The 144,179-nt window shown below is 38.1% G+C and overlaps 3 protein-coding genes across 4 annotated transcripts in view; 2 read left to right on the top strand and 1 right to left on the bottom strand.

The window, feature by feature from the left end:
- Positions 1-60,299: 60,299 nt before the first annotated feature.
- On the top strand, positions 60,300-85,219 carry SPACA1 (sperm acrosome associated 1). Its single transcript, XM_087921961.1, has 7 exons — positions 60,300-60,559; positions 61,108-61,164; positions 65,614-65,715; positions 67,355-67,461; positions 68,582-68,717; positions 81,712-81,832; positions 83,155-85,219. The coding sequence occupies exons 1-7, from the start codon at positions 60,400-60,402 to the stop codon at positions 83,351-83,353; spliced, it is 882 nt and encodes a 293-aa protein (XP_087778087.1). The 5' UTR covers positions 60,300-60,399; the 3' UTR covers positions 83,354-85,219.
- Positions 85,220-103,918: 18,699 nt separating this feature from the next.
- Positions 103,919-104,628, top strand: LOC148127764 (uncharacterized). Its single transcript, XM_087921957.1, has 2 exons — positions 103,919-104,329; positions 104,419-104,628. Exons 1-2 carry the CDS (start codon positions 103,976-103,978, stop codon positions 104,563-104,565), a joined length of 501 nt encoding a protein of 166 aa, XP_087778083.1. The 5' UTR covers positions 103,919-103,975; the 3' UTR covers positions 104,566-104,628.
- A 29,004-nt stretch (positions 104,629-133,632) lies between these two features.
- Positions 133,633-144,179, bottom strand: part of CNR1 (cannabinoid receptor 1) — a 19,069-nt gene continuing 8,522 nt past the window's right edge. For both annotated transcript variants that reach the window (XM_087914372.1, XM_087914381.1), the window contains exon 2: positions 133,633-137,343. In XM_087914372.1, the coding sequence (XP_087770498.1) occupies positions 135,874-137,295 (1,422 nt within the window). In that variant the 5' untranslated portion in view covers positions 137,296-137,343 and the 3' untranslated portion in view covers positions 133,633-135,873. The remainder of the gene's footprint in view (positions 137,344-144,179) is intronic.

The raw sequence follows: 144,179 nt of genomic DNA, 5'->3' as shown, positions 1-144,179 counted from the left end.
CAATTGTCTGGAATGCATTATATGCACCAACACATGTTTAACAACCTGGTCAGCTCCATTACCAAATCATCTCTGCCAGCTTTCAAGAGTTCCACCGGGATCTGGTCTATGTCAGTGGCTGTCAGGGTTCCAAGTAACAAAGCAATCAAAACTCTGAACTTAGAGGTTCCTCAAAATATGAATTTATTAGGAATGTCATATTGGCACAGAAAACCTGACTGAAGGACCTGAGGTTTTCCCCACCCAAATCAAAACACAAAGTTCTTGTCCCCAGGTCACAGATCCATCACATGGTCCAATCAGGTCACGGTCCCAATTCTGGCTGGCTTTTGTCCATGCCTCTCCATCACCTGGTAGAGCATCTTTGGCTCCGACAGGAAAGAATGTTATTTTGGCTACACATCCCCCAGCTATCTCTATCTTCCCTGTCCCATGTCAGCTTCAACTGGCCTTGCTGTGGAAGCCCTGAAGGTGCTCCCAAAATGGCTTCAGGGCTGACAGCAGCTTTATTATTATTATTCAACACACTAAATGCATGTCAAACTTCATAGTTTGAAATCATGCCCAGTTTAATGTCTAGTAATGGAATGGATTTGACATTACTAAAATCAGAAGTCATACTAGGGGTTGGCTGATTCAAAGTTTCTTTGAAACCTTGTTTTTGTTATTCCTTTGTGAGCAAAAGTTTCCCCAAAGTCCTGGGTGGCCTTGCCTAGCAGTGGGATCCAACCTGTTCCACTACCGGTTCGGTGATGGCACATGCATGCGCGTACACTTAATGCACATGCACCTAATGTGCACACGCAGCTTTCCACACACCAGCTGAGGCCTGCAGCACCAATCAGCTGAGAGGAGAAAGAAGAGAAAAGAGCAGGGGTGGGTGGGAGGGAGGGTCGATCCCACGCTTTTCTCTTCTTTCTCCTCTCAGCTGATCGTTGGAGGCTTTTTTTTTTCCAGCCAAACTGGGCCAAACCGGTAGCATACCAGCTCTGCTTTGCCATAATCTGACCAAGAAGTGACAAAGACCTAAGTCACTGTTCCTCATGCTCCTTTTCCCAAAAAGGCCCACTATCTAAAGCTGGGAAAGACCCCGAGCCATAATATTCCATGCAGATAATTGAAATCTCCAATCTTGTCTGCACCCAGATCCCTTGATTTCTATATATATTATATACGTGTGTGTATGTGTGTTCAAAGACACTGCACTCTTCTTCTCTTCTTCCCCATTTGTCTGCCCTATCATTTTTGAATAAGCTTTACACTTTAACCCTTGTAATACATTTTGTCTCACCAGAATTTGTAATATCTGTTTAGTATATTCACCTTCTTGCATTAGGATCTCTAGTCCCCAAATTTGCATCTAGAGAAAACGTGCTGTGTCACGTTGCCATCACGTGATGTTCGTGACATGTTTCCCATTCACGGAGCTGGGTTGGGCGTGGTATGTGTGTGACGCATCCGGCCCAGGAGCCTCCAGTTGGACACCCCTGATTTAGAGGGATACGTTAGGCCACATTATTTGATTTATTCCTATCTGTATTTATATTTATATGGTCATTAAGGATATCAATAATATCAAAGTATTCAAACATTCCCCTAGGCATCAGCTGCATAGCCAGGTGTGTGCTTCTAATGTTTTTTCTTTTCTTGGACCATGTCACTTAGCAAGAAAGAGTAAAGAAAACAGGCCTGCAAGTTACAGTGCACATGAAAAGCTCAAATATACCATCAAGATTAGTGCAAGATAAATTCTGATCGATCGAGGGATCAATAACACAATAGCACAAAGCTATTGTAAGTATAAATGGGTTTAGCAACTTGTTTAAAGGGCTTTGTGGGGCTGTATATTAGAGAAATATTGATACCTTGAGTCCAAGTGTGAGACAGATATCAAAAGCCAATATGAAATATCCGATTTTGGATAAGAAGGAAGCTGATTGACAGTGTAAATAGAAATAATCTAGGTCAATAATATTAATAAAGAAGCTAAGGAACGTTGCAAGTTTTGGCTAGTTTCACATATCACAAGAACAATTTTGTGATAGCCAATTTAAAAAGTCTAAGCCAAATATACTATTTAGTATGGTTTTGAACCTGGTAAATTACATTCCAAAAATAATGATAATCCTAATACATCTCACAAGCTTGATTTCATTATTACATTAACGTGTATTGTAGTGTGTTGTAAATTAGAAGTAGAGCTATTGCAGCTACCCACATTTCAGATCATTTCAAAGTGTGAAGAGATGCGTGATGACACGGAGTGTACCACAAATGTAACAAAAACCAAAACGTAAATAAATATTCTTTAACGCCTTCAACTTGGCTTCACTGTTCAATTGTTCCCAGTTGGAGATTAAACTCTTTCCAAAATAACATTCCAAATGAAAGAAATACAGTCCAAATTCAAAGAGCAGATAGCAAAGCAATAAAAAACCAAAAACAAGCCACACTGAAGAAAGTTCCACGTCAGACCAGGATAATTAATTACAAAAGATAATCAGGTATAGTCCGCTGGAAGAATGCCAACCAAGATAAACCTCATCCAAGAATAAAACACTTTTTTTCCAGCGTTTACTAGCATGCAGTTCCAAACTCTTATGCAGTTCTCACACCTGCATCCCATGAAGAGGATCAAGGCCCTCTCCTCCTGATTAGACCACGTCTTTCCTTTATCCTCTCCTCCCTGCGTGCCCTAGGATGGATAGGGGATGGGCCTGGGCCCTCCTCTGCCTGCTTAGTCGGCCTCTGCCCTTCCCCAGCCTCCTCCACAAGTTTTGGAGCCAACCTTCCACTCCCTGTTGGTTGATCCTCCTCTTCCTCAGAATCAGTCTCCACTAGGGGCAAGACAAGATGGTATATTTTAATCTCAGGTGTTTTACATTAAAATGTCAATATTTTTCTCTTTGTTTCTCCTTCTGTGTTAGGCGTCATCTTACTTCTGTTTTTTTTTGTGCATAAGTGTTAATAAAACTAATATTAGATATCGTGAACATTTAAGACTTTTATGAAAATCTGGACTTTCTGTTCCTTCAAAATTAAAGGGCACAAGAATAGCATGAATTTAAAATGGAAACAGCTGTTGGCTCTTTCATTCATGAGAATCTAAAATACCATACAGCTGGATTATTTATGTGATGTGCGCAAAAAAACCAAAAGTAACTCACATGGCTAGTCCAGATGATCAGTTTGAAAATATGCCTCTTTCTGCTTTGAGAGACAGCCAGGAGAATGACAAACCAGGAAGTACTGTCTTGTACTTTTGGTCAGAGACTTGTCACGGTCTTCAGTTCCCCACTTGTCAAGTTTCTCTGTTAAGTATGACTGTGTATTTGCACAACATGCTAATGATTAATTTAGCTAGTGTTCACTGAACTGAATTAATACAGTTGCCTGGATTACTGCTCTCACTGTTGTACCATGTTGCTGACAGCAAAACATCTAACTGGTGTGCTAGAAATGGTGATCCATTTGTCTAGATGTGGCTGACTAGTCAAAGGCTCTTCCATTTTTCCAGGCAAGGTAGGAGGCAATTGGCCCGCATATTTCTTTCCAGACCCAATAAAGGGTATGAAGTGAATTGACCTTGTAAACATCTGCTTAAAGCTGTCCAGCCATCCAGTGGGAAAAACCTGACTCCCACTCTTTTCTCATTTAAACAAGTCAGTAATAGTTCAGAATCAGACTCAAACCTGGGCAAAGAGGCAGTCACTTTTAACTCAATTCCATTCATTAAAAACACAGGTGGGGAAGAGAGAAAAATCTTCATATTATTAGATTCTGAGCAGAATTCTCCTCTAACTTCCATGATGGCAGTTAGAAGTTTAGAATCCAGAAAATACGTACAAAGATTGTAATAATGCTCACTGTCATTTGTGTGTCACACTATCCAAAAGGCACTTAAAATAATGACAAAACAACAGCAACTTTATACAAATCACTCCAACTCTTAAGTGATATTTATTTTTCTACTAGTGATGCAGGAGAGAGGGGCATTGTTGCATTTTCTCAGTACCATAACTTCAGTTTTAATGCCAGAAATATATAAACTCCAGGAAAAAAATATGCTTAGATTCTGCCCAACAAATGAAAAATGTCCAAGAGTTAAATCTGTGTCATGAGACATGCCTGCCTCAGTGATTTCTAGTTTGACACTAGTATTTAATAATTTCTCATTATTTGTCTAATGTCTCTGAATTCTGCCATGTTTTATAGGTAGTTGAAACTCAGGTATTCTTGTGTTTAATTTGATGCTTCTTAGGCTGTTTTTGGTATCTGGTAGCTTAGAGAGTAACACCCTGTAAAGCAGAGATCTTTAAACTTGACAGCTTTAAGACTTGTGGACTTCAACTCCCAGAATTCCTCCTCCAGTCATGTTAGCTCAGGAATTCTGGGAGTTGAAGTCCACAAGTCTTAAACTTGCCAAGTTTGAAGACCCTTGCTGTAAAGCATTTCCAACTATTCTGATTCCATAGCCATGAAGACTAGTATTATGTAATTCTATGGTTGCCATGTTGCATAATCCATTTTTAGTTCTGTAAAGACTGATAGATTAATGACATTAATCCTTATGAGCTTCCAATTTCCCCCAGTCTGCCCTAGATAATCTATTTTAAAATCTAATAATGAGGAAATGGAGAGGAAATTAATCCTTGGGAGGAAGGCAATGAAAACTAGAGGCAAGAACATGCAAACCAGGATATTTCAGTGACAATAAAGATCAGGATAATTAAAACAACCAAGGCTAATATATGGTTATAAAAGCTGACAACTAGTAAGAGTGAGGGGATGAAGCTTGACACTTCCAGATTAAGATTTTAGTAGTTACCAACAGCATTAGAGATGACTAGAAAAACAAGTCAATTAGTACTGCACCAAAGAAAGGCTGACTCTCTCTTGAGGTGAGGATCAGCAAGCAGAAGTTCTAATTTCTGGAAACATGATTTAGAATGGATGATGAATTAGAAAAATATTGATTAGGCTTTTGATAGTCTTGCTTGAAAATCTTTGTTCCACAATAAAAATGTTGACGAACAGCACACATCAATAATCCATTGCTGCAGATCAGATGCAATTTTTTTCAGTGTCCTATAATCTTTATTATCCAATTGTTTAACCAACCACGTGACCCAAAAATCAACAAGTCTTAATATTTTGACTTATAGCCAGGGAGAAAATGCCTCTTTAATGTACAGCAATTGAGCCAGAGTCATGTTAACAATCCTTTTAATAGCCAAATGCAATTATAATAGAATAAATCATATTGGTTATTTTTCCAACTCCTGAGTTACATTTCGAACAATAATGTGATTTGGATCAATCTTAATCAAACATTCCTTGTATTCAATAACTATAAAGGAAGTTTATAATTCTATTAATCTCATTTTAAAATAGTAGGAAATGAGTATCATCTAATTTAAGGCAATCATTACTGGTTTATCAAAAGAAGACATTGTGGCTCATTATTCCAAATTTCAATCGAATTAACTTTGTTTAATATTCTATAAAGAAGGATTACTGTATTAGGGGCCACAGATGATTTAAGCAGAAGTTCTAAATGTTATGGAACTTCAGAAGTAGTGATTGCAACTTGACCAGATAAACCAAATAACACATGCTAAAATTGAATACACCTGAGATACAGTCAACCAATTCATTAGTTTTAATTCTGTAAAAGTTTGAATAGGTTCCTAAATTGAAGAAACAAGTTCAAAGGGAACCAAAGTATCAGCTGAAAATAGCTAAACCCCAGCAATTTGTGTGTGTGTGTGTAATATAATTTTAACACAATTACAAAAGAGTGCTAAGCCTATGTTCAAAAGCAGCCTGAATACTGACAGGTGCAAGGAAAGTTGAACCACAAAGGAGTAGCAAGATCTCTGATTCTCTTTACTTCAATATACAATTCTCTCTTTCCTGCCACCAAGGTCAATTCCTGTCCTGTCCTGATCTAGTCTCTGAGCCAGGGTTTAGTTGCAAAACCTGGAGTAAAGGTGAGTTTGAAGAAACCAGTCTCTCCTACTACCCAAACTGGGTTGTATCTGGAAGGCACCGTTTAGGGACTGGAATTGAGAAGCTATGCCTGCCTGTGCTAGCCTAAAGTTGTTGTTATTGTGTTGGAAAGTACCAAGGTATTTTTGGGTTGAAAAGATTAGCTGGTGACATTGCCATTGTGGGCTTTTTTCAGGTCCCTCTTAATGAGTCCACTGAAGTGATACCTATTAGTGTTTGCATGTTTTCGAACTGCTAAGTCATTAGGAGCTGGAGGTAACGTCAGGGGCTCAGTCACACAGTAGTACTTGGGTCTCAAACATGGGCTTGCAGGTTGTCAACCTAGCATTCTAACCATGTGAGCCACTATGCTTCCTAGCCTGAAGTGACCCTAAAGGTCATCTGACTGCAACTCTGGTGATGTTTAGTAGGAGGAAAGGAAAACAAAGCTGGGAAAATCCATCCATTACTCTCCAATATGCACTAAGTAAGAGCAATACCATTTCCTGGCATTGCATCTCTAACAGGATAAGGATCACTACTGGGAACAGCAAATTTTATGCTGGTATTGTTTTCTGTCCACTCAAGAAATCATAAAGTAGAGTTCTACTACAATTTATTATGTTAATCATTATTATGTCTGTGCTGTTCTTGATATTAGGAAAGTCATTAAGAGCCTACATGGAAAATTTGATTTAAAAATGGCACTATACCATCTGAGGAAAGTGTGACAAAGGAAGTATTAGAATGCAGCAAGATGGATAGACTAACAATGGAAACAAAAGATAAAGGAGAAACTTAATACTGTTTGATTTGGAATGCATGGTACAATTGGTTAAATAGTAGCTATAAAGATAAGTAAAGAATATGAAATATTACAGTAGGATAATAAAATGTAAAATATGCATTATAAAACGTAAAAGGGAAAAATAAGTAAGGGAGTAAGAAATACATATTGTACATATTTTAGTGGACTAACATATATGGAGGAATACACACACACACACACACACACACACACACACACAACACACACACACATGGTATTCAGCTTTGTTCGGGTATTTTCCCACATCATTATAGTTGTGCTTTTAAAGTTGTAGCAATGTTTCGTCAGAATCTCACCTGCCATCATCAGGCTTCTGTATTGTGTTTGATGAATATATATATATATATATATATATATATATATATATATATATATATATATATATATATATATATATATATATATATGTATATGTATATGTATATGTATATGTATATGTATATGTATATGTATATTTTCACATGTACAGGTATGCAGGTCTTGGCGTGTTCGGGTCTTTTCCCATGTAAGATTGAGAGTATCCTGGCAATGTTTCGACGAGGTCCCACTTGCCATCTTCAGGCTGGTGCTTTCAGCTATGTGCTTGTGTGAGCCAATGCTGTTGGTAACCCTCACATAAGCACGAAGTCGAAAGCACCAGCCTAAAGATGGCAAGTGGGACCTTGTCAAAACATTGCCAAGATACTCTCAATCTTACATGGGAAAAGACCCGAACACGCCAGCACCAGGCTGAAGATGGCGAGTGGGACTTCGTTGAAACATTGCCAAGATACTCTCCATCTTACACGGGAAAAGACCCGAACACGCCAAGACCTGCATGTGTGTGTGTGTGTGTGTGTGTGTGTGTGTGTATGTATGTGTATATGTGTGTGTGTGTGTGTGTATAAAATGTATGAAAGCCATATGTATACCAATACTGAAGTGTTGCAAAAAATGAAAATTGTGTTATAAAGTGAGGAAAATAGTTCAATTAATTTGTTTTAGAAAGGAAAAATTGATTTAAGGTTACAAAGAGTTCCCTTCAATGTATACAGAGAGAGAGAGAGAAAGATAGACAGACAGACATTATCCTAGCTGTGAGAATGATACATTCATATATAAGCTTGGCTGGTATAAGTTTGATGAAGAGCATCTCAGTTTGTATCTTCATGAATCCCAGGAGAATAAAAACATAAATAGTTAGAAGAAGCTAACTGAGATGGGAAACCATGTGTGTGGGGGGTAGGGAAGCTCCTTTGAGGTGAAACAAACATGTTAATGTTTGGCTTCACACACTGCTGAGATTTGGTTTGAATAATATCTTGCCATTTCTTTTATGTGGCTAATTAAACAGGAATATTAACATTCTGTACATTAACACTGACGCCCTCATTTTTCTTTTTGGATAAAAAAACATAACAGTATCCCTCATTTTGTATTTTATGAATTTCATATGCCTGGAGGTTAGAATTTAAATAATTTTTATATACATTTAACTATCAAACTTGTTTACTTTAAACAAATTCACAAAAGTCGAACCATACTCCGTTCTGTGATTTCCCCCCCACATCTGTGATATACTATTTCCTTCTATCCTCTCAGCACTTTGCTATTTAAAAGCTAACACGTTTAATTAATTAAGCTGTGTGAATAGTAATTAAGGTGTAATTGCTGATTAAAATGTGCCCTTAGATTAATTGGCCAGCAAGAAAAGTTGACAAAAGCTCAACAACCTTATCTTTCTAAATGGCTCACTCCATGATCAGGCAGAAAAATTGTAATGATTTCATTCCCCTAATGTCAAATGGAAAGAAACTTGCTAATTATCCAGTGGGACTTTTGTGCAGTCAAAGGAAATTCTATGGTGTCTAGCAGGGTTTATATAATAATAACAGGTTATTATGAAATTCAAGATTTTATTGTTTTATGTGGACGTTTTGATTGATTGTAAGCCACTTACAGTACAGTCGCCTTTGATGAGATGGCTAGCATATAAATTAAATATATAAATGAATAATGAAACAAAGAAACAGAGCAATCTTGGAGGGGAGGAAAATAAAATGGTGGATCCTTTTGTCTTTGGGAAGCCCAGTGATACCTATGTGTGTGCCCAGGTAGTCCTTGACTTACAACCACAACCTGGGGCCCAAATTTCCATTGCTAAGCAAAGTGATGGTTAAATGAATTGCACCTGATTTTATGGCCTTTTTGCCACTTACTGGCCAGGTAGATCAGGGGTGTCAAACTCACGGCCTGAGGGCAGGATGTGTCATGCGCTGGCCACCCCCACCTTCAGTTTAGTGAAGAGGGAATAAGTCATGATGTGACGACAATATGACCCTGCATGTTTGACACCCCTATAGTAGATTATCAACCCAATCTCTATCAGGAACAGATCTTGATTGTTCTACCCACACTTTTAGATATGCAGTTAAAAAGTGGCTTTTATTTTTCTTCAGAAAGTGACAATTTCATCCAAAAATAGATGATGCCTAAAGCCCATCTAGCATATTTCTTCAGGAATCTTTCTATGCTTCATTTAATCAATGTGTTGATCTTTTCTTTACACTGAAAACAATTAATCAAAAACCTTTAATAAGCCGGCAATTCTAATATAAATCTGGAAAGAGTTTGGCAAGGGGAGAGACAAAAGTTTTAATCCAGGCAACTATTTATTTATTCCCTAGATGTAATTGTCATCCTGAAAATACTGTTCATACATATAAAGAAAGACCTTAGAGTCAAAAATCAATGATCCAGTAGCAGATGTTCTTGTCCTTAAAATGAAATATATTAGAGAAGAGGGTGGGGTGAAACTGATATAGGAACTCAAGCTTTTCTTTTTTCATTTTTCCATTGAAACCTTGTGTGTGTGTGTGTGTGTGTGTGTGTGTGTGTGTGTGTGTGATAAAATATTAATCGCTAGCTCATAGATTAAGGCAATAATATTGATTTAACAAAAATGTGTGTTTTTTGTGGGCAGGCAAGCAGGATGAAAAGGCTGAATCAAGATAAATATGCACATACACACAAAGTTTTAGGTAAGGCTATTAGCTAACAGGTACTAGGGCCTACTTTCCAGGCAGTAATCAGGGCCTTCTATGAAACTGCAGGTATCAGTCTCTTCTCTTAGGCTTGTAACAGCTTTGTAATTAAGCCTCTGTAAATCTCCAGCCTTTCTCAGCGTAAATTATAGTTATTACAAAGTCTTTGGTATAATATGTTAAATTTGACAGCCTTAAGATGTGAGGACTTTTCACTTCTGGAAGCTGAAGTCCACACATCTTAAAGCCGATAAGGTTGAGGAACAGGGCTTTGGTGGAAGACAGGCAATCCTCTAGTCTGTCCTCTTCTCGGCTTAGATGCCAAAAGGCCAGACAGGTGTGTGTGGCTGGGCAGACACAGGGAGCTTGCTTCTCATTATCTTCCTTCTTCCTTGTAATGGCTTTGCTGCCTGATTTCCTGCTCTTCCTCTAGCTCGGGTATAATTTTTCTTCTATGCTCCTGATTTGTCTCCAGCTTCTTGGGTCTAATTTCCTGAGAAGAAAGGGGCATCTCATTTGATCTATCAGGTAAATTATACATATGGAAGATTTCTGACACCCCATGCTGGGGCAGGAAGCCTTAAGAAATTTTCCCTAAAGCTGCCAAGGCTGAGAAACAATGCAACAAGGAGTCTGTGATAGTTATAAATTAGGCCAAGGGAGGTTGGAAATTCACAGAGGAAAAACTGGTGTTACTGAGTGGCTGGGTGTATTTTTGGAAGAGCCTAGCTGAAAAACCCTAGTAAGCTAAATATAAGCCATCGAAAGGAAAGTGGGGTAGGGCAAGAAGGATGGATAGCAGTAGTAGTATTGGACTGTAGTGTAGTTCTTGCATGTTACTTATGAATATTTACTTATGTTCTGGAATTACAACCACAATTGGGACCAGAATTTCCATTGTTAAGCAAGATGGTTGTTGAGTTGGGCCCAATTCTATGATCTTTCTTGCTACAGACATTGCTATGATTTCAGTGCTAGAGCCCACTGTAACTACATAGCCAAAAAGGTATTAAGAGTTGTTAACCTAATCCTATGTAGCTTTTTCTCTGGTAATATCACACGACTAACTAAAGCATACAAAACATTTGCTAGACCAATACTTGAATACAGCTCATCAGTCTGGAACCCACATTACGTATCTGATATTAACACAGTTGAGAAAGTCCAGAAATATTTCACAAGAAGAGTTCTACACTCCTCTACTCGTTGCAGAATACCTTATGCCACCATACTTGAAATTCGAGACTTGGAAAACCTACAACTATGCTGTCTTCGGTCCGATCTAAGTATAGTATATAAAATCATACATTGCAATGTCCTACCTGTCAATGAATATTTCAGTTTCAACCATAACAATACAAGAGCACACAATAGATACAAACTCAAGGTAAACTGCACCAAACTGGATTGCAGTAAACACGACTTCAGCAACAGAGTGGTCAATGTCTGGAATACTCTGACTTTGTGGTTTCTTCCCCCAAACCCAAAAAACTTTAACCTTAGACTGTCTACTATTGACCTTACCCCCTTCCTAAGAGGTCTGTAGGGGGTGTGCATAAGCGCACCAAAGTGCCTACTGTCCCTGTCTTATTGTTTCTTTTTCTTTTTGTTTCTTTTTATTTTTCTTATATGTATCCATTTCATGTATTCATAACTATGTTATACTTATACCTATTACCTTATAATCGCTTGACTAAATACATACATACATACATACATTTAAATGAATCACTGCAATTGTGCTTGTATCCTTACGATTTATATTGACTATTTCCAAGTATAATTTGATTGCTTTTTTGTATCCTATGACTATCCTTAAGTGTTGTTTGATTCTTGACGAATGTATCCTTTCTTTTTATGTACACTGAGAACACATGCACCAAAATAAATTCCTTGTTGCTAATCACACTTGCTCCATAAAGAATTCATTCATAGATTGAGACCCACTGGCTTAGTATGATAAATGAAACCAATGGTTGTGCCTTCACTGTGTTTTTCCCAGAGGCCATGATAGGAAATAGCATGCTGGAATAAATGAACCTTTGATTTACACCAGCCTTTTCTGTCTCATCCAGCAAGACTCCACTAATAGTAGGGATCAGGACTTATTTGGATGAAAGTTATGTGAATATCCTGAGTGATCCACAACTGGTAAATTGGCTATATTTAAATAAGGTTATATGCATAAACCATTGCTGAACCCTAGCTATAGAACTGCATTGAGTTTTGGTGGACTCATCCTTGCCTTTGTATACTTTCCAATGCACTATGCCAGATGCTCTGAAGTGGATCTTTAAAACAACCTATTATAGAGCCTAAGAGAAGTTTCAACCAGGAAAAGACAATGGGCTACCTTCATCTGCCCTGAATGTGAAGGCAAAGTTCAATTGCAATGAAATTGTTTGGGAGCCTCAGTTGCATACAAAAGGAGAAAGTTTATGTAATGTGTGCAATGTCAGATTTTGAAAACATAGTTTACCACAATGACTGTCATGTGATGTGTATTAAATGTGAACATGCACTGCTATCCATTTCTTCACTTTCATTCTAGGTTGTCAATGCATGAAAAATTAAAGTAGCATTTTTGTAAATTGCCTCTAAATACAATGGAAAAAGTTAATAGCAGTCCTGCAGCCTATTGCATCATTGCCTCATTTCTCCTTCCTTTGTTTTACATTTTAAAACAGAATCCTTTTGGGATTTTTTTTTTTGCAATAGCTTGGTAAGAATTGACAATTGCCATAATGGATAACCTTAATCACAAGGAAAAAGCAATAAATAAATCTCTGAGTATGCTGAAGTAGTAGCTCAGAATGTAGTTTGAAAACAAATGAAAGACGTGTCCTGAAAACAGAATGCAATACTCTATTTCCCAAGTGATACTTCTGTTTTCTAAGTTGCAGTTCTAGGGTTAAACGTATTCCTCTTTTTCTTAGAGACATAGAAAACTGATGGCAGAAAATGATTGAGTCGTCCATCGAGTCTGCCCTTTGAATTTTTGGGTTGTTTTTGTTTTCTTTTTAATTAATTAATTTTTTAATTTTTTATTATATCAATTGATCATCAGACGATAGGCATATTCTTCAAACGTCAATCTGACATGGCCATTTTGCACCAGTTTGCATCCGTGCATGGACTAGGAGGTCGGCCTTCTAGTTGGTCATGTCCTAGTAACTTCCCATCTGCACTATTGCAATGCGCTCTATATGGGGCTGCCCTTGAAGGCCTTCTGGAAACTTCAGCTGATCCCGAATGCCACAGTACATACAGCTTAGGCATCAGGAGTGCAATGCAAAAAATTTTTACTACCAGTTCTGTGGTAATGGCTAGGTGAGCATGGCCATGTGATTGGGTGGGTGTGGTTTTTTTTGCAGCAAAACCATCCCCCCACCTGCTCCATTTTTTTGCCTCCTGGGAGCCCGTTTTTGTTCCCAGGAGGATTCCCTGAGGCCCAGGAGGCAAAAAACAGAGGGGGGGGGGCGTGCAGCCCTGTGTGTGCCCCCTTCTCCTGGGCCTCAGGGAAGCCTCCTGGGTGAAACAGTAAGACAGTGAGGGGGATCCCAGCACAGCTGAACATTGGAACAGCTGATCACCAGGAGGAAAAAAAACGAAATATTGGTTTGGCTGAACTGGTAGCTGTTTTTTTTACTACTGGTTTGGCCGAATGGTAGTGTTTTTTATTACTGGTTTGCCCGAACCAGGCCAAACTGGTCGAATACCACCACTGTTGGGCATCCTGCAGTTTGTGTGATCCCATTGCAGCAGAGTTTGACTGTCTTCCCATTTCTTTTTAGGTGCAATTCAGGGTGCCAATCATCACCTTTAAAACTCTATGGCATGAGGCCAGGTTATGAGACTCCCTCCCTAAGCACATCTAGATTGGATAGGATGGGTTTGCTCTCGGTCCCCTGTTAAATATTGTCATACGGCAGTGTTGGAATAAATATCCATCTGGTTCAGTTCCAAGCTGGGAGAAAGACACTGGAAACATGGAGGGTGATTAGAAAGATGGTTTAATGGAGCAGAATCATCAAGCACATGGTTCTGGTGCAGTTGACCGCATGGAGGTGAGAGAGAGGTATTTATTTTGGCACTTGCAAACAAAAAAAAAGGGGTGGGGTATTGTAGTATATGTAAAGGATTGGTTGCAACATAAACAAATATACAAAGATCAAGAAGGGAAAATGCTCTTTACAGAAATAAATGTAAATCAGAAAAAGATGTTATTAGTTACAATATATGCCCCGAATTCAAACCAAAAAGACTTTTATAATAGGCTTCACCATAAGAAAACAGAATTTGAGTATGCTAATGTATGCATTGTAGGAGACTATAATGCAGTCCCAGACAAAGATAAAGATTATAGAACTTCAAAAAAAAAAAAAAAAAGGAAAGGAGAATACTCCCTTCGTCTTTTAATAATATGGTAAGAGAAGTTAACTTGAAAGATGTGTGGACAGAATTAAATCCAAATAAAAAACAATATATTTTAAGGATTGAGATTTTGCCAAATCTATGGGCTGACCATAATCCCATTCGAAATAAATGGAAAGGAAAGAGAAAAATTGGAAGATGGACATTTAACAATACCATATTAAGAGATAAAGAATATATTGAAATGATAAAGAAAGAATTGGACGTATTTTTTGAAATAAACAAAAGAGAACATATCTCTATACAGAATCTTTGGGATACGGCCAAAGCCTATGTGAGAGGTTTAACTATTGCTTATAGTATTAAAAAGAATAAAGAAAAAAGATAGCAACAAAACATATGGAGGGAGAAACTGAAAGATTTGGAAATAAGTAGACAAAGGAACCCAAACAATTTAAACATTAAGAAAGAAATTGATCTGGTAAAACATAAAATAAATTTAAATGTACAGGAAGATTTGGCCCAAAAAATTAAATTAGCAAAACAAAATTATTTTGAAAACGCAAATAAGCCGGGGAGGTGCTTAGCCCATAAAATTAAAAAAGAACAAGAAAAGAGAACGATCGTAGCTCTCCAAGATCAGGAAGGGAAATTATGCACGCAGACCCAAGAAAAGAAATTGCTAAAGAGTTTTTTATGAAATTGTATAAATGGGAAGAAATACCAGAAGAATCTATTGATCAATATTTGAATGAAAAGAACTTGCCTGAAATTACTGATGAAAAGAAACAAAATTTGAATAATAAAATATCTATAGAGGAAATTAGGAAGGCAATTGGAACACAAAAAGCAAATAAGACTCCTGGCCCAGATGGAATTCCTTTGGAATTCTATAAGGAATTCCAAGAAACAATAGAAGAGATATTGGTGGACTTGTACAATGAAGCCCTGGAGAATGCTAACATGCCTAAATCATGGATGGAAGCATATATTGCCCTTATTTATAAAGAACAATCAGACCCACAAAAAATTCAAAACTATAGACCAACATCACTTTTAAATGTAGATTACAAAATAATGGCCACAATATTGGCAGAAAGATTAAAGAGAGCATTAAGTAGAATTATCCACACTGATCAGAATGGCTTCCTCCCCCATAGGCAAATAAAAACAAATACAAAAACTATTATGGATATATTAGAAAATTATGAAGTATACACAACCAAGACAATGGCATTGATATTCTTAGATGCCCAGGAGGCTTTTGACAACCTGAATTGGAATTTTCTTATTAAACAATTGATAGGCATGAAATTTGGTGAAAATTTTATTGGATTTATTAAGACAATTTATAACATGCAAACTGCAAAAATATTAATAAATGGGGAAAATACAGATACCATAAAGATAAATAAGGGAGTAAGACAAGGCTGCCCCCTAGCTCCTCTATTGTATATATTGGCAGAAGAGACTCTCTTAGCACAAATTAGGCAAAACCAAGAGATTAGAGGACTAAAAATTAAAAAAGAGGAATATAAACTCCAGGCATTCACCGATGATATGGCATTTATATTAGAACAACCCTTAGAAATGAGCCCTATACTACTAAAAGAAATAGAAGAATACGGAAAGGTGGCAGGGTTAAAAATTAACAAAGAAAAAACAAAAGTGTCAACAAAAAACTGTACAAAGGAGCAGAAGAAAGAACTACCAAATAAATTAGGTATGCAGGTGGTAAATAAAGTAAAATATCTAGGGATCTGGTTGACTGCTAGATGTTCGTTGATTAAAAAAGATAACTATGATATGTTAATAACGCAAATAGCTAAAGATTTAGACAATTAGGTCAAATTGCAGTTATAGCTATTGCGACCTATTTCGATAGTAAAAATGAATATTTTGCCAAAGCTGTTGTTCTTGTTTCAGACAGTGCCAGTCAAGTTGGAAAATATTTTTTTTGTAAAATTAAATAAATGTATATCTAAATTTTTATGGCAGAGGAAAAAACCCAGAGTGAAATATAATTATTATAGGATGCCAAGAAAAAAGGAAGATTTGGCCTTCCAGATTTTGAATTATATTATGATGCTGCTATAGTAAACTGGCTTAAGGATTGGGTTAAATTAGAAAATAGAAGGTTATTAGTATTAGAGGGTTTTGATCTCCAACTTGGCTGGCACACTTTCATGTGGGATGGAAAATCTAAACAACATTATTATTTCCAAAGGCACCGTATAAGAAATGTGTTGTTTAATATCTGCGGAAAGATTAAAAAAAAAAAAACACTACCCAAAGGTTCCATTGTGGCTGTCTACATTGGAAGCAGCTACACATCGAAATGTATTGGATTATGGAAATATTGTTAGGAATAAAGATTTACTATATGACACTGGAGCTTAAAATAGGAACCAAATACAAATTCAAGGAAAGGAGATAGCAAGGTGGCCCTTTGCACAAATACAAACCCATTATAAAAAAGATAGAGAACAATTTGGCTTTAATATGACTCCACAAGAATTAGATAAAATATGGCTAGGGGAGGAAAAGAAAACAATTACTAAAACATAAATATCTTTTGGACTACAAATTAAAAGAAGAAACAGTTACAGAATCCATGATAATTTGGGCTAAAAGCATGGGTCATAGTATTGAATTAGATAAGTGGGAACACATTTGGCAAACAAATTACAAATTAACCATGTCAGTCTCGTATAAAGAAAACTTATATAAAATGGTTCATCGCTGGCACCTACCTCCTGTGAGATTGGCTAAGAAGTTCCCCAACCTACCACCCAATTGTTGGAAATGTAACTACGCCCAAGGAACATATTTTCACAGGTGGTGGACTTGCCCATGTGCTCAGAAATTTTGAAGAAATATTAGAAATTGGATTTTAAATATAACAAAACAAAATTTAAAACTTGAACCCAAAACCTTTCTGCTAAGTATGATAGATTCAAACATGGAGAAAAAATATCAATATTTAATTTTGCACATCATAACTGTGGCCAGAATAACCTATGCACAAAACTGGAAACTGTCTTTCATTCCTTCAGAGGATATGGTAATTAAAAAAATACATGAATGCGCTGAGAAGGATAGCCTAACCAAACTGTTAAAAAATAAATAAGATAGTGACTATTATGTGTAGAGTTGTAATTCCAGGAATGTTCCTATCTCGGATGGCAAACCTCAGATAAAGAATGTTTCCAAGCAAATACAACTCAGGCAAACAATGTCACTAATCTAAAGGAGGATTAGAGAGAGAAAGTAAACATATGTTAGACTTTAACTAGAGATAATTAATTGTGTTAATTACTATTATGCTAAACAGTAAGGAAAGTTAAGCAGTAACCAAGGTTAACCAATGATTGAGGATAACTAAAAATGTGTATAAATGCAAGACTAAACTCCAATAAAGTTCATCATGATTCAGTTGATCATGATCAAACACCTCAACTGCCTCGTCATTACAACAATTATGAAATATGGAATATTTGGTATGAGTGGTTAAAGAAAAGGTAATATTTGATATTTGGATAAATTATGGAAAAGATAGAAGACATGCATTTAATCACAAACTATATAGAGAAATTAAAACATTAAAAGAACAAAGGAGTTATTGTAACAAGGCAGATCACGTCAATGATAAAGATAAAGAAAAAAAAACTAACCATTGCTCAATATATGCTATAAAATGTATATATGTATGTATATGTATATGTATATGTATATGTATATGTATATGTATATGTGTATGGCATTCAGCTTTGTTCGGGTATTTTCCCACGTCATTGTAGTTGTGCTTTTAAAGTTGTAGCAACGTTTCAGCAGAATCTCATCTGCCATCATCATACAGAAGCCTGATGATGGCAGATGAGATTCTGCTGAAAGGTTGCTACAACTTTAAAAGCACAACTACAATGACGTGGGAAAATACCCGAACAAAGCTGAATGCCATACATGTAAATACCCGCGAAAACTTAAGAAAACACACACACACACACACACACACACACACACACATATTGATTTGTCTGTTTTAAATGTATGCCAAATAAATGTTTTTTCTAGAATAAAAATTAATAATAATAAAAAAGAATATGTGTCCTATTGATTGTTATAGGGGTCACAGCTAACTTTGTAGGCTGCCTGTGACCCAGGCTTAGTTGGAGCTTGCTGGGTCATGACGTAATGAAGAGGCTTGTGTTCTGAAAGGGTGTTGGGCAATTCCTATTGTGCCTTAATGGCTTTGTCTTGGTTTGGATCTTGACTGAGGGATAATCCCATCACCCTGAGGCTGAAGGTCTTTTAACAAAGATGGGGCCTGCTTTCCAAGAGCATGTTTCTCCATTAAGGAAGAATAATATTCTGCCTTTTTTAATATTTCTCAAGATACTTTATTCTTCTAGGAGGGGTGGGTGCTAACTTTCTACAGCAGGACTTAGGAAGCAAGACTTTTTAGGACCAACACCTATCCTATGGAAAAGCTTCCTCTCAGTTTTGCAGAGGAACCTTACTTTGTTGTCTTCTCCAAGGCTGTAGGACCTGGCTTTTCCCTGATGAGTTGGACAGGTCAGGGCCCAGCTTTTGTGTTCATGAAATGGGTGCGTTAAGACTCTTAGTCATGCATAAGAGTTTTGGTCATGCATAAGAGTTTTAAGGTTGTGTCTTCTGTTATCTGTATGCTGAGTTGTTCTCCAGCTAGGATTATTTTATATAATATTTGCAGCCATATAGATGTTATAAATACAGGTAGTCCTCAACTTACAACAGTTTGTTTAGTGACCGTTCAAAGTTACAATGGCACTGAAAAAAGTGACTTATGATCATTTTTCACAGGTACCACCTTTGTAGCATCCCCATGGTCACGTGAGCAAAATTCAGATGCTTGGCAACTGGTTCATACTTATGACGGTTGCAGTGTCCTGGGGTCAATGGAGAAACCAGATTCTTTTAACATGATTACTAACTTATCAGCTTCAGTGATTCACTTAACAACTAAGGCAAGAGAGGTCGTAAAATGGGGCAAAATTCCCTTAACAAATGTCTCACTTAACAACAGAAATTTGGAGCTCAATTGTGGTAATAAGTCAAGGACTACCTGTAAATGTATGCATAAATAATTTTTTTTGTGGGGGTAATGTTTCTTCCTGAAACATAAATAATGTAATGATTATATGTAGAGCTGGATAATTTTCTTGTAAATTTCATCTCAATGGCCTGACCTGGTTTTAATATGTTCAGATAAACCAGTGGTTCTTAAAACTGACTATAATTAGGGGATAATTTAGGTATATCCTGAGAAATTGCTTGTTTCGAAGTGAAGAACCAGTTTAGAATTGCCACTGCTGAGATGCTTGGATAAAACCATAGAATCTGGATTATTATTTTTTTGTGGGGGTAATGACATTATTTGAGACCAGGAAAAAGAGTAATTGGCCAAATAGATTAAGAACCACTGAAAGCAGCTTTGATTTTCAGTTACATCAGGGCTGTTTCCACCTATTCTTTCTTTCCCAGAGAGAGTTCTTGTAGGATATACAGCAAGTTTAAATAGAACAGAAGCTTCAACCTTCAGCTAGCTTTTGTGAAAGTATGGATGGTTTTAAATGTTAATTTGAACAAAGCAGAAGCAGAGAGTCCGAGTTAACCTCAGTGTCTTTAGATGAGCAATAAGGATGGAAATAAACATGAGATTTGTTCACACACATTGCATTTATTACGATGCTTTATAGCTATATAAAGTAACCTACACTAAGAAGAAATCGTTGTCTTCATTAGGATTTAATTGAACAAATCTAGTACATGTTTGTAACAATTTATTTCAAGGTCTTTTCATTATGCGGGGATTAAAGCCCATTGACAGGAATAACAAATTAAGCGGATATATTTCATCTGACATTGGAAATGGGCTATGGGAAAATACATGTAGTTGTGGGCTATAGATTGTTCACCATAATTTGTACAAATACATTTATATTTTTGCATTGATTTATATATGATTAAAACTCTTGTGTCTGTTTGTAACCTTCAGTTGGGTGAAACAGTCTATTACAGGGCAATACATCATCAAAAAAGTACAACAAAGAGTGTTCTTTCTGTGCCAACTCAAACAGCCCAAGGAGCTGCTGATACAATTCTACAGAGGAATGATTGAGTCTGTCATCTGCACCTCTATAACTGTCTGGTTTGGTTCTGCAACCCAACAGGACAGACACAGACTTCAGAGGATAATTAGGACTGCAGAAAAAACAATTACTACCAACCTGCCTTCCATTGAGGACCTGTATATTGCATGAGTCAAAAAGAGGGCTATGAAAATATTTACAGATCCCTCACATCCCGGACATAAACTGTTTCAATTCCTATCCTCAAAACGACGCTATAGAGCACTGCACACCAGATCAACTAGACACAAGGACAATTTTTTTTACCGAATGCCATCACTCTGCTAAACAATTCCCTCAACACTGTCCAACAATTTACAAAGTTTGCACTACTAGTACTATTAATCTTCTCATCACTCCTTATCACTCATCCCCGCCCACTTGTGACTGTATGATTGTAACTTTGTTGCTTGTATCCTTACAATTTTTAAAAATTGACTGTTTCCTAGTATGATTTGATTGCTTATTGTATCCTATTGACTATTATTAAGTGTTGTACCTTATGATTCTTGACAAATGTATCTTTTCTTTTATGTACACTGAGAGCATATGCACCAAGACAAATTCCTTGTGTGTCCAATCACACTTGGCCAATAAAAAATTATATCCATCTGTCTAATGATTAAATCAAGATCTCTCAATGGGCTGACTTACAGAATAGCAGCATCATTACTCCCATGGGAATGAAATCTGGGAAAGTTATATTTGCTTTAGTGCCACTCTGTTGCCTAAGTCAGCCACAGTCAGATGACCCTTATTTCCAATGCGTGGTGACAGCTTCCCACAAGGCAATGGGGCAAGCTGGCAGAAAAGGTTGAAAATTGGTCAGGTAAGTCTCCCCCACCTGCACAACTTCTCCAATCTCTGCATTCATACAGTGCTAACCACTCAGGCACCCCACATGCCTTACATGATATATGGAACTGACCATGCATCCTTCCCAACTCCTTGTAACCCATATGCCCTCCCCAACCTGCCTGGCACTTCTCGTGCACTCCTGCTTTATTGTACCCGCACACACCCTTCCCAATTCATGTGGCACCTCTCATTCTTCCACACACACACACACACACCTTTTGTGACCTGCACTGCACCCCAATGCACCCTCCTTCACCTGGCAGCAGATACTCATCTGCCAGCTTGGACTTGGAGCACTGACTTTCTGTCTGCAAGCTTCCCACTAGCAAAGCAAATGGGGAAGCCAGCGGGAATTCTAGGAAGGAGGACAGGATGGGAGGGATGGACGAAGGAAGGAAGGAAGGAAGGAAGGAAGGAAGGAAGGAAGGGGAGAGGGGGAAGAAAGAAGAAGGGAATGTAGAAAGAGGAGGGAAGATTTCCAATGGGGCAACAAGCGGAAGTCAGAAGTCACCCCCGCTCTGACTGCTGTTTTCCCCATTCATGGTCATTCTATTTCACTGTTTAGGTAAGGAAATTCAGTATCTCTGAAATAATGATCCAATGTGTCACCGATTGTCTAGTTTAATTTATAAGGCTGTTCATTCTCATTGCAAGTCTAGATGACAATATTGAAACAGTTCAAAAATATAAACAAAAGAACAATCGATGTCTGGAAACAATGATACTCCCCCAGTGTTAAAAAGAGTCCTGCATCCACTCTAGTTCAATACTTGAGAAACATTATTCCTCCATGGGGAAAATTGATTCAGTGTTGTATTTTAAGAATACTATGAACCATCTGGCAGATGGTACAGAATAATAAAAACAAGGACAAATAGGCTGAAAAACAGCTTCTATCCCAGGGCAGTAGCTCTTTTGAATTCTGCTGTATAGTGCAGTTTTGGTGAGGTGTCAGGGGTTTTAGATTTAATGTGTGGAGAGTGAAGGATGTATGCTTGTGTTTATTTTCATGGTCATGATGTGCACTGAAGATGGTGTTTGATTTCATTGTACGAGGTGCAATGACAATAAAGTAAACTAAAAAACTTCCCCAAATCTCCAAAGCAAAAGAAATTGAAGAATGCCACCTCAACCCACTCTGGGTTACAAGTAGGGTCCTGGCTTCATGGGCAATGGATTTTCAATCCTGATTTAGGTCACTTAGACCCAAACTCCTGTTCAGTGTTAAGGATCCAGTTTCAAATACTCCTACTTTTGTGCTACTATGCTGTTATACTATGCACAATGCTTTAGAAGGAAACAAATATCATCGGCCTTCTCTTACATGGATTGTATTGTACCAGAGCAAGAATATTCAAAAGGAAGAAGATCTTGGAAGGAGAGCTATCAGACTCTAACCAAGTATTTGGGCCATTATTGACTGGATAAACAGACAAACGGTCTGACTTTAATATTATATTGGGCCACTACCACACCCAGAGAATCCTTTAGTTGAAGTTACCATGGTGCTGAAAAAATAACTTTATGACTAGTCTTTGCAGCATGAACACAACCACATGATCGAAACCGGGTGCTTTGTAACCAGCAGGTGTCTATCACAGTGTCCCGTAATCGCCATTTATGAATGAATAGTGATCCACACAGAGTTGTTTGCTGAGATGGGAGGCTATAGAAATCAAATACATACATACATTTATTATGAAATTATACATTTCACAGCTGGCTGCCAACAAGCAGAATTGAAGGAGAAGCCATCAGTAAAATTGCAAGTCATGGACACATGATGTCTTGCTTAATGACTATAGGTGATTCACTTAATAATGACCCCAGTGGGAGTGACACTAAGTCTGGTGCAGTCCCTTGATGTTTTCCTTAATGACCATGACATATAGCAATGCTGGTTTCAATTGTGGTGGTTAAGCAAGGATCACCTGCATGTATATGTATGTGTGTATATACAAACAAACATATACACACATGTGCCCTTTAATACTTTTCACAGAGTGTGATGGATATAGTTCCAGGCTTCTTATGTTAACATTTTTCTAACTTGGTCGCGTTTCTAACTTGATGTCTCAAGAGATCAAAAGACCGTGTTTGCATCAGTTATCTCTAGATATGATAGCAAAATGATATTCGGCAAGGATACACAATGATGCAAAATTTAGGGATAAATACGAATTATTCTTCATAAGCGATGTCATGTCTTCATATCTTTGAGATATGCATGTCTGGAAATCAAACTTTACTATGTTAAACAATGTAAATGCTAATTATTGAATTGAAATCTAAATGTTAATTAGCTATTGTTCTATACCCACATGGTTGTAATTCGATTATAACTTCATGAAAAATGATGTGCTTCAACTACAGCAGCGCATGCATTTATCACTAGTCTGAATCTGCGATTTGTGTCAAGGCTGACACTTGAGAAAGCTATTATTTTTAATCATTGAAACATTTTTGAAAATGCATCAGAGAAAGCGGAGCCTTCAAAATGTTTCTGAACATTCAAGAAGGTAAGCCTTCATGGAATTAATATGATAATAATATAAATTTGCCATTGCGTGAACCAGAGAGCCTGGATTTGGGAGATTTAGCCCTGCAAAAAGTCAGTTGAAGTTAATAGGCTATCTTCTTAAATCCTTGGATAGAAGAGGGAATGACAAATGGCTATGTAGCAGAACAAATTGCAAAATATTGTTTAATGGGTCCCTCATGAGCTTTGCTCGAACACCAGCTTTCTGAAAAAAATGGTTTCTCTTAAATCTTGCAATTTCATGAGACAGACTGATTCAGTAAGTTAGGGACCTGGATTAATTCATCCCACCTTCATGCTGGGAAAAATTCCTGAAGAATGGAATGGAATTCTGCTTTTCCTATTTCCTAATATTTGAAGCAGCAAAGCTTATCTAGAAGAAATGGATGAAACAATTTCTGCTAAAGCTAGATAGAATGTTCACTATTTCCATTAATCTCAAATAAGGAAGCCATTTGGTTCCATTCCATAGCAATATCGCTATCAATACATTTATCGTAATACATATCCATTGGTTCAAAAATAGTAACAGAAATAACACTAAGACTTATATACCGCTTTACAGCACTCTCTTAGCAGTTTATAGAGTTGTCATATTGCCCCCAACAATCTGGCTCCTCATTTTACCCACCTCAGAAGGATGGAAGGCTGAATCAACCTTGAGCCGGTGAGAACTGAACTACCAAACTGCAGCTAGCAGTCAGCAGAAGTAGCTTGCAGTACTGCATTCTAACCACTGTGCCACCATGGCTCCTGTGCAAAACAGCATGTTATTAAAGTGTTAAGGAATTTCAGCTTTTCAGGTTTGCCTAACTCAAAGTATTTCTTGAATTTAAGCTAGGTCACCATAAACACAAAAGGTTTACATCTTCTAAAAATAGGTAATATCTGCCTAAGAAAGAGATATTATTGGAATAATTTCAAAATTATATTGGAAAAATTTTAAGTGAATGGTGATCAATAACCACAAGGGAGCAAATTTTCTTAGAAAATTATTTAATAATTTAATAATTATGAGAAGTAAGATTGAAACTGATAAAAAAGTGAGATCGAGACTGATAGAAAAAATTGTCTTTCATTACAAGTCCTTTGGTTAGGATGCCATATGGAGGGCTCTTTTTCATAATCACCAGGATAATGCATTCATCAGGAAGATCACTGAGTCTGCAGATAGCTTCAACTCTTTTTCTTTGCCTTCATAAACTTTTAGAAACAATTAACATGTTAAATTAAACATGTGTAATTTAATTTATGGGAAGCACAATGTCTCAGTGATTAAAGATGCTGAGCTTGTCAGATGGAAAGGGGACAGCCCAAGTTTGAGATCAGAGCGCTGTGTAATGGGGTGAGTGAGCTCCCATTATTGCCCCGGCTCCTGCCCACTTTGCAGTTTGAAAACATGCAAATGTGAGTAGATAAATGGATACCACTTAAGTGGGAATATAACAACACTCTGTGCAGCTCAGCGTATAGTCATGCTGCCACATGACTACAGACATGTCTTTAGCTAAGAAACGGAGATGAGCCAGACACAAGTGGACAAGGAAATTTTATTTAATTTAATTTTTGAAAAAGTCTATGTGAATATTTTAAAGATTAATCAGCTTTAGGCATTAATATTAACTTGCTTCTAAAATAATGGAAGTATTTTTGATAAGTAGGTTAAGGACATTGATATGCCATTAAGAGTTCCATGTACTCTTGGCACCAAAGTTGGTGATAGCAATGCCACCAAAATAATTTCCTTCTCTTTAGTTAGATGAAAAAATAAATAAATAATTGGATTGGGGTTTTCTCTAATGAAAGCAAATGTGAGCATATAGTGCAGAATAAAGTTAAAGATTGCTCCATGGTTATCCACTGCTAGCTTTATTATGCTCAAAATATGACTATTAAGCCTATGTAGGTACTTAACATTGAATAATTTAAATGGGCAAATGATAATTTCTATATTCTAGAACAGGCATGTTCAATGTGTGGCTCATAAAAAATAAAAAAGGAAAGTTTGTTATTTATATACAATTTAATTTTTATTTTATTTTATTGATTTGGTTTGTCAATTGCTTACAAGATAATAGGTATAAGTAAAAACATAGTTATGAATACATGGATACATATAAGAAAAATAAAAGAAACAATAGGACAGGGATGGTAGGCATGTTGGTGCGCTTATGCACGCCCCCTACAGACCTCTTAGGAAAGGGGTGAGTCAATAGTAGAAAGTCTAAGGTTAAAGTTTTTGGGGTTTGGGGAAGAAACCACAGAGTCAGGTAGAGTATTCTAGACATTGATCACTCTGTTGTTGAAGTCATATTTCCTGCAATCAAGTTTGGTGCAATTAATCTTGAGTTTGTATCTATTGTTTGCTCTTGTATTGTTATGGTTGAAGCTGAAGTATTCATTGACAGGTAGGACATTGCAATGTATGATTTTATATACTATACTTAGATTGGATCGAAGGTGGCGTAGTTCTAGGTTTTCTAGGTCTAGAATTTCAAGTCTGGTGGCATAAGGTATTCTGCAACGAGTAGAGGAGTGGAGAACTCTTCTTGTGAAATATTTCTGGACTTTCTCAACTGTGTTAATATCAGATACATAATGTGGGTTCCAGACTGATGAGCTGTGTTCGAATATTGGTCTATCAAATGTTTTGTATGCTCTAGTTAGTAGTGTAATATTACCAGAGAAAAAGCTACGTAAGATTAGGTTAATAACTCTTAATGCCTTTTTGGCTATGGAGTTACAGTGGGCTCTAGGACTTAGATCATTAGAGATGGGTACTCCAAGTAGGTGTTGACTACTCAGCCTGTATTTTATTTTCTGATTTTTTTTTTTTGCCAATATGTAAGACAGAGCATTTGTTTGTTGAGATTTGAAGTTGCCATTTGATCATTCTGATACATAGTCAAGGTCTTTTTGAAGGGTAGCAGGATTGTCTGTGGTGTTGGATAGCTTTACATCGTCAGCGAAGAGGACACAGTTGCTCTTAATATGATCACAGAGTTCATTTATGTAGAGTATGAAAAGAGTTGGTCCTAGAACACTGCCTTGGGGACACCACTGTTGACAAGTACAGAATTTGATAGGACGTTCCCAATTTTGACCATTTGTTGTCTGTTTGACAGGAATGCTTCTATCCAGTTATGCAGGTGTCCTGAGATACCATAAGATTTTAGTTTTAGGAGTAGTTTGTCGTGTACCACTGAATCAAAGGCTTTACAGAAGTCTATGTAGATTGCATCTATTGTTTTGCCCTGATTGAGTTGTATAGTCCATATGTTTTTGCAGTGTAAGAGTTGCAGATTGCAGGATAGTTTTTTTTCCTGAAACCAAATTGTTTATTAGAGAGTAGGTTGTTTGTCTCTAAGTGGAGGATAATGGATTAGTTAATAATTGATTCCATGACTTTACAGGTGACACAGCATAAAGAGATTGGTCCGTAATTTGCAACTAGGCTGGGGTCTCCCTTTTTGAAGGTGGGGATGATTGTGGCTTGTGACCATAGTTTTGGCAAGGAGCTTATAGTTTGATGACTCTTTTGACTTCAAGTAAAAATATGTTGTAATGGTCTTCAACAGTATTGCATCCAGTGAATAGAAACTGCCAATCAAGGGATGAGAGATCGTTGTCTATAAGATCATAGTTGCCTTTTTTGAAGTTATAATTGGGGATCATATTGTTGTGTTGATTTTTGTGTGGACCTATGTTGAGGCAAAAGTCAATCATGTTGTGGTCACTGTTAGAAAAGGGTTCTTTAATTTGTATCGCATAAATTGAATTCAAACTATTGCAGAAGATGAGATCGAGGCAGTTGTTAAGTCTAGTATTGTTGGTTACTAATTGTTCCAGTCCCAGGTTTGTTACAGCATTGTAGAATGTTACATGTATGGGTTCAGTTTTACATTCGTTTAAGGTCCAGTTAATGTGAGGTAGATTGAAGTCACCAGGAAAGATAAAAGTGTGTGGGGAGGATGTTGCCCATGTTAGTAGTGAGTTTAGCTTGTTTACATGTTCAATGTCATAAGCAGGGGCTCTGTAACATAGTAAGAATCAAATGTGATATTTAAGGATGGTTCAGAAGGATGGTCTCAGGAAGAGCAAAGCTCTTGGGTAACTTGGATGTTTTTTAGATGTAGGGACTTTTTATAGAAGATAGCAACACAACCTCCTCTACGGATTTCACGATCTGATCAGTAAACATGATAGGCTCTTACTGTAGTAATGGAGTCAGGGAGGGATGCATTGAGCCATGTTTCACAGACAAATATGATGTCGAATTTAGCCATATTTAGTAAGATGAGAAATTCAGGTATTTTATTCACAAGGCTTCTTGCATTGAGTAGCTTGCATTTAAGGCCAATTGTAGTTGGAATTGAGGTAGTAAGGGGCGTGTGTGCGTAGTTTGGAGTGATGGTGGGTTGGATGAGGTAGGGTTGGATGTGGAGTTGTAGGTTGTGTGACTTACTTTTGATACAATCTGCAAGGTAGTCAATGTAGAGATCCTTTTCTCCATTGTCATGACATCTTTTGAGTTCATTGCGGAGTCCACGGGAGCAGCTTCTTTGCAGTATGGATAAGTCTGGTCTTGAGCAAAGGTTTTTGTGGATGGGATTGGTTTTTGCAATGGCATTTATTGTATGAATGAATATGCATTTGCTGGACTCATTTTTGCAAACAACTCTACAAAATTTTGGGGCCACAGAGCTGTCATTGTATTTGTACCCAGGGCCATCTCTGATTATTTCAATGATATCTTCAGCAGAGATGTTTCTTGTAGTTGAGTTGCTTATGACATTACAAACTTTGGTGATGTCATCTGATTCGTTGGTGTCTTCAAGACCAAATAAAATGGCATTTGGACATTTCTGATCACATTCTATGGTGTCTTTGATGAGTAAGGAGATATCATTTGTGGAATTATTTGATGGGATAGTAATTATTTGTGATTGTGGTTTGGTGGTTATTTTTGGTTGTACTTGTGATTGCAGTTGAGGTAGTAGTTGTGGTAGTGGTTGTTGGGTTGGGATTTGATTTTGAGCTGATAGGTAGTTGCTTATCAGTGCTGTATTTTTTTTTCAAGAGAAATTAGGCTTTCTTGTATAATGGTTTCAAAACGTGTTGCTAAGAGATTTTCTATTGAGTGCATGAGTGATTCTGTGCTATCAACTCTACCAGGCAGGGTACTTGGCTTGTTTAGCTTAGGAAAACATGATGAACATAGACAAGGGAATGTATCTGATGCTTTTAGGAGATCAGCTACGTCTTTAATTTTAAGCAGGCAAGGTGGGCTTGATTGTCACATAGGTAGCATTTGATGTTATTTTCACTTTCATTGATGGTTTTAAGACATCTGAAGCATATACAGGAGTCTGGGAGGTCATTGGTAGAGATATTATTTTTTGTTGTTGTTTGGATTTGGAGTTTCTGGCTGGCATGGTCAATGACAATAGTACACTAAACAATTACAATAGCTAATTAATGTGATAGGTAGACAGTTACTTGATGAATGTTGGTAATTAATAAATGTTAATTGATATGTTAGAGAACAAATCAAAAGTAAGGTTACTTATTACTAAAAATCAATCAATCAACTTATTACTAAGAATCAATCAATCAATCGACTAGATAATCAATGATATAGTATTAAATCTCTATCAGTTCAATGAATCAGTAAATTAGTGGTCATTTAACAATTTAACAATTAATTATTATACTATTATATGATAAATCAATTATTATAGACAAAGGATTATCTATAAATATTTGGTCTTGAGGTACTGAAATTGTGTAGGTATTAGTATTGGAGGTTTGTTGTGTAAAGTTCCTTTGTTTTTCGTTAAAGCCACGTTTGTTGGTTTTTGTTTTGCTTTGTTTTTGTTTTAAAGACGAAGCGTTGCTGTTTGATAGGTTTGAATGGAGAAGGTTTGAATGAGTTCACCAATAATCTACTTTGGAGTTTGAATTCAGAGCGATGAATTTACAAGTGACTATAAAGCACTCTGCCAGGACGTGTTGTAGGGTGTTATATGAGAGAAAAATGACAGAATTCATCTGCCTCTCAGGAGTGATAAGAGGAAGCAGCCTGCCTTTAAAAGAGAAGCAACATGTGGATTCTCTTGACAAAACGAAGAGAAGTGCTGCATTACAAAGTAAAGGAAATAATTTTGTATTAAGTTCTGTTGGGTATATGAATACTCCAACTGGTTTGGGTTGAATAAATATGTAAACCTAGGATTAAGTGCTATGTAGCTTTAAGCACAAGAAACTGCAATGTCATTGTGGGTGCGGTTGCAGGCAGCCATATAGGTAGGAGGGGAAACGTAATAGCCCCGGCTTCTGGATGCAACTGTTTGAGTCCGGCTTCTGCATGCACCTGGTTACTGTTCCTGGTCTGCTGTCTACTGTTGCTGGAAGGTCTATCTGCTTATTTTGGAGGCTACTGTGCCAGATACCATTTCACCTGAACACAAGGACTGTTTGGTTTGGTGAGCTGTGGATTCAGCGTTAGTACTTGAGAGAAAGGTATCTTAAGAAGAAGATATACAAGCAGATAAAGACATTGTATTTACTGTTTAAAGAGACTTGATAACTGGATTGATAAACTGGATACTGATACATGGACTGAATGACTATTCTTAATCTCTGTATGGATTAAATACCTATTTAAACCACAAACAGTGTTTTTTGTCTCAGTGTGTGTATACTCTTGGGCCCAGCCTCTCTCTCATTTGGCTGCCTGGCTTGACTGCTGCTGTGCACTCAGCTCGGGGGTTTATCCCCAAACACTAACATTGGTTATGGGCCCAGCAGTGTGCACAGTCTAGCTAACCAGGTTATACCAGTGAGAGTTTGGTCAAGAGTTACACATTGCTGTAAAGACAAACTGTTTGTTAAATAGTTATTTTTCTGCAGAGCAATGGCACAAGTAAATTTGCCAAGTCTGTCCATGATATCCAGACTAGATGGAACAAACTATGTTTCATGGTCAATGAAATGTAGTTTACTGCTACGAAGAGAAGGTTTGTGGGACATAATTACAAACCCACCAGATGTATCAAACTTAAATCCTAATGATGAAGAGGATTATAAACTGATACAGGATTATGAAAGAAAGAATGAGCAGGCTTTGTGCATCATAGGTCTCACCCTGTCTGACCAGCAACTCATTCATATCCGTGGAGTGGAAAATGCTGCAGAATGCTGGGATAATCTTAAAAGGATTTATGTTCGAGACAGTGTAGGAGCTCATATCAATCTTACACGGAAGCTGTTTAGAACACATCTTGAGAGAAATGGAGACATGTTAACTCATTTAAACTGTATGAAAAGCATTTTTCAACAACTGCAAGAAAAAGAGCTTATATTTAATGAGTTGCAACAAGTATACATCATATTGTCTTCTCTGGATCGAAGCTATGATGATTTTGTGACTGCTTTAGAAGTATTGCCAAAAGACAGTTTATCAGTAACTGAGATAACTGGCAGGTTATTAGAGGAAGCCAGGAGAAGGAGTGAACGTGAACAGCTGAGGGAAGATAAACATAAGGAAGAGAAATTATCTTCAAAGCCTGAGAGAAACCAGCTGTGTAAAGTAAAGCACCCGGAAGAAGAGAAGTTATCTTCAACGGCATACACAATTAAAAAGTGTTTTAATTGTGGAGGCAGAGGACATTTGGCAAGATTCTGCAGAAAAGGAAAAAGCCAGAATGTAAGAAAGCCAAAGAAATCCTTTGAATTAGCCACATACAGCAACTGTGAAGTGAAGAGTGATTTATGGGTGGTGGACAGTGGAGCATCCCACTGCATTACGAGAGATAAGACAAAGTTTATAAAAATGTCTACAAGCTCTCAGCATATATCACTCGCTAACGGGTGGCACCTCAAGGCCAAGGGTCAAGGTATTGCTTATTGTCCATGTTTAGACCAGAATATAAACATGTTTATATGTACCACAGTTAAAAATGAATTTACTTTCTGTGAGAGAATTAGATAAACTAGGATATGTGGTTACATTTGAGAATAATAAGTGCACACTGGAGAGAGATAACAAAAAGGTAACTGCAGCTTTAAATGGAGCATTATATGTCTTGCATGACAGTAAGAAAGGGGAGGCACAGACTGTATTTAATAATATCAAGCCTCATGATGAATGTATCCATTTATTGCATAGACGTTTGGGGCATGTAAACTTTAAAATGCTAAAACGTACAGTTGAGTTATCTGAAGGGATAAGGTTAAAACCCTGTGATAAGTATTTGCGTTGTAATGTCTGTTGTGAAGATAAGAGTAAAATAATGCCTGCAAATAGGCTAAACGGTTTTAAAACTAAAGAACCTTTAGAAGTTGTATTTGCAGACATTATAGGTCCAAAGAAACCAAGTATGGGGGGTGCTCGATATATACTGAGCATTATGGACCATTACTCTAGATATGGGTTTTGCTACCTAATGAAAAGCAAAACTGAAACATATCAACATTTCTTCAACTGGTTAAAGTTTGCTGAAAGGAAAAGCAAACGGCAACTGATAACCTTGGTGACAGATAATGGCACGGAATTTGTAAATAGCAAATTCCAGAATAGATTAAAGGCAGCTGGAATAGCTCATAAGACATCTGCACCATACAGACCACAGCACAATGCATATGTTGAAAGGAGAGGCCAAACATTGCAGGCGATGACCCGTACTATGTTAACTGATTCTGGGTTACCTGATTCTTTGTGGGGGGAGGCAACAATGTGTGCTAATCATTTATTAAATAATGTGGTTAACTCAACCACTGGTGAAATACCATTCACCATGTGGCATGGCAGGAAGCCTGATCTGAGTTACCTGCACACATTTGGTGCACCAGCATGGGTGCATATCCCTACACAACTCAGACGTAAAGGGCAACATAGAGCTAAACAATTTTTCTTCGTTGGTTATCAAGCTAACCATAGGGCATATAGATTTTGGGAGAAAGGCACATCTAGAGTGTTATGTAGTGCCAATGCCCAATTTCTAGAGCACGTAAGATGGAATAAGTTAGAGCAGGATAACAATAAACAGGTGGTTATTGAATCCTATAGAAATCCCATAAAGTATCCCTGTAACTTTAAGAATAATGTAAAGGAAGAAGTACAGGAAGAGATAGTGCCCCTAGAGGAAGAAATAGCTGAAGATGAGGAACCGGTAGTAACTCAACCAAGCCCAGTAATACCCAGAAGGACTACACGTGTATCTAGACCGCCTGATAGATACCAGGCTAACACAGTGTGCCAGGAAAATAGAGTTCCATCTACTGTGGATGAGATAAGAAGGTATCCTTCTAAAGAGAAAGAAAAATGGTTTGCAGCTATTAATAAAGAATTGAAGTCTCTGAAGGATATGAAGGTGTATGAAAATGTGAGATTACCTAGTAATGAAAAACCCATTGGCTGCAGATGGATTTTTAAAATAAAAACAGATAAGGATGGAAACACAATCCATAAGGCAAGGTTAGTAGCCCAAGGTTTTAGACAAAGTGCAAAAGACTATGATGAAGTATTTGCACCTAGTCTGAAAGCAGCAACTTTAAGGGCAGCCTTAGTGTGGGCAGCAAGCAAAAAGTATATAGTTAACCATTTAGATGTGGAAACTGCTTACTTGCATGCTCCACTAAGACATACTGTGTATATGAAAAGGCCTAATGGATTTAAAGGAGACAATAATAATGATAATGATTGTTGGTTATTAAAGAAGAGCCTTTATGGTCTTAAACAATCGGGCTATGAATGGAACCAGTATATTGTGAAGGAACTGACCAATATAGGATTTAAAGCTGGTTTAGCTGACCCATGTCTATTTAAGAGAGAAAAGAATGGGAAGGTATCATTATTATTGTTGTTTACTGATGATATTGCCCTGATAACTAAAACTAATGATGAAGCAAATGAAATAATTGCATCATTAGCCAAGAAAGTAAAAATCAAGCAATTAGGGGAGATAAAAAGATATCTAGGTTTGAATATACTGAGAACACAGAAAGGGTTTAAGATATCTCAAGAAGATAAGATATCTAAATTGCTAATGGATTATAAAATGGAACTTTGTAAGCCTGCAAAGACTCCAATGAGTCAGGATATTTGCAAAATGGATACACAAAGTCCCAAATGTGATAAGGAACTGTATCAATCCTTGATTGGTAGCTTATCATATATTAGCAATTGGTCAAGGCCAGATATTGCTTTTAGTATTAATAAGCTGGCACGGCACAATAATGATCCCCTTCAATGTCACTGGAATGCATTGAAAAGAATCCTAAGATATCTTAAAGGAACATTACACCATGCACTGTATTTAGAACCAAAAGGTGATCTCATATTGAGTGCTTATGCAGATGCTAGTTTTGCATCTGAAAGAGATACTAGAAAGTCGACTTCAGGAACAGCCATAATGCTGGGTAATACATTAATAGGCTGGAAGTCTATAAGGCAACAGCATATAAGTTTGTCTACTATGGAGGCAGAATTCTCCTGTTTATCATTTTTATGTACTGAGTTGATTATGTACAAACAAATGTTGAAGGATATGGGTATAACTGTAAATTACCCTATAGTTGTACATGAAGATAATCAGGCAGCAATTCAAATAGCCACTAATATTGCAGTAAAAACGAGAAGTAAACATACAGATTTGAGGTATCTTAATGTAAGAGAATCTGTACAGAGTAAATTGATACAGCTGGAATACTGTATGTCGGAGGACAATGTAGCTGATCATTTTACTAAAGCCCAAGGTGCTATTAAGCATCTAGAGAGTTGTCAAAAATATGGGTTTAGAATGTAAAGGTTATATATTTATGTCACCCAAAAGGGGAGAATGTTGGGTATATGAATACTCCAACTGGTTTGGGTTGAATAAATATGTAAACCTAGGATTAAGTGCTATGTAGCTTTAAGCACAAGAAACTGCAATGTCATTGTGGGTGCGGTTGCAGGCAGCCATATAGGTAGGAGGGGAAACGTAATAGCCCCGGCTTCTGGATGCAACTGTTTGAGTCCAGCTTCTGCATGCACCTGGTTACTGTTCCTGGTCTGCTGTCTACTGTTGCTGGAAGGTCTATCTGCTTATTTTGGAGGCTACTGTGCCAGATACCATTTCACCTGAACACAAGGACTGTTTGGTTTGGTGAGCTGTGGATTCAGCGTTAGTACTTGAGAGAAAGGTATCTTAAGAAGAAGATATACAAGCAGATAAAGACATTGTATTTACTGTTTAAAGAGACTTGATAACTGGATTGATAAACTGGATACTGATACATGGACTGAATGACTATTCTTAATCTCTGTATGGATTAAATACCTATTTAAACCACAAACAGTGTTTTTTGTCTCAGTGTGTGTATACTCTTGGGCCCAGCCTCTCTCTCATTTGGCTGCCTGGCTTGACTGCTGCTGTGCACTCAGCTCGGGGGTTTATCCCCAAACACTAACAAGTTCAGAGAAAAGTTTAGAGAGACCAACTTTTTGTCTGAAATAAGAGTGACCAAACACTATGATTGGAGATATGGAAACAAGGTTTGAAAAAAGATTATTGAATTTATCCATGCACGTGGTCTCCTCCTTACTTTTCAAGGTCACTTGTGAACCTTAGAGTGAAAATTCCCCCCCCACCCCCAGTACCATCTAACATGCCCACCTTTCATCTCTACATTTATGGTTTTAAATCCTGTGATGACAAAATAATTGCTAAATGTAAATAAATTGCAGATTTCTAGTTTGAGTCACACAGTGTCCAAAAGATCAAGGAGAAAGGGTGAGGGAAAAGTTGCATTTGCTCTCCACACTATGCAAATCTAGAAACTCCTCTGTTTTCATGGATTTTTTTATTAGTGTATTTAGCTTGGTACTCTATAGCCACAAATCCCCTCATCCCTAGTCCAAGAGGAATAATATAATTCTTGTATTATTTATCACCTTTTCCCTTCCAAAGAGGTGCAAGATAGGAAACAATTTATCAGTAGCCTTGATCATTTGGAAGCAGAAGATAGTAACTAATATTTACCAATTGTTTTGCCTTTTTTAATCTTAAAATGAATGGTTCTGTCCAAACAGCATGCCTAACCTGGGTGCGGAATTAATTAATATTTGGGACTGATGCAAGATATCAAACCAGAAAGAGAGCAGACTCTCTGAATTCATACAGTAGATTTCCCTCCTTCCCAAACCTAACAGTTTAACATTAACCAAGTTTACTATATTTTGCCAATGCTGACACTTGGTCCTTGTCAAACTGAACATGTGGGAACACAGCCCCTATGCACATGATGATCATTCTAGGATCATTTTATGATGGATAGGAAATAGGGAATATAAGGGGAAGTTGGTTGGGTAAAAATAGGAGAAGCAATCTTTCTTTCAAGAATTGCCTATACTAAAATATTTTATGCTGATGTTAGTTTAAATCCTACTGCTTTTTGAAACACGTATTTTCATCAAGATGATTTTTTTCCTCTTAATTATTCTAAAGTTCCAAAGGTTTAGAATTTTAGAATAATTAAGAGGAAAAAACTATTATGCTGGCATTATATTACTTGCACAAAAGTAACTGAAAGAAGATATCAGCCTAATTTGGTCTAGGAAATCTGTCACTTTCAAATAACTCGAATTTGTTTTAAATTGTAGATAAACATGTGTAAAACACTATTACATACAAATGTAAAAGTTTATTAGCTTACTTTGTCCTATGCACTAAAGCAGGGTGGGTAAACTACAGCCTGAGGGCCACATCCGGCCCGTTGGTCTTTTGAATCCGGCCCGCCGAAGATTGGTTCAGAATTAAGGTTTGATGTGAATGATTGAATGATTGCATTCATTTGATTTTGACTTGTAATGACAGGCATTTTGACACCAGGTGGCAGCCTGTCTGTCAAATTTTAAAAGTCAATGTGGCCCCCGAGCCAAAAAGTTTGCCCACCCCTGCACTAAAGTCACATTATTGAGATATCTGATGGTTCAACTTGATTAGAGAGTCCACATTTTGAGAGACCTTTTCTACAAAATGCACATGGTAGGGGCCTTCTCCGAATAGTTTTTATTTATTGATTTAAATTATAAATTGCCTACAGTACATGACAGATAGAGAAGATATGTTATCAGGCAGTGACAAAAGGAGGAGACTGAGGTTGTATCTCTAAACATTGGCAATGGATCCCCCTACTAGACTGCGTAGGCCGCATGCACCCAGCAGGACCTATCTTTAATGCCAGCCTTGCTTGACAGTAAAGTATCTTAATGCTAAATTCTAAAATTCAGTGAAGCTTAATTTCTATTAGAAGCATTCTAGATAGCTATGTAGGAGGGTTTTAGCCCTCTCTAAAGGGCTAAAATGATCTTTTAAGGATAATAAACAACAGGGTTGCATAACCAAATAAATTTATGGAACCAATATTGTATCTTCTCATCTGTACATTATTGCTGACTTTTCTTGATCGAAGTGCTATGCTGACTACTTTGGATAATGTGAAGCTTGTTGGAAACAGAACAGTTTTGAAATGACCAATCAATAGAAGGGAATATCAGTAGCTCTGGTTGAGCTGTGGAATCTTTGGTATTCTCTGAGTTTGGTGGTTTGCTTGCAGACCTTTCACTAGTTTAGTTTTACTGTGGGTCCATTTGCTGGTGTCACAAATGGAGAAATTAAGCCATTAGACAGTATCCAGAGGAGTCAGTGGGTTTGGAGAGGAAGAGCATCATTTTGCTTTCTGGTAAACTGGTACTTTGTAAATAGTCACTGCCAGTATATTGACAGATTTTCACATGCACATACAGTTTTCTTTTGGGCTGCCCAGAATATGCTACCCAAATTTCAAGAAGTCCTAGATTAGATAAAGAGCCAAGCTGGTGCAGTGGTTAGAATGCAGTACTGCAAGCTACTTCTACTGACTGCCAGCTGCCTGCAATTTGGTAGTTTGAATCTTACCAGGCTCAAGGTTGACTCAGCCTTCCATCTTTCCAAAGTAGATAAAATGAGGACCCAAATTGTTGGGGACAATATGCTGACTCTGTAAACCACTTAGAGAGAGCGGTAAAGCACTGTGAAGTGGTATATAAGTCTAAGTGCCATTGCTATTTCTTACTGCACACAAAACTGAGTGATAGCAAGCTACAACACCGTCAGCTTTTCCATTTGCTAGCAATCCTCAAAACGTTAGAATGAAACGACATCTTATCAATATTGGCCTTCTCATTAGCTAATCAAAAGGGCATTTGATAGGGTATTATCTATATATTTATGAACCCAAAGGTCACAGAGAAATACCTTCACCCAATACTGTTCAGATTCAGATAACATGACTTGGGCAAAAGCTGAATGCATAGAATGCTGTACTCACTATTCCTGTTTCAAGTTGAGTGGACACTTTTCTATGCTTTCTGAAATGACATCTGGTCACACCCACAAATAGACTTGCATCTCATACAAGTCTTTATCATATATGCTGTTCTTTATGTTTGTTCTTGTATACATTGGAAGTTTGCAAAGCAGTCATCTCAAAAGCTTGTTTGATAAGTTGTTGCAGGGGAAGATATATTTTTAAAACTAGAGCCTCAAAAGTTTTCTCTTGGCCAGTTCTATATTGTGAAGGTAGCATTCTAACTAACAATATTGCACTGCAGCATGCTTGAAAAGTTGGTCTTGCCACTGTGACATCCCAATCTGATTGGGTAATCTGTGAGGGGTGTAATTAAAAATAAGAGCTAAAAATATTTGTTAACACTGATTTCACCTAATGACACAAAGAGATAATTACTGCTCTTTAATCAGGGCAGGCTTCTGTTTAATTAGAATCAATTTAGCTAATGCTACAGCTATGCCAGTCATTAAAAAAAACAACCCTAACATTGGAAACTTGAAACCAAGCCTTGAGGATTTAGTCCAATGCACCAAAAACAAATCTGAGCAAACTAAGATGAGAATCTTTATTTTATAACTTTATTTTCTTTGACTGGCAGAGGGGCACTCACCATCTATCTTCTGGAATATGCACCACCCTCTCAGCTTTTCTTCATCTTTCAGGTAACTCTTACCTCACGTTGATTTTCCAGCCAAATTTGCAACTTGATGACATGGAGGAGCAAACTGCTTGAGAAGATTTCAGGCACATAAGTGTTCCTTCCTTTATCTCCCATTTGAGCCTTTCCCCAACATCAGCAAGCAGAGCTGCCAATAAAGAAGCAAACCTGACACATGTAGCCTGGCCTGGCTTATTTTTAGAGCTCTGCAGCCACCAGTGAATGGAGAAGCCAGAAGAAATAAAACGTTATTTTCATTCAGAGAAAGTGGACAATCTGGAGGAAAAAAAAGAAGTATAAAGGCCCAGCAAGGAACAGCACAATTTGGAAAGGTGTAAAAACTCTACATGCTGACCGTTAAAAAGCATTGATACAGAAGAAGAAGAAATTAGAAGAAATCCCAGAGAGAGAAAATAAGACAGAACAGGCTCTGTAAGAAGAAGAAAAAAATGTAATAGTATAGAAATAATGGAGCGTACGATACCCTCACAAGCAGACTTTTAAATTTTACATATCACAGTTGTAAAATACATTGTTTTACAAAATAAAAGTCTCCCCGGTCCCTATCCCTTATAGAGTGATATTTGGGTCCCATGTTTTTGTGTCTCTCATGAGTCTGGGTCAACCTAATTTGGTATGGGTTAAAAAAATCTGTGACAGATGGATACTGAGATGAGATTGGCTGTCCTGCTGTCCTACATGGAATAAGAGAATAGATTTATTCTTGTAATTTTTATCATATGTGACAAGTTTTATGCTAATATGTATAATGTGATTTTTTAAAAAAAAAGATATTTAAATATGGTCTTTGCTTATGTCTCATCAAATAACAGCAGCAAGGTAATTATGAGGAAAAGACTTTATTTATCAAAACTGGCATAGATGTGCAGGCAGTAAACCTCTCTGAAGTTAATAGTTTTGCCTTCCACTCAGAAAGCTGACAGTTCAATCCTAGGTAGCAGCAGATGTTTCTCTCCTAAAGCACAAAGGAAAAATATCTGCTATGAACTCCATGTGGCATCAGGAAGAGCATCTGGCCAGTAAACACTCAACTCCATCCAGTTCCTTGACTCTCCCAAGAATTAAGGAATTACAAGGTCATAAAAAGGGAGTTTATATCATAAATTATTTAGTGACTAAACTTACATTTCTAACAAACTTTAGTACAACTATAAAAAACACAGTCTATCTTTCACTAGTTATGCGACTGTACCATATTCAAAAGCTAGGAATTTATCACATTATGCATAATTTATATTTATATATATTTAATAATGACAGCCGAAAAAAAAGTATTCAATACATGGGTTGAATGGATAATGTAGTAACTGTGTTTAGTTCATCAAATTAACATTTAATTGAATGGAAATTAAATGGAAATTATCTTTTGTTTTGCTCTGTCCCCTTTCTTCCTGGCCTACCCAATCTTCAGGCTGCAGAATCAGCATACTAAATGAAATTCAAGTGTGGCCTTTAGACTGAAAAAAATTCTGGTTTAATCAAGCTTCTTTAAATGCAACTGAAGCAATCCTAAAAGCAAGCAAACACAAAGGCACCATAGAATACGTTTCCAGAGAGCCAATACCATAAGATTTATAAGGAGTTATTCAGATTAGTGAAATTCCAGTCCAAATAATCATCTGATCACCCACCTCACTCAGTAACTTTGGGCCAATCATTGTCTCAACACAATCTCTCTTTTAAGGTTACTGTCAGAGTAAGATGGGAAACCAAGTTCTGAAAGAATAAGATATAAATATATCTTTAAAAATACAAAGGTGGAAAAATGCAATATATCTTCAAATAAGAATCTAGGAAATATACAAATATTCAGAATTTCAAGCCTCAGAAACACAACTGTTGAAACGATGGTGGTTTAGTCTTCCAAATTATACAGTTGACTGTATTCAGGGCATTTTGGGAATATTTGAAGAATCTTATTCAGTATGTATTAATGTCTAGATTTTCTAGTAATCCTTTTTTTAAAAGAAGTGTTTAATTAAGAGTGCTTGATTTTATAGATGTTTGCTTTCAAAGGATGAAGCTTTGCTAACATGCATCTTTGGGGTATGTTAGAAGTTGAAGTGTTCTGTGTATGCAAATTAGGGTTCCAAAGAGGATTTTAATCTGACCAAAGATTTTGTAACAGAAAGGAAATTTATTTAAGGACATGCATCTATAGAGGTAGACAGTAAATGGGCAAGTACTTTTCAGATTTGCAACCTCATAGACAAACGGTACACAAATGGACAATAAAGGAACACCTAGTAAACCCTTAACTCTCTATCTGCATACTTATGATCTATATATCCTACAGACCCTGACATAATGAAGACATCGTGTTACTAAATTTCAACCTCCAATATTTAAAAAAAAACAATGCTTTAATGCTGGATTAGTATTACTTTATGTGCTTCTAGGAATTACGATTATCCCTTTCACAGGAAGAACCTACAGTATAGATACAATAGGTTTCACCTAGGTATATTAGCTTCCAAAAAAGACAATTAAGAAGGGACATGACATTTTCAAATATATGAAGGGCTGTCACATAATAGAGAATTCAGGCTTATTTTCCCTTGATCCAGATGGTAAGACTAGAACAAGTGGGTGAAACTTCAAGGCTCTAGAACAATTAATCAGTGGAAAAAATTGCCTTCAGAAGTTGTGAATACTCCAACACTGGACGTTTTAAAGAAGAGACTGGACAATTATTTCTCTGAAATTCCTGCCTGAGTAGGGGGTTGGACTAGAAAACTTCCAAGGTCCCTTCCAATTCTGTTATTCTGTATAGATAGAGATTGGTCATTAGGAAGTACTTCTTGATTGTAAGAAATATCAGTCAATGCAAGAGGTTGCTGCAAGAAGAGATTCACCTTAGGTTTTCACCTTAGGTTTTCAAACAGATGCTGGATGGGAGATGGTGTAGTAAATCCTACAGCGTGAAAAGGACTGGATTTGATGGCGTCTTAAATCCATTCCAACTCTATGATTCTGGGAATGATCTAGGTAAAAAAGTCTTCCGTACTTGCTAGCCAAAAAGAAAAAGGATTGCATTTTCTTTTGATAGTTCTGTATCAGAAGGATGTTTCTTTTAATGAAAATATTTAGGTGGTATGTGGGGTAATGCATACCAAAAACAACATTTTTATCATAAGCCAATGGTTTTTTTAAATGGAATTTATACTATAGTACAGGTGAAACTTGAAAAATTAGAATATTGTGCAAAAGTTCATTTATTTCAGTAATGCAACTTAAAAGGTGAACCTAATATATGAGATAGACTCATTACATGCAAAGCAAGATAGTTCAAGCTGTGATTTGTCATAATTGAGATGATTATGGCTTACAGCTCATGAAAACCCCAAATCAACAATCTCAGGAAATTAGAATATTGTGAAAAGGTGCAATATTCTAGGCTCAAAGTGTCCCACTCTAATCAGCTAATTAAGCCATAACACCTGCAAAGGGTTCCTGAGCCTTAAAATGGTCTCTCAGTCTGGTTCAGTAGGAAGCACAATCATGGGAAAGACTGCTGACCTGACAGTTGTGCAGAAAACCATCATTGACACCCTCCATAAGGAGGAAAAGCCTCAAAAAGCAATTGCAAAAGAAGTTGGATATTCCCAAAGTGCTGTATCAAAGCACATTAATAGAAAGTTATGTGGAAGGGAAAAGTGTGGAAGAAAAAGGTGCACAAGCAGCAGGGATGACTGCAGCCTGGAGAGGATTGTCAGGAAAAGGCCATTCAAAAGTGTTGGGGACTTTTACAAGGAGTGGACTGAGGCTGGAGTCAGTGCATCAAGAGCCACCACACACAGACGGATCCTGGACATGGGCTTCAAATGTCATATTCTTCTTGTCAAGCCACTCCTGAACAACAAACAACGTCAGAAGCGTCTTACCTGGGCTAAAGAAAAACAGACCTGGTCTGTTGCTCTTTTCTGATGAGAGCAACTTTTGCATCTCATTTGGAAACCAAGGACCCAGAGTCTGGAGGAAGAATGGAAAGGCACACACTGCAAGATGCTTGAAGTCCAGTGTGAAGTTTCCACAGTCTGTGTTGATTTGGAGAGCCATGTCATCTGCTGGTGTTGGTCCACTGTGCTTCATTAAGTCCAGGGTCAACGCAGCCATCTACCAGGAGATTTTGGAGCACTTCATGCTTCCTTCCACAGATGAGCTTTATGGGGATGCTGACTTCATTTTCCAGCAGGACTTGACACCTGCCCAAACTGCCAAAAGCACCAAAACCTGGTTCAATGACCGTGGGATTACTGTGCTTGATTGGCCAGCAAACTTGCCTGAGCTGAACCCCATAGAGAATCTACGGGGTATTGCCAAGAGAAAGATGAGAGACATGAGACCAAACAATACAGAAGAGCTGAAGGCCGCGATCGAAGCATCCTGGTCTTCCATAACACCTCAGCAGTGCCACAGGCTGATAGCTTCCATGCCACGCCGCATTGAGACAGTAATTGCTGCAAAAGGGGCCCAAACTAAGTACTGAATACATATGCATGCTTATATCTTTCAGTGGTCCGATATTATTCTACATACAATCCTTGTTTTATTGATTGCATGTAATATTCTAATTTTCTGAGACTGGATTTGGGGTTTTCATGAGCTGTAAGTCATAATCATCGCAATTATGACAAATCATGGCTTGAACTATCTTGCTTTGCCTGTAATGAGTCTATCTCATATATTAGTTTCACCTTTTAAGTTGCATTACTGAAATAAATGAACTTTTGCACGATATTCTAATTTTTTGAGTTTCACCTGTATATTTTTCTGCTGGATTAATTTTATCATTGGGAAAATAGTTTGGGTCAGATAACATGGACAGTTCTCTTTCAAATCTCTATACTGCCATAAACTACTTTACACTTTTAAAGGGTAGTTGAAATATCATTAATTCACTTATGTGGCTTGAACTTTAGTGGCAAAAGTACAGTTCAGTTGTTTATATTTCAGAGGAGAAATCATTTCTTTTGATAGGGCACGTGTGCTATTCAATATTACTTTAAAAAACATGAGGATGGAGGATAAGCAAATGTGGAGAAAGGTTTTAACTACTATTACTGTCAAAATATTTCTATCAAAAGGCACTCAACACGCAGAGAAAGGTCAATTCCATTTAAAAATAGGGCAATGCCTTCCATGAGTCACAAGGAAAGTCAGTTTGTGGCACTTTTAAATAATGTCAAATGGTTCATTTAAATATTTTAATCGGAACAGTAGAGAGTGTTTTGAAGATTTTTGCACTTCGGGCTTTAACATTTCCTTGCCTGAGGAGACAATGAACCAAAAAGAGAGAAGCAATGCATTAAAAAAGGGGGGGGGGGAGGGGGAGAAGGTGCTTCATGATACAAAAAAAAATCTTAGAAGTGTCAGTCATTCTGGACAAGTCCAGTGCTTGGAGACAACCTCCCTCCCTCTACATGGAGGCAAAAGCTTTATCATCATCATCATCATCATCGTTGTTGTTGTTGTTGTTGTTGTTGTTGTTATACAGTTGCCTTGAGCCAGGAATTCAGCTTGAAAATATTGGGCTTGCATTAAAAACAACAACAACCAGGAACTGCCTAGGAAAGGAATTCTTATTATATTTTTGTAATAATCTATCTGCTAGTAGTAATTATCCCCGCCCAGATGTGCATCCATACCTTACAATATTTTAGCTGCTTTTTCAGCCATTTCAATGGTTTTATTATGCCTTTAAAATGGAACAATATAGCTGAACGATGCTTGCACTTGAGGTGTTGGAAGCTTGCAAGTTTGATGGCATGACCTTGGGAGTGCTGGGAATTAGAACCGTGGGTATATCTTTACTACAGCGTGGATAAAACACTGTCTTCATAAGTTGAGCTCCCAGGAAAGGACCATATGATGCAGACTCAGAGCCCTGAGGCTGAAATGACCCCCCCCCCAAAGTTTTGAGGATTCCTTTTAAAATCAAGAAAAATCATGTCTCATTTCCTCCTGTCCTCTGTCTTCTCTAGGAGCCCTAAGGATAGGGAGAGAAAAATCACAAACAAGAGTACATGTGAGAGAATGCACATGTGACTGGAGGGTGTAAGTGGTGGGAAGAACTAGCTGGGAGCTCCAAAAACTATGTTTCCCTCTGAAAGTCTCTTGGCTGTGTATCCTCAGCTCCAAGGGCCACAAATGTGAGTTGATTCAATCAAATACAATATTAAATTTGAAAAGCTCTGAAGGAGATCAGTGTGTACAAAATGCATAAGGATGTGGAAAAACTCATTTATAGACCTCCTTGTGAAAAGGGAGTCCAATGATTCACTGTATCCCTCCCATTTAAGGAACAAGTAAATAGATCTTGGCAAGGGTTGTTGCTTGAAAGGGAGGGAACTGTCATCTCCTGAGGATATTCTGAAATGAACGTGTGCTTTACTTTCAAGTACACAACTGGTAGTGGGGAAGTACACTCATTCCAAGCATCAGGAAGGTGTAGAACATGCTCCCACCAGGACTAAATTTAAAAAGATGTGCTTGGCAGAGAGGAACATATGCCTAGCATATGGACACGGCTGACAGAAGGGCTTCAAGATGAACACTCACAACTCAGCTGAACCATGGCAAATTTCAAAAATCTACGTCACTTCCTTGCCACGAAACCTGCATTTAGTCATCTGTTGTCAGAACGTGACAGCAAGCTAGCTTCACTGTTGCTGAAGACTGATATGCTTAGGTTCAGAGCCATCCATCTTAAACGCATCTCACAGCAAGCAGAACTTATCTGCTCTTTTCCACTTGAAAAACATAAGTAAAACGGTAAACAAGATGATATCCTTTAAACTCTGCTGATGAAAAGCACTACCTGATAAACTCTGCTCAGCATGTGTCATTTCGTTTGGGCTATATTTCTCTCTCTCTCTCCTGCTCCCTCTCTCTTGCTGTGTGCATGTGTGTATGCATGTGTGTTTATGCGTTAGGAAACATACAACCTTTTGCTCAGCACTTGTTTGAACTGATATAATGCAGTAGCATTTGATACTACTAAATAAAACACTTGCTGGAGAAGGATAAAGATTAAGTGTACCCATGTGGCAAATACTGTAATGCAGTTAGTTCTGTTCTAATTTAAAAAAAACAAATAACCCAGAGTATTCTAGATCACACCTTGTAAAGACTGTAACAGCCACTCTGTAGGATAGACAGGCAGACAGAAGTAAGTCAACAGAATCCACACTGCTATTCAAGGTTTGCTTGTGGTACCCTTTTTACGGCATATGAGCATCAAGAAAAAGATGTGCCATGGGAAATAGAGCAATATTTTTGTTAGCGTATTTAGAATGTTGACAGCATAGAAAATGTCTTCTAGGGAAGGCTGTTCTGATTTATAAAATGATTGCCATGATGGGCAGAGCTAACTATGAGACCCACCTAACTCCAAGGTATGGGCAGGATTTGAATTAGGGTCAGTGTAGTAATATACATATTGAGATTCGAGGCCCAAGTTCAGGTCTGCTTCTAATGAGCAAGGTGCTATCTCTTCAGGGCCAGAAGTCCTTGGAGGTTGGGGAATCACAAGCACCTGTTAAGAGGAGATGAAGATAACACTTATTCAGAAACAGGAGCAGCTGGATGTGAGGCACTGATAACATCACACACAACATGTTGCCATTGGACCTGCCAAGATTGAGAATGCACAGGCAAGCAGTTCCCAGGGGGAAGAATATTTTGGAGTTCCTGCCATCCCTCCCCCCCACAATATGTGCATCCTCTTAAATATACTCTCGCGTGTCATTTGATAACACAAGAATGCTTAGAATAAGCATGATTTTTAGCCCTCTTCTCCAAGGACTGCATCCTTTGCCCTAGCCCTATCGCCTTATGTTCAAAGTTGGCATTTTTCACAGCAAAAATCTTAGCTAACAATATACCTATAAATAAGAAGCATTACGCACTACACATACTTACACACCTACTTCTTACTTTATCCAAGTAATAAAAAAAATCCTGGCAATAAGAAATTACACTTCTCTTGGAGAGTAGTTTTGCGAGTCAGTTTTTTATTCTGGTTGCTTGGGGGGGGGGAAATCTGACATTCTCACCAGTTATGCTAATTCTATAGGAAATACAAGCTTCTGTTCTATGCTGGGGTGCATCACAATTTCCCTTTTCAGTTTCTGCCTTTGGAGATTTAGCTAATTGGAGGTGCCTGTCTTTGTGATATTTAAACACCTGCTGCATCTAGTAATTCAGATAATATTATGCAAAGCAGGGAAGGGGAAAGCAAGAAGTAAGTTGGGGATTTAATTACATTTGGTCGTATTTTTTTTCCTCCTTTTGCAGTCTGTTTCAAGATCAGCTGATCTTCAGAAACTAAGAGATATTATGGGAAGCTACATAGATGTCGATTTGTTTCTATATGCAGACAGGTCACTGACCCTCCCCAGTCTTCTCAAGGCAAGGGAGCTCCTTGGAATACCCATTTTCCAGAAAACAATGCAGGAATGAGGTTGCTTCTTACTACCTTATTAAGCCTCTTAAGATGTTCTCTTGACCCATGTTCAGCTTCTCTTTCATTCTGGATAGGAGGGCACAGAACAAAGCACTGGCTTACCGAAGGAAACCAATTTATTTTCTAAAAAAGCTGTTGGGTCTATGAGTCTAGATTGTACTTTGCTTTGCAACAAGTCAGTGACATCCATGGAAGGTCAAAAAAGTTCAGACCATGGTTGTGACACATAACCAAAGTTCTGTCTCTTTAGACATGTGTCTACAAACGGGGAAGATCTTTGTGACTCTCATCTTGACTTTTCTGTTTTAACTGTCTCCACAGACACTTGAGGGTTGAACCAAAAAATCATACTTTTCTCTACAATCTAGCACAAGACTCTTCAAAATTGGCAAGTTTAAGACTTGTGGACTTCAACTCCCAGAATTCCAGAGCTAACATGACTGGAGGAGGAATTCTGGGAGTTGAAGTCCACAACTTTTAAAGCTGTCAAATTTGAAGACCTTTGATCTAGCAGAAGAGAGCAAGTCCAAGCATACAGACTTGAGACCCAGTTCTCATGTTGAAAGCACACTGCTCAAAACTATGGTACTTGTTGAATGTGACTATCATTAAGTGTCGTACCTTATGATTCTCAACTCTTTACGAATATCTTTTATGTATACTGAGAGTATTTACACCAAGAAAAATTCCTTGTGCATCCAATCACACTTGGCCAATAAAGCTATTCTATTCTATTCTATTCTATTCTATTCTATTCTATTCTATTCTATTCTATTCTATTCTATTCTATTCTATTCTATTCTATTCTATTCTATTCTATTCTATTCTATTTCTATTCCTATTTCTATTCCCAAACCAAGGGATAGCCAGAAACTGCTCCTCCCCAGAGAGTTGTTTCAAGCCCTTTATACTCTATGGATTGGAGAAAAAAAATGTGATAAGTTGAACCTGGATTTTGTAATTAATAAAACTTAGTCTTGATGTGTATGCTGGAATTCTTTGTTCTTTAGCTTTTCTGCAGCTCTGTGTCTCTGAATGCCTACTTCTAGTTGAAGCACTGTTGAGAGAAGCTGGATATTGCTCTTTTGAGTGCCCAGATACATTGTGAGAGTACAACAAATATGCATGAAAGGTTTTCCTCATCTTCTAAATACAGATTTAGACAACTTGGCTATGCACAACTCTTCAACACCCCTTATATCAGCCCTTCAAGTCTTGATAATGTGCCATTAACGTTTAGTAGCAAAATGGCCATATTGCCACAGTACAATTTAACCTATTTGGGAAGTGCACAAATATTAAATAGCATCCTCTGCCACTTGTAACATCCACCAGAAAGCGAAAACAAGCAGACACAAAATTCAGCCATAACCCTTCCGGTGCCCTTATATCATTACTGATCTCCTAAAAAATTGGGGAGTTGAGATGCAGTCCCTACCTGTCAAACATTACTATGCCTGCTCTACCATTTCAGAATATTTAGTGCTGAAACTCAGGAAGCAGGAAAATAGGTGATAAAATACTGTTACCAAGAGCTTATCATTTTCCCCCAGCAGGCATGACAATTAGCCCTGGAAAGAGACTCCTAAGAGGCAATTCTACTTCAAAAAATTAACTATGGTCATGTTTATATTAGGGACTTGACCAAATGTTTCCGGTGAATTAAAGAATGCATCACTGCAAGCAGTTGGATAATGCAGTATGATTTAAAGGTATCATTCCTAAAGAAAAATGTGAAACTATTGCTGTTTGCCAGCCTAGTGGACTTCTTAAGCCAGTGGAGAAAGGGGATGGAGAGAGGTTTAGAGTTTTTCAAGATGGAAGAAAAAATGGCAAATTTCATATGGAATCTCTCTTTCAGCACTCCCCCCACTAAAAAACCCCACCCAATGAACAAAGCTCTGAGAAGCTGCATTTTTCAGATAGAGTGAACTATGATTTTCATCCACCCAGCTATGATGGCTGAGGTGATGAGAATTATAATTTAATATGCAAAGGGCAGTTAGGCTGGGAAAAGCTGCTTTCAAGCAGTGTGGAAATAATCACTTTATCATTGATAAATTATCAGTGATAATTTCCAGGCATCTCTGTTACTCTGCCAGTCGAATACCCCACCTGAAAATGAGAAGCCATTTCTAATCTGATGAATGAGACAACCCCGCTGCAATTTCCCCAAACTTTCAAAAACCATTTTTTTCCCTATAATGTTACAAAATCGCTCTCTTGCATTTCAGCAGACTGTGGAGATGATCTGTTTCCACTGAAGGGGATTTTCTCCATTTCCTGCCTCTAAGTGTACTTAGCTGAATCATTACATGTTTATGTGAAACCAATCTTTTCTTCCTCCCGCCTCTCCCAAGAGATCTAAAGTCTTGTTCAGTATGCTTCTAAGGTGTGGGTCTTTGTTTACAACACAAGTTTCTTCCTCTCATCCCTGCACAGAATAGCCTTCTGTTATGCAGGCTTGAGCATCATGTCACCAGCAACTTAAAAAAAAGGCTTCTATGTACAGATTTGTTACTGTTAACTGGCTCTGCAGCACCCAGACATCCATTTACCTATTGTTAATTAATGATCTATTCACCTTTCATACAGCAGCAGAAAAATTCAAAGGAGAATTTTCTTGCAACCAGGCAAACAAATGTAGATAAAACAAGTATAGAGAAAAATTCATAGCTCAGATCATTGGGAGGTAAAAACTGTTGTCAGGCTCAAAGGATATTTAGCTGTTGGAAACTAAGATGGAGGAAATTAGGGTTAACAAATAATATGCTCTGCAAGTTCTAAACTCACAAGAATATGAATTATTCATGGTTATAGTGCAATGAGTACTGACATATGTCTGGGAAAAATGAAAGACAGCTTATAGATATTCCAGATTTATTTAAAAAATGCATTATACAGGTAGTCTTTGTTTAGTGATTGTCTTGGGAGAGCAATTGTTTGCTGTTAGAACAATGATAAAGTAACTTGTGGCCAATCTTCACATTTATGACCTGCTGAGGACTGCCTGCAGAGATTTCGGAAACAGAAGATTTGATGGTCTCAAACTGTTGGTTGTAGATTAATACAGTACACTTAAAAAACAAAAATCAAAAGGAACATGGCAACTAAAAATATTAAGGCTTTGCAGAGAGCCAGATACAGAGCACACATGGATGTACATGTATCACATGTGGAAAACTTTTCTTTCTATCCCAAAATAACTGCTTAATGCACACAGCTATATTAAAAAGATGCAAGGATAGAAGATATCATTTAGTGAAATGACTAGAGTGGTATAGGATGTTCAGTGGCTGAATATTTGCAACTTACGAATATATAGAAACAGAGCAGAACAAATATGAGGTTTCTGCTAAACGGTACATAGATCACTCCACATTAATGCAGCACAAACAGGCTTCTAAAAGATACATTGAAAAAGATCATCAAGAAATTTTTTGGGATAAAAATAAAGACAGCAAGAATTGCAGCTGTTCTTAAATGAGCTGGAGTTAAAGGTGAGCAAAGACGTAGGCAATTTTTGCTGACAACATCAGATTATTTAGGATGGATCTAAATTGGGGGTAGCATGTCTTACATCCTGAGGCAAAAATATCCTAACCATATATACATTGATTGGATCTGAACTAGGAGTGACTGAAAAAGAAAAGGAAATTGGAGTTGAGGTCTGGAAGTATGTTATTCATTCAGTCTGAGGGTTCCTGTTTCTTAAGGAATCAAAAATTAAGCCACTGCTCTAACAGTGCCTTTGTACAAATGTATAGTGTTCCCAGCTTGGAATACCAGATGACTGGATATTAGAATTGTCTCTCAAAGAACAGTAGCATAGAATAACATTTCTCAGTTTAAATTCTCGGGGGAAAATGGCTGAGTTTTTTTTCCCCAGAGGTGTGGATAGGTGTGGATAAAGCTTGAGTATTATAGTCCAAGGAAAAGCTCCAAGAGTGACAGTACTAGCAATAGATACAGCTAATCCTTGGGTTACAACAGTTCATTTACTAACTGCTCAAAGTTACAACAGTATTGAAAAAAGTGACTTATGACCAGGGGTGGGATACGACAGGGTTAACTACCGGTTCGGGATTTATGAGGTTCGGTGATTTATGATGTGCTTCCCTGCATGCTGTGAGTGCGCGCCTGTAAATCGTCACCAGCACGCTGCGTGCAGAGAAGCAGCCTTTGAAACAGCCCTTTTTTCCTGCTTTTTTAACTGCAGCTGTGCCTCGCACGGCAGCTGAAGTTGAAAAATCAGGAAATAGCACGGATGGGTGGGTGGGCAAAAACAGCAGCAGACAGAACGGGTTCTATGTCTGCTGCTCTTCAGAGCTACCGGTTCTACAGGGGTGGACCGAACCAGTAGAAACCCACCCGCTTATGACCATTTTTTCAGTTACTTTTGTAGCATCCTCATTGTCATGTGATCAAAATTCAGATGCTTGGCATATTTATGACCGTTGTTGTGTCCCAAGGTCATGTGATCGAATTTTGTGACCTTTTGACAAGCAAAGTAAATGGGGAAACCAGATTCACTTAACAGCTGGTTACTAACTTACCAACTGCAGTGGTTCACTTAACAACTTTGGCAAGAAAAAAATCATAAAATGGGGCAAAACTCACTTAACAACAGAAATTTTGGGCTGCACTGCGGTCGTAAATTGAAGACTATCTGTATTTATTGTCTGGAAAGGAAAGATTAGTAGCCTATAGAGAATACATCAACTCCATCTCCTATGTGAATGATCAGATATTAGGTGTCATCATGCTGGAACAATTAAGAGAACAGTCCCAAAAAGTTAACCTATATTGCACTATTAGGGAACCCATGTACAGCTATTCATTAATTTGTTTGTTCAAAGAAAGAGAAAAAAACATGAAGAACACCCACAACAGTCAGGGTGTGTCACAAGGTTTCATCACATCTTAAAGGGATACTAGAAAGCTGGAAAAAGACACATGGAAAAAAAAATCTACAAAATTGAACAGGGATGTTTCAAAGACTGAAAATAAGATAAAAAGTGACAAATATATACAACCAGACAAAACTGAAAGGTAGAGATACTTCTTCCTCCTTGTAATCCTTGTCCACTGAAGTGTTTCAATGGCGAAATTTAGGGAATGAAAATATCTTTTCACCCAGCAGATATTTTTGTGCAAATAAATACACAGTAATACTGAATCCTACTTTATGATTTTACAGTTATATACTTCCAATAATCAGATGATGCAAACAGCAAACTATTTTTGATGTTTCACTCTTCTAAAAACTCATTTTTTAAATCTCCATGAAACCAAGTTATTTTGTCTTCTCCTTCTTGTATTATGGAAGAAAGCCATATTTCAATGAATTCTGTATTTGTGGGCATTTTCATTTTTACTCAAGAGGATTCCTGATATAGTCCCTGCTTTCCAACTATTTTTTATTCAGCCCAGCCTGGGGGAAAGCTGCTGAATGCAGTATTGATAGCATCATGCTCTTACTAGATTTGCTGCTATATATAACAAATCCCACATGCTAGACTGATCTAGCACCATGGAGAAAAAAAGGCATTTCAGGCTTCTCAATCCATATGCCAAAAATTAATCTTTACTTGCAAATAATCAATCTGAAGGGGTTTTTTTTGTAAATGAATATATACCTACAAATATATGGGAGGATGGATCAGGAGCTAGGAATTTTTGCAGTTTCTCTGTGAAGGAAAGTGAGGCCATTTGTTCATGAAAATACTCAAAGAGCAGGCAATAAACCCAGTGACTGTTAAGTCTGAAATGAGAACATGAACATTAATTGATGAACATTCATCAGCCATTCATTGATTTAAAATTACCAATGACTGGCTGAAAATGCCCTCTGCAAATTTCAGAAGTGAATACAATGCCAAAGGCATTTTTTACAAAATCTGAAGATGGTAAGAATAGATGGTAATGTGGCAAAATCATGATGTCTATGTATTATCTTCTGTTGGCATGGGACATAAGCAGTGAGAGGTGCAATGTCAAACTTACAGGCATCCATAAATGAGAAATCCCGAAATGGAAAAGCCTTGGTCTGGCAAATGGGAAAACATAACTGTGATTTCAAAAGCTTATGCATCATTGGTTTAATAGCAATGGAATAGCAAACACAAAGACACACACAAATCTTTTCACAGAAGAAAAATGTATACAGTTTTCCCCCTAATCACCAATTTTCAAATGTTTTGATCTTCCAACTTTTAACTATTGTTTCTTCATTTTAAAAAGCTCTCAAAACACTAGAATTCTTCAACTTCTGTCACGTTTGTAATCTTCTTGATCATCATGGTTTCAGAATGGAGCCATTCTTATCTGAAAATATTGACTGAAAAAAGCTGTGTGATAATACAGTAGAAATAGTCAACCGATAATGAGAAGCTGTTTGCAGTTATCTGTACATCTCATTGACATAATTTAAGGAAATAGAGGAGTCATTGTTAACTGAAGCTGCACCCAGTTCAAACTCTTACAGTACATACTTATGCTTTTTTATAAGTAATCGTTGACTTATGACCAGTTATTTAATAACTATTCAAAGTTATAACAGCCTCCGAAAGCACCATAATAAAATATCCTGTCCCTCCTGCAGTCACATGAATGCATTTTGGGTGCTTGACAACCAGCTGATAATTATGACTAACAGCATGCCCCACAATTATGTGACTGATCTGCTGTTGGTTTTTTTTTGCCAGTTTCCAGCATTTTTTGCTAGCTTCTGGCAACTCCCCCTCCCATTATTCAGAAGGATGGATTCAGATTTACAATTATGTTATTTGTTTAATAACCAACCATAAAAATGGTCTCAAAATTGAGTCCAAGCACATAGGTGCCTTGTCTTATGACTGTTACAATTTACAACCAAAATTCTGGTCTCAATTGCAGTTGTAAGTCAAAGACCACCTATATGAAGAAGTGAGACCACCATGTTTAATCAGGCTTAACAGAATTACACAGAACTTCCTGTCAGATAAATGAATATAAGCAGAGGTGGTATTCAGCAGGTTCTGACCACTTCTGGAGAATTGGTAGCGGAAATTTTGAGTAGTTCGGAGAACCAGCAAATACAACTTCTGATTGGAGATTTTACAGTATCCTTCCCTTGCCACACCCACCAAGCCACACCCACAGAACCGGTAGCAAAAAAAATTGAATCCCACCACTGAATATAAGGCTGCATATAATATGAACAGGCTGAAAATAACTGGCCTATTCCTTCCCCTTCTCCTTTAATACCTTCCCCTCTCTTTTATATTCAAGAATTATAGAGAACAAATAAATTAAAAACAGTGGAGATAATCAGTGTAAATGAACATTATAATTTTCTCTACTCTTAATTTGATCTAAAGCAATACTCTGATATTTGCATAATAAGGGCAATATTTCTAAATAGGTATTTCTAAATAGGTATTCTCAGATCTAATTAATTTTAGGAAGCACTTATAATTTAAACAATCAAACTAATTTGTAGAAAAACAAAAAATTCAATTAAAAACAACCATTAGTAGTACATTTAGAGGCCTTATTTCATTTTTAAAAATTCAGCTGACTCTTTCTCCATCTCATCATGCTAACAATTACATAACATAAAGCATTATTTATTAGATGTGTGGGTTGAGTACAGATTTTACAAAGAATTCAGAGAATTCTTAAACATTACTTGCTCTTATCATTTTCTAAACAGAGGCATCTTTATCTACATAAATTATTATTTTCTTAATCTCCAAGTAGGGTATTTTTTTCTGTATATCCACTAGTTTTGCTACCTAAATTGGTGATTATATTTTATTATATGGAAAACATTTTATTGAAATGTAAATCGTGACCTTTCATAATAAGGTATCTGGAGTATATTTAAAATTTTACAAAAAATTATTGCATAGCTTAAATTACATTTGCATACATACTCAAGTGCAATGCTGTTCATCTAGCTATTGGGTAGTTTAACTATTAACTCTGCTATAAAGTACTTTAACAAGTGTCTCTTATGCATTTAATTTTGTGCTATAGCAGGAACTATTTGACCACTAGGTTGTATTTCACTTTTCAGAACAATTCTTGTAAATGCATGTACGATATGTACATACATGAATTCCAAATAATATTCAGCAAATTGCCAGAATATAATTTTAAAAAAAATAGCTTTAACTGCTGGTAATACATTTATAAAATAATTCTTTTCCAATAAATAATAATTCTTTTGCAATAAAAAGCTATTTTGGTCTAGGGCAGGAGTATCAAACTGGCAGCCCATGGGCAGGATGCGTCATGCGCAGGCCACGCCCACCCCAGCTCCGCAGAGGGGAAAAACATTGTTTTGTGATAGCAATGTGATGGCAACGTGATGTGGCAAGTTTGACACCCGTGGGTCTAGGGGTTAAGGCACTAGGCTAGACAGCAGGAAAATACAAGTTCATGTCATGCCTTAGCCATGAAAACCAGCTGGATGACCTTGAGCCAATTACTCTACCTTAGCCCAACCCAACTCACAAGGTTGCTGTTTGAAGGGAAAATAGGAAGAGGGAGTGCGTTGGATATGTATATCACTCTGAGTATTTTTAAAGATATAGGATATAAATAAATAAAAATTATTTTAAATACCAATGTAAGTTAAAGGAAACACAGACAAAACAGAATGTGTATGTATAATTATTAGCAATTGTAAGCACTAAAACAAATCCTGTTGCTATGAAAATTTTCTTTAGTGAGAATTCGCAAAATAGCACATTTGATGGACTGAAAATACTTCAGTATGATTTGTCTTTCCTTTTATAAATGGTATAGTCTTTTGTTTAAACTTTAAACAAAGCTGTATAAAGTATATTATACAGAGTTCAGATCTGAGAAGCACTTGGTCCTCCAGATTTGGCTGAAGTGCAGCCATTAATTACCTCAGTCAATATCTTCTAATAACAATTTTGCAATAAGTTAAAGGGCCCAAAGTTGTCCACTATGGATTACAATGATTTATAACGAGAGGTCAGCCTAGTGCCTTCAAGATATTTTGAATGACAACTTCCTCTGACAACTGGAGGAGGAACTTCAGTTTGCTTGCCATTTGGTTTTATATCTCAAAAGGAAAGAAAAAAATACTTTAAATTTCTAGGCAGCTTCAATCCTTTTAGATACACTCTCTAGCATCCAGAAGATACCAACTTGGTTAGATTAGTTACACCAGAAAAAAACTGAAGCCTTTTAATTGGATTATATGGCAAAATAGAAAGCTCAGACAGGACTAGCTTTTTCAACAAGAACAGTAACAAACATCCTGATATTTATCAGTTTTCATCCTGATAATTTTTCATTTAGGAAACAGCTGCCTTCCTACATACACATTCAGGCAAACTATTGATCAAGCACTGACAGATCCCTTCCTCCCACTTTTTTTTCTGGATGGTAATCTGTTTCCTCATTTCCCTTACTTGGTGAAGGGAATTAAAAGGGAATTAAAAGAAACTTAGTCCCTAGGGAAATATTGAGGTTTATTGAGGAGAAAATATTGAGGATAAAAAATTGTCCAATTCAATGCTTTGAAAAGCTGATAACTATACTTAGCTTTGTAAGATCTATTTTGCTTTTTACTAGGACACCAGAGTTAATTAACTAGGCTAGATGGAAATAGTGACTCAAATGGGCAGACATATGGTTAAGAATTAAAGGGTTGCTTCTAAGCATAGACAGTATTCAACTATAACTGGTATTAAACAAAGAGACCAAATTCTTTCATTAAAATTTTCCCCCCCCATGGTACTTTTTCAGCAATCTAATTTAGGAGAATATGTGTTTTAGTTGTTGCTACAGTATTTTAGGCCAGTTGGGACCTAAAAAAATTGAACATCTTCTGGCAATTGTTTATAAATCTATAGATCTAAACCAGACTTGAGGGATTGCAGTTTTATTAAAATGGAGCAATCCAAGATTTACAAATAATACACAATCCAAGCTGAGATTTCAATCTAAAGATTTCAGATTAGCACAGTTCTTAACTACTACTCTCCAATATGTTATCATCAGTACAATAGTGAGTTTTCCTTTCCTTTCTGTGGGAGACATTACTGGCAGGAAATTAAGTTAAATTAGTTTTGTTTTCTACAGAGAGGTCTGCAATATTTCCCATTAGAGAAAATTCCCTAATTTCGAATCTAGTTTTCTTTTGGTGTTGAAAACCTTATTCTTACAAAAACTTCTGTAGTCTGATTGACATTTAACAATTCCAAAAGGAGTTTTATTTTGGTTACTATGGAAAGAGATGGAAGATCTGTGAGCATTCATTCTTGTTAATAGTGAAGTGTTACCTGCAGAGAATGTTTAGAATTAAAATTATTCAGGAAAGGCAAATTAAATTATATTATAGGGATACCATAATGATATAACTGCATTGGATAGGCTGGATGCTTCATGCTGCATAACTACCATGAATTGTTTTTGGCAAGAAAATCTGCTAGGGACAGTAGTCCATCATAGTTTCCTTTGCATATCTCTCCTAGTAGGTATCTATAAAAATCTGTTTCAGTTCAAATGGAATGAAAGCTGATCAGGCCAACTTTGATCCAAGAAGTCACTTAATGTTAAACATAAATGGTCCTTTTCAACAGAATCACCCTTTCAGGTGCTGTAGAATTCTCATGTTTCTATGTTTCAAAGGCTTTTCTTTAAACTTGACATTAAAAAGGAACTGACTACTATGTCCTTATTTTTGGACAACATTTAGATAACATTTACAAGCACGATTCAACAATGGAATTAAGTCCAAATTTCAGATAAATTAGTTGTGATTTTTAAAAAAAATCAAGGAAGGTTAGATGAAAAGAATAAATGCATTTCACTCTATTCCAATGATGCCAAAAATTCTGGTCATTGCACTGAAAATCCTATAACTTACAAACAATTGCTGAAAAATTGTATGAAATTGAAGAATTTTATGAAATAAGATATTTAAAGTAGTACACAGTGGAACTTTACTATATCTATATCTAAATGGCACAACCAAAAAGATAAGTTCTGAACCAAGTGTTTTGATTTGGAGATAGTTCCTAAAATCTTGAAATGATGTTCTTTGATACATTGCAGTCCAATTAGCAGTGTCCATCTGTTTATGTTCATTTGTTACAGGAGATGGTTCATTCAAAGTAAAGTTTGGAAGCCACATTCAAATGCAATATTACATCTATTAGTCACTTTGCAGCTCTCCCCATTATATATTTCTATGGAAAAAAATGAAACAATATACAATAATTCTTTCAATAGACATGTTTGCCTGGCATGCCTTTCTGCATTAACAGACATCAAAGATCATTGAATCACATAGCTTCTCAATACTTTTGAGTTGTTTAGCTTGTAAAAATTGCAGTTTGCACCTTGACTAGCTACATATGCAGTCTTCCTCTCACCAGGATTTGAGATCTGACCACATACATGGAACACCCTAATATTTGCCAGCTAGCTAATTTATTTATAGTCCTACTATAGTTTGTTAAGTATTCAGAGTAACTAATATTAATTAAGCACAGAATTATTTTTGCCTACCTCCTGCCCTAAGGCTATCTAAATGTGTAATGCTGTCAAAGCATAACATTCAATTTCATTGGGTAAACTTGTAATTCAAAAATGCTGACAGAATAAAATTCTTAAAGACACCATTCTTAAAGAACCCTCATGAGAGCCATATCAGAGGTCCAGTTCAAAGACCTATTATATATTTAAAGCACAGGAAGTAGCAAGGTGTGTAACCTCTGTGACATGCTAATTTATTAAACAAAGCTTAAAGCTTCAATACTGAAAGTGTATGGTAGCAACAGGAATCAAGCAATCTGTAACTCACAGATTTTTTGCAGGTTTTGTTGCACAGCCCCATTTGGGATCTCTGAACTGCACTTAAACTCAATGATCACGGCTAGTTTGAGACTAGGCATAGAGAGTTACTGGGAGTAAAATATTCCTCTGCGTCCCAATGGCTCTACTGCAAATCCCTTACTTAGCCCATCATTTCTGTTCTACAAATGCATGCCCCAGGGCCCAATAATACTTGAATAAAAGCCTGAGGCAAGAGAGAGCCAATGGAGTATGAATTTACATGTCCAGAAAGCAGCTCAGGGACAACCAATCCATGATAAACAAAGGTCATTTTGGCAGAGGTGCTGGGCGCTGGAAAGTGACAAGCCATAGCCTGAAATTACACCAGGCCTTCTGGGATTGTTCAGACAACAGGTGTCTTAACCATTCCAGCATACACCTATCCACAGAAGAGAGGCCAAGAGACCTGCATGAAAGCATCTAATAAGTTAGGGAACAAACACAGGTAAGTCCTTGACATTAGGTTAGTGACTGTTCAAAGTTACAACAGCATTGAAAAATGTGATCTATGACTGTTTTTCAGAGTTACCACCTTTGCAGGTTCCCATGATCATGTGATCAAAATTCAGATGCAAGGCAACTGGATCATAGTTATGACTTTTGCCATCCCCCTTTTGCAACCTTCTCAAAGTCAATAGGGAAGCCCGATTCACTTAACCTACCAGGCTACTCATTTACGAACAGCAGCGATACCACTTAACTGGGGCAAGTCATAAAATGGGGCAAAACTAACTTAACAAATGAAATTTTGGGCTCAATTGTGGTCGTAACTCTAGGACTACTTGTACATTAAAATAGAAAGGTGTCCCGATTTGCCGTTTCGAAGAAACTCCGCGCAAGGAATTAAAACGTAAAGAAACCTACGCTGAGTCGGCCAGCTTCAACGTGGTTTTGCGCAGCGGGGTAATTGCGGTTGGGTTTTGTTTTTGTTTTTGTCCCTACGCGGGCTGCTTATAAGGTCTCTGGCAAAGAAGAGGGGAAAGACGCCTGGGGCAGAAAGCATGGCCTCATCTTTACAACAAGGAGAGATGGCCTTAAAAAAAAGAAAAAGAAAAAGGAAGGAAAAGGGCGCCCGCTATCTTTTTTTTCCCCTCCCGCAGGGAGCCTCCCTTCGAACTCTGAGCGGGTCGCATTGTGACGCCTGAATGGTAGCCGCCAGTGTGGCTCCCGCTCGGCTCGGCTCCCGCGCGGGCTCGGCGCAGTCAAGGCGCCGCAAACAAACAAAAAAATGGGGTTCCGCAAAACGGGAGGCGCGTGCACGCTCGCCTTCTTGCTGAACCTGTTGTTGAACCTGCTACTAGCCGAAGAGGAGCCCGACATCGGCTTTAACGACTCCCTGTCTCTCGAAGCGGCTTTAGCCGAGCCTGTCGTGAGGCTGGTGGACTCGGGTGAGGGACTCGGGGCGGCGCAAAAGGGCCTTTCTGAGGTTTCCCGAAAAGAAAGGGAGGAGCCCGCGAAAGGCGGGCTGCCGAGAAGCACGCTTGCCCCTCGGTTTAGGAGGTTGTGTGTATGGCGGCTTGGATATCATGGAACACACAACAGCTGGAAAAAAAAATACTGTGCATATATTAACATATGTACCTGGTGTTAATATTCTCATAATGTGTTCTTGTTTAAATTTACATAGCTGTATGGAATAAATGCAGTACTGGATTTTGAAAATTTAAACAGGTCCCATAGAAAGATATATATATTCTATTTCTTTAAAAGCAGTTTTACATTTAAAGGATCAAGTAATAAATTGAAATTTAAAGAATTATGCACTCAATATATGCTTGGGTAACCAAACTAAGGCAGAGTCCAATGTGTTTCACGTTATGGGGGGTGGGGCTGGAGCAACTATTCGCATTTCAGGTGAACTGCATTAAATAAGAATTTAGGAAATACGTTTGGGTAACTACATCTTACCAGCTTGTGGTAATTCATCCTTTTGCAGGTGAAAATTTGACAGAACCTAAAGAAGTAGAATTTGGAGAATGCACTGTTACATGTGGTAAGCATATATATATATATAAAAATAATGCTAAGGGTAGTTTTTTAAAATTATTTTAAGTTGCATTTCCTTATTTACTTTATGGTGATTTTCAGTAATTGTTAGATATAATTTACAAAAACAATCCAGTTGATTGTCATTAGAAATTTAGGTCAGATCTGTTAATTTCACAGCCTGCAAGCTCCTTTTAAAAAGCCAGCTCCTTTCTTTATTGGTTATGAGCTGCTTTCACCAAAGTAACAATTTCCCTCTATTTGTGAACATCTGTGAGATGTTCAGAAGCTGAAAACTTTCTGATGCATCATCTCACAGATGTCTTCCCACTTACAATATTACCAGCTCTATTAGCACAAATCACTTCTCTGCTGTAGTCTATTCAGCACTTATACAATTTATTAGTTGTGTTATGGGAAGTTATGGCCTCAGAAGAAGTAGAGGGTTTTAGAAGTAGAGCACTCATTGTCTAGTAACAGATGTCTGGCTTCATGCAGAGAAGAGCAAATTGGATAGGTGTTTCTCCCAGTGTGTTTATTTCTCAGGTAGCTGAGTTAGAAAATAACCCAGCTTGTTTGTTGTTGGGTTTCTTCAGTAAAACAGGAAATATCTTCTATCCAATGCAACATTTCTTGTTAGTAATATAATATTTAAATTGTATATATGCATATACCTTAAAATCATACCTGCCACCCAGTTGGTATCTATTTTATAGTCAAATGAACTCTATTCTTTCTGTATCCACATAATTCAACAGTTCTTTATTCTGATCCACGTATTATCCCAGTTCTTTTCATTATACAATGGTTAAGTTTTCAGCAATTAATTACTAGCAGTAACTCTATAACTCATTCTCATTTAGAGTTTTTCCACTCCCCCAGCTCAATCAATAATATTTATCTGGGTTGTATTTTATTTAGCTATAAATATTTTAATGTGCATTTTATTTAAGGATTCTTTCTTTTTTGTTTTGAATGACTGTTGACTTCTGGTGACTTCCTAAACAATTTTGACAAGGTTTTTCAGAAGTGGTTTGACATTGCCTCCTTCCTAGGGTTGAAGGTGACCTAGCTGGCTTTGTGTCTAAGGCGGAACTAAGATTCATAGTCTTTTGGTTTCTAGGTGCCTTTAATCACTACACTAAATTCACTCTTAGAGACTCTGCAGTCAAATTAATATATATCATCTTTCATGGCAAGATTACCAAATGGGTAACCTGTTATCTTTTTTTCTGTATCTCCCCATGTTGCAAAAACCTACATATTCCTGCCTTGAAGTGGCCTTTTTTTGCTATGGAAGAAGGTTTCCTGTTCTTTTCAAGTTGCTATTTCCAGAAGCTCTTGCTATTTCTAATCCGCTTAAGAACTATTCTTTTTTCTCTCTTATCTCCTTGATCTTCAGAAATCAGTTGTGAAATACATACCTATGATCTATTTAAAATCTATGTAATCATTTGATTGTGTTTTCTTCAGCTGGATTCTCAATGCTTTCATTGCACTTAGAAATCATCCAGTCACTTGGCTAGTTTCCACAGGGCTTGTATTTATTGTGAACACACACACACATTCCTACTATCTTTGTCATCATCAGTTTTTGTTACACTTTATGTCTATGAAAAATATTCCATAGGCTTGCAAAACAAGAAAATATTTTCAATACAGGTGTCAATTCCTAGCTATTTACATTTCTAGTTACTGTATTTTTAAGTGGAGCCATATTCAGCCATGTTGTAGAATCCTTATTTTGTGACAGTTCCAATAAATATTGTTCCTTCCCTCTGTCAGTTGAAGTAATATTTTATGACTTACATGTAGTCCAAGAAATATTATAGTATCCATCAAGTTGTGCTCAATAGATTCAAAAGTACAAAATATCCAAAGTTATTTTTGGCATGTCTACAATATAATTCAGTATTACAATAATTATTATGTTTATCTCTAGGTCAACAAAACATTTTTAAAACCTTCTTTGCTCCCGGTATTGTTCAATAAACAAATGTCTCTATAATGGATGATAATCTCTTTGATAATTTGCTGCTTCTAAACATAATATTCTTTCCTCCCTCACATTATTTGTCATTTTAGCAGGCAGGGAATGCAGTAGTTGGTATAAGACGAAAGAAAAAAGCAAAGTAACATAGCATTTGTGTTTAATATCTTTACATTTTTTAAAAAAATGGCATGGTATTGCTAAGTGAAATATTGACAATAGAAATTTGGGACTGTATCTGATTTAAATTGCATATATATGCATCGCTCTACTGTTGGCTGGAATCCTCTGCATATTCTCTAGGAAATATGTGCTCTTAAATTTTTTTTACTTATTCCTGAGTAAAGAAGATATGTGAAAATAATCTGAAGTGATATACAAAACTTGACTTACAACAATTCATTCAGTGACCGTTTGAAGTTATAACATCACTGAAAAATTTGACTTATAACCATTTTTCACACTTTTGACTGGTGCAGCATCTCCATGGTCAGGTGATCGAAATTCAGATGCTTGGCAACTGGCTCATATTTATGATGGTTACAGTGTTTTGGCATCATGTGATCACCTTTTGCAAACTTCTGACAAGCAAAGTCAATGGGGAAGCCAGATTCACTTAACAACCGTGTTACCATCTTAACAACTGCACTTAACAACTGTGGCAAGAAAGATCATAAAACAAGGGCAAAACTCACTTAACAGCTGTCTCACTTATTAACATATTTTGGGCTCAATAAGCAATAGTGGCTTGTTGCTTCATTGCATCAGATCCAATGATGGCTGTAAGGCAACATTCATTTGGACGGCTGGACTTTGCATAGCATATTCATGGCTACACTTCAAAAGTAGGCTTGGTTTTGGAAGAAATATATATATATATTTTAAAAGAGGAAAAAATGGTCTTTTAAAATTTTACAAGTTTTAAGGCACCAGCTTTGCCTCTTGACAATCTCCTCCCATGCCAAACTTGGTCCTGTTTTATTCAGGTTTTGGAGTGTTACTGAGATGATGAACCCAACCCTTTTCATGTCAATTATTTTCCGAATTCCATTGAAATACATATTGCTATAGTTCCAATTACCAAAACTACATTTTGTCAGATAAATAGAGAATGTTTGGATATTTAAACTTTGCTCACTGGTCAGTTAGATGTGCTGTGTATGCTTGATTGGCCCTTCACTGCTCAAGTTCCTTTGCTTTGCTAATTCGGCTGAATGCAGAAAGAGATTTTTTTAAAAATCTGTTTACTTGCCTATAGTCTTAAGCATTCAATAGTAGGAGTTTGTGTCCCTCTGCCTCACCTCAGAACTTTTTAATATAAAATAGGCTAAGTGGTGGAGGTCATTATTACACTGTACTGTGGTCAGTGGTGTGCTGTAGCTAGTACCAGGTTCCTGATTGTTAAAATTTTCTGGAGTTTGGCAAGCTGGTGAAAACTGCTAAGCTAGGATACCTGGCATGCTATTTAGCTGACAACACAGCAGTGGCAATGGGGCCACCAGTATCAGTGAGGCCTGGAAGTGTTGGGGAAATGGTGTGGAGATGGAGGAACTGGTTGTTAAATATTCACATGCACACCACTGACTCTGGCTGTACTATTCCAAATCAATCATCTCTACAAATACTGAATTAAAATTAATATCTTACTCTGAGAGAATGTAAGTTTGAATATTTGATGGAAACAGTCATCAAAAACCACCACAAGTACAGATCATGCATTCCATTATTTTCACTCTAAAATGGAGAAGATGAAATGTATTCAACATCTTAGACATTAATTTTAAAAACCCTACAAAAGATATAATCCGTTAAAAGGAACATTTTGAACCTAACAGAAATTCATGCTATTCCTGAGCACACCATACACAGTCATACAGACAAATGCTATTTGGTAAATAATGTACAAATATCATTTATCTTACAAAAGTTGCTTCGAGGTTGAGATGAATGTGACATCTGAAACATCCGTAATTTGTATCTTCTTTCTGGAACTCCTAGATCCCATAACGTGTTCACTATTCTGATTTTTCCATTGATATCAATAAGCGTTAAGGATGCTTAGTACCTGATTGGAATGAGCTCATCAGAGCAAAAATGCTTCAGGCACCAGATGGTGGGTGCTTTGAAAGGCCAGGTTCATGAAGGCTGCAAGCTAACGTTGATATTTAAATTTTAATTAACTTGTTTGTTTCAGTAGTGTACAAAATGAAAGTGCATATCAAATTCAAGTAAAAAGAGAGCATTTTTGCATTGTGAGATGGTGATTTTAAGAGATGGTTTTAAGCAGCATTTTACTGATAAAAAGACAATGGGTTTTTTTTTTTCTAAAGGCCTTTAGATTTTTGGCACTTTTATTTTAAAACATGGGATTTCCAAAGAGAGAAAATTAAAATATGCACTGGGGACCTATAGAGACAATAAAACACACAGTTACACACAGGTTCTTTTTAATCATTTTGATCAAAGGTATTGGCATTCGAGAAGTTATATTAACCAATGGATGTCCTGGAGGTGAAACAAAATGTATTGTTCGTGTTGAAGAATGCAGAGGACCAGCAGATTGTGGCTGTAAGTCATGATGTAATGATTAATTCTAGTTAGCCAAAAAGAATTCAATGGCTCCCTTCCATAGTAGCATGCATTCATTAGGAGCTTGGTTATTTATTTGCTTAGACTTATAGGTCACACCAATCAAAATCAAAACTCTAGGCAACTCCAACCAGAAGAACAAACAGTGGGGAGAATATCACAACTAATTAGCAAAAACAATACAGAATGCACAACAGGAAGCCAGATCACAAGCCATCCTCTTCTAGAACCTGCTGAAAAGAGCCACATCACCCAAAAGGATCAAACTTTCAGGGGAAATATTGTTTCTGGAGTAGAGACACAGCTTCAGAAAAGCTTTTTCTCTGAGATTCCACAGCAGGACCTGGACTGAGCCAAATCTGCCAAGTCTGATTGGACAGAACGAAACAACTAGTGTGAAGCCCTGGATTAGAACAGTGATGGCAAATCTTTTGGACCTTACAGATAAAAAAAATTGGAAAATGCCTACCTTGATTCTTCTGACACCTCTCTCTCCCTCCCCCTCCCTCCCTCCCTCCCCCTCTCTCTCTCTCACACACACATATACATACAAACAAGTGAGAAACAGTTCTGTAGCTGCATCTAGGCCACCCTGAAGGGTGGCAGTCAGCATTAGTGCTGCGCCTGGGATAAAGTAGAAGCCCATGCTTAACTCCAGCTCCACCACTGCCATTCAAAAAAGCTGCTTTGAGCTGTTCCCCAAGGCATATAAGCCTTGGGGAATATCATGGTTGCCCCCACGGCCCAGGATCTGCCACATGCTACTTACCTTCAGGTGGTGTATTCTCTTTCTGATGACAGGCCTACCTGAGGTTGCTCCAGATTTCACCAAGGTCTCTATTCTTGAAGTGGCTTCAGAGAACACTCTTCTGCACCTTTGCAGCCAGCCTCCCAAAACCAGCTGAAAGCACACCTTGTGCTTGTGTAATTTTTGGAGGCTGCACAAGAACACAACCTTTCCTCTGACTTCCAGAAGGTCTGGAGGCCATGCAAGTGCATACTCCATTTAGCCTCTGCAGCCTCCAAAAATTGTGGAAGAATGGGGTGTGTTTTTGAGAATAGTTATCAGGTGTTGGTGAACATTCACATGTCACCCAAACCTTGTGGTGTGACAATCTTGACATGCGCATCATAGGTTTGCCACCACTGTCTTTATAAATGAGAAATAGCAACCTAAATTGCATTTGGATATGGTCCTCTAATGTTTTAGGTTGGAGCCACTTTATAAAAGAAATAAGGAGAAGCTGAGCTGCATGCTTTTAAAAATTATTTTAACTTTAATTATAATTCCCAGAGTTTTAAATAGTTGGAATGAAAAAGGAGAGGCTAACCTCAAATTGAGCTAAATTCTTGGTGATTACATGGACCTATCCATGCAGTTTCCACATAAAAGTGGTTCACCATTGTAATCATCTAGAATGCTTTTTTTTCATTTCAGTTCCTCAGTTTTGTTTACAGCTCTGGTAGACTCATATCCAAGTTCTAACCAAGCCCAACTCTACTTACTTTCAAAAAAATCATTGATATAGTATGTAGCATCATATTATAACATTATTTAATTATTTTAATGATATTTTAATAATGGCATAAAGTGATTATTAAAGCTGTTTTCTTGTAGGGGGCAAACCTATTTCTGAAAGTCTTCTTAGTGTGAAGATACCATGTATATTTGTACCTCCAGAAAATCGATTTCAATACATTTGGAAAATGTTGATTCCAGACCAAGTAAGTAATACTGTATGTTTGTATCTTGTGAATTTATTAAGCGATTTTTCAAATTATTTCCGATTTCCTTCATTTTGTATCTAAATTATCTTAGTTTAACGATTTATTAGGTAGATCTAAAATTAATTCTACTTTTACCTGATTCTAAATAATAGAAAAAGATACAACCTTGAATGATAAAATTCAAAGTTAACATGAAAGATACATTCAAAAGTCATTTAAAATGGTTCATTCCTTATTACTTTCTGATCTAAATAAGGCACTATCTCTACTCCTTGTATCATCCATTACATTTCCTGGAAGAAAGAATTATTTTTATTTGCAACAAATCTCTGTAAATCCATCTCCAAGTTCAACCACATTATTTTCCTCCATGTCAGGTCCAGATGAATTCTTTTAAAATATTTTATTTAGGATCAAACTGTTCAAAACTGAGGCAGAAGAAGAATATGAGAATAAACTTAATTGTGGACTATATACTAGTTATTAATGTTAGTTAGATTTTTATAGAAATTTGCCCTATCATCTTCACTTTTCCTTATTTAATTAAATAATAATAATTTTAATGGTAATATTTTCTTTAAACGTATTTTTCTGGAACATATAGTGTAAAAGAAAATTAGTAAGAGTTATAAAATTATAATTCATTCTGTACTTTATCATCATTAACACTCTCTTTGCCTTCCAGAAGATATTAAAACCTGGGTTTCTCTCCAAATGTTAGGTCCAGAATATGAAGAGAATATATATGTGCATTTATTTTTATGAGATCATAATGTAGTTACCTTTTCTTTTTTAATATTGATTTCTATGGTTTGCTAGCAGCCAGATTTATGTATTTAAAATAAATAAACAAATTACCAATTTTTGTCTCTCCAATTGCTGCCAGATAATTCCCAGCAATTATTTGTCACTGTGGAAAATTGTGGGGTGCTTAGCGTTGTGGTTTGGCAACTATTACAGAAGCATAGGGTCCTTTTTTGTGAACTAAAAAGATATTCTTGTTTTGGATATTATAAGAGACCGCAGGGAGAAAAGCACCAAACTTTTCACAAGATGTTGATGTAAATTCCTAATTATGACATACGTTTTGTCTTTTTTATCACCTTTGAATCAATAGCAATCACTCATTATTCCTAATGATTCAGCTATTTTGGAAGTACACAGAGATACTCATCCTGTTGCATTTGAGTGTGATACAATAGAACATGATGAATTGATTGCATCTGTAAAATATACAGTGTACACCACAGCTGGTAAGTTCATGAAATTCGTAACTGTTTAGTCAGACAGTACTTCTCTTAAGTGAATCTTTATAGGAAGAACGACACACTTGTTAATTTATTTATTTTCAATTAAATGTTTAAGGTGCTCAATCCTTTACGACACCTATCAGCTTAAAATATAGAGGATTTAAAATAACAATCTACACCATACAATAATACGAAAGGGGTGTTTGGGGAAAACAGCCATTATCAAATAGAACTTGTAACTCCAAAAGACTCTCTACTACTTCAGACAAAGGCCTGGGGAAAGACCCAAGTCTTAAGGAATTGTCTAAAAAATAGATTAGAGTGGGGTTCATACTGATTTATATACACATCCACTTCCTGGTTCCTGTCAGGGGGCATTGTTTAATTTATGGGATCAGAAGCTTGCTAAATCTGCTGGATCACATAGGGCATTTTTGTATAAGAGACCTAATATCTGAAATTCCATTAAAATAGGAATTTTTGGACTGGATGACACAAAAGAGTTGGTGTTTGTGTGTGTGTGTGTGTGTGTGTGTGTGTGTGTGCGTGTGTGTGTTTGTTTCTTTGCTGCCATCTAATCTCATGCAGTTCTTCAGTTCAGATATGGTGGCCATGATTTAATGGAAAAATGTTTATACTTGATTCATTATTCCTATTGAAAACAATATTTGTATGGCACCAATCCATGTTCTTCCTTCCTTTCTTTCTTTCTTTCTTTCTTTCTTTCTTTCTTTCTTTCTTTCTTTCTTTCTTTCTTTCTTTCTTTCTTTCTTTCTTCTTTCTTCCTTCCTTCCTTCCTTCCTTCCTTCCTTCCTTCCTTCCCTTCTTTCCTTCCTTCCTTCCTTCCTTCCTTACTTACTTACTTACTTACTTTCAGAAATGCCCATTTTTAATTTGTACTGTATAACATTTAATCTAGATTTTATCCATAGCATTTCAGAAGACAAGAACAACAGGAGTAGCTGGTGTCACCTTGCTTAGTTCTCCCCAAGCCCTTTGTAAATATCTTGAAAGACAGATAGTTTTTGACTTACAACAAATAAGACAGATAACAGATAATCAGAGTTGGAAGGGACCTTGCAGGTCATCTAGTCCGGGGGTCTCCAACCTTGGCAACTTTAAGACTTGTGGACTTCAACTCCCAGAATTCCTCAGCCAGCTTTGCTGGCTGAGGAATTCTGGGAGTTGAAGTCCACAAGTCTTAAAGTTGCCAAGGTTGGAGACCTCTGATCTTGTCCAACAGTTCACTTAGTGACTATTCAAAGTTTCAATTGCACTAAAAAAAGTGATTTATGGCCATTTTTCACAGTTACAGCCTTTCCAGCATCCCCATGATTGTGTAATCAAAATTCAGATGCTTGGCAACTGGTTCATACTTATGATTGTTGCATCACCCCAGGGTCATGTGATCACTTTTTGCAACCTTCTGACAAGCAAAAGCAATGGGGTAGCTAAATTGACTCAACAACCAACTTATCAACTGGAGTGATTTACTAAACAACTGTGGCAAGAAATGTTGTAAAATGGGACAAAACTCACTTAACAACAGAAATTCTGTGCTCAATTGTGGTTGTAAGTCAAGGACTAATTGTATTACAGAGGAAAATTGTAGTGATACAAGATGCAAGACAACTTGGAGCTGTCATCTTGCGTTTTGTACCCAGAGTAGATGATAATTCCAAGGCTTCAAGTGAAACTTCCAATCAGCATGAAAAAAATGTCCTCTTCTTTTGAAATAATGCTGTTCTTTTTCTACTGTAATTATAGCTTATTCTTAACTATGATAGATAGGGTTTTTTTTTAGAAAAGCTCTTGAAAAAGCTCTTATGTACATTGAACTTATGCACTGAAGACAAATTCCTTGTGTGTCCAATCACACTTGGCCAATAAATAATTCTATGCCATGCCATGCCAAAAGCTGTCATTTGAAAAAAAAAACAGCATGGAAACAATTTATATTGTCTCTTTGTAAAGAAGACAAGTACATGCAGACTACAATGAGAACATATATATTATAGTGAGTATAAAACAATGCCTTTAATTATTGTGTAGAAGTAGACATTTTATTACTTTAATCTCCATACCTCTTTTAAAGCCTGGGAGTTTCATCTTGGTTTGCATTTACTCATCTTACTCATAATTGAAATTTGTAAAATAAGAATCAACCTTGACAATTTGTAAAATAAGAAACAACCTTGATAACAGAAAATAGAATTGAAATGAATGTTCCAACTCTATTCTGTTACTCTGTTTCTGAGACAGTATTTCATTTAATATATATACTGTAAGTGTACTATTGTTTACTTGATATATTTTAAGCTATGGGAGTTTACCGTGGTAATGAAAATTGTATTGTTTTTAATATTGGGTAAATCAAACCTTATATTGAATTGACTTCTGCTGCCAATGGCAATTTTGCTTCTCTTGCTCCTACATATAACCCATATGTTGTATATTCTAGAGAAATGAGACATAAACTATAAAATTCATTTTAATAATGTGCCGTGAATTCTCATGTATGTTGATAAAAAGTAGGGGAAAGAAACAAGGAATATTGCTTAAACTGAACATTTCTATATTTTTATCTGCCTTTTTTATACATAATTACTAAGCGGGGAGATTTATATGATCTGAAGAGAAACCAGTAGTTATACATAACTACTAAAATAATTTTTTACCCTTTTCTTTAAAAATAATATAAGTTGACCCTTTATTCCTTGTGAGGTTGATCTGTCACCCAAAGTAGGAGTGCTGATTCTCTTGTCAGGAAAGTGATATTATAGAATTCATTTAATTTTTATTATCTTTTTTCCCCTTTAGTAAAGCACATGGACTATGGATGCCCTATTTTACTTGATGTAAGAGAAAAGTAGAGACTATTACTATTTATCCAAAGGAAGGCACTGAATTTAAGGCAGAGGCAATCTTCCTTTTATTGATAAGGAAGCTCAATAGTATAAAAAATTTTGTATGTGTTTATAAACTTTTTTCTTTGTTCTTTTTTTTAGAAATCTGCCTTAAATTCACATTCTAAAAAATAAAGATTAAAAGAAAAGTTTATAAACACATACAAAAATCTTCATATTGCTGAGCTTCCTTATAAATAAAAGGGTGTTTGCTAACTTGCACTAAGAATTAGTATAAATTGACTAGCCATAAGAAATACTTTTTAAATTGTAGGGGCAGGAAAAAGGAATACTAATGATTACTGATTACATTTATATGCAGTTTAAAGCACCTCATTTGCAAGATTCTCACCGATAGAGAAAATACACGCTTCATCTATTCTTTCTTATATAAACCACTCACATATATTCATGCATACGAACACATAATTATGAAGGAAAAAACTGCAGAAATCTGATTTCAGCCATCCTAAGCTTGCTTCTCCCTCCCTCCCTCCCTCTTTCTTTCTTTCTTTCTTTCTTTCTTTCTTTCTTTCTTTCTTTCTTTTGTTCTTTGTAACTCAAGGCAGGCAACATACCTCATACTCCATCCTCCTCCTATTTTATTCACAATTACCGCATGTAGTGAGTTGGACTGAAAGAGATTGATTGCCTCAACATCACCCAACCGGCTTTCATCCATAAGGTGGGACTAGAATTCACAGTCTCCTAGTTCCTAGACCAGCACTTTCATCATTACACCAACTCTTCCACTTGTTCATGTCTGGTTCAAAACACATATGCTTTGTCCAACTATAGATCTAAATCATGTATGTTTGGTTTGTGCAAATGAGTCTCAGTAGAGGCATTTTAGGGTGAGAAGCGATTAGGAAAAATAGTAGCCAGCAATGAAACCAATAGGAGGTAAGAGAAAGGAAGGCACTGTAAGATTACAGAGAAGAGGCACAGAGAGACCAGTTGGATGAGATACATTTGAATTCAAGTATACTGATTAAAGGAAAGCATTGGCAGGATGTGGGATTTTAGTTTGGCTGAAAAGTCGCCTGTGCAAAATGGTCCATTCAAATATCTGATGAGCCAGAACGTGACTTTTCATATACAAAATATGCTTTCCATTTTGTTTCATGGTTGAAATAAGAAATTTAATCAGTAATCAGCAAGTAACAAGATCAGTTATGTAAATTCCAGTGAGTTAGATGGCTTTGACTTCCAGGAAATTAGGACTTCTTACTCTGTTCAGTTTGTGTATTAATCTCATCTTCATATCATTCCCCCACAATATGAGTTTCTACCATCAGCCTCTCTGATGATGAGACACCATCAGTTGAGGTTCATAATTTATAGATAGTGTTTTCATGAATAATAGTGGTCCCTCATTGCAAACATTCATCCTATACTTATAGACAGCAATAAAGAGAGCAAGGCTGGGCCTTTTCTTGCTTTCTTGCCTTCCTTTCTATCATTCTATCCGTCCAATCCTTATGTTTGCATCTTCTATTCTTGGTGATAGATATGTACAATTATGATTTTCCCTGAATTTATAAATAATTATGTAAGACAAAGCGCTCCCTTTTTTCCAGAAAATAAGGGCATTTTTTTCTGGCTTATGGCTATTCATGGATACTTGAGGAAGTGAGCTTTGCATGCATACCGTTTCACAATTTTTGATGTATTCTTTTGAGCTATTATAGTTTTGCAGCATTTATATTTCCAATATTAAAGTTGTTTTGTCTCCTATCAGCCAGTCTTACTGTCAAACAGTCGTAAACATATCAAAAAAACCCAGCAGCATGGTATTTTTAGTTTAAGGTTTTCTCAAAGAATTCTGAGAATGGATTAAAAAAACCGAGTTGGCGGGGGAAAAAAATCTTATTAGCCAGCTCTCCCCCATCCTTTTATAGGTTCTGTTTTGCTGCTGTTAGTGGTAATTTTCCTACCATTAGTGCCCCAATTTAATGCTATCAAGTAGAAATGCAATTTGGACACAATTGCTATTTTGTAAATAGAGTCTTCTCTTAGGATGAAGAAAGTAGAAGTGCAATTGTCTTTTATTTGCACACATTAAAAACTAGAGATAAAAAACATTCTTCAGATGGTTGGAATAATATTAACAAAGTATCATTTTCTTGCACATCATGTACAATTCAGAAATTTTCATTACGGATTTGGAGACAATAGGGCAGGCAAATGTAAAAAGCACATCAACTATTATGAGGAATCTTTCAGTTTTGAGGTGGATTTAAGAATAAAACTAGTATAGTGTAAAGCTTTTGGACAAAGTTTGTTTTCTGTGTACCAATTTTATTTTTTTGCATTCACAAGTATCTTCAACTTCTAATCATGTATGGCTCAGAAACTGTCAGTTTTAAAACTTTGTTTTTGTTAAACATGAGTTACAGCAACTGGATTCTGTTGCAAAACACAAATACTTCTAATTAGAATAGAATAGAATTCTTTATTGGCCAAGTGTGACTGGACACACAAGGAATTTTTCTTTAGTGCATATGCTCTCAGTGTACATAAAGAAAAAATAAAATTAATCAAGAATCATAATATACAACACTTAGTGAAAATCATAGGTTACTAATAAGCAATCAAATCATACTAGGAAACAAATAAAACAATATAAATTGTAAAGATACAAGCAACACAGTTATAGTCATAAGTGGGAAGAAATAGGTACTAGGAAGGATGAGAATAATAATAATACAGTTTTAGTAAATAATTTGACAGTGTTGTGGGAATTAGTTGTTTATCAGTGATGGCATTCGGGGGAAAACTGTCCTTGTGTCTAGTTCTAGAGTTATGGGCCAGGAAATTGCTTTGCATATCGGGATATACGTACTATGGACATACCCCATCTTTATAAAAAGTCACTCCTGAATACTCCACCTCCCTCCAAAAATTTAGGATGGAAAAAACATCATTTTTGCTAATATGTGAGATTTTTTTTAAAAAAGCCTATGCTGATACTACAGATAGCTGGAGATCTGTCAGTAGATCTTGATCTACACTACTATTGCCTATACTAACAGTTATACCTAGTAGAACTAAACTAAAACTCTTTATATTTTTAACTTTTCCATCATCTCATTAATAAATGAATTTGGTATATGGGCTTGTTGTCGCACTGCTGCTCTGTTTCATACACTAGCCTATTTTGGTGTGTAACTTGCTTTTGACAAAACCAGTGACATAAGGCAGTTTATTCATGTTTTCTGATAATAGTTCTGCGGGGGAAGCTGTGTGTTGTAAGTGAAAGGGATGATTCTTCTTATCTTGCCATGTGAGGAGAAAGCCAGACAAGAGTCAGAGTGTGCTCCTTGTTCTGCCACCCATGTGAGTGAGTGTGTTGGCAACAACAGGGGAGGAGGTGGAGGCGGCAGCTGGCCAGTTTTCATAAATGGCAGCATCTCCCACATGAACATGGCACAGTTGGCTGTGCTGAGGCAATTCCGCACTCAGTTTTCGTTAATTCAGTCCATTTCCTTTGTAGGCAAAGGCTGTTGCTTTGCAACATTTTGCCCTGTAAAACACATGTGGCATATTAACTAGATTTGTCATTATCTGGAATGATCTAAAGAGGTTCAATAATAGCGATAACATCTAAAGAACACAATATTCAGCCGCTTTGCTGTTTCTGCCTAGAAACAAAATATTTCCCTTTGCCTTCCACAGATGACAGCTGTCCCAGCTCATAATTTTCAAAGAAATCTTCTCTCTCCCCTCCCCTTGGATTAATATCCACACAGGATTCCTTTTCCTAGAAATACAAAGTCTTCAAATACTCAAAAGTTTTTTTTCTCCTACAGAAAAGGAAAAGTATTGTTCCATATCACCCTGTAAACAGGATATGTAAGACCCAAAATTTGGATTATCAAAGTTAAGAGTTTGCACCATAGCAAAAGATAATGTAAAAACAAAAATCTTGTAACCATGAACAAGAAAGAGAATACAGTGCATCCTTCAGACCTGAAGGAGATCAGTTTGAAGTATTCCTGCTATCTTTATCACTATTATCAGGTGTCAAGTTGCCAAAATCTTTTTTAGAACTTTGGGCACAAGTAGAGTAATTTGTGAAAAAACCCCAATACAAGCCTCATATAAAACACACTAATAGTATCTGAACTAATCACAGCTTGAAACCTTTTTTTTTTTTTAAAGTAAGAACTACCAGATCTGTATTGCTGCTGTAAGTTTTGGGATAAGATCTAATTTGAGAAGGTTCTTATACTCTTTTTAATGTTTTCCATAATATCCTCAATAGGGAGGGTTTTTTTGTTACATTATGTATATTGTACAAGTTAACATTGGAGCTAAACAATTCTTAACTGAAATCCCTAACTACTGTATATGTTTTGCTGGAGCATATTTTCAAGTTTAGGGAACAAATAACAGTATTCAGACCCCTTCTGCTCTTGTGGTAGCTTCTGACAAGTAGCAGAGGAGAATTGGCTTCTGCTTTCCTTATTCTGAAGATAATATTCTAAATTTCTTTTTAAGCTATTATATTACTGGAACAGAGCAAAGCTCAAATGAGAGTGACCCATCTCTTTATTTGCAGCAAAATCAAAAATAATCCTGATTTGCTCATTTGCTTGGTTTGCCAGCAGAATTTCACTAAGATTGGCTGGTCTCAGAAATCTCAGCAGGATCATATATTTGGTTAGTATTTTGATGAAGATCGCCAGGATGATTTCTGGGCTATAAGCTAGACTGAGAAAAACCATCCAGGAAGGCATCTCCATATTGTAAGGAAACTATATAGACACTCCATGAAATCATTATGAATTGAGTACAACTTGAAGAGAATTTTGGCTTGTTTTCTCAGTTTATATATGCCTGATGCTATTTCCACATCTTTGAATCACAAGTATGTTTTTCCCTATCACCCTAGTCTTTGATCTCTTACCACCATCCTTTCAAGCCTCAGTTTGATTCATTGCACGATGGAACCCCAAACTTGTTCTCCCAGGCTCTGTTGTATCTACTGTATATATCAGAAAAACTCAAATAGTGTTTGTACTTCCTTATTCACTTATAGAATGTTTGATGAGAATGTTGCATATTTGATGAGTGCATATTACATTTTCTGTATAAACTATACTTATGTATTTAGGTCCAGAAATAATTTTTGTCTGCGTGCACAGAACAAGTTTATTTGTAAATGTTACATTTACAGATAAAAGTCACCAATCTTAACAGATTTCCATATCACATGTAAGAAATTAGAATAAAGTTGTATCAATTACAGTTCTACTTACAGAAATTTATCATATGTGATACATTTGCCACAAACGGATGTTTGGGAAAAGGCCACAGTGACATCTACTCCATGATAGCAAAAATTCATTAAAATGTAACCATTCTGTAACTATTTAATATGAAGCAAATGAAACTTTTGAGTAGATGATGATACAATAATTAAATTTATTTTAAATTCTACTTAGTATTTATACTAGACAATAGTGCAAGTACCATTAGTTTTATGAATAAAGTCAAATGGCTTAATTGTCTACAAAGATGTTTGCCTCTAAAAAGAACATTCAGTTGATTTCTTGATTCTACCCTACCTGCCAAATTGTTTGAAAACCTTTGAATCAGAAAGATCCTGTATTATTTAAAACAAAACTCATAATGACGATAATGAACACTTCACAGGTGGGAATCAGCAGGTTCTCACCGGTTCGCTCGAACCGTTAGTTAATTGCTTATGTAGTTTGGAGAACCGGTTAAAAATAAAAGTGCAAGAGAGGGTTTTTTCTTCTCTCCCTTCAGTTAATAGCTCTGGGCAGACAGCCAAAAACCACTTTAAAAGTTGCAGCTGGAAAACAGCCAATACATGCTGAATCAAGTCAATAAACAACAGAAACTGACAGTATTAGGGCAGGGAAACCCATCAATCACCCATCTAAGGGGTGGGATTAACCTCTTCCCTTCAGGAAGGACAAGATTACAAGCATTTTCATTATAAAGAGTATTAAGTAACACTTCTGTGATCAGTTGATACTCCTAGGAGTTCCCCAAGACCTTTTATAACTGCTGCAGTGTTGGCTACTTCTTGTTTCTTCCTGGGGGAAAAGATACAGGAGGGGACAATGATGCAGCTTGATCATACAGGATGTGAATTTAATGCATATATGCTCCAGCAAGCTGTGTTGCTTCTGCTGTGAACCATCCAATTTATAACATAGAACATGGTCCTTTCCAACTCTGTTATTCTATTCTAAATATTGGAACAGTGCTATTTTATTATGTTATTTTATTGTGAGTTGGACTAAGGAGCAATTTTCTAAGAGTGAGACCAATCAGGTTGGCTACGCCCATCCAGTCACATGTCTACCCAGCCATACCTATCCAGTCATTAAGGGGAGAGAACCGGATGTTAAATTATTTGAATCCCACCACTGGAATACTTTTTCTACAATGTAGAATTCAACCTGTGATTATTAATATCTTTGTGTACGTTGCAATCCCTGAATACTTTTTAAAGAAAAAAAAAATAGGAATCAAATTTTCTACTGGTATTTTGCTTCTGTTAGAAATGTTTATTATCAAGTCAACAGCACTGATGATTATCTCAAGGGAGAGATTCTGGCTTCTTACTGGTTTCTACATAGCTACCAGACTATTGGAAGCCAGATGATTACGCAGTCCTACTGTGCCATCAGAGAATTGTGTGGCTCTAACAAGCATTGTGACCATGAATCTAGAGAGTGAACGTTCATAGCCTAATGATACAATTGTTATGATTAAAGAAAAAAACATCTATTAGGCAATTACCGGTTGTATTAACATTCTTAGGGGAGTAATATGTAGGTTGAACTCATTGATTCCTGCTGAATGAAAAGGACTATACCTGTTGTTTGAGCCAATGCAAGCTTCCCTCATCATGTTTCAGGAGAGCACTGTGAATCCAGTCTGGCAAGAAATAGCTTTTTGCTATGGTTGTAATCCAAGTAATATTTTGCAGTTATAGTTTGCATTTTAAAAGCCATTCACCCAACAATTAATCATAAAATATGATTTGAGCCTTTCTCACATTTTATATGAAAAACCTCCTAACCTAATATCCTCCATATAAATTTAGAACACAACTGCCAGAACTTCTGACCAGTTTATTCAAATACATTTTGATGTATTCAATTTATATAATTCCTAATTATATAAACATGCTAGGCTTGCAGCATCTTTTGTTACCAAAACATTTTTATTAGTTTGTTTGGGGCATCTTTAATAGATGAACTACTGGCCAAAACATGAAGTGTTTTCAATATGCAAATGAGATAATAATGACTTACAACGTTTCTGTTTAATTTAAAATAATGCAGTCTTTCATGTATTTGCAGTATCACTAAAATAATGATATTACATCATCCGTGACTATCCTAAGATATATTCAGTCAAAATTAAGATTAAAGAAATTAGATTTTAACTGTCAAAGAACCTAGATAGTTTGATAGCTGCAATTGTTATTTTTCGTTTGGTATTAATCTTACATAGAAAAGATTGCAATAGTTTTGCTTCAGGATTATAAAACTTTGGTTGGTCTTTGTTGACAGTCTTTAGGAACATGGCTTCTGCTGACTGAAGAGCAAGTAACAAAAAAGGAGAAACTTGACACAAACATAAGTGAGAAACAAGGATATGTTTGCCATAGGACAGAAACAACACCTCAGTTGGGAGGGGCTGAATTCAAATGATATTAACCCTGAAGAAGCATTTCAGTGCAAACTGGAAGGTATTGGGTGCTATGCTTGGGAGAAGATAAAAATACAAAAGAGATTGAAAAAGAGCTATGAAAGAAAATGAGAGGGGGACCAGGGAGGAGGCTAAAAAGTAATACAACAATAGTGGAGAGTTTTGGAGATAAAGCCAAATGTTTTGCTGAAGCAATTGTATGACAAAGATTGCATTTAAAAAAATCCATTGAAAGGGAAGGGGGCTTGTGGCTTTCTGCATGTTGCTGAATTCCATTGTCCAGCAGGGCTAGGCATCACGATGAATAGTCAGAGGAGAGTAGAAGATGTAGTTTGAGAACTTTAGAGTATTACCTTAATCTCTGCCTTATTGGACGATTGGACGGTGTAAGTAAGGAAAGCTTAGAGCCTAGATTGGTTAGTATTTGAGTTTCCAGTTCTCATTGCTGACAAACAATAGGAAAACAGAGCAAGTGAGCTGATCTTTATTAAATTAATGAAGGGTCGTAAACTAGTTGGTCCAAAGGCCAAATGTATTCCAGGCAATTTATAGTTCCAAAGAGTTGTGCTGTAGTCTAGAACAAGCAGGGATATCAACTAATGGCATACAATGGAGCGTGTGGATGACCTTAAGAGGATGAGGGGAAAAGATGTTGCCCAAGAAACAATCGGACAAGAGAGGCAGGAGTGCCCACTGGCTTAGTGGTCAGAAAAAGAAACACTCTAATTTATCAAGCAGTTAAAAGTGGTGGAAAGTTTGTATCTTCGAACTTGCAAGATTACACTTAATGTAACCTTGTAATAAAGTAGGATTACCTCATCTAGTGGTGTTTTCTGTCTGGTTTACCTGAAAGGGCTGACAGGTATAACTACTTCTCATGTGCTTTCCCATACGCACCTACACATACGCACCTAATCCATAAAACCTAATGATACCCCATTCTCTCCCTTACACATTTGTTCTATTCATATTCATATGTCTAATTAACATACTACCTCATGTATGCATATAAAAGGACAGAGAACATAATTGTTATAGTGACTTCTGAAAATGAATCATTGTGGAATGTTTTAACCTTAATCATTACAAAGGGCAGAGGAAGCTGTCATCTGTAACCAGTTGCTGATTAGAAAAAGAAAAGTACTTCAACAGAGAGACACGACCTGGTTTTAAATCTAGGGGGTTACTTAGTAAGCCCCCAGAAGGTTTATTTGATTAGGAACAACTACTGTAGACCTGAACTAAATTCATATTTTAAATGTGAACAATCATTCTTCAGACATAAGAGTAGAAAACAAAAATAAAGATTTTATATCCAGTCTGGATACAATTATTTTGGTCCAATATGCTCAACCAGTATAGTATACTACTATAATTTTTTATTTTAAGTTTCAGGCATGATCTTTGAGATGTTTAAATAGAATAATTAAAATGTAGTTTAATCTGGTTAGAGGATAGAGGAGTATTTCTTTTAGTATTTTTTGAATGTCATCTAGTAATTCAGCCTTGTGACAAATGTGTGCTATTAAGTTGTCATTGTGTATCACCATCTTAAAATAACATTTCAAGAATGCCATAAATAGAGATGTCCAGATAAAAACACCCAGTATAGGAAAGTATATTTTAACATAATAATGACATGCGAAAATTTCCTTTGTTGTTATTTAGTTCTGTACTAATCATTAACTTGGAAGTATAGCTCTTTCCACAATTTACCTTACTTTAGCATTTTCTGCGTTAGAATCATTCTTTGTGTTATATAAAGAATAATTCCAATAGTCATGACTTGAACTTCAGCTTTACTTCAAATATTATGTATTGTTTTGAACCGTCAGTATTTTATTTACTTAACCCACCTGAACCTCACACTCGTTAAAATGTTTTATGTAACACTTCACAGGACTATTGAACCTTAAGTCAGTTTTTAAGGGAAATCTTACTGCAAGCAATTGTATCTATTTATTTTTCTAGTTTTCCACACGTTCTTTTGAATTATTTCTGCTGCTATACTCTTAATCTTATCAGAGTGAGGCAGCTTTTTTCCAACTATTTGAAGATCAGTTTTGCCTAAGAGTGTGTGTCTTGTTATTGATCTTACTATTAAAAGATATTCCTTTATATGTCTTGCTGTATCACAGAAACTGCACAATTTTAACTGAATTTCTTTGTTCATTTGCCGTTTAGAACTGTTCAATCAATATAGAGCAACCTATGATAGTGTAGGTGTACAGCTTCCTTTCTTTGTATTTTTGAAATTTTCATAAAATACTATCTAGCCCTTAAAATGCATGGAAAATTAAGGTCCTCTTCTAATTTTCATCTAGTTTAATTTTCATGCAGTTTATTTTTATAGCAGGCATCACAGCAATGAGAATTTTCTTTTTCTTTAGAGCTGGAAACGAGACGTTTCAAGAAGCCAAGTACAGATATCGTATTGGTGTTTGTCCTCATAACTGGCGTTATAGTCTGTGTTGGAGTTATCTTTGCAATAACCTTCATCATTCTTAATTGGTAGGTAGAGCTTACCTAAATTTTAAGTGCATTAGGATTTGCACTTGAGTAACAGTTAACATACTATCCCTCCTCTCTCCAGAAGCAGTGCTGTACTCAGGAGAGAGGTAGGATGATGTGTGAACTCCAGAAGGTAGTTGCAGTATGTTCAAGTACAAAACAAAAACACTCATACAGACTTGTTTCTCTGGCAGATAAGAGAGAGAACAAGATTTCTAGCACTGCCAGATGCTTTTAATTGAGATGAAAAGTCTTGCACATGCGCACATACGTACATAGTCATGCATACACACATCAGTGTGCACAAAAACTCATTGCTACTTCCTTAATGATATACTTATAGTCCTTCTCAGAATTTCAAAGCAAGTATTTATAAAGTCAACCTTCCTCAGAATGCAGATAGAGCTGGTGTAACCTATAATAGAAATTTCTCAAAGAGAGATCCAGGAGAGGCATGACACTATGCTGAACATTAAGGAGATGGTTGAAAAAGAAGAGGAAGTAACTGGACCATGAGCTAGGAAGAGGATGTGTGCTCACCATTGAAAATTCCATGGCAGAAAACATACAGAAATGGAAGAAAATTAAAAGGCAAATTAGCAAAGACAGAAAGGAAAGAGAGAGAGAGAATGTAAGAAAACCAAGACAGATCAGAAATTCAAATATTAGAACTATATGGTATAACGTGAAATATGGCTGAGTTCTTATTTTAACAAAGTTACATTAAATAATATACTTACTGTATATCTGGAAACTCCTACAAAAATGGTTAGATTGAGAAATTGGATTTCCCTGTTTTTAGTTAAATAGTTAAATCCATGGCTCAGTAGCTGAGCACATTTTTTGAATGGCATGTGATTCAAGTTTACACCCTAGCATCTCCAGCTAGAATTGAGAGAGATTATGTAAAATGTGTTTTGTTTTGTTTTTTGCCAAAGAGTATGCTTAAAATTTTAGGGAGATTGAAGATAATAAAATAAACTAGGTAACGTATTCATGATCATGATTGGGTCACCCTCACCCCTCTGCCCAATTTTAGAACTTACATTTCTGTTGTTGTTTGTTCTCAATCTGAAAGTAGCAAAAACTGCTGCCCATTTTTAACAATCATGGCTAGATGATTTCTGAGGAGTGCAAAAAAAAAAAGAAAAAAGATTTGGCTACCCAGTGTGATAGTGCTAAGCTAAAACAATTCTAAGAAATGGACCTACAATACAGGGAGAGATTCCTTTTGCTAATTTTGTTAATAATAGCGTATCTAAAGTATCTAATATCTGGTGACATTTGCTCAATTATTGTTTGGGTGTGATTTTTTATTGCAGGGCTGCTGTGAAAAGTTTCTGGCAGACAAAAGTTTGGAAAAATAAGGATGACTTAGGTTCAATGAGAACATCCATGGGGCCGGCAAACACAGTTGAAGCATCTCAGGTGTCACAAGCAGAAACCTCTGTACAGGAACAAGGTTCCTATCAGGAATGGAATGCAGCAGGTGGAGAAGGAGAAGGGGAAGGAGATAATTAAAAGAAAGAGGAAAAAAAACTATTTTATATCGAGATACTATATTAAAACATGCCCAAAATATTAAAGAGTACCACTTCTAAAAAGTGACTTTTGCTGCTTTGATGAACATTGCTTTGAAATGTTGAAATAATGTGGTGTGAAACTGTAGGAACCAGATTTAAAGGTAGATTTCTGCTGTTACGATTAATGTGTTTCACCAAAGGTTTTGCCTTTCTGGGTTCTTGAAAACCAAAAATGAAATATTTTAATAAGGAGTTATCAAACTTGCAATAAATAAATGGCACTCTGATTCTAAATATTTATTTTGTTGTATCTTTCTATGATGTATTCATATTTTACAAAATGATGACAGTAGCTTTACTGATATATGTGATATTTTAAGGAATTTATGACTTATGTACTATATGTGCATTTGGCTGTATGCCAGGGCAGACCTTTGTTCCTGATTGCTGTTAAATTCACTGCACTATTCTGCAATTATATTTAGCAGTCTATGAAAGACTTTTTCATGATGTGACATGTTAAAAATATTTTTGGATATATGACATGATGTCATCTTATAACAAGCTTATGTATTGCCCACATGATATAGTAAACATGGAAGAAGGATTCACATGCAAAGTTAAACAACAATAAACATTAAGCATAGATTGTACCAAAGGTGCTTTTTCAGAGGTAACTGGACTTTCTTGTTTTTCTTTGAAGACGTTTCCCTTCTCATCCAAGAAGTTTCTTCAGTTCTCATCCAAGAAGCTTCTTCAGAACTGAAACAGCTTCTTGGATGAGAAGGGAAATGTCTTCAAAGAAAAACAAGAAAGCCCACTTGCCACTTGAAAAAGCACCTTTGGGACAACCATGATCTGGATGACTGAGAATCTCCATAGATATTAAGCATAGGTTGTTGAGCCGTTGTGCCATGGGTCAAACACACGAAGTCAAAATGACTAGGACCATACATTATGCCACATTTCCCCAACACATGTTACTATTAAATATAATAGAGTAATGTGGTTAGCATTCAATCATGTTCAAGTCCATGGTCAGTTCTTACTGAATGACTTTGGATTGCTTACCATCTCTCCATTCAGCCTACCTCAGAATTGTAGAGATAACAGTTGAGAAAGAGTACTGTATTTACTGTACAGTGCTGAGATCCTATAACAGGGCTGTCAAACTCACAGCATTGCGTCACGTGATGTATCCTGACATTTCCCCCCCTTTGGTAAAACGGGGGTGGATGTGGCCAGCACATGACACATCTGACCTGCTGGCCACAAGTTTGACACCCCTGTCCTAGAAAAAAGGCAGGATCTAAATATAAATCATAAATTGTAGAATTCAGATAACTTATTTTCAGTTATCCATATACTGTAAATTTGCATGTTTCTGGTGTCAGACAAAGGGATTAGAGTATGAAGATGAGGGGTATTTTTAGATCAATTTGAGATCTTTACAATTATGTCACCAGAAAAAAAATTAAAACTGTGTAAACTTAATTATAAATAAGGTAGGACATCTTAAATATGCTACAACAGGTAGCCATTGCTGAATTTTAAAAGGCCCAGAATAATTAATAACAGCTTAAAAGAGTTATGCAGTAGTAAAGATATAGAATTGGTTATGGTGTACATCTTCTTTAAACATTCAGTAAATAAATGTGAGAGTTCCCTGAATGAAGTAACCCTTACTTAGTTTTCTTCAATTCAGAAAGTGATGAAAGTCTTCTAAATGCATCCCCTGTAATTCCTTAAAGCACTTGTCAACTGTTTCTGTACATTTATTTTTAAGAAACAAAATTAACGTTATTGGATATAAAATTCTACATTTAAAAATGACATGTTGTTTTTCCCTAAGCAGACTTTGGCAACCAATAAAAAGACATTTGTATTCTGAAATGGGCATGGTTTTCTTGTGTCATTTAGTGAACGAATTAGAGCAACCTAGAATTAGAATAACTTTATTGTCATTGTACAAGTACAACGAAACTGGATGCACCCCAGCAACTGTTCGCAATACAATAAAACCAAAGCACTTAAAAATGAAGATAAGAAAGATAGAGTACCCGCGTCTCCATTTGCAATTTGAGAGTACAATATCTAGGAATATACACAAAATATACATCCAACAATCCATATGACTGAGAGCCAGTTTGGCATAATGGTTAAAAGTGCAGGACTAGAATGTGGATGGCCTTGGGCCGTCACTCTCAGGAAAAATAGCAAATGTCCTCTTTTTTAAAAGTTGCTAAGGAAACTGAAGAGTGCAGAGTGATTCAAAGATATATATACATAGTCCTCAGTTAAAAACCATTCTCACTGACTGTTTAGAGTTACAGCAATGCAGACAAAGGAACTGGTCCTCAGAATTCTACTGTCACATTGTCCTTGTGATCACCTGATGGTGATCTGGATACTCCTTCCCCAAATGATATCCCAGCCAAGAGAGACAACAGCTCTGACAAGAAAATGTGGGAGTCTGTGTTACATTCTGTGTGGAGATCTGTGGGTTACAAAAAGCTCTTGCAGGCAGGTGTGCTCACCTGCACAAAGGGAGTTTGATTTCAGTCCATTCCTATTTTGTCTGTGGGTGATATCTCCTTTCTGTTTTGCTCTTTTGCTTGGGAAATCTTTTAGTAAAGATCTTGCATTCCATCGGGGACGGAAAATGGCTGAGTGGTTAAACACGCTGACCTTGATAGTCCAGGGTCGAGACCTGAGTACTACACAATGGGGTGAGTTCCCATTCCTGCCCTATCTCCTGCAGTTCAAAAGCATGCAAATGCAACAGAGGTGGTATTCAGCAGGTTCTGACCAGTTCTGGAGAACCGGTAGCAGAAATTTTGAGTAGTTCTGAGAACCAGCAAATACCACCTCTGACTGGCCCCACCCCTATCTATTCTCTGCCTCCCGAGTCCCAGCTGATTAGCTGGGTCTTCTTTTGTTGCCCTGTACAGGGGAATGGAGCTGGAAAGCAGGTTAGTGGGGTGAGAAGGGAATGGGATTTTACAGTATCCTTCCCCTGGAGTGGGGTGGGAATTGAGATTTTACAGTATCCTTCCCAGCCTGCCACGCCCACCAAGCCACGCCCACAGAACTGGTAGTAAAAAATGTTGAATCCCACCACTGATTAATGCAAGTACATTAAGAGGTACCACTTCACTGGGAAGGTAGCAGCAATCTGTGCGCCTTTGACGTGTAGCCAGGCTGGCCACATGATATTGGAAAATGTCTTTGGATAACGCTGGCCATAAAGAAATAGAGATGAGCATCGTGCTGTAAAGTTGGACATGATTGGACAGGGAAATCTTTATGTTTAGTTCACCTGGGACAGCCAGTTTGGTATAATGCTTAATGCACCAGACTAGAACAGGAGACTTTGAATTCTAGTTCTGCCTTAGGCACAAAGCCAATTGGCGGACCTTGGGCTAGTCCCTCTCTCTCAGCCTTAGGAAGGAGGCTGTGGTACACCACTTCTGAAAAAAATTGCCAAATATATTACAAGGACTTGTCCAGGCAGTCTCTGAAAATTGGACACAATTAAATGAAAGAAAACAATATCTGTATATCTACTGTATATTTCTCAAGAAATTGAAGGTAATGTTAATGTTTAAAAGATCATAATATATGAACTAGTTTCACTTGATGTGGGATCTAATCGCGTTTAATGGATATTCTCTTTTTTACAGTTTTATGAATGCCTAACTCAACATGAAGGTAATGAATCCGAAAGATTTTCATTATATTTTATTACTTAATTTAGTCACAGACATTTAATAAAAAAAACAGGAAAGCAACAGGGTTTTTTTTTTCCTCCCATGGTACTTTGTAACACTGATATCTTACCAATGTTTAAAAATATTCATGCTTCATGGAACAAATAAAAAATAATTATGGAAAGAAATTATTTAATACTTGTATGATCAGTGAAGATATTTTCTCCAGGGTGCTTAAGATTCAGGAAACTATAATTTGAATTGTGAATCAAACACTATTTTCAGCCAATCAATAAAATTTCTAAAAGTTTGCATTACCAGTAGTTCTTTTTTTTGTTTATAAAAATGTATTAATTTTCAATAAACAAACATACACAAACAAAACACAAAACATGAAAACATAAAACTTCTTTTTGGAAAGCGGCTTAATCCTGGGTTAATCCCAATAGCAGACCGGTGGAGAGAACCAGTCCAGTCTCCGCTGCTCATCGGCACTACTGGCTCAGCAGAACCAAGCCAAACCGGTAGAATACCACACTAGTCATGTGATCAACTTTTGCAACCTTCTGAGAAGGAAACTCAATGGGGAAGTCAGATTCATTTAAGAACCTTGTTACTATTTAAACAACAAAGTGATTCACTTAACAACTGTGGCAAGAAAGGTCATAAAAGGAGACAAAACTCAATTGTCTTGCTTAGCAATGGAAATTTTGGCTTCAAGTGTGGTCATAAGCTGAGTAATTACATTTGTGAATAATGTAAGTTCAGAGTGGAATCCCCTTTCTTTACCACACACATCAGCCTAGTATTTCCAGACAATAAAAAAGCACCTGGAAGATTTCAGATTTTACCCATGTTTATTTAGAAGCAAGTATCATGAAGTTCAGTGGGCCTGACTACAGAATAAATACATGTAAGATAGTTTTTAAATTTGCTGTCTGGTGCCTGTACAAAATCCCAAATGATCACAATGTTGCTTCTGGATTGACTGATATAGGGTTATGCTACATGTATAAACCAATATGTTTTCTTAATATAAATCTAAACAATATGGCATTTGTATCTGTATTTGAATCTGCCAATTTGTAAGAAAATGACTGTTTCCTTTTCCCTTTAATCGTTAGTAGATCAAAAACCTGTCAAAAATATTATGTAAGACAAAAGCAAATATTTAGATACATGTGGTCTAGCACAGTAGTTCTCAACAGGTGTTGTATATACCACAGAACTCACAGATAGTTTAGGTGGGAAACACAGTATGCAATTTTAAACTTTAAATCTGAAAGCTTACCGTAAATTACATTAAAATTGAATACCTATCAATTTATAACATCTTTCTTGAGGAAGAAGTGGACTTCTTATTCCATTCAAGGTGGAAACCAAGAAGTTTGATAAGACAGCATAGAGGCAAAATTTAGAACCATTATTTATTCATTACATATATGTGTACAGAATAATATAACATTTTGATTAATCTATTAATCATGCACTATCAAGTTAGGGTTAATTTTTAGCAACCACGAAGATCTTTTCCAAGATGACCTACCTCCAGCCTGTCCCTACATATATTTCAGCAATATATCCACCATCACTGCAAAGTCCATCCAACTTGCTGCTAGTTCTCTTTCCTTCCACTTTTCTCAGCATTATGGGTTTTCAAAGGAGCTGGGTCTTCACATAATATGTGAAATAAGCTCAAATGTCTGCCTTATGGCTTCACATGACTTCATAGCGGTGAGCTATGTGGTTTCAAAACGTATGTATGTATGTATGTATGTATGTATGCATGCATGTATATTTTTCCAGGTTCAGTCTGTGGAGGTAGACATTGAGCTGATCCACAGTTCTGCTTACTCCAATCTGAGGATAGGCTACTTACTATTTTGGGAGAGCTAAAATTGGACGAAGGTTTCCTCAACCTGCTCCGAGTCTGTTGGAATGGCACTCTCAATCTGAGTATCTTTTGGTTCTGCATCAAAAGTTGTATTTCTTCTTCTCAGGTGGTACAAGCAAGGCAACCATGGCTCCTTCCTTCCTTCCTTCCTTCCTTCCTTCCTTTCCTTCCTTCCTTCCTCCCTCCCTCCCTCCCTCCCTCCCCACCTCCCTCCCTTCCTCCTTGCCTCCTTTCAATTTTGCCAAGCTTACCCTCCTAACCCAAGTGACAGCTATAAAACAGTTGTATTTTCCCCCACTAGTCCTCAAAAGACGTGCCCACAGAAGGGAAAGCAACTGATGCTTGCATTGGGGCCATGAAAAGAGGAGGAGAATCCACAAATCAGGGACTTTGTTGACTATGGCGGGGTCAGAACACCTGGCATCACTGTGGCCAAAGTGGAGGAAGAGCCTGAAACCCAGAAAACCACCTTTTTAAAAGCTGGCTTCTTTTCCAACCATTTTATGTACGGGAGACATTGCAGATCACGGCCATAGTCTGGAAAAACACATTGTATCTTTCTCTGATCTTAGTCCAGCAATACCTTAAGCGTACAGTGAACTTAATTATTCAGCTCTATTTCCTTAATCCCTTTATAATACCACTAATCTTAATGAAGACAGGAAACCTGAAACTTGTTAATTAAGTAATTTATTTCCTCTGCTTTATATCACAAAAACACCATCTAATTATTCCTGGGTTGTTGTTGGTTCCCCCCCCCCTTTGCTTTCTTTTTTCTTCTTATTTCTATACTACCATATAGAAAGTTCTCTGCAGTCCCTTTCTCTTTTTTTAATAAAAGTTTTTTATTTTATTTTTTACACATCTCTTCAAGTGAGCAACGTGGTTCCAGGCTGCACTCCCCTTCTCATTCTCTCCTATTCACCCTGCACTCCCATCTCCTTGCTGGTATTTTTACAACCAACATGCTGCTCCCCCCCCGCTCAATTTTTCTGCCTTTTAATTTGAGAATCTTTTACTTCCTACTGATACGCAAAACAAAAATTCTCTTATGGTCACTTCTGCCCATGAACACTTAAGATGGCTTTAGGCAATCTACTTTACTCAAACTTCCAGCAAGAGCAGCTGAAAAAAAATAAATTAGTGGGTGAAAACACCAAAGAAAAATAAAGATGACACCAGTCAAAATTCCCTGGGAACTGAATGCCAAAGGAAAGCTCATTCCTTGCCTTCACCTTTATCTCAGAAAAGTGTGATGCTTAGAATGGGGTGGCAGACACCTAGATCAATAGTCCAACAGTTTTTATATGGACAAAATAATCCTTTGGGCATCCTTCTCTGATATGTATTTAAAAACCATCTGGAAAGGCTACAGTATGTAGCTGCCAGGCAAATGGTATGACAGTTTATTCTATAGGCATACTTGTGTGGCTCAATGACAATGAGCACATCTCACTTGCATCTTGGAGATTCCAAGAAGTAAAGACAGAAATGATGGACAACTTCCAATGAGGAATTTGTTTTCTACAGAACTTTCCTTTAAGCTTCTGATCAAAGAGTTTTGGAGAGGGAGGAACAAATACATCCCTTGCTATCAATGGAACCATAAACAACCCCTCAAATGGATTTCCATTCATTTTACATGGGAATTCTGGGAGCTGAAGTCCATACATCTTAAAGTGGACAAGTTGGAAAAACACTGCTCTACTTAGAAGTTTGCTTTTAACTTCTATGAGGCTATTACTATCATGAATTCTGTTTTCATACAGATAGTTCATAAAGTCACTAACTCTTTTCCTCTGATCTCTCTGACAAATTCCAATGGACAATTTCTCTTGCACCTATTTTCCTGGACATTTTCTGACTATATATACTGAATAGATAGTAGCCCCAGTGGGGCAGGGGGAGAAGAGGGGAGTCTGACAAAAGTTGTTTTCTAACATTGTGCTGCAAACTCTAAGCCCTCTCTATCAGCATTGTGATGCCACACACACATATATGAAAGGGGTAGAGCTGGAAGTGCAAAACAGTGACACTGCTTTCATCCTTCTGTTGACAGCAGAAAGCTTCTGCAGATGTTCATGCTTGCAGAATCTCATCCATTTATGCTATATATTGTCTTCAACATGACAAGAAGGAGAACATTCATTTTCAAATTGAAGTTGTGCAGTTCGATCGGCTTGCATTCCAAAGTCTGAAACATTCTTTCAACTCACACCACTGCTGTGTACATAGTGTCTCTATCCATGAACTTGTTGTATTTTACCTTAATTACAGTTTCCAATGATAGGAGCTTGAACATTATCATTACTGAAATGTAATAATCTAAACAATCTGTTCCAGGAATATTAATACTTGGTGTCTAGATACTTCAATTAAAACAAACGCTTCACTCCAGAAAAAGACACCAGGTAGAAATTATTACATGCATTATGACATCATGATACACATGACTTCACCTACTCTCTTTATCTCCCCAAGGGTATTCCTGATTCCAGAATGCCTTCTAAACAAATGCAGATTGGAGGATATCCAATTCTGTCCAAAACTAATATTCTAACCTCTACCATCTTCTTTATTGCTTACCATATTTATCTTACAAAGCACATACTGTTAATTATTAAAATGCTTTGTATGTAATCCCTGATTTACAACCATTCATTAAGTAACTGTTCAAAGTTACAACAGCCTTGAAAAAAGTCACTTAGGACCAGTCCCTAGAGTTATGGTCATCACAGCATCGGCACAGTCAACTGATTAAAACTTGGGCTGTTGGCCAACAGAATATATTTACAACAGTTGCAGAGTCCTGGGGTTATATGATTGCCATTTGTGACTTTCCCAGTCAGCTTCCAACAAACAAAATCAATGAGGGGAGCAGGATTCACTTAATAACTATATGAGTTTGCAGCAATGAAATACTATAAAAATAAAAATAAAATAAAAAATACATAACAAACATAGGTATAAAAATGCAATAGCAAACTGTACAACATAGTCCATAGCAAAGGTATACCGACACGCATCATAATAATAAACATATCCACTATACTGGTTTTACCACACCTGGGATGCCATGCCAATGGCAAAACCAAATCTTTAAGACCTTATAGAAAGCCAATATGATTGGGGTCTATCTTGTCTCTGGGGAATGATATCCCAAGACATAGGAGACATGAAAGGAAAGACTGTTTCCTTGTGCTTTATCAGCTAGCACTCCCTACCAGTTGGGGCCCAGAGCATCTCTCTGTTGATGGATCCAGTGAGATGTGTAGCTGCAGTCCCCCAAATAATTATTTCTTCTCCCATACTACATCTACAAAACTGATTAGGTCCATCAGGAGAGAGATGCTCCAGGTCCCAACTTATAGGAAATGCAATCTGGTAAAACTCAAGAAGACCCTCTTTTCTCTCTCATGTTTCCTGCAGAGATCTGACATGGAAGGAGTTAACTGAAATTCTATACACATCTCTAGGGATGTCAATATCCAGGATACGTTCAAAGATATTCAGATACCATGATGTGCTTATGCCTACAAAGGACAGCATCATGCAGGCAGAGATTCCCCAGGACATTTTGTGAAAGCAAACCTAGGACTTTGAAGAACCAGGATAGCAAGACTACTGAGGTTGGAAAAGACTTCAGTGAATACCATGCCAAGAAATATAAAAATAAGTCATAGAACAAATCAGTCCTAAGGATAACCAGGAGCAAAGACTTGATTACAGAGCTAATGGGTGCATCATTAGAAGATGTGAAACGCCAGGTTGGGGACCTCTCATCTGGAGTTCTATCTATATGATGAGTAAGAGTCAAGAACAACTTGTCGGCACATAACTTGAGATACAGATTAATTTATGCAGTCAAGGCAAGCTGCTTTGCATAGATAGCGCTGTTATTTGTCTTCTAATATCTTGCTGATTTACCCATCCAAAAGAGGGAGCTGCCCCACTCTGCCTAACAGAGGGCTGGTCCAACCACACATCAACAAAGCACAAGATATGTCAGCATAATAGAGGTTCCTGTTTTTTCTTTAAATAATATGAATATAGAGTTGAAAGTGTTACTTCGTGGCACTACAGATCTATTTCTGTACAACCTCTGAGTTGCTGTACAATAATTCTTTATTTTGTACAATTTGTAGTACATAGATAAGTGCTAAATAAATCATAATCAGTAATCATAACAGTATAGTAATTCTCAATTACTGGCAGAGTTTCTTGTAAGGAGTTGAATTTGTTTTAGTTTTGGCTATAGGGACACCCTGTGATTTCTGAATGTACAAAATCATGTTCATTATCTCAACTTGAAACAAGAGCAAGGCAAAGAGAATTAAAAATGTCTTTGTACCAATGAATTAATTTATTTTGATTATTTCCTTGCATGTAATTCCAAAGAGCAGTTAATACCCAAATGAAACCTTTCTGTGGAATAATTTTCTATGAAAATGAGTCAGGAAATATGATTGGTTAGGACATGCAAGGCAGAGGTGATATTCAGAGGGTTCTGACCTGTTCTGGAGAACCGGTAGCAGAAATTTTGAGTAGTTTGGAGAACTGGCAAATACCATCTCTGACTGGGCCCGCCCCCATCTCTTCTCTGCCTCCCGAGTTGCAGCTGATCGGCTGGATCTTCTTTTGTTGCCCTGCACAGGAGAACAGAGCTGGAAAGCAGGTTAGCGGAGTGGGGAGGGAATGGGATTTTGCAGTAACCTTCCCCCAGGAGTGGGGAGAAAATGGAGATCCTTTCCCTGCCACGGCCACCAAGCCACACCCACAGAACCGGTAGTAAAAAAATTTGAATCCCAGCACTGATGCAAGGTAACCATATTCTCCCCCACACCCAAATATATTCATTTAAAGGAAACACAAAATTACCAGTTCCTCTTTTGTTTATAGCTTTGCTTATTTGTAAGCTCAGAGAGAATAAAGGCCGGTAGCCTACAGATGGCCATCTTATGTTTTTGAACATAAGATTTTTTCAGAAGATTGTGGTGAATCAGAGCTATTTCTAAATAGAGTATTTAGAACTTGAGCAAATCTATATCCCAAACATAAAAATCCTTAAAAATTGAGCCAGGTTTGCACAAAATATCAAACCACCCAAACCACAAAAGTTCAAGCTAACTCAGCATGTTGTGGAATGTATTAGTTAGACCTTTATCAAACTTGGCATGTTGTGTGAGGGGCATACACAGTAAGGGCAGCAATAAAATTTGGAATTTGCCATAAATGTGGATCTTTTGTGGGAGATCGTTATTGTTATGTCTGTGGAACTGGTTGGAGTTCCCAACCAGGTCCGCTGTTTGAGCGGGAGCACCAGCAGCTCCCATTGGTTGGCTCCGTTTGACAGCCGGCTATATAAGCCGGCTGTCGAGCAGAGCCAGCCCGTTGTCGCCCGCTGGTCTGCGAGTTAGCTAGCAGACGCGACAACCCTTTATTCATAGCAATAAAGCCTGTTACTTGTACGCTCTGATCTCATGCCTCGTCCTTACCATCGCTCCACAACACTGGCGACGAGGATGGGATGGTCGAAGGCTAGCCAGACGCGTTTTTACAAAGAACTGTAGTCACAGAGAGAGAAAGCAAGGGCGCTGTAACCGCAGCCGCCCCACGCTCGCAAAGAGCGCGAAATTCAAACCTGATACTGTGAGAGCTGATTCACTGAAACGAGCCACAGGCACAGCAGCCGAGGCCGCCCACGCTCACCAAGAGCGCGTTTTTCAAAAAAGAGCTAAGCAGCCCAGAGAGACAACTGCAGCGCGTTCTTTTAAGAGCGCGATTTCGAATAACATTTTGAAACAGACGAACCTGTTCCTTCTCCACGATGAGCACGAATCAAGCATTCCCTCCATTCAAACCTAACGAGGAGACGTGGGACTCCTACAGAAATCGATTCAGCCATTTTCTTGACGCCATTGGTCTAGCCGACGCTGCGGAGCATAGGAAGAAGTCCTACTTTCTGAGTTACTGCGGAGCCACCGTCTTCGACACAGCCACAGCATTAGTCGCGCCCCGCGCCATCAGAAGCGTCCCATGGGATGAGCTACAGGAAATACTTTCAAATCACTATTTGCCCAAACCGTCTCAAATAGCCAGAAGGTATGCCTTCAGGGTCAGGAAGCAAACAGAGGGGGAGTCGATTAACGAATACATGGCCGCCCTGAGAACAGCCGCCTTGCATTGCGGATTCAAAGAATATTTGGAAGACATGCTGCTGGATCAGATCGTCTGTGGGGTAAGAGATCTGAAACTCCAAAGGCGTTTACTGGCGAAGAAAGACCTGACTCTAGCCATAGCCATGGAGGAGGCCCTGGCTGCTGAGCTCTCAGCTCAGTCAGCAGCTGAAATTCAGGGAAATCAATCCAAACCCAGCACGCAAACTGTCCATTCCGAAGAGGTAATCAGCAAAGATGACCCCACAGACGCGTCTGACGTTAACCGCCTAATTCATCAGAAGCCTTCACAGGTAGGAGAGGGGCAGAGTAACAACTTCACCCCCAAGCAACCTCCCATGTGCCTAACCTGTGGAGGCTCCCACCCTAGGGCATCCTGCAGGTTCAGAAACGCCATCTGCCTGAACTGCCAAAAGAAGGGTCACATCGCTAGAGTCTGCCAAGCAGGGCGATCCTTACCTCAAAGACCTCTACCACCTTCTAACTCCCAAAGGCAAGTGGTGGACTGCTATACCTGCTACCACGCTAACCATACTTCCCTAACCCCTGATAAAATTAAAATTTCTGTCTTCCTAGAAGGTAAGCCCTGCAGGATGGAGGTGGACACGGGATCCGCGCTCTCAATCATCTCCTGGGATACCCTGAAGAGACTCCAGCCCAGGCTGTCAAGGAAACAGCTACAAAGATGCCACCTGACGCTACGAGACTACCAGGAAAAGAACATTCCTGTCCTCGGGAAAGGCAAGTTCCTTGTGCAATTCCAAACCTTTAAGGGCCACCTGCCCCTAGTGGTAGTTAACGGTACCCTCCCTAGTCTATTGGGACTTGATTGGTTTCCTTCTCTCGGCCTTAGCGTAACCGGGATCCATGCTGTCTCAACTTCTGATGTAGATACCCTATTTTCAGACTTTTCCGATGTATTCAGCAATGAGCTGGGTTGCTACTCGGGCACCCCCATATCATTTTCAGTAGACCCCCAGGCAATCCCTCTTCGTTTAAAACCCCGTAGGGTGCCTTTTGCCATCCGTCCAAAATTGGACGCAGAACTAGACAAACTACTTAAACAAGGGGTGCTAGAACCCACTGATTTCGCGAAATGGGAGACCCCCATAGTCACCCCACTCAAAAAAGATGGCAGTTTGAGAATTTGTGCGGATTACAAAACCACGCTCAACCGCTATCTGCAGGTCAGCGCCTACCCCGTGCCCGTTATCCAGCATCTTTTACATACTTTCGAACCCGGCACCATTTTCGCTAAGTTAGATATGTCCCAGGCATACCAACAGTTCCCTGTCGATGAACAGACAGCGGAATTACAAACTATAGTCACACACAGGGGAGCGTTCAAATGTAAGCGCCTCCAATTCGGGGTCAGCGTAGCCCCAGGCATTTTTCAGTCACTCATGGAGAGGATTCTCCAGGGTCTCCCAGGAGTGGTCCCCTACTTCGATGACATTTTAGTTTCAGCCACGAACCGGCCCCAGCTCATTCAGAGAGTCAGGACAGTGCTAGAGAGGTTCAGGCAGCATGGCCTCAAACTCAAAAGGGAGAAGTGTGCCATCGCCACTAGGCAGGTGGACTTTCTGGGTTATAGGATTGACGCCTCGGGCATCCATCCCATTGAATCCAAGGTGAAGGCCATCCATGACGCACCCACACCTACCAACAAGACTGAACTACAAGCTTTTCTGGGACTTTTGAATTTCTACGCCTCATTCCTCCCACACAAGGCATCTGTCGCTGAACCATTACATAGGCTACTAGATAAAGACTCACCCTGGCACTGGGGACCCAAGGAGGCCCATGCATTCAAATCAGTCAAAGCCTTGCTCACTTCAGAAGTGGTCCTCGTTCAGTTCGATCAACGTCTCCCCCTAGTCCTGGCCGCTGACGCATCCCCTTTTGGCATTGGGGCTGTCCTGAGCCACAGGCTCCCCAACGGTTCCGAGGCACCAATTGCTTTCTTTTCCAGGACTCTTTCTCCTACCGAGAGGAACTATAGCCAGATCGATAAAGAGGCCCTGGCCGCAGTGGCTGCAGTTAAGAAGTTCCACAAATTCATGTTTGGCCACCACTTTGAGTTAGTGACTGATCACAAACCCCTTTTAGGTCTTCTGTCTGGAGACAAGCAAACTCCGCAGGTACTTTCGCCCAGAATGACCAGATGGACTTTGTTTCTGGCTGCTTACTCATTTAAGCTAGTGCATCGTCCAGGCAAGACTCTGAGCCACGCCGATGCCCTTAGCCGCTGCCCCCTGCCAGTCCCAGTCAAAGACCCAGCACCTATCCATGCCATTTTCGCGGTCAACGAACTCAAACTTCCAGTGACAGCCGAAGACATCGCGGCGCACTCGAAAAAGGACAAAATCATCGCCCAGGTTCTGGACTGGGTGGGGAGGGGGTGGCCGGAAACTCAATGTACAACTGATTTTGTCCCCTTTAAAACCCGCCAGCAGGAACTGTCAAAATTACAAGGTTGTCTTCTGTGGGGAACAAGAGTGGTCATCCCTACATCACTGCGAGTGCCCATCCTGAAGGTGCTTCACGAGGGACATCCGGACATCGTAAGAATGAAGGCCCTGGCCCGCAGCTACGTCTGGTGGCCCGGTATGGACGCTCAAATCGCCAACTGGGTAAGCTCTTGCCAACCTTGCCAACAAACCCGGGCCGCCTCCAGCGGCTCGCCCACCAGATGGGAGAGCGCAAACGCCCCCTGGTCCCACCTGCACGTTGACCTAGCTGGGCCTGTGCATGGCAAGACCTTCTTGGTGGTTGTGGATTCATACTCCAAGTGGATTGATGTAGCCTTACTTCCCACAACCACCACCCAGTCAATAGTGAAAGCCCTAACCCGACTGTTTGTCACCCACGGGCTCCCGGACACCCTGGTTTCAGACAATGGCCCACAGTTCACATCATGTGAGTTCAGCATGTATACTGCCAACTTGGGCATCAGGCACGTCCTTACAGCACCATTCCATCCCGCTAGCAACGGGATGGTAGAGAGAGCAGTTAGATCAGCTAAAGAAGCACTTGCCAGGTTTGGTCAGGAGGACTGGCACTCTAAATTGTCTCGTTTCCTACTCAGCCAGCACACAACCCCCTGCACCACCACCAACAAGTCTCCGGCTGAACTTTTAATGGGGAGACGCCTTAGAACCACTCTAGACAGGCTACACCCCCACTATTGCCCAGACACCCCTTTAGGGTCCGATAGCATGGTCAGAGACTTCGCCCCACAAGACCTGGTATACGCCAGGAACTATGCAGGGGAACCGTTGTGGGTGCCAGGACAGATCGTATCAGTTACCGGCCCCAGATCCTATCGGGTCATTCTTGGGGATGGACGTCTGTGGCGGAGACACGTGGATCAACTCAGAAGGCGACGGATGGGCGCAACAGATACCAACCCGTGCCAACCAGCCAGCTCCAACAACGCCTCACCCGCGCCTGATGGAGATCCCCTGCGGAACCAGGTTTTCCCAGACAAGCGAGAGGGCTGGATGGAGAACCCGAGTCTCCAACCAGAGTCACCGATCCAGCTGCCGAGCGACCCAACCAACCAGCCGGACCTCGAGACTCGATCGGGCCAACCTGAGCAGGGGGTTTCACCAGCACCGTCAGGCACCACACCGGGGCAAGCCCCAGTACCAACAACTGCTGACGCGCGCTCCGAGAGCCAGGACTTGACACAGACTGGCAGTTCACCCGAACTGCGACGCTCTGGGCGCCAGTGAAGACAGCCCATGTACCTACAAGACTACGCATGTTCGCAGCTGGGGGGAAGGGGTGTTATGTCTGTGGAACTGGTTGGAGTTCCCAACCAGGTCCGCTGTTTGAGCGGGAGCACCAGCAGCTCCCATTGGTTGGCTCCGTTTGACAGCCGGCTATATAAGCCGGCTGTCGAGCAGAGCCAGCCCGTTGTCGCCCGCTGGTCTGCGAGTTAGCTGGCAGACGCGACAACCCTTTATTCATAGCAATAAAGCCTGTTACTTGTACGCTCTGGTCTCATGCCTCGTCCTTACCATCGCTCCACAACAGTTATCATCATCTGGGTCATGACTTTAATTGAATTATAGTGGTGACTATACAACTAAAGACAATATATAAAGAGGAGGGGTCAACTTATTCTCCAAAGCACCTGAAGGCAGGACAAAGAACAATGGATGGAAACTAATCAAGGAGAGAAGCAACCTGGAACTGAGGAGAAACTTCCGAACAATAAGGACAATTAACCAGTGGAACAGCTTGCCTTCAGGTGCTTCATCACTGGAGGTTTTAAAGAAGAGACTGGACAGCCACCTGTTTGAAGTGATATAGGATCCCTTGCTTGAGTGGGGCTTGAAGATGTCCAAACTCCCTTCCAGCTCTATTCTGATAGATTGACCAACAGGGAGGGAAAAGGAGACAGAGAGAGAGAGAGATGGGGGAGGAGAGACAGGGAGGGAGGGACTAGTAAAAAATAGATTTTGTATTTACAGTTCTTACATATATAGTATACTAGTTCATTTATAAAGTAAGAATAATGTAGCATGATGGGATGACACTTTAATCAACTGCAATTTATTAGATTTGGAATTCTGCATTGTTCTCCTTAATCATTTCATTTTGTAAAAAAAAAAAAAGGTAATAAAATCCAGACAAGTAAATGTATTAATCCAGATAAATAAATCTATTAATGAAGTCCAGATTAAATAACATATTTTATATTCATACAAGGATTACTAATTATTGGTTTTGCAAAGGAAAGCAGACATTTATTTCCCATATCCTTTTATAGTAGCTATAAAGTATTTTTTTATGAAAGTGGCCATTTGTAAATAAACATGAAAGTAATGTAATGATGAGATAACAATGTGTGTGAGTGTGTGAGTGTGTGTGTGTGTGTGTGTGTGTGTGTGTACACATACTGGATATACTACATATATACATTCTACAAATATACTTTTTTTTAAAGAAAGCAACTTTCTTTAAATTATTTAAGGCTAAAATTGTTTGTTTTTTGCAAGAAATTTCAGCAGAAAAGCTTAACAATAAGCAAAGAGAATTTTGTTTTTAAATATTGTTCCTATATTGTGATCACATTTATCTGACAAATGTGGTCTAAAGACAGAAGATACTGGTAAGTCAGCATTTTGCAAAGCTTTCTGCTTATTTAGGTTTCAGTTAGGCACTCAGAATTCTAATTTTAGGCATCCACCTTCTAAAATCTAGGTCTACTTTGGCATTAGCTTATCACAAGGGAATTTCCCTTGTCCAATTTCAAGCCTGTTTTGTAACAGCTCTGCAGACGGAGCATTTGTCATAGAGAATGTCTGGAAATCTGAGAAATATCTTTTTTAAAAAAATAATAATAAATTAAAGCCAGGGCAAGTCTTATTTTAGATGCCAGAGATCAAAGTAGTAGCTTTCATACAAGTTTCCAATAAAATGTTACTTAATAGCACAGCAATTATGTTCATTGTGCGTGAACCAGAAATGCATTTGCGGCCAAATCCATTCTTCTTCATCAGTATAGAAAATATTTGTGATGTGATTCATGGAAATATAAATAATTAATTCCAGCCTGGATTCTATTCTGCTCAAGATTTTTCCTTTCTTATACTGAAAGAGAGGTCACTGTGTTTCCCACAAAGAGCTACAAGGATGGCTGCCATGTCAAACAGGTTCTATTCTGTGATAGCCTTTTCTATGCATAATTTAGAACCATCTTTTCCACATAGGTTCAATACTCCACAGGAGGGTCTTCAGACAGTTGGCAGGAGCTCCAATATCCAATACTAAGCAATTATGGTTTATTTATTACCTTTGTTACTTTGCCATACCCCAACCGGTTCAGAAATCCAGCTTTCCTTCCTCCTCCTCCTCCTCCTCCTCCTCCTCCTCCTCCTCCTCCTCCTCCTCCTCCTCCTCCTCCTCCTCCTCCTCCTCCTCCTCCTCCTCCTCTTCTTCTTCTTCTTCTTCTTCTTCTTCTTCTTCTTCTTCTTCTTCTTCTTCTTCTTCTTCTTCTTCTTCTTCTTCTTCTTCTTCTTCTTCTTCTTCTTCTTCTTCTCCTCTTCCTCCTCTTCCTCCACCACCACCTCCTCCTCCTCCTCCTCTTCTTCTTCTCCTCCTCCTCCTTCTCTTCTCTTCCTTCTCCTTCACCTTTTGTTCTTCAAGAGGGATGAACTTATAGAGCAACAATTTCATTTACCCACATAACATCTGGAAAAGCCTGTGCAAGTTGAGACAATCAAGGGCAGGCCTCTGAGGCCACCCCTCTGTGGTACATGATTCCTCAGCAGCTGAGGGTATGGACCACATAATACTTTGTGGGGGAAAATAGTAGTTGCTGCTACCTTGTCTTCTTACTGAATGTGGGAATGTACCATCAACTCAATATGTCTAGTTCAGATCCCAGCTAAATGACAATATCCCATGTCAATTTAAAAGTCAGCAACTCTAGAAAACAATCTAAAGAAAGAATTCATTTGCTATTTCTCTCCTGCATCTACTTCTTAAATGTTTTTAATAAACAAAGATAATTCTTTTCTGAGATCTTTCTATGATTATATGCTTCTGACCTGTATGATCATCAGGATCCACTACTAAAAAGCCTCTTATTTCAGATGTAATAGAGTTTTATACATATTTTATACATTATATATTTTCACTAAACTGAGCTTGAAAGGAGCTTAGATGAAAAGGGGACAGAATATTTAACAGCCTCTGACACTTAATATGCCAAACATGAATACACAGGATTGACCTATGTTTTAATTATCAGCTGTATAAAGTTCTTTTGGTTAATGAATGAAATATTTTCAAATAGACATTTGGACAAATGTTTAGTACTTTATTTGAATGTCATTTTGATTCCTTTCAGAATACCCTTATTTACATTCTACTCATGTTAGGAATGTGTTACAGCGACTACACACACACACACAAAAGCTTCATGCTGAGGTAGAAAATGTGTATTTGATCTTCCTCCTTCCTCCTATCCTGGCTTAATGTCTTTGTTTTCAATGCCAACTAGAAAGGGGAATGGTGGGGGGAAGCTATTTCCAAAGGCAGGCACTGCTATGGAGAAGATCCAGCTTCTACTGTAAGTCTTGCTTCCTAGGATGAAACAGATGATACCTTTTAATGGAGGACACTTGGAAAATGACCACTCTATCTGATGTCAAGGGATGGGCAGATGCTCTCAGGGTATCCATGCAATTTCAATTCATGTGTATATGGCAGGTGCCCCAAACATTTAAATTCTCAAGTATTCTCTCAGCATGGCTAACTTTTAGATAGATAGATGATAGATAGATAGATAGATAGATAGATAGATAGATAGATAGATAGATAGATGATAGCTAGATAGCTAAATAGATGATAGATAGATGATAGATAGATTATTAGACAAGTGTGATTGGACACACAAGGAATTGGTCTTGGTGCAAATACTCTCAGTGTACATAAAAGAAAAGATACATTCGTCAAGAGTCAAGAATCATCAGGTACAACGCTTAATGATAATCATAGGGTACAATAAGCAATTAAATCATACTAGGAAACAGTCAATATAAATCGTAAGGATACAAGCGACAAAGTTACTGTCATACAGTCACAAGTGGGAGGGGATGGGTGATAAGGAGTGATGAGAAGATTAACAGTAATAGTAGTGCAGACTTTGTAAATAGTGGGACAGTGTTGAGGGGATTATTTGTTTAGCAGAATGATGGCTTTCAGGAAAAACTGCCCTTGTGTCTAGTTGTTCTGATGTGTAGTGCTCTATAGCGTCATTTGAAGGGAAGGAGTTTGTTATGTCTTTAGGACTGGTTGGAGTCCCCAACCAGGTCCGCTGTTTGAGCGGGAGCACCAGCAGCTCCCATTGGTTGGCTCCGTTTGACAGTCGGCTATAAAAGCCGGCTGTCGAGCAGAGCCAGCCGTTGTTCGCTTGCAGTCTGCCTTGTTAGCTGGCAGATGCGACAACCCTTTATTCCCTGAATAAAGACTGTTACTTGTATGCTCTGGTCTAAGCCTCATCTGTTCCATCGCTCCACAACACTGGCGACGAGGATGGGATATGACCGCAGGCTAGCCAGAAGCACTCGCATTCAAAAGAGCTGAAATCGCTCTAGCGAAGCCACGGCGCTGAACCGCAGCCGCCTCGCTTACAGAGAGCTCAAGCTCAAACCGCTGCGATATGAGCTGAAAGTCACGGCGCTGAAGCCTCAGCCGCCCACGCTCACAGAAGAGCGCGAAATTCAAACCGCTGCCGTTTGAATTCAGTCACACAAGCAAAGTACGGCACTGTAGCCACAGTCGCCGACGCTCCCCAGAGAGCGCGAAATCCAAACTGCTGTCACTAAGCTGAAGTCAGTTATGGCGCTGTTAGCCGCAGCCGCCAACGAGCGCAGAGAGTGCGAAATACAGACTGCCCTTACAAGAGCCGAAGTCACTGAGCGAGTCTAGGGCGCTGTAGCCGCAGCCGCCAGCTCTCACGATAAGTGCAAGCCCTAGGGGCACGACCACCCAGAGAGATAGTTCAGTCTGCCAACGACACCGAGGGTCCCAAGATGAACGCCAATCCGGCATTTCAACCATTCAAACCCAACGAGGAGACGTGGGACTCCTACAAGAATCGCTTCAGCCATTACATCGATGCAATTGGTTTAGCTGACGCCGCAGAGCATACGAAGAAATCGTACTTCCTTAGCTACTGCGGGGCTGCAGTCTTCGACACTGCCACGGCACTTTTCGCACCACGTGACATCAGAAGCGTTCCGTGGAACGAACTACAAGAAACACTTTCAAACCACTACTCCCCTAAACCTTCCCAGATTGCAAGACGCTACGTGTTCAGGATGAGGAAGCAAGCCGAGGGGGAGTCCATCAACCAGTACATGGCCGCCCTGAGGACAGCAGCTCTACAATGTGAATTTAAGAATTATTTAGATGACATGCTTCTCGACCAACTCGTCTGTGGGGTAAGAGATCTGAGGCTCCAAAGACGTCTACTGGCCAGGAAAGTTTTAAATCTTTCCCAAGCAGTAGATGAAGCCCTAGCTGCTGAACTCTCCACCCAGTCAGCAGCTGAGATTCAGGGCACCACACCCAAGCCTGGTACTTCCACCGTCCACTCGGAAGAGGTGATGACCAAAGCTGACCCCACAGAATTTTCAGACATCCATCGCCTCAAGCAGTTGAAACAACCACAGGTAGGAGCTAGGCAGAGAAACAGCAGTGGCCCACAACAGATCCCTTTGTGTCTAACCTGCGGAGGTGCCCACTCCCGGGCATCTTGCAGGTTCAGAAACGCCAGCTGCCTAAACTGCCACAAGAAAGGCCACCTTGCAAGAGTCTGCCAGGCATCACGCGCTCTTCCTCAGAAACTTTCTTCATCTCCTGGCCTCCAAAGGCAAGTAGAAGACTGTTATACTTGCTACCACGCTAACCACACTTCCCAAACGCCAAATAAAATTAATCTTTCTGTTTCCCTAGAAGGTAAACCTTGCAGCATGGAGGTAGACATGGGCTCAGCGCTCTCAATCATCTCCTGGGATACGCTGAAGGAGATTCAACCCAGGCTGACCAGGAAGCAGCTACAAAAGTGCCACCTCACCCTGAGAGACTACCAAGGCAAGAACATCCCTGTCCTCGGGAAAGGCAAGTTCCTTGTTAAATTCCGAACCTTCAAAGGCCATTTGCCTTTAGTGGTGGTTAATGGTGCCCTCCCTAGTCTTTTGGGGTTAGATTGGTTCCCCTCTCTTGGCCTTAGTGTAACAGGGATTCATGCTGTCTCAACTTCGGATGTAGACACATTATTCTCAGATTATTCCGACGTCTTTAGCAGCGAGCTGGGTTGCTATAATGGCACACCCATCTCTTTCTCCGTGAACCCCAGGCAGTTCCCGTCCGCCTAAAATCTACAGAGTACCTTTCGCTATCCGCCCCAAATTGGACGCGGAACTAGGCAAACTTCTCAAACAAGGGGTAATAGAACCCACAGATTTCGCCAAATGGGAGACCCCCATAGTCACCCCACTAAAAAAGGATGGTAGTCTGAGAATTTGTGCAGACTACAAGACGACCCTCAACCGTTATCTTCAGGTTAGCGCATATCCTGTTCCAGTCATCCAGCACCTGTTGCACACATTCGAACCCGGCACCATTTTTTGCCAAGCTAGACATGTCACAGGCATACCAGCATTTCCCTGTCGACAGCCACACAGCAGATTTACAAACCATAGTAACACATAGAGGGGCATTCAGGTGTAAACGTCTACAATTTGGCGTCAGCCTAGCCCCAGGTATTTTTCAGTCACTAATGGAGAGAATTCTCCAAGGTCTTCCAGGAGTAGTTCCCTATTTTGATGATATTTTGGTCTCAGCTATGGATAGGCCCCAACTCCTGCAGAGGGTCAGGGCAGTATTAGAGAAGTTTAGACAGCATGGTCTCAAGCTCAAATGGGAGAAGTGCACCATCGCCACTAGACAGGTGGACTTTCTAGGATATAGGTTAGATGCCTCAGGCATCCACCCAGTGGAGTCAAAAGTAAAAGCCATCCACGAGGCACCCACACCTACCAACAAAACAGAGCTACAAGCCTTCCTGGGGTTATTAAATTTCTACGCTTCGTTCCTACCCCACAAAGCATCAGTCACTGAACCTTTGCACAGGTTATTAGATAAAGACACTCCGTGGCACTGGGGACCCATAGAATCCCATGCATTTAAAGCAGTCAAATCTCTACTCACTTCAGAAGCCGTTTTAATGCAGTTCGACCAACACCTTCCCTTGGTCCTAGCCACTGACGCATCCCCTTTTGGGATAGGAGCTGTCCTAAGTCACAGACTCCCCAATGGCTCCGAGGCACCAATTGCCTTTTTCTCCAGGACTTTCTCCATGACTGAAAGAAACTACAGCCAGATTGATAAAGAGGCCCTGGCTGCAGTAGCGGCAGTTAAAAAATTCCACGAATTTCTCTTCGGCCACCATTTCGAACTCATTACTGATCACAAGCCGCTTTTGGGACTTTTATCGGGGGACAGGCAAACTCCACAGGTACTGTCCCCCAGGATGACGAGATGGACCTTGTTCCTGGCGGCCTACTTGTTCAAATTGGTCTATCGCCCAGGTAAGACTTTAAGCCACGCAGATGCTCTCAGCCGCTGCCCCTTGCCGACCCCAGTCGAGGACCCCGCTCCGGTGCACGCAATCTTCGAAGTCAATGAACTCAAGCTGCCAGTGACTGCAGATGACATCGCAGCACACTCCAAAAAAGATAAAATACTCGCCCAGGTTCTGGACTGGGTGGGGAGGGGGTGGCCGGAAACAAAATGTTCAGTTGACTTTACCCCATTTAAAACACGTCAAAAGGAATTATCAAAACTCCAGGGATGCCTGCTGTGGGGTACCAGAGTCGTCATCCCAACCACTCTTCACGTGCCCATATTGAAGGTGCTGCACGAGGGCCATCCGGGCATCGTGCGAATGAAGGCATTGGCTCGCAGTTACGTATGGTGGCTCGGGATGGACAATCAGATTGCCAAGTGGGTAAGCTCGTGCCAACCCTGTCAAGAGTCCAGGGCAGCCCCACCAGCCGCCGCACCCACCAAGTGGGGGAGCGCCAATGCCCCATGGTCGCGGTTACACATCGACCTGGCCGGGCCTGTGCATGGCAAAACGTTCTTAGTGGTTGTGGACTCTTATTCTAAGTGGATAGATGTGGCCTTACTTCCCACAACCACCACACAGGCAGTTGTTAAAGCCCTGACCCGGCTTTTCGTAACTCATGGGCTCCCGGACACGCTGGTCTCCGACAATGGCCCACAGTTCACATCCTGTGAATTTAGTATGTATGTCGTGAATCTGGGCATCAGACACGTCCTCACGGCCCCTTTTCACCCTGCTAGCAATGGGATGGCAGAGAGAGCTGTCAGGTCAGCTAAGGAGGCACTAGCCAGATTCGGTCAGGAAAACTGGTATTCCAAGTTGTCTCGTTTTCTCCTCAGCCAGCATACAACACCATGCACAAGCACTAATAAATCACCGGCCGAACTTTTAATGGGGAGACGCTTAAGGACTACCCTAGACAGACTGCACCCCCATTACTGTCCTGACACCCCGTTAGGGTCTGACAGCCAGGTCAGAGACTTTGCCTTGCAGGACTCAGTTTTTGCAAGGAACTACGCAGGAGATCCGTTGTGGGTGCCAGGGCAGATCGTGGCCGTCACGGGTCCAAGATCCTATCGGGTCCAACTGGAGGATGGTCGCGTGTGGCGGAGACACCTGGACCAACTAAGGAGGCGGCGGAACAGTCTGACCAACGCTGAACCGAATCCACCAGCCAGCCCTCGAGTTCCCGTCCAAGTTCCAGAAGGAAGCTCCCTGAGGGACCAAACATTCCCAATCGAACAGAGTGAGCCTAGAGTGGATCCGGACTGCCAACCCGAATCTCCACCTCGTCCACCCAGCAGGATCACCAGTCATCCGGACCAAGACGGTTTTCCGAGCCAGCCTGAACGAGGGGAGTCATTCCATTCCCAAGATCCCACGCCAAGCCAAGTTGATACCCCGGCAACCTCGGAGCCTTGTTCCATGGACTCGATGCCCACCAACAGTTTCCCCGAACCACGACGTTCCGGTCGCCAGCGCAATCCACCCACGTATCTCAAAGACTATGCATGTTCCCAGCTAGGGGGGAGGAGTGTTATGTCTTTAGGACTGGTTGGAGTCCCCAACCAGGTCCGCTGTTTGAGCGGGAGCACCAGCAGCTCCCATTGGTTGGCTCCGTTTGACAGTCGGCTATAAAAGCCAGCTGTCGAGCAGAGCCAGCCGTTGTTCGCTTGCAGTCTGCCTTGTTAGCTGGCAGATGCGACAGCCCTTTATTCCCTGAATAAAGACTGTTACTTGTATGCTCTGGTCTAAGCCTCATCTGTTCCATCGCTCCACAACAGAGTTGAAACAGTTTATGTCTGGGATGTGAGGGGTCTGTAAATATTTTCACAGCCCTCTTTTTGACTAGTGCTATATACAAGACCTTGTTTTTTCTGCAGTCCTAATTATCCTCTGAAGTCTGTGTCTGTCCTATTGGGTTGCAGAACCAAACCAGACAGTTATAGACATTTATAGTTTTTAAGAACATTCACCTCTGGGGTTTTATAGAATGTACAAGGCCACTAGCTCAGCTTCTTAAAGACATAAGTTTAAATGATCTACTCAAGAGCAATCTGCCTTTTATCCCAGCCAGCACTCAGACATTCAAATCCCAGCTACTCCTTTTGTTGAACAAACTGTCCTTCCCCAGGACAGACAAAGAATTGCTCTTTCAACAGTTCAACTCTTCTTTCAATGGAGGTGTGGAATGAACGTTCACATTGCACTCAGGAATCCACCTAACTAAATGGAAGTAAATGGAACAGGGGCAGGGGTGGGATTCAAATTTTTTAACAACTGGTTCTGTGGGTGTGGCTTAGTTGGTGAGTGTGGCTTGGTGGTCATGTGACTGGGTGGACGTGGCTTGGTGGTCATGTTATTGACTGGGTATGGCCAACTCAATATCACTCACATTGAGGCATGCATCTCCTCGCCTGGACTCTCATGACTGTGGGAATGCTGCAGCAGTCATAAGTGTGAAAAAGGGTCATAAGTCACTTTTTTCAGTGCCAGTGTAACTTTGAATGGTCACTCCACACAAGCAAAGTACCAGCAAAGGAGGCAAAAAAAAAAAAAAAAAACGCCAGAGAAGTTCCTGAGACAGGAAGTCTAGTTCTGCCAAGAACGTAATAAGGGTTAACGGAGAGGCAGTTTCTGTAAGCAACACCAGAATGTTTCCTTCCTGCCTTCCTAACAGGATTAGGCCAGTAATTTCTTCTAAAAACTGGTTCTCCGAATTGCTTAGAATGTTAACAACCGGTTCTAGTGAATAGGTGTGAACTGGTAGAATCCCACCCCTGAACAGGGGGTTGGACTAGAAGACCTCCAAGGTCCCTTCCAGCAATATTCCGATTGATTGATTTAACTCTTATATCTTCAGTAGAGAGCTGCTGGTTGTAAAAGCAGCATTTCATCAATAGAGAGGATTCTTAGAAAGACGATCTCATTTAGTATAAGTGCAAGCAGAATATAAGTATTTGGAGCACCAACAGAAGGCATGGACCTGCACACATCATCCATTCAGGTGGATGCAATTTTTCTTGTATTTCTATTTATATATTGACATTATCTACATTCTTCAGAAAGTAAACTATGGAATGTTCTATCACACAAATCTGAATTTGACATTCTCTAATCATTCCATTGCTCCCTGATCTTGGCCATTTTGACTCGCTCCCCCTCAGGGGTGAAATTCAACCACCTCAGCCCACCTTGGCAGAGGTGGTAGGGATGATTTGAATTGGTAAAAAATTGCCCCAATCGCCCCTGGTTCCTATTACTATTATACCAAGCCACGCCCACAGAGCTGGTAGGGGAAAAATTGAATTTCACCCCTGCTCTCCCTCCCCACAAAAGAAGAGACATTAGGAAGCAGTGAGCAGGGAGACAGACAGTAAGATCTCCTGGATTAGATCTGCTTTCAGCCCATATATCAAGGCCCAAATTACTTCCAAGAAGCCCCACAAACTGGTTCTCCTTTCTCTGCAACTGAAGGAAAACTGTGTCACAAAACCTATCTCCTCTCACGAAAGATGTTCAGCAACTTGGCCACAATATTAATATGGACCAGTGTTGAAGACATTACATCTTTTTCTCAAAGCGATCTGGTAGCCAAGATGATAAGGAGACAGTCAGAAAATAACTGCAACAGTCTTAAGCTGAAGAGGAGAAGCAAAATATCAGATGAAACACCGACTGGATCAAGGGAATTAAGTAGGGATGCCTTACTTCTTTATTTCTGATGTTTTTCAATATCATATTATAGAACAAATCTTACAGCTGCCTCTAAAACATAATAAAAAAGGACTAATAATTCTCCTAAGAGTTAACTCAGATATTTAGATAGTTTTCCCTGTCAGCGGAACAAAACCCTGCCAATCACTCTCCCTAATGTAGGATGGGATTAGGGAGGAGCCGAATTATGGCAGATGGTTAGAATAGTGGGCTGCTGTCTGTCAGAACCTATTCCAAAAAGCAGTTGGATGTTTTTCATTCCTGCTTTGTCAGGAAACCCCCATTAGCCTGTGGATCAGCTGCTAGGAAATTTACAATAAAGAAAAAGAGGCTTCCCTGTCCTGCTTTATAGAGAAGCCGTATCATCCCCTGGCAGCCACCCTGCTCTTGTGGATTTGGTGATACATAGGGTGAGAAAGTTCTCCCTGGCAGACCTTGAATCTGTGGGGTGCATTTGCTGCTGGCAGCTCACACAGTGCACAAAGTGCCTCATGGATCAAGCTGCCTATCAGTCAAGGCTTTTATTTTGACATAGGTTGGCTTGTATAGGAGAAAAAAATATGTCCTACCTCAGGGCAGTTCAAGTTTCCTGCACTTTCCTTCTGTGCAACATGACTGAAGTGGTCACACATTGCTGGGCAGATCCCAGTCTATCCTGGATCACTTGCTGGATCCGTTGCTGCCCAAGCAAGGTTTGTAGCAATAGAAGAGAGAAGATGCCCCTTTCAAAGTGGAAAAGAAAATTCCAGGTGGGTGGCTTCTGCCTTGAGAGGAAGGAAGGCCTAATGATGGTGTGACCTTAAACAATGGTTTGGGAAACAACCTCAACCTTATCCCAAAGGTGCTTTTTCAAGAGGGAACTGGACTTCCTGTTTTTTTCTTTGGAGATGTTTCACTTCTCAGCCAAGAAGCTTCTTCCATTCTGCTCAGCTCAGTAAAAACAGGAAGTCCGGTTGCCTCTTGAAAAAGCACCTTGGGGACAACCATGACCTGGATGACTGAGAATCTCCATAGTCATTTAGCTATGGACTTTGGGATGAAAACCTCAACCTTAGTTAAAGGCAAGTGTGATTTTGCCATAAACTGAGAAGACAGTGGCCAGAATGTTCCTCAGCAAAGTTGGAAATATGAGTGACATAATAAAGGTCAGCAGTAGTGTTGTTAACCATTGTTCTTTCTATTGCCATCCTCACCACCACCACCTGTTTGCTTTAATTAAATCCTGACTCCTAACTAGCAGCAAAACATTTTGCAACAAGTTAAACCAGCGTTGCAATAGCATATTTAAGAAGGCATAATGGGACAGTTTCTGGGGATAAAACATCAGGAAGATTACCTCAGGGCTACGGGTTTCATCTTGTTGTCACATAGGCCAACAACAGTGTTAAGTTTGAGCAATGAGAGGCTGAACCAGAGCATGAGTGCAACAGTACTTTATTTGGCCCGGGGGGCCCGCCCCCCCCCCCCACTCGCTCCCCCCCCCCCCCAGCCCCGCCCGGGGCGGGCAAAGCCCCCCATCCCCCCCCGCCCCCGGGGGGGGGGCCCCCCCCCCCCCCCCCCCCCCCCCCGCCGGCCCCCCCCCCCCCCCCCCCGGGCCCCCCCCCCCCCCCCCCCCCCCCCCCCCCCCGGCCCCCAACAGAACTTACGTTTTTGTCCATTTCTGTCAGCCTAGCTACAACAGCAGCCAATGAACACCTGTATAAACAAGAATGGATGCTGGAGGGCTGCAGTGGTGCCACAAACCATCCAGGGAGCCATGAAAGGTTGAAAGAAACGGATGGAAAATTTTTAGCAAGAGAATAGGTGATTGAAGATAAAATGGGCAGAAGAAAAGGGGGAAAGGAAAAAAAAAGCCAATCATCTTTTGCATGTATCTGGGTAGTAATAAGCAAAGATTTAAAATGTCTTCAGCTATTGAAGCACCAATAATTGGTATAATAATCTCTTGAATTTCTTTTCTTGTCAATTTTCTCTTTCTTTTCCTGCCTCCCAAATATTCCATTCTATTTATTATCATCCATCAAGAGATTCCCACTGGGGAACTCCTTCCTTCTAGATTTATTTGTTAATAGACTCATGACAGCCGATGATGGCTCTCTATTTTTGTGAGATTATTAATTACTAATGCAGTTTTATCACTGCAATCACAGAGTTGCCAAACATGTATTCACTTCTTCTGGAAAGCTCCAGGCTAAATTACAGCTTCATCATCCACGTTTCCATGGGGATAGAGAATACCAATATAATCAATGGGAAATAATAGAAGGCCATAAATTTAAGTATTGTGTTTCATCCATTTGGATGAGTCTGATCTCCTCATTTGGACCAGTTCTCTATTTTCCTTGGACATTTTCACTCTCACTACTCCTTGCCTTAGATTTATGAAAATAAGGCTATGCTTTTGGATCAAATTCTATGTTATCATTTTAAGCCTATTAACTTAAAAAACAACAACCCAGTCTCTTATTGTTTTACTCAAGAAAAGCTGAAAAACAGTGCACATTTCAAACCTCATGGCCTAAACATACCTCTACTGTAGTGTGTTTATCTCAATGGATTTTAATCCACCACTAATATTATGGGACAGGATTTGTGAGGGTTGTTGCATTACAGTTGTTGTGTCTCTCCCTCTCTTTTCTCGATGTGTTTATATCCTGGATGCCCTTTGTATTTCAGTGGCAACTGGAGGAAGTGTGAATTATTGCTTTAAGCCTAGAGATGTATGCAAACAGAAATCGAGATATTTCTATCAATGGGGCTGTTCTTTCCTCTCAACAATATACACCAGAGCCCTGAGCTCAGTCAGTTTCTATCTAATTATATGTTGTGTTTTAACATCTTGAGGCATACATACTGTGGATTTCATTATAGTTTAATAGTTTTAGAGTAACACTTTATTTAATTGGTTAATTGATCACATGCTTAGCTTTAAATATATAAGCTGCCCTACAGGGAACACTTAGAATGATCTTAATGGCTTCATATTGGTCACATACTATACCTATTAAACTTTCTAGTTTTCTCTTGCTCTTGGTTCTATCCCAGTTCCTCTTCTTTCCTTCTCTCCCAATACATGGACCACCTCATCCTGAATACCTATAAAGCCAAACCATGCTTATGATAGTAGTAAAATGATAACACTTCTGTTCTCATTAGAAATACAGGGGATACATCCAAGAACATTTATCTTCAGTGCAATTTCTGCAAGCAGTCATTTTCCATTTGCTCCAAACTAGCTACTGAATTATCTTCCTGGATTCTGTTGAATGCCTCTTACTCCTCTGAAAGGCACCTCCTCCCTCCTGAGCATCTACCCACTCACTACGTTCTATCACATAAGCAAAGCAATGTGTTTCCAGCAAATGTGTGATATCCTATTTAAATGGATTGGTTAAATCGGCCTCAAGATCAATCATTGGAAATATTTTCCTCCTTCTTACTCTTTCCCCAAAATCCCACTGATTTTCCTGCCATTTTTGCTACTTAGTGAAGTTGTGCCCTGCCTCAGCCCACATCCCAATCCTGATGTCAAAGAGAGTGATGATGTTCTTGGCTCACTGATGCTCTAGGATGGAGATTCCCCACTTGCTCTTGTCTTGGTTTCATAATCCATTTTAGACTCCTGTTTTGGATATGCAATTCAGAAATTTAACACGCTGGAAAGTTATGTTAATCCTGATTCTGACTTTTGTCCTTGTAGGGAATATTCTTTCCCTGGATGTTGGCTTTGCCAAAGCGGTGTACGCTTTAGAATAACAGAGACATTGAGAACAAGAGTCAGTTTGTGCTGACCAAAACTTTCTGAGAATGCTGTGGATGTAGTCTAAGCAAGCATTCAATGCCACTGAAAGACTTTCTTTTAAAAACCCTTCATTGATTTCTATGAAACCTGGATTCTTCATCCTGTTTGGGAGAAAAACAAACACATATTATAGTAGATTCCTTGATACTCAAGGAACAGAAGTGTGAAAACCAAAACCCTTATACTAATTTCTAGGAAATTCATCAAATTTTATCCACTCATAACTGTCTAGCATTCCTGCCAGTTTTGGCCAATTCAGACAGCAGAATTATAAATGCTGTTTGGCTTTTTTGGTGTTTTCCAGGCTTGGTAATGAGAAGGCTGAGCTCCACTTGTACTGTGAATAAATTTGGATGAGTTACTACCATGCCCAATGCAAGGTTAGTTGGAGTGCTTCTGAGATGAGGATCCATATGCAGAGCAAACTGACTCCTTGTTTCAGCCTAATTTTAGCTAATTCTCTTATGCTATTCTAAAGCTCATGTCGGAGTACACTTTCTGTATTGCTACATTGAGATAATTCCTTGTTTTGCTTAATTGCTGATATCACAAAGCTCTAGCCCTAAAAAGGGCTTTCTAATCTGATGATGGACCACATGTTTGAATAATATCAGTAAGAAAACATTTGTTATCACCTGCTCAAAACAAGCCCCTTTGACAGCTTAATTCTGCCTGTCCATCACTTGAAAAACAAAACCCAGGACATTTGTGCACTTCATGTTACGTTTGAGTCATTCTTATTATCTAGGCTTTCATTACTGAAAGATGATTGCAGGCTTCTTACTGCTGGTTCAAGGCCACACTCTAAAAGTAGTGAAGGCAAGACCTCTTTAGGGTGGGGAGCTATGGTTGAGGGTCAAATGTGAATCTCAAGCTTCTGTGTACTTAAGGAACTCATTTTGTCTCATAATCAGTCTTCCAAATTTTATAAAATGCAAAAAGGGAAAAAAACCCAACATCTTTTACTCTGGAGGCTGTTGAAGGGATGTAGATGGGATATATGCAATTCCTAGGCCATACCTTTTGCACTGCTACTTCAAGTACTTTTCTAGGAGGTTCTGGAAACTGCTATTTTTTTCCCTTTCAGAATTGCCCTAGAGAGAGTATGAAGCATTCTTTAGAAGATAAATTCATTCTTCCTAACTAAGCAATCTTCAAATGTAGATATAGCTCTTATCACTTTCTTTCACTTTCACTCTCCTAACCATGGAGAACTAGTAACCAATGATTTACAATACAGTTCTGGCTTTCCAATCCACTGCTGGTTTCCAGTGGCTGAATTCACACATTCTACTAATCCATGGTTTGTTTATTTCTTAAATGAGCCCTGATTAGTTGGGTTCACAGACTATGCTGAGTCAGAGCCAAACAAGCCATTTTATAGCTCAGTATAGTGTATGAGATTAGTGTTTGGACAAAATGGGGTATGCAGATAGAATCTTTCTTTTTCAACAAGGAATTTAAAAGTATATGAATGTGAGAAAGAAAAATATGTTTATTTTTATGGGTCAATATTTTATCAATACATGTTTGTTGAATAGGTTTAAATGATTAATTGTATTACACAGATGTGGATATGAGAATTAGTTACAGAATGTGATAAGAGCAATATGGGTAGGAAGTAAAGCACATATAAGAATAAATGGAATGCTTAGTGAATAGCTCATAACATTAAATAAAACAAAGATATCTAATGTTTCCTTTATTGTTTAATGTATTAATAAATAAACATTTAAGATATGCTTATGTTCCATGTATAGTATGTGGGTTGTAGACACGAAGATATATGTAATTCTATATGCACATGTTGTCATTTTCTTGGCTGAAACTTGAAAATTTTCAGTGAATTTTATTTCTTTCTCTCCATCCATCCATCTATCCATCCAATATCTCTCTCTCTCTCTCTCTCTCCATCCACCCACCCACCCACCCACCTACCTATCCATCCATCTATGGTATCTATCCATCTCTCTCCCTCTCCCTTTGAAATAAAAAAGACACAATACTGATTTGAAAATTAATGCATCATATACCAAGATAGGCATATTTGACAGGTTAATGATTACAAGATAAAGTGATATAGAAAAATGTTGAAAATTTATACCAAATAGTTTTGTACCTTAAGAGAATGTTTAACAAAGATGGAAAATGAAGAAATATCAAGACCTGTTAACTGTAGTAGAGAAGTAGTGGAAAGTGCCAATTGGTAGAACAATGGGATAATTTGCTACTGCCATTTCTCTGTGGCCAATTCGCCTCAGCCATCTCACCACAACCAATTTGTCACAGGAAAAACTTGCCACAACAGTTTCACATGGGATAATTTGATATGATATTATCCACCACTGTTTCTTCAACATTATTTCTGTTTTTGTCAAAGAAACAGTGGCAGATAACATTTATTGCTTTGAGTTATCCTGTGTAGAACTGTCTTCAACGAGTTGTCCCATAGTGAGTTGGCTGTAGCGAGATGACCATGGTGAGTTGGCTGAGGTAAGTTGTCCTAGACAAACACCCATGATCCACAGATGCATCATGTTTATTCCTGGCATAAGTGGAAGGCTGTCCTTTTAATCAAGGGAAAAGATAATTTACTTCTCAAATTTAGTTTTTGTTAAATTTTCTGCAGATTCAAAAGAACATCAACAACCCAACCCTCTAATAATACAGGCATCTATGGGATAAACACTGAACAAATTTAACAAAAGTAAATATATGGAACACAGTGTCTGCAGCCTCCTCCACAAATACATGTTGAGAAAAGTCACCACACTTCTGAAGCCCATCACTAGAAACTATGATTATCTGCTAAACTCATTTTAAGCCAAAACCTATCACCATGTGCCATTTGCATTTTCTCCTCATAAGAGGGAAGCTGTATCATTTCCAAGTTGTATTTATGTACAAGAAGTGTCTTTCATTGTGACAATCTCAGAAGTTTAAATGTGACATCTACTAACAAAGCTAAGAGTGTTATTCCAAGAATGGAATCACACAGCTAATTTCTCACACCATATGGTGATTTTTTTCTCCCAGTCACTCCACGCTGATTGACTGTACATTGCCCAGTTACACATGAAACCAAAGGCAGCTGCAATATGAAATAAACTTACTTGGAACTAAATTCCACTGAAATAATGAGGCTTGCTTCCCAGATAAATATGAATAGCAAAAGGGTAAAAGTCTCCATGTCTTCACAGATGACATAGGTTTAAATTCTTTGTTTGGGTTTTACTTTAGGTGTTGCTCCCATTATTTTGTTATTGTTGTTAGTGCTGCTACTGCCTTTGGTTACTTTATGGTATTTTCAATGATAGACTTAATCCAAGTATATATAGGAATGTATTCTAAAAAGGTATGTCAACTCCATGTCTTTTTCTCACTGCTAAGGGATTTTCTAAAAAAAAAAGGAAGATAATAATTCCAGAAAGCTGCCTCAGGGATACTTCCAAGCATGGAGGATGACCTGGGAAAATGAAGGCTTATTCGTGATAGTCCAGTGGTGGGATTCAATTTTTTTTACTACAGATTATGTGGGCGTGGCTTGGTGGGCGTGGCAGGGAAAGGATACTGTAAAATCTCCAGTCAGAGGTAGTATTTTACGATTTTTTGAACTACTCAAAATTTCCACTACCGGTTCTCCAGAACTGGTCAGAACCTGCTGAATACCACCTCTGTGATAGTCTGTACATACAGAGATGGTGGTTTAAAATGAGGAGCCACAAATCCAAAACTGTAGGATTTTTACTCTCAAAATAAAGTAACTTTATCTTCTCTGCAACATTTTACACTATGCCCTGAAAATTATGCTGGCTTGAATATGCTTCTTAGAAAGTATACATGTTCCTGAACCTTTTAATGCTTCAAGGCATCCAAAACAAGACAATGCAATACTCGAAGGACTGCTTCTTAGGATGATCAGAAGCTCTCCACTTGTGGAAGCCATTAGAAGAAAACATCAGATGGCATTACTGGATAGAGGAAAAGGCCTTCCCTCCTCTAACTACCATTTTCTAGGACAACTATTTAACTCTATCCAGGGCAGTGGGAGATTTTTGTTTGTTTCAACAAAAAGTTGACTTGGAATACTTAGAATATGGTCATGGGTTTATTCTTTTATCTTCAACAGAAGAAGATGCTCTTCTTAACCTCTCATCGATGCTGTCGAACGTGGGCTAACCCTTTTGGGCCAACTTAGGGAGTTAAGGATGGGTGGCATAATTCCGTGCTGGCTCATCTCCTCTCTTGGAGGTTGGTCCCCATCAGTATTGATAGGGAGTAAAAGGTCCAGCTCTCGGCCCCTGATTTGCAGGGTGCCATACGGATTGGTGGTCTCTTCTGTCTTTTTAACATCTACATGAAACCACTGGGTGAGATCATCTAGTATGCTAATTATATTCAGTTATATATCTCCATTCCAGGTGACATGAGTGATGCAACGGGTGTTCTTTTGTGGTGCCTGGAAGCTGTAGGGGTCTGAACGGAGAACAGCAGACTTCAGCTGAAACAGATGATACTGTTTTATACTTTAACAGTTTATTGCATACTGCCCAGAGTCCCATTTTGAAGAAGACGGGTGGTAGAGAAATGTGAAAAATAAATGAATATAATAAATAACTAACTCCTGTTGAAATGGCCAGATGATTTTCTAGGATAACAGAATGTTGACCATTTGTTCTAAGGAGATTGTATATCCTTATTATTGTCATGCAAAGTATTCTGCAGAACTTTGTAGGGTGTAGAATGCTGTGTAGTCTTTATACTGTTTGTCTGATTCTCAGCATTGGGGAATTTGAGCAATTTGTGGCTTCATACTGAGAATGTTTTGTTGTAAGCTCAGCCATTATAGCTTTGGGCAGATGGAGTACTTCCTCTTGTTTCCTAGCCTAATTTCCTAAGTCCTCCTACTCTACAAGGTATCAGTAATTCTCTTCAATAATATGAAGATGAATAATTAATATCCAAAAATACATTGTTGTCAGGGGTTGCAAGCTCAGTATAGACAATATGTTTAGCCAAGGAATAGGTCATGTTCTACATCCCCACACATTTTGGTGGCAGGTTGCTTTCAAATAGCGCACTTTGCTGAGAGAAAAAATTGTAAACAGGAAAGCAGATGGAGCTGGAAGAGGAGAAGGAAGAGGAGGAAGAAGTGGAAAGGAGTAGCACAAAAGTGGTCGCTCGGAGTGGGAAATGAAATGCTGTTTGTAGAAGTTGGTGGTCAGTTTGTTTACTTTCTGCAGAGTTTGTTGTAATGTGCAAAGACCCAAGGAACACATTTCATTTTGCATATCTTTTGGGTCACATCCAGCTTGTCAGTTTGCCTCATTGTGAGTCTTGGTCATCAACAGGTTCTGGTTTTAATTATAAATTATATTTTATCTTCTCATGCTCTAGTTTCCATATATTGTACATAAATCTTGTTTTAAAATCTTAATCCGGGATATTGCCAATGAGTTTAAGCTAATCCTTTGCTTTCATTAATTACTAAAAATAAGTTATAATTAGAAACAGGCTTATTTTGAGCGTAAGATTGGACATCAGCAGTACTCATCATTCATAATCAGCAAGGTCTGAAAGACTAGGAATTAAAAGGGACAGCGCATGAAGGTGAAGACTAGTGATGCCTTTCTCTCCATTCAGTTTTATATACACTTACATGCACACACAAGATTAGGCATAGAAATTCAGCTTCCTAGTCTGCATGATTGTTAGAGGAAACTCTACAAACCTCTAATATTGAGGTTAATAAAGGCCTTCCACCTGTGAAATGCTGATACTTTGTACCTTTATGTTCCATTTAAATGAACTCAGACTTGAAGACTGAACATTTTTTATTGGTAAAAATAAATACTAAAACAGAAGCTGAATCTTAGTCTATATCCATGATGGTGAACCTATGGCATGCGTGCCAGAAGTGGCACACAGAGGCAGCACACGAGAGGTCGCCCAGAAGAGCCCCACTGCGCATGCACCCATGCTGCCCGCCAGCTGATTTTTGGGTATCTGGCGCACATGCACGGGGTGCGGGGGTGTGCAGGAGATGCGTGTGCATGCGCAGAGATGTGTGGGATGGGGGGGTCTCTCACGCATGCGCAGGGGGCATGGGGGGCCCTGTGCACACTGCCTTCTGGGTGCTGGCAAGGGAGTGTGCATGCGTGTGCAATTTTCAGCACGGGAGCCCAAAAAAGTTAGCCACCACTGGTCTATATAAAGATTAAAGGAACAATGCCATTTCTATTTTTCAGTCTGCCTTTCTTCTTCTTGGCAATAATAATCATTCTCACTGTTCTGAGCCAATATAGTTTCTTTAACCATGAAATGTTGAAGTTGAGTTGGGTTGGGGTGAATGTTGAGCCAACTGCTATTCACAGACCAATCTATTTCATAGAGAAGGCAAAAGGAAGAGAGAGACTCCCTTATGTATATGGTCTTGAACTTCTTGAGGGAATGCAAGTTATAAATATAATAATAATAGCAATAGAAACAACAAGTATTGATTGAACAGCAGAAAATGTATTTCCTTAGAATAAACCTTCCATTATCTCTTGGGTCGTGGTTCACAAGGCAAGTTTTTTAAAGCAGCCTTCACCAAGCTTGGATTTTCCTGGCATTTTGGACTGTAGTTTTGAGAATTCCCAGCCACCCAAGTCATTGTGCTAGACTGAAATTCTTGTTGTCCAACAAATCAGAGATATAGAATGCTGGACTGGAGACACGTCCTTAGGACCCTTGACTTCCTAAAATGGTTGCATCCATTTTTTCCAGAAATGATGGCTATGTGGCATATTTGGAGCTCCTTACTGGTGTTAAAACAAAATTTCTATATGTTTAAGAGACCTCCCATTCAAATATCTGCTACTCAATAGCAGTATTAATAATGCAGGTCAGCTCTAAGAAGGAAGTACCTTGGAGAAATGACAGGTTGGAGAAAATCAGATCAGTAATGAAAATGATGTAAGCAAACTGAGCCTAAATTATCAATAGATAAGATGCAAACTTTATTGCTATGGTCCTTCATGGTAAGCTAGCATCTTCTCTATAGTACTAATAAGTCTTAGGACTTACCAAGATGTAATATTGGCAGGCTTGCACTTTAAACATGCATTTGTCATATTGGAAAGCAGTGAAGTGAGCTATAATTTAAAGGTTGCAAAAGGGGACCTAGACAAAAATTCAACAGTCTCTTCAGGGGTGGGATTCCAGCCGGATAACAACTAGTTCAGTGATCGCACGCTTCGCGTACGCATTCTGCATTTGAAAAAGCCCAAACTTACCTTCAACTGCAGCATCTGTGAATAAAACAACTGAGGCACGGCAAACTGCTCTGCCACACGAATCAGCTGTGCTCTAAATGAAGGAAATAAAGGACAGGAAAGAGCAGGGCCGGGCAGGCAGGCCCACATGCTTGTTGCAGCAAACCGTTTCGGAGCCAGCTGATCATCGGAACAAGGGATTCGCCCGGTCTGGTAGAAGCCCACCCCCGAGTCTCTTCCATAAATCTGGTGCTTTTTCTCCCTACAAGACATCCCCTGTTCCAAATGGGATTACTCCTTATACAATAAGCAAACTGATAGAAAGTTACCTTTGTTGGTAACTAGAGACCAGAGTGGAAAAATAGTGGGAGAGAGTTCATACCACACAAACACAATATGGCTCAGGGGTTTGGACTGACATGGGAAAAACCCCAGGGCAAGTCTGCCACCAACCATGGAAGCTGATTAGGTGACCTTTAGCCAGTCTCTCACTCTATCTCAACTCAACCTATCTCCAAGAGTTTTTGTCAGGAATAAAAAGAATGTCTTGAGTTCCCGAAGAAAAGGCAGGATGTAAAGCTGATAAAGTACAGAAATAAACAAACAAATATCTAGTTATAGATCTTCATAGCTTATAGGTAATTAACCTGCAGTTAAATTTATCCCATTGGAGGGAAATTGGCCTTTAGATTGAGGCAGAGAGCAAAGGCTTATCACTACCTTTAGATTTTCAGAAATTGAGTTTAATGTGAAAATTACTGTGCTGTAGAATAGATGACTAAGCATGGTTACACAGGATTTGTTTTAATCACTGCTGATAGTTTCATATTTGAGAGGGTGTTTATTTTTCTCCCCGCATTGCATTTGCAAATATATTTGTTTTATGGATTTAGAAGAAGCACAATTTCAGTGGTAGTACAGATTCATTAACACCTGTCTTGCTTTCTTTTTAACTGAAAAGATAAACTCTTGTTTCCATGGTCCCAGTTTTAACTTTCTTTATTGATCTAACATGCATAAGAATACAAGATGTCTTTGTTAGCTTTACTCACTGTCTCTTGGTGCAGTATGTCTTATTTTCTTTTACTTTCTTATAAGAGGATACTGGGTTTTCAGTATCGAGCTAATTTGCTCTGCCTTCTACCTTTATAAACATTTGAAAATAATGTACAGAGAGCATTATGTACAAAGGAAGCGACTTCCTAACAGATCAATTGCCCTTCGATTGTCATACCGTATTATGTAGTCTACTTCAGAGGTCCCCAACCCCCAGTCTCTGGACCGGCACTGGGCTGCAGAAAACAGGCTGGGCACACAAGGGAAGCTCCATCCATGGGATGCAAGCAGCATATGAAACCACTCCAGAGATGGTTATTCACCAGTTTCTGACCAGTTCTGGAGAACCGGTAGCGGAAATTTTGAGTAGTTCGGAGAACCGGCAAATCCCACCTCTGACTGGCCCCGCCCCCCCTCTATTCTCTGCCTCCTGAGTCCCAGCTGATCAGCTGGGTCTTCTTTTGTTGCCCTGCACAGGAGAACGGAGCTGGAAAGCAGGTTAGTGGGGTGGGGAGGGAATGGGATTTTGCAGTTTCCTTCCCCTGCCACGCCCACCAAGCCATGCCCTAAGAACCGGTAGTAAAAAAAAAAATTGAATCCCACCCCTGAACCCCCCCCCCTCCAGTCTGCATAAAAACCTCTCTCCATAGACCTGGTCCCTGGTGCAAAAATGTTGAGGGCTGCTGGTCTGCTTGCAATTTTCTGGAGTCCTAGCTAGAAGAGTTGCCCATCTCTGCTTTAAGCTTCCCATCTCTTGTGACCAGGTGCACTGAAGATACCAGTTATAAAATTTGGGCTCTTCTGAATGCCCTTCCTATGGCCCACAAGGTATCAGTTCTGGATATCTTATCACATCCTATTCTATGGTAGAAATGCTATCCTAGGAACCATCTGCAATACAGCTACATTTGCATCCACTATATTACAAAAGGGAGAGCTGTATTTTTAATTTTAAAATCATCTTTTCACAAAAGGGTTTGTATTTTTGCCTGTATATGAGCTACAAAGCACTCTCAGTACAGAATTATGTGTAAGTGCATATGTCAGAGAAATTCTTTGGCTCTCTATCTTCTTGCATAATCTTTTTATTTGTGACATTTCCTACATCTGTCATGGCACGTTGTCTGTCACTTGTATGACTTGATGCTGCAAGTTGGTTAAGTAACTTTCCTCATATGACTGACCTGGGAATTTTAAAACTTTGCTTTAAAACCAATATAGTATTTTTCTTTTTTTTTTAGAAAACTACACTAATTCAGATCAATGCAAGACCCACTTTCAATGCCTTAAGGTCAGATCTCTGCACAGATGCAGTTCATGGGATTGCCACCTGGCAAATTACACAACGACCTTTTCGGATTAAACATTTTTCTGTGATTCAGAAGGTGTAATATGGAGAAGAAGTATTGGATTAGAATTGAAGCTTGAAGGCTAAATTAGGCTGTCACAAGTGGATTTCTGACTTGGAGGGCAAAAGGTTGGCCTGTTTAAACTCTCCCCAGCCCCTTGAGAGAAAAAGGGATCCCCATCCTCTAGGCTGAATAAACAGAATACTGCAATGCTTTTGTGGGAACAATTCTGAAAAAGCAAAATGTTACGGGGAGAGAGACTGCCTGACTTCAATGTTCTGCTTAAGGCCACATTTTGTTTTTCATTTATAAATATCAGAAGATTATCTCTGTATCTAGGTCAGGGGCCTTCAAACTTGACAGCTTTAAGATTTGTGGACTTCAACTCCGAGAATTCCTCCTCCAGTCATGTTAGCTCAGGAATTCCAGGAGTTGAAGTCCACCAGCCTTAAACTTGCCAAGTTTGAAGATGCTTGATCTAGGCCTAGGATAGGACTGTCAAACTCGATTTCGTTGAGGGTTGTATTTGACCTCGGGGGCTGGGTGTGTGGCTGGGGGGTGGCTGGGCACATGGCCAGCTCGACATCACTCGTGTTGGGGGACACCTGCAAAAGGGGAAACATTTCTCCTTTTGTTTTGTTTTAAGTTTGTTTTGCTAGCCCTCTGCCAGCAAAAATGGAGCTGGGGAGTGTGTTATTGGCTGTGATGACCTCCTGCAGCCCCCCGCCAGCAAAAATGGAGCTTGGAGGCCTCCTCAAGCTCTGTTTTTGCTGGCAGAGCCACCATGGCTCAATCTTTCACTGTTTCCAGAGAGGCCCCATGGGCCACTTAGCCTTGAGTTTGACACCCCTGGCCTAGCATCAGAAGTTTGTAGGTGTCCTTTTTACAGCACTATTAAAAAGAAAGAAAGAAAGAAAGAAAGAAAGAAAGAAAGAAAGAAAGAAAGAAAGAAAGAAAGAAAGAAAGAAAGAAAGAAAGAAAGAAAGAAAGAAAGAAAGAAAGAAACCCAATGCAGTTTCTCAATGAAATAATATCAATAATTCTAAATATTTTGCCTCCCTCATAATCCAGGGAAAACATCTGAAAATTTCATCCTTGCCTATGTAGATGATATGGCCCTATCAACTCTGCAGCACTTCCCAGACTGTCTGGCATTCACCTCTAGCGACTATAAAAATTGGATATCTGTACATTAACTGGAAATTACTAGTACTACCAGGATTATCATTCAGACTTTGTCCAAAAACTTTGTCTGTCTGTTTCATTCTCTCTGTATACAAACCACTAAAAATTATTTCACTAAGCTTTCTCTGTGTTGCAACCCATTATGACTATATTAATAATCTGTACTTATTATAAACAAATTCTCTCATTTTCTTTCTTTCTTCAAAAATAGTGATTGAAACTTTAACTGATCAATGCAATGAATTACTAATTAATATAATCTCATTAATTGGTGGAATTATGCCAGGATCATAGAGATACTTGGATAAGCAGCTGGAAAAAAACTATGGAATTTTGTTATTGTGTATGAACAGCTGCAGCAAGACTATTATATGCACAAAGGTGGAAAGATTTGACTATATCCAGATTAGAGGCATGGATAGCAAAGATTAAGGAATTTGTTGAAATGCTCATTTTGACAGCTTTAATTAAAGATAGACCAGAACACTGTTTAAATTTAAAGATGATTGGAAACATCTTATTGATTTTTTGCAGGAAACAGAAAAAATATACTATATATATATGGATCTGAGGATTAGACTAAAAATAATATAATATAGAGAAAATGTAGACAAAGCTACAACCTAAAAGCATGAGGTTATTTTATATTTATAGTTATAATTGCTGTAAAAAATCAGAAATCACTTCTCTATTATTTGTTTATTCTTTTATTTTGCACCTTTGTCTTTGCTCTTTTCTTTTTTCTTCATTCTACATAGTTCTTGTTTAGTTTTTATTCTGCATTATTTTTTAAATAGAAATTATTTTTAAAAAGAAGATCAGAGAGCTATATGAACTTCCTCTTTATATCATCAGATTAAATGAGGAAGAACGGTAGGAATGTTATCTATTAATTCAATAACAAAAGGACATAGAAGGAAAACAATGTTTTTCCAGATCTATTTCTTTCCCTTTTCCCTTTAATATGTAGCCGCCCAACAATGGGATCTTATTAGATTATTTAAAAGGAGATATTCGGTCAGCTCAATATTTATAATGAACATCATCTTAGTGTACTCAATAGTCTTGCTTATGACATACCTATAACATATCCCCAATAATAGTTGCTTTTAGGAAACACATTGTAAACACATTTTGCCATGGGTCTTTGGAAGACTCCCTCAAAAGACTTTTTACATGAGAGTGTTTCCAGAAAACCTTGGATAAGTTGATAATCAAGCTAATTTAGGAGAACAAATAAACAGAACCATCCACAAGTTTTTAAATAATATGAAATTAATGATCTTCAAATCAAAACGTTAGACCTGCCTCCATACCAGAAAGCAGACCAGTGGCCAATATAACATCATTCTTCAAAACTGATATAGGTAGAATTCAGAAAAACTAAAAAAATAGCTTTAAAAAGGCATTTGACAATCACCAAAATTCTTTGGTAAACATACTAATCATAGGATATATAATAGAAGAGACTCTTTTCAGGTAACAGATTAAAGAACACAAAGAACTGAATAAATGATTGCTATTATAGGGAAATGGGGGAAAAAACCCTTGAGCTACAGCAAGGATTTGGATTAGGACTGTTGATTTTAACTTGTACATAAATTCTTCTTCCTAGCATTATTCCTGTGCTTAGCAGGGTCTGCTTGTCGGCAGGGCTATTTCCATTTGGGTTGATCCAAGGGATCTTCAGGGGCAACATCAACATATTTCATTAACCCGCCATCCTGGGCCCAATATTTGGGAAGCCAGGTTCTGACTGTCACAAGCCAGGACAAAGGGTGAGGGAGGAGAAGTAATACCTCTTTTTAAAAAACTTGGTCCAGATCAGGGGTCTCCAACCTTGGTCACTTTAAGATTTGTGGACTTCAACTCCCTCCAACTTTGCTGGCTGAGGAATTCTGGGAGTTGAAGTCCACAAGTCTTTAAGTCCAGATGACCCAGATGTTAGCACCTTGTAAGGGCCCCTCCCTAGGGTTGCAGGACTACTAATATCTGGCGGTAGGTATAAATTGCTTTCAACAGCAGATGGAGTGATGCATCAGTTTGACTTTGAACTTGTGCATAAATTATTATAGTTAATTTAATAATTTTGAGTTCTAAAAGATTCTGAGTAAAATGAAGAACAGCCAGTGAATGATAAATAAGATTAAGTGTAATGCACATTTGGTCAAAATATAGTTACAGTTACATTGATGGGAGTCTGAGCAGGTAAATACGAAAAAGTCAAAATAATTTTTGCTGCTAATAAATATTCTTTCAGTTCTGTTGAAACTTCTTGTGAAAAAGGCAAATTTCATGGCTGGGGATGGTTAGGGAAAAAAAACTGGAAAGAAAACAGCCAATATTGTTCAGCTTTTAGAGAAAACAATGGTATTACATTTGAATTCTGTTTTAGTCACAATAAGCTAAAGAAAGATGACTGTAAAACTGAAAACATGTAGGATGGAGAAGCCAAAACTATCAAGAAGCTGGGGTGATTCTATTATGACTTGGGGTATTTTAAATATAGATAAAAAGCAAGTAAAAAACATATATGGATATAAATCCTGCATAATACAAGCGAAATGAATAGGAATAGGTTTTTATTCCTCTCTCATTATCATCAAACTTAGGATTGTCCAATGAAGTTGGATGGCAGATAAGCAGAGAAACCTCACACAGACTTCAGATGCTATGACATTCTGGTGTAAAAAAAAAAGACATTTGTATTATTTTAGTACATGTTGCTTTCTTCTAATGAGACATTGCTCTGAGGGAGAGAGAGGGAAATCAAGTACCTCATTCTGGAATGACCTTACCTTTGTTCTTTCCACTTTCTAGAAGCAAGTCCTACTTAGATTAATGAATCATCAGGATGATGATCAAAATGGAGAATCTTTTCATGCATCCATAAAAATATATCTAATATATCCATGGGAAAATTCTTGCATCTGTAGAAGTAATGTATTTCCCAACAGTTACTTTGTAGCTGCAGGAATGCAAAACAGAGGTGTATTGTCCAAAATATTGCATAAACAATTACACAGACAGGAAAGTAGTATCAAGCTGGTTAGAAACTGGATTGGGAACTATGACAAGCATTAATTACATTGCAGAAAACAAAATTATTTGTTGGCTTTTGCTCTGAATGTGGAATATGTGGGGCATGATTTAGACCAGATAAATGGGCAATAGGCAGCTGGACTTTCAATTAGGAACTTTTCACACTTAGGATAAATACGAGCCTTTAGTGCACAATCAGGAAAAGAGTCCAAAAGACTGGGTATAGATATCCAGCCATACTTTTAGTTTGGACAATCTCCAACCTTGGGAATGTTATAATAAATGATGTGGCCATAAAGCATAATTTCACATGACCACTCCAATTTACGATGGTATTTGCAACAATGTTGTTGTTAGGCAAATCTTGTGCAGTTGCAGAATCCCATAGTCACACGATCTGTTTGCAACTTCCTGCCAGGTTCCCCATTGATTTTACTTGTCAGAAGCCGGCAATGAAAGTCACAAATGGTGATAACATGACACAGGAAGCTGCAGGGATGTAACTGTGAGCTGGTTGCCAGACACCTAATTGCAATCATGTCTGTGGGGATGTTGTAACAGCCACAACTATGAGGAATGGATGTAAGTCCCATCATGCAACACTGTGATAACTTCTGCTGCTGAACAAATACTTATTGCAGAATACCTTATGCCACCAGACTTGAAATTCTAGACCTAGAAAACCTTGAATTACGCTGTCTTCGGTCTGATCTAAGTATGGTATATAAAATCATACATTGCAACATCCTACCTGTAAATGAATACTTCAGCTTCAACCATAACAACACAAGAGCACACAATAGATACACACTCAAGGTAAACCGCACCAAACTTGATTGCAGGAAATACAACTTCAGCAACAGAGTGGTCAATGTCTGGAATAGTCTACCTGACTGTGGTTTCTTCCCCAAACCCCAAAAACTTTAACCTTAGACTGTCTACTATTGACCTCACCCCTATCCTAAGAGGTCTGTAGGGGGTCATGCATAAGTGCACCAACGTGCCTACCATCCCTGTCCTATTGTTTCTTTTATTTTTTTAAATTTATTTTTCTTATATGTATCCATGTATTCATAACTATGTTTTTACTTATACCTATTATCTTGTAAGCAATTGACAAAAATAAATAAATAAAAATAAAATAAAAGGGCTACCTGCATGTCTAAAACAAAGAGAAAGAGGGGGCAACTTTCTACACGACAAAAGTCTTGTTTGTTGTTACAGCAAAAAATTTCTTTCAGAACCTTGAAATTTCCTCATGGCTAACCCAGTACAAAGCGAGAAAATGCACACAAAATCATTTCACATTCAGATAAACAAATAGTTGATTTCAAATAAATAAGTTTAATTACATTGGAGAAATAAAATATGGCATGGTAGTAACACATTTGTAACATTATATACTATTCCGCTATAGGTAGTTTAATGGCAGAAGCTACTTTTCATGACAATCTTAGCAGGACTCATGTACAAAGTAATATACAAATCGCCAACGGAAACATATCGCAGCAGTTGCAAGGGGTGCTACCAGCTCAAACAAACATCTAAACAACACAGTGTACTTTAAGGAGATTATAATGTTGGATTTACAGACATTGTGAGTTTTAGGCTCTTCACTTGGAAACAATGAAAATAAAAAGCTACAGAAAACCAACTTAGCTATTACAAGGAAAAACTTCCTCTGACATTGCATCCCTGGAACTTTTCAGAAGTCATAGTAACTTGATTACTCAATTTAGCTGTGACAGATATCCCCCTTTTCAGGCCACTGCTTGTATAACTGACATTTTAAATGTTTTTATTTAATTTTATTTACATACATTCACCACAGGAAGAAGTTTATTTATTATACAAGAGGCATTTTCATCAGTGCAAGAAAAGGAAATTCAGAGTGATTGCACAGCGTTGAATAAGAAATATACAAATGTACATCAAGATGAGGGGACAATGTAATTTCTACATAACACTGATGGTTTCTGGTACAGGTATACACAACATTTAAAGTTTATACACATACTTTTTAGTCATGAAACCACTCGCTTTGTGAGAGCAGGCCGGCAACTATGAAGAAATGAAGGTTAAGCTGCTAGGCCATCAGCAGGGAATGTGAGCATTTTGGGGAGAATATTTTCCAAAGGAAGGTGTCTTCTCCTAGCAGACCTTCTTAAAACAAGGCTTCTGCTTCCCCAGCTGCGTTAAAGCAGGAGAATTGATTGGGTGGATTAGACTACTAGAGCCTATCTGGTCTAAATGCTTTGTTTTTCTGACAATGGCTGGCTAAATGGCTTATCCTGGAGGATCACAAGCAGGCTATCAAAGGATACTGCAACTCCCGTTTCCCAGCCTCTATCAAGGTGACATATGGTGCCTCTGGGAATGGAAATATTCCATTTAGGCAGGGACGCCTGGTGAAATATATAGAAAGCAATTAGTGACTAAGATGGATTGGAAGGGGCATGCCATTTGAGGCACTCCATAAGGAACCACACAGTAAGGGCTTGCCTAGCACCAGGTGGCCGAATGATCAACAATGTGATCAATCCATTGCCATACTGAGAACAGTTGGCCATTCATTGTCTAATGCTACCCAAACTATCATGCTGGAAGTGCAGCTTTATTCAGCTGCCCTGAGCCTCACCTGCCTCCTTCAGGTACATTTGGCGATGGAAGTGGAACTCTCCGTTACTGCTTTCTAGGACTCTTGTGGCCCCTTGCACAAGAATAAGAACTAATGCAACAGAAACTGCAGGAAAGACCACAACCTTGAAAAGTAGATAAGAAATGTATAAAATGCAATCAATGAACCTCTTCATTCACAGTATATTGCCTTAGGTATGAAAACTGTCTTGCGTGCATGTATACGCATACATTCACACATCCTACGCTATAGATTCCTCAACAGGAGTATATATTTTTCAGGACATATGCAACGAACAAATACACCTGAAAACAATATCCAGTCTTGGAATCAAGGACCTTATTTGCAAAGCTCTGTTAATGTATGTACTGAAGCATATGAAGCTCTGGTCTGGGGCAAATGGACAATGTTTGCATTTTTCCTCACCCCAAATCAGAGAGAAAGAGAAAGAAGTGAAGAAAAATTTGGCCCCACTAATGTTTAAATCCCTAATTTAGAGTCATATGAAATCTAGCATTCCTCAGAATGACTAGCTATGGAGAAGAATCATAAGAGCCTGAAGTTCCCAGTGCAGAATGTTTCCCTTCTCAAGCGTTTTGAGAATAGCTGCCTTAAGAGCAGCTCATCTTAGTAAAGTAGCAACAGTTATGTTTAGCATTCATTTGTAGGGACTTCATAGCCAGCTCAGTTGCAAAATGGTGTTATTATAATGTACATAGTTTAAAAAGAGCTTTTTAAAGGAAAAAAAATACTTATTTACTTAAATGGAATATATTGATGAGGACATAGTATTTCACAGGAAGTTGTTTCTTTATCAATAAGCACCATGGTAAGTGCCATGAAAGCCCCATTGTCCCAAAGTTTATTTTAATCACAAAAGATAGCAACTTGAATACATAAAACAGAAATCCACACAACTTTGCATTAAAGTCACAAGAATTAAGTTTAAAAATGGCTCTTGAAACACTTTTGCATTTTATACTTAGGGTATTTTTTTGGCTTCTAAACGTTCAGATTGAAAACTGTTCCTATTGATTTAGAAAACATTCACTTCAAATTACATCAGTTTCTACCCAGTCAGCAATGGCTACAGTGCATATAGGCAACAAATTTTCCCTCTCCATTTAGTGTATGTTCAGACTCATATTAATGGTCTATTATGGGGACTTGAATTCTTGAATGAGCATTGCTTTACCAAAGAGCTATTATCAGTTTCTTTCCCTCTTTCCCTCTCTCTGTGAACGTAAGCATTTCCAGCGGATATTTGGAAGAAATTCATCTGCAATTGTCCCTTTTAGTTATCCTACTATATCTCTCAAATTCAAACAACTTTTTTTATGCTCAGCCCAACATTAATGTGATATTAACCAATACTCCTAAATTTTTTGTTGCTCATCAGAATGAAATTCTTATTTACCTTATAGTGACCCAGCTAATTAATAAGTTTGAATTAACCTACGTTTAGATCACCAGTCTTGGATTCTTCTCTATTCAGGTACAATTTACTAATATTGTAAATACAATATATTAGCTTTCTTCTTATCTCTTCCCTCAGGGTATATTGATTACAACTTTATGAATTCCTGTCAGTGTAAGCAGTTTATATACAGCTATTATCTACATTAATTACTATGCAGAGACAACAAAACTAATGTTAATTTTCATGATTATTTCATTCTGGCAAAGAACGAGTGTGATTTAAAAAAAAATAAGGCACCATCAATGTAATCATAACCTCTTTCATTAGCTAGGTCCCGTCATGAAAACAGGAGCAGCCCAAGGAAACATCAAGGTTCTTCCATTTTCTGCATCTTTTCTTGAATAAAACAGAAGCCTCACTATTCAAAGCTTTCAAAAATCCTAGTTTGCAACAAGGCTCATCTTCATACCAAATCATGATTTGTTTAATTGGCTGGATTCACATAACATAAAAGTGTTCTAGGACCAACTCTCTTCATACTCTACATAAATGACCTCCGTGATCATATTAAGAGCAACTGCGTTCTCTTCGCTGACGATATAAAGCTATTCAACACCACAGACAATACTGCTACCCTTCAAAGAGGCCTCGACTATGTATCGGAATGGTCAAACTTCAAATCTCAACAAATAAATGCTCTATGTTACATATTGGCAAAAAAAATCAGAAAATAAAATACAGGCTGAATAATCAAGACCTTGTTGATAATCCAAACTCTGTCAAGGACCTTGGAGTACTCACCTCAAATGACCTAAGTGCTAGAGCCCACTGTAACTACATAGCCAAAAAGACATTAAGAGTTGTTAACCTAATCTTACGTAGCTTTTTCTCTGGTAATATCACACTAACTAGAGCATACAAAACATTTGCTAGACCAACACTCGAATACAGCTCATCAGTCTGGAACCCACATTACGTATCTGATATTAACACAGTTGAGAAAGTCCAGAAATATTTCACAAGAAGAGTTCTCCACTCCTCTACTCATTGTAGAATACCTTATGCCACCAGACTTGAAATTCTAGACCTAGAAAACCTAGAACTACACCGCCTTCGGTCCAATCTAAGTATAGTATATAAAATCATACATTGCAATGTCCTACCTGTCAATGAATACTTCAGCTTCAACCATAACAATACAAGAGCAAACAATAGATACAAACTCAAGGTTAACTGCACCAAACTTGATTACAGGAAATACGACTTTAGCAACAGAGAGGTCAATGTCTGGAATACTCTACCTGACTCTGTGGTTTCTTCCCCAAACCCCAAAAAACTTTAACCTTAGACTGTCTACTATTGACCTCACCCCTTTCCTAAGAGGTCTGTAGGGGGTGTGCATAAGCGCACCAACGTGCCTACCGTCCATCCTATTGTTTCTTTTATTTTTCTTATATGTATCCATGTATTCATAACTATATTTTTACTTATACCTATTAACTTGTAAGCAATTGACAAACCAAATAAAATAAAAATAAATAAATAAAAATAAACATGGAAAGACATGAATCCTGAGTTGAAAGCCAGAATTGTTGGGTTCATATACTATAATAAAACAAGCCACATTATGGCTTCTTTTTAGAATAAAGTATGTATCCAGCCTACGCGTAACTATAATTTTCAAATGGGGGAGAAGACATTTCTTATAACTGATCTTACTCTTTAAAAAGCAGAAATTCCTGACGATGAACATGAATAGAGTAGGCTGGTGTTTTCCTTCTCATGAGGAGGTTCTTCTGGGTCACCTTCCTAAGGATTTAATCTATCACAACAATGAAGGAAGGAAGGAAGGAAGGAAGGAAGGAAGGAAGGAAGGAAGGAAGGAAGGAAGGGGAGAAGGGGAAGAGAATGGAAGATCAAGCAGGGATGCCAACCATATCAGGACTATAGATGGAAATGAAATTGAACCCATTCCTTTTCTATATTCCTGGAAAAAAAATCTTATTTGCAAACAGCATAAGAAAAAAGGCCCTACTGTATTAGTATTCTGGAACCTGGGTATCACTGGTTAAGTGCTACCTTTGAATTTAGCACTTTATTTTGCTTATCAATGAAATTAAATTTGTTTATTTATTCCTGGTTTCTAATATTTTAGGTTTCAGTTTATCTACTGTTGACAAATCATCTTTTCATATGGCAGTTGTAAAAACTGTTTTATATAAGGATCTGAATTTATACGCCTACTAGGTTGACAGCGGATAAAACTGGGTTTAGTGTCCTGCCATATAAATGTGTCCTGACTCTAGATTTCTGATACTATGGATAGGTTCCAAACCATCAATAAAGATTCCGGAAAGGGAAACTGTCCATGTAACATCTTCCTCTGCATATATAACCTGGTCAATAAGAGGAGTCACAGCATGAAGATCTGCTTCCACGTATAAGTCATCTTGGCTAGATCATGGTGATCTGGAGAATCCTACTTTGTTGTGATCAGGAATTTAAGTGTTTCACTTTGTTTTTTAAGGTTTGGCATTTAAATTTTTATCTCTGCATTTTAAATTCTGGCAGAGATTATGAAGATTTGGAGATTTACAAACAGATTTCTCCTGCATTTTGTTGCTGTTGTGGCTTAATTCTGACACTTGCAAGTGTCTATTTTAAGATTTCTATATTTGTTCATAGTGATAGTCTGCTTTTCCAATCATTTTTATAGTTATTCTGACTAAATAACAAACCAATCAGTCTTAAAGTGTAATAGCACTTTTGTCTTCTTAGCAAGGCTATCTTGTTAATACCAGAATATTATTTTTCTTTAGGTATCAGATTGGATTTTTTCCAATGCTGAATTTTTTTATGGATTTGGCTGGAAGAACTCACTTTTAAAAACAGAATTCATGTGCAAAGAATGCAACAACAAATGTAAGAAAACATTTGGTCACTATTTCTTATCTTAACAATATTAATGTAACCTACAGTTATTTAGAATTCACATACAGTTTACACAAATACATAGATAGTAATTAGATATCCACATATTTTAAGAAGTACGAGCAACATTTTATCCGTGTGTGACCAAAAATTAAGAGTTTGGCATCTCAGCTTTCAAAATGCATTGAAACCAGGGACTTAGGAATGCAACACATTTCAAGTATATATCACAGTGATAACTTTGTACACTGGTCACATGTTGTTTTTGGAGATCCTTTGCTAGCAACTGACCAGAAGAAATAATTTCCAGTTAAATAAGCCAATGCCTGATATCTTGCCTCTTACAATATAAACCTTTTCCAACAAAAAGCCAATGATCTGTTAAAAACTACTTTTTGCAGTTTGAGCAATATAATTTTCTTCTGCAAAGAAAAACTTGTTATAGTTTGTTGTTGCTGCTATTTCCATGTATAGGAATTTCAGGCTTTGTAATGATTTCAAATGTGAAGAGAACCAATGTAAAGCCTTTCCCTTTAAGTTCACTAAAAACATTAAGAACATAAAATTTTCGGTATACCTCACAGAAATTCTTCAAAGTACAGGAAGTATTTTCATGATAGGGCGAAAAGATTACATCATCACATACTTTACATTACATCTACATAAATCTACTTAATCACTTTGAATAAACGAATATCAGTAACATACAGTAAACAATGTACATTTCACAAGACATAATACAAAATGTTTACAGTCCAGTACTGCTGCATTTGGAGAAGATGGTATGAACACTTACTTATCATACATGTATTTCATACCGAAATTAAATGCAATTATAAAATTAGTATTGGATCTAATTATAGTATTGTGCATGTTTCAACTCAGCATCTAATATGCTTCCCTTAGCATAGACAGACGTCTCTCATTGATTGATGAGATGTTTTGTACATAATAATAGGGTTAAGCAATTATTAACCAATTTACATTTTGCCAATTGAGAAATCTATTTCTAAAAACAAAATCTGAGTCCTTGTTTATAGAACCCGGGGAAAGGGCTACTACTTAATTTTAAAAAAATCATTTAAAAAGAGTAAAATTTAAAATGGTACAATTGAGGAAAAATACATTTTTGAAGTCATGATTTTTCTCCTGCTTTCTCTCACTTTCTTCTCCCAAATGTTGTCTTTGTTTTACAATGCCTCTGCAGTAGTGTCTGAAGAGACTGACATAGTCACTTTAGCAATCTTAACTGTATTTTTAATGCATCTTTCAGCAGCCTTATGGACATTGCCTGGATTGTTAGCATGTCTGTGCTGGTAGTCAGACTCCAGACTATTATCAAGAGGCTGTGCGGTCCCTTCACAAGGTGGAAACATGCTTCTGAAAGCATGTCTCAGGTCCTTGCTCCTTAGAGCATAGATAATTGGATTCACCGTAGAATTCATCAGACACAGCATACTACAGAAGGCAAAGATAGTCTTGACAAGCTTGTTCATTTTCCCAAAGACGTCATACAACATAATAGCAAGTAGGGGACCCCAGCAGATGATCAGAACCACAAGAATGAGGACTAAAGTTTTGGCTAGCCTAATGTCCATACGTGTTTGTTCTGGCCTAGTGATCTGCTGCACTTTACCATCCCCAGAAGTATGAATTATTATGCTCTTTTGAGTCCCGCGCTGGAGCATCCTAACAGCATGGCTATGAGCTTTCCAGAGTATATACATATAGGCATAAACAATAAAAAGCAAGAGTACAGTGGTGACCCCAATCCAGAACAACAGGTAATTTTCATCAATTAGGGGGAATATATCTGAGCAAACAGAATTGAGCTTTTTGCAGTTCCAACCAAGCAAAGGGAGAACAGCTATTACAATAGCTATTGTCCACATCACACAGAACGCTACAACAGCCTTTGACCTGGTAACAATCCTTTTGTAGGAGAGGGGCCTGTGTATAGATATGTATCTGTCTATTGCTGTGAGGAAAAGACTTCCAACTGAAGCAGTGAATGAGGCTGTAACTCCACCCAATTTGAAAAGGAACACATTAGGGCTATCTTTCCGATGGAAAACATGGAAATCAACAAAACTGTAGACAAAGATCACACTGCCGAGGAGATCAGCTACTGCCAGGCTGCTAATGAAATGGTAAGAAGGCCTGCAGCGAAGGCTTCGAGACTGCAGGATGACAATTAAAACCAGAAGGTTTTCCAGAACAGTAAAGGTGCCCAGGGTGAGGGACAGGACTGCAATGGCCAGCTGCTGACTGGGGTTCAGAATCATGAAGCATTCCATGTCCATAAAGTTATCACCACACTGTATGTTCTCCTCATTCTCCTTAAAGGGAGACAAGGTTTTGTTGTAAAAATCTGTAATATTGATTTGATCCGATGGGTGCGCACCTAAAGAGGCATCTTCTCCTGCAGTCATTTTGGGATGGAAGTCACCTCGAAAAGAAGACAGAGGAAATTTCTCTGGGTAGTATCCTAATTTGGAGGCCATGTCACTTTTAAAGTCTTCGTACTGGATGTCGTTAGAACCCATATAAAGGAGGTCTGTTGTAATTGTTCTGAAGGTTGTATCTGCAAGGCCATCTAGGACTGACTTCATAACCCCAGATGACCGTTATGCAGAGTTGGAAAAAAATCTGAGGCAGTCCTGTCGGGGAGAAAACCAAACTTAAATAAATATATGCAAAACTGGAACAGAAGTAAGAAATAAAAAAGCAACTTAACTGAGTAGCACCCTTAGCCCTACTGAATATTGAATCAGTTTCTCATATATACAGCAGATGAATATTAATTAAATTGCAGCATATTTAGAATATTTTTCTATGCAATGATTAAAAACTTAGGGCAGAAATATTACAATACACATTTGTTTTGATTAAATTATTCTATTGCTATTATGTATCTTTTAAAATGTTTTCCCATTTCTATTTCATAAGCCAGTGACTTCTGTTTTTTTTAAATATAATAATACCAATGGTTGTTGCAGAATACTGAAACAAGAGCAGGTTTTCAGTAATACTCTTTCCATATGGACACATGTGCAGTATCAATGCCCTTTTCCCCCTTCCATGTCACGCTCCCTCTTCTTCCCCTTTTCCTCCCCTAGTTTTCTATTATTTTTATTTTCTTTAATTCTGATAAACTAATACAACATATGATAAGCTGTTTTTAGAAAAGCTTAAAAAGCTGTACATTATTTAGATCATTTTACTGAATATTCTATAGAATCTATTGTTCAATTACTGTCATTAGGCTCCTCTCTGATCCAATCATATTGCAATATATTGAAAAAGAAAAGTACAGTGAAACCTATTATTCATGTATAATCATAGCAGAAATCAAATCATTTTTATAAATACTCGTTCTCTCAGTTACAAGAATCAAAATTTTATGAACACTTTCAGCAGAAATTTAAGTCCTTGTCCATCTTGGATCAATATAATCAGATTCAAAATAAATCAATTCAGGGTTGCTGGATTATATTAATTCTCAACTATTTACCTCATCCAGTATCTGATCTTAAAATAGGTAATATTTTTAAAACAAATCTAAGCATGCAAACCTAGTGAAAAAATATCCTATTCCATATAATACTTTCTATAATAAATAGGAACAGAAGATGACTATGCAAGGTTAAAAACTGTTTAAGAATTACTTCAGACCCCATAGGAGTATAACCAGGGATGGGATTCAAATTTTTTAACAACCGGTTCTGTGGTCATGGCTTAGTTGGTGGGCATGGCTTGGTGGTCATGTGACTGGCTGGGTGTGGCCAACTCAACATCACTCACATCAAGGCACACATCCTCTCGCCTGGCCTCTCATGACTGTGGAGATGCTGCAACAGTCGTAAGTGTGAAAAAGGGTCATAAGTCACTTTTTTCAGTGCCATTGTAATCTTGAATAGTCACTCCACACAAGCAAAGTACCAGCAAAGGAGGCAAAAAAAAAAAAAAAACGCCAGAGAAGTTCCTGAGACAGGAAGTCTAGTCCTGTCAAGAATATAATAAGGGTTAACAGAGAGGCAGTTTCTGTAAGCAACACCAGAATGTTTCCTTCCTGCCTTCCTTACAGGATTAGGCCAGTAATTTCTTCTAACAACCGGTTCTCCGAACTGCTTAGAATGTTAACAACCGGTTCTAGCGAATAGGTGGGAACCTGTAGAATCCCACCCAAGTATAACATTTTTCTCCTATCCATTGAAGAAACCTGATTTTTTTCCCCAGGTTTCTCTATCCTATTAAAAAAAGTTGATTTGATAAAGGAACCATTCATTCAAGGTTCTTAAAGGAATGACACCTTTTCTCAGGTATATATTTAGTATTCAGGGAACATATTAATCTTCATGATCCAGATCACAGAGTGAGAACAGGCTGTACCTTGGAATAACTTTTTTTAACATCCCAACTTATTTATTTTATTCTTTGAATTCAAAATATGGGAAGCAGGCATGCTGAAAAATAAAACCCTGGCCTCTACCATGATTTTATTTAAAAGAATGTCTTGGCTCCACAGGAACCCTTTAACTTAGAAAATAAAAATAATAGGTAGTAAAATTTCCTACACATCTATTCAACACTTCTCTGCATAAATTAATCAGTTCTTTAACTTGGTTCAACTTAATTTTAACAGTTAAAATAATTATTTAAGTTAAAACAAATAGTTAATTAACTTCTTTAACTTTAACCTCAGCTCAAAGGGGACTGTATAGATTTATTTATTAAATAATTTCAGTGTGTTCTTCTGAACCAGTGATTGTTTTTAAGATTACCTTCTTGAACTTAAGTTAAATATCCCAGAGTACCAGTTTCAAGAAAGGTCTTTCCTCAAAGCCAAGGAAAGTGCAAAGAGAAAATAGAAGGGCTAAACTGAGATGCTTCTTGCTACACGAATTAATGGTTTCCCCAATTTATTATTTGTATTACTTTACATTTAAAAGCCTGAACAGCTGGTATTTACTTAAAAAAAAACTTTCATCTGTCAAGTATGATATATTCATTCACTTTCATCTGTCAAGTATGACATATTCATTCAATGTCCTATTTAAACGTAATTATAGCATCTAAGTTAAATATCTTCCACGACACACAGTTCTTTATTTCTCCCTCTCTCCCACTCCCCTCCCTTTCTCAAATGAACTATCGTTTATTTGTCTTCCGTAAAGCTTAATGTAAGGCACACATAAAATTGCATGCTGTAATAAAAAGTTTTCAGTCACAGAATTATCAAGCTGGTTCAAAATCATCAACTGGGTTCACAATTATATTATGTAATTTTGTTTAACTCTGGTCTAAGGAAACTACAATTTTTAGATTCACATAAACTCAGCTATAAACCATGATTTATCAACTATATTGGTTAGAGACATCCCTAAGCCACAACCAAACCAATCTTCTTATTGGTTTGGCAGCATAGCATTATGTGTGAATCTAACCAATATGTGAAAGTCAGACGTAATAGGCCATACAAATCTTTTTACATATTTCATTTTTAATGTTTTCCACCTTTATTCTCCTTTAATAAACTTGTCTCTTAAATTTCGGAGAACATGGCTTCCTGACTTATTTTTCCCCTTGGAACCTACTTAATGCTTTTCTATTTATAGCTAAAATGGCAACTTCTCCATTTATTAAAGTTGCAGTTCAAACATTACGTTCCATGAATTAAATATCACTAAGGTCTATCTAGGTAGAAACCAATTTTAATCAATTGAAAATTACTGACTTCAATGAGAATTTTTAAAAATCAGGGTAAAAATCAGTAGGTGCTGACGATGTACAATACAAAAGAAAACTCTGCTTATATTATTAGAATACATTGTTATATACATACAATCATTATATAAATAACTGTTAACATTATTACACTAACTGTTTTATTTTACCACTATCATATTGTTGCTTCTTATAGTAATATAAGTGGAAGAAACTTCCCAATGAACTGATTTAAAATATGTAATGATGAATTTTTAATTAAATTATCATAACACAGAATTAAATGTAATTGCTTTGCAACATATACTGGTAGCTAACTCTAAAACATACTAATTATTGGAACAAAATAAAGAAATCCTTAACAAAAATCAGTGTATCTCATTACATAAAAAAAGGAAAATTTCTGAGTTGTGTATAACAAAAAGATTTTTTTTCTGTAAGATCTTTTCATTTAGCTATATAAGATTTATAAAGAAGATTATTCATATTGTATTCATGTCATTTCATTTCATATTTTATGAAGCTAAACAATTTATGACAAAGCTGCAATGAACAATTTGCCAGCCAACTCTTCCTTATAACTTTTCCTATCTTAAAAGCGCAGAAAAATATTCAGATAGTAACTTGATTTAAAGTACATATAAACATAGACATTTTTTTAAAAAAAATCCACAAATTGCTGCTTTGTATATGTTTACTATTCAAGCACTATGATCAACCATATCATGACAAGCAAATCCCACCATGATGTCCCATTTCCCCCATACTTTTACATTTAGATTATCACAGTAATTTTCAAGTTACCGTATTTTGCAAATACAAATTTCTTTTAGAGTACAAGGGAGCTCATTAGTAAAAGAGTTTAGTCTTTTGGGAATGCAGCTGGATTCTCTTCTGTTTGGTTCTTTGTTTGCTTTTGAGAATATAATAATTGCAAATCACAGGCAATGTGTACTTGCACCTATTAAAACCCTGAAAACTACATTAAAGCTAAGCTAAAACAACTAATTCAATTTCCATTAAATCCATTTTCTTAGAATTTATTTGTATAAATTTAATGCATATACCGTGCAACTATATGAAGTTTGATGCTAAATACAGCTTCAACAATTCAAAGCAAACAAAAAAACCCAAATCTTCAAGGATTCGAGAAAAGGCAGGAGGAGGAGTCTGGATCCTACTACATCAATAGAAAGACTCTTCTATAAATGTTTCCAATATAGAATCTGGTAGCATTCTTTCATAAGAAAAAGACAGTCTTTTCATTTAATTTATTTTTTTTAAGGCTAACTTTAAGAATGCACTGTTCAAGATAGTAAACATAATGAAGCAATGCAATAAAACAACACCCCCCCCCCAAAACGAGCATTAAATCATTAACCTTTAAATACACTAAAATCACCCCCCTTCCCCCAAAAAAATTAAGAAAAAACAATTGGAAGAAATGGTTCTTTGGACTTGTCCTGAATATTTCCAAAGAAGATGTCTAGAAACTCATTTCAGAAATGCATCATGACTACTAAAACATATTCTGTCTTGCATTAGCTAATCAATGCCTTTTACAACAGGCAAGTGAGAAAAGAATATTTCTGACTGGTACAAATGAAAACAAACTTTTATTATTTGTTTAAATCTTCGAAGCAGGAAGGGGCAGCTTCAGGTTTCATAGCCAATAGCAAGGCTTTATATTCCCCAAATCTGATTTAAAACTCAAAATCAGTGCTTTACATTGTACTGACAAGCACCAGTATCTAAAGGTAGCTTGACCAGTCCAGGTATGTTCAATCAGTTGCATTCTGCATGATGGGCACAGCCTAATCTATCTTTTAAAGAATTCCAGTTTTTTTTTTCAATCTGGCTGACATCATTGCACAAATAACCATTTAAAAGGCCTGGTTACAATTTCAGATGATTTACTTATCTAGCCCATCACCATCTGAAAATTCATATTTAACACTGAGATCAGAAAGACTCCTAAAGTATAAACTTGATTATTTGATGTAATTGCACTTCTATCTTCAAGTTGCCTCCTCTGCCAATCTATTAGCTAGAAAAGAATTTTGTATCATAAATTGTGCATTTGAAAATGCATCTTCTGGCACTTCCAGTAGCTCCTTGGAAGCACTGGAACAGCTTTGGTACCTGCATGCACACATAGAAACCTTTTCAAGCTAGTGGGCCTGCTAGAAGAAGCAGGCATGAAGCAATATGGCAGCTTTATTTCACTCTTTAGAAAGGAGGAAGTGCATTGTTTTGTGGAGTTTTCACTATTTTGTGTGAAAGAGACAGTCAAATCTATCCTTCAAACCTTTCCACTATATACACTCTAGTTTCTTCAAGGCCAGTCTGGTCATGCAAACACATCTCTTCAAAATGGGGCGAGAAATGAGAAAGCCCAATGGAATGTATACTTAATGGAAGACAACTAAATGTTCTAGAAAATAATGGAACAATCTTTTCATGTTTATGGTTAAATCAATAATTTAAGAAATTAGAAAAGAGTAGTTAAATATGAACATGAGGATAAAATTGAGGTGGCCAGATAAATTCTGTTGAAACTGAAAATTGCAACTGAGGAAAGACAACCTGAACTCAATGAACAATAGAGTTGATGCCTTCAGACTGGAACACATTAACAGCCCATCCATCTCTAGACTCATGAATGACATCAGTAAAATGTTCTTCTGCTATGCCCACTATATTTGGGTTGTCTTTCATTATTAGACAAATCAATCAATCCATCTTTTTCACTTTTTCAAATCTTTTTGACTTGACTCATTTGTAGTCTGTGCTCCTTTTGACTTAGCTTTCTCCTAAAACCCAATCTATTTAAGATACAATGATATCTTAAATGATATTTGCTCGATTGGAAGCAAATCTCCCTGAACTCACTGGAGCTTGACTTCTGAACAGATGTAGGATTATATTGTTAGGAGTTAAGTCCAGAATTGGATCTTCCTTGAGTAAGTTTTGCATCAGACTGAATAAAGTAACTAATTCATGAATTAAACTTTAATCAACTTGCAGTAAGTGAGACAGTTGTTAAATGAATTTTGCCCATTTTATGACATTTCTTGCCAGTTTTTAAGGGAATCACTGCAGTTGTTAAATTAAGAATTCCCTACCTCAATTCCTTACAATCTGAAAAAACATTTTTTATATTTATCTATTCATTTAATGACATCATTTTAATATGGTTTCAGGACAAAAAAAACCTCTTAAGAAAACACATATTAAAACCCCATAAAATGCAATTTGAAGTCAACCAAATTAATATTACATGCATAAAACAGGAATCTGAAGCACTTGCTAATGCATCCTAGTAAATCCACTAAAGTAATGTAAAACAGGAAAGGCAGCAGTGTAAACAATTAAAAATCCATTGCAACATCTTTAGCTAAAAACCAGAATAATTTCTTTATGCCCTCTGTTAACACTGAATGTCAAGTACTGACAAACATGCTGCTTACTATTATTTACTCTTGAAGTAAGTCACTCCTCAGGTGACAAAAAAATAACAAATTACATAGAAAAATATGAAACAGTTATATTTCTAAAAAGTTAATAATGACTTGGAAGTTGAACTATTCAAGGTAGAATAAAAGTTGCATTCGATCATAATAAAATTGATCAAGAGATAAGGATTAGGAAATGAACATTTAATTAAAAGTGAGAACTGTTCACATTCATAAACTTTTATCTTGAAAGCAAGTTCATTTACAGGCCTGACCATCCATTACTAACTTGCATTATAAACTTATCTATATTA

The sequence above is a fragment of the Pseudonaja textilis genome, chromosome 1 (assembly GCF_049901715.1).
Source record: "Pseudonaja textilis isolate UNSWEBS1 chromosome 1, rPseTex1.2, whole genome shotgun sequence".
NCBI classification, from domain to species: domain Eukaryota; kingdom Metazoa; phylum Chordata; class Lepidosauria; order Squamata; family Elapidae; genus Pseudonaja; species Pseudonaja textilis.
Note: the sequence above shows the minus strand (reverse complement) of the source record. Positions and strands in the feature narration are given on the sequence as shown.

Bases quoted from the DNA above. Each gene is read 5' to 3' on its own strand.
- SPACA1 (XM_087921961.1), top strand. From the start codon at position 60,400: ATGGGGTTCCGCAAAACGGGAGGCGCGTGCACGCTCGCCTTCTTGCTG. The intron at 60,560-61,107 runs GTGAGGGACTCG...ATCCTTTTGCAG, and splicing joins CGTGAGGCTGGTGGACTCGG to GTGAAAATTTGACAGAACCT. The intron at 81,833-83,154 runs GTAGGTAGAGCT...TTTTTATTGCAG, and splicing joins ACCTTCATCATTCTTAATTG to GGCTGCTGTGAAAAGTTTCT.
- LOC148127764 (XM_087921957.1), top strand. From the start codon at position 103,976: ATGAGGAAGCAAGCCGAGGGGGAGTCCATCAACCAGTACATGGCCGCC. The intron at 104,330-104,418 runs GTAGGAGCTAGG...GGCATCTTGCAG, and splicing joins AGCAGTTGAAACAACCACAG to GTTCAGAAACGCCAGCTGCC.